Source organism: Watersipora subatra, chromosome 11, assembly GCF_963576615.1.
Source record: "Watersipora subatra chromosome 11, tzWatSuba1.1, whole genome shotgun sequence".
NCBI classification, from domain to species: domain Eukaryota; kingdom Metazoa; phylum Bryozoa; class Gymnolaemata; order Cheilostomatida; family Watersiporidae; genus Watersipora; species Watersipora subatra.
In genome coordinates, this window is record NC_088718.1 from 15,693,227 (window position 1) to 15,818,232 (window position 125,006).

At 36.4% G+C, this 125,006-nt stretch overlaps 1 protein-coding gene across 1 annotated transcript; it reads left to right on the top strand.

Moving 5' to 3' along the window:
• Positions 1–8,855: 8,855 nt before the first annotated feature.
• On the top strand, positions 8,856–118,685 carry LOC137408792 (uncharacterized). Its single transcript, XM_068095378.1, has 45 exons — positions 8,856–8,956; positions 12,106–12,236; positions 16,995–17,121; positions 17,836–17,916; positions 19,865–19,906; positions 20,577–20,672; positions 23,753–23,889; positions 24,867–25,071; positions 27,153–27,419; positions 30,152–30,274; positions 31,341–31,528; positions 38,173–38,323; positions 40,117–40,257; positions 45,655–45,809; positions 46,738–46,830; positions 49,682–49,895; positions 51,523–51,633; positions 52,228–52,445; positions 53,050–53,138; positions 53,757–53,920; positions 54,553–54,771; positions 55,675–55,773; positions 55,968–56,126; positions 58,336–58,491; positions 62,408–62,530; positions 66,326–66,484; positions 70,477–70,601; positions 75,786–75,937; positions 79,474–79,649; positions 81,100–81,215; positions 82,454–82,631; positions 88,222–88,330; positions 91,840–91,928; positions 93,199–93,320; positions 93,751–93,859; positions 94,496–94,600; positions 99,461–99,547; positions 102,600–102,797; positions 103,003–103,091; positions 108,164–108,312; positions 111,891–112,081; positions 114,536–114,652; positions 116,035–116,188; positions 116,845–117,019; positions 118,127–118,685. The coding sequence occupies exons 2-45, from the start codon at positions 12,127–12,129 to the stop codon at positions 118,278–118,280; spliced, it is 6,222 nt and encodes a 2,073-aa protein (XP_067951479.1). The 5' UTR covers positions 8,856–8,956; positions 12,106–12,126; the 3' UTR covers positions 118,281–118,685.
• Positions 118,686–125,006: the final 6,321 nt, after the last annotated feature.

A 125,006-nucleotide genomic window follows, 5' to 3' on the forward strand; every position in this document is an offset into this window, starting at 1 on the left:
ATTCATAAAACACGAATACAATGATTCATAAAACACGAATACAATGATTCATAAAACAAGAATACAATGACTCATAAAAAGGAAGTTATTATTTTTCTGAAACAATTCAAAAGAGAGACAGCATGCCACAGTTTATCCTTTTTATAGTTGAAGGGTTGAGTAAACAAAGGCATGCATCCCTTTAATAAAATTAACACAGCTGGTGGAGACATCGCTCAGAGATCTCTTCACTGAAATGTAGCTTGAGGAAAATATTTACTATAACTAAAGTCGTGTCTGTCCTTCTGATGGAAGCCATGGTTGTTGTTTAGAAAAATATTGCATCCTATGGGATTTGAACTCGAGACATTCACCTAAGCGAACTGACACTGTAACACCTGCAATGGATAACTTACACGGAATAATTGTATGCATAGTTATTACACCTGGCAATCACTCGCAGAGTACTGAACTGACAGTGTACTCCTAAACAATAAAGAGAAACAAGATTTTTTTTTTAAATGTTAATGTTTTTAAGCAATTTTAAAATACTGCAATTACGATCTACAATGCTTAAAGGCGTGATCTGACAGACTGAATTTTTACATTTATACTTGATTTCATACTGATTTCTTATTGGCTGATCATCCATGCTGTAGTCTTCTCAACCATGCTTTACACACGCTTGGCATTTTTCAATGACACCTGCCCAAAGCCACAGCTGGAGATTAGAAAAAAGATTACATTGTATAGAATTTGAACTCATAGCATTCATCTTAGCAGACACTATCACCCGCACTAATTATTTGTCTTACAACATCTTAGAATATTTGTGCACATAATTATTCTCCAGTCTGGCAGTAAAATAATTTTTAAAGCTCTCCATTTTGAATAACTTTTCAATTAATAAACCTAAGCTTTTCGCTAACAGAAGCAGCAATAAAATAAAACCAGTCTAAACAGAGACCAAAAGTGACTGGTGATTTCAGGTGACTGGTGATGGCAGGATTAGCCAATGATGCGTGAGTGTTGCTAATGGTGCTCCGAACAAAATATATCTGTTAAATCAATTGTTAATCTTAAGTTTAATTGTTAATCTAAGATTCAAGTAAAACACGACAGCATGCTGATGTTTTAATGGCCAGACAAGCTACGCGCACGCTTTTACCTTCTTCATATTGTTTTTTATGCCTGTATATTGCTTTTCAATATTACATAAATACACAATAAAGTTACAAGTTCAAAGTCCTTTATAACAGCACTTCTATTTTTATTAGTTTTGAAATGAATTATCATAAAGATGGCTTATTGTTTATGATAACATGGGAAACTGTGAAAAGTGGGCTCATCTCTAACAAAATTAGCCAATGAGACACTCGCGACCGACGTGAAGATATTTGAAACCTTGACCTAGCGCAGATGTCATCAGAAGCTGATGCCAGATATATACAGTCATTTGCAAAAGTTTAAGACCACCCTTGATTTTTCCAAAAAATTAAGATTTTTGGTATTACACCAAATTTTTTCTTTTTTGTTTACGCTATGATACAAGTTAGAGAATACATAGTCTATATTGTGCTTCAGCTACTCCAAATGCTGCTAATGTCAATAATTTGTATGTCGTCCCTCGTTTTCTATTACAGCTTTAAGTCTCCTTGGCGTGCTCTCAATAAGTTCTTTACAATAGTCTTCGGTGATCTCAGTTATCAAACTGTTCTAACTGCTTCATTTACAGCTTAAGCATTTGGGGCTGCTCTTTTGCTACTTTGTCCTTGACTTTGTATCACAGATTCTCAATTAGGTTGAGATCTGGGCTGTTACCTGGCCAAGCAAGAACTTCGACTTTCATCTTTTTCAGATAATCTATCACCAATCTGTTCAATCTGTGGCAAGGTGCTCCATCGTGCATAAAGACAGTGCATTCATGTACTTCATATATAAAGCTATATTGTGTTCAAAGGGTGTTTTTTTCTTTTTCACCATTCATGGTGATGTTTTTATCTAAAAAGTACCAGCCTGCAGTCCTTTTGACGAACATTGTCATCCATGTCATATGACTCGGTGAATGTTTTATTCTTATGCCAGCTTTATCTGTCATCAAAGCAAGTTACTACTGGTCTACAAACGTGTCTCTTGTGCAATTTAAACTACAACAAATTAGACTTATCTTAGAATAACACGTTTGACCAGTCTTGAATGGTCCAGTGGCTATTCCTCTTGGTGACAGAAATTTTGGCTCTAGCAGTCGGTGCCAAGGCCTGTTTTTACCCATTTTCACCATGTTGTTTAAACTAATATTTGCCACAAAACTGAGCCAAAAATTAAGTAAAGCATTAATCTTTATTCTCGACAATAATGAACCGACTTAAAGAGTGACTGATAGGGTTACAAGAACAACTGAGGAGATTAACTGAAGCCAGAAGCTAGTAACATCATTTGATAGAAATTTTCTTCAAATTTACCAAGTGGTCTTAAACTTTTGCAAATGACTGTAGTGCTATATATACTTGTTGCAGAAAAGATTGATTTAAAATAAAACAACTAGTAAATCACTAGATATTCCACTAATTAAGAAAACCATGCATCACACAAACTCATATTAAATTTTACGCAAGCTAAGTAATTGGCATAGAACTATTTTTATAACAAAATGTAAGAATTTTAGGTTAATGTGCATCCTAGCAGTATCTAAAAGTACAAAGTACATCTATTTTAATAACGTAGCATCATTGTATTTGCTATACTTGCAGCTACCAAATGTTTAATTTTTCACCATGATTCAGGAGTGAAACTCGTAAGCAGTTTTCAACATTATTACCTCATCAGCTAAAGAGCAATTGTTTGCACCGCTATTTGTTTTACACAGAGGAGCCCACTAGTAGTTTGCCTGTTCTGTTCGGAGATTTCTTTCTAGTAGCATTACAGACACAATCCTTTTCACATCTCACACTCCTAGGCAGATAATCATGGTGTACTTTTTAACTGAATACTGCTGTTTTCTTTGTTTTAGAAATGTAAACACAGAGAGTCAGCTGATAGTTTTTCATGCTGCCAATTATGGTTAATGAACTTTTCTTGACAAAACTACTACTTTATTTTATGATTTGTTGACGCAGTAATTTTTGGAATCAGAGTGTCAAATAGTGATTCTGAGAGACACTGGTGACACTGGCGGCTGAATGAGTGCATATGGTTCCTCAGAGGAATGATGCTTCTACAATGAAATAGCCAGAGGTGTCACCGCTTGCCTCTTCCTGAGCTCTCGATGTTGCATGTATTGATGTTACAAGGCTCCAATTATCAGATCTTTGGACCATATTTAAACTAATTTAAACTAATTTAAAAAGGTCTTACGAGGTATGAAGTACTATTACATTTAAACAAAGCATTTCCTGACATAGAGACACTACTATTGGTAAATGTTAGGCGCTGTGGGCTGGTAGCCTTAGCTTGTGTTCTTAGCTTTAGCTTGTGTTCTATCGTAATAACTTTGCAACATTACAGTCAACCCTCGTTTGTTTGGACTAATACAGGCAAGGAAATGTCGTACTTTAAAAATGTCTATATTGTCTCACACACAAAAGACTCAAACGAACCACTTTGAGTTATGATAAAAATAATAAATATAAAAGTTTTTGATAATTTTTTGGAATTAATCTGTCCGCAGAGGGTTAATAGCAGTGATAATAACAAATAGAAATCACAGTACAACACTCATGCGCACACCTTGCACACGTCGCTCACGTTGTCTGTCCCGAAATCCACCTATCATTCAATGTTGTCATTCTTCAGACATACACGGCAGCATCAGTCAATCATCCCGGATAAAACATTGTCCAAACAATTCAAAGTCCTGGGAAGTGGCGCTCGAATAAGCGGGGTTCGACTGTAATTCGTTCTTACATGGAACTCTCAGCGCTTCGCAGGCTTATATCAAGATATAATGGTAAGATTATTCTCCTTACTAGCTCTCAAAGGAATGGAACACAGCCTCAAAGTTAGTGAATTCCCTCGGGCTTTACCGGTGAATCTCTGACATAAACACTCATCGCTGTGTTCTGTATTCTATGCCTCTTCTAGGAAAGGAAGCCCAAAAACCACAAGAAAGTGTGAGATGATGGCTATGGATATGTCCGTAAGTTTTTCTCCCATATAGAATCAAAGCTCAGTTGTAATGTCTGGATTTGTAACCGTTAAAGATAATACGGCCTTCGTAATGCAAGGCTTGTTCTAGTGGGAATATAGATGCTTAGGTCTGCCAAATTAATGCTGTCATATTGCAATGTCATTATAGCATAGCTAGAAAAGAATTATCATTGAAACAGCGGGTCACGCAGGCTTGTTACGCTGATGCTGTTATTTTGATAAGCCACATTCCAAATCTTGCACATCACGTCAGCTGCTGCCAAAAGCTGGCTGCTTTTCAGCACAAGTAAGCTAACTTAATATACAGAACATCGATGGTAATTATATTTAGACAAAAATAGTATGTTATTACAGATAACTCACTACTACGCATGACACGCAATTGTAAAAAATTAAAAGTTTAAATGTCAAAGGTCACATATTATGTGCAATATCTCTTCAAGAAGCTACACAATGAACAGCACTAAAGTCTTGATCACGTTTTGTAAATAATTCATTTACATTGTTCAAATCTTAAAAAGAAACTGAGAAGAGAGTGCAGGCAAGTTTAGTAATATGTACATTCCTTACTAAGGAGCAGGTGTTTATAATATATTACAAGCACATGGTTGTCAGAGAGCGCTACGGTGCGTATAACAGGCAACTAAGAATTGGTTCATTAAACTTTTTTTAGTTTTTAAAAATGAATTCAAAGTAACAGTCTAGCAAACAGTGCTTAAATATATCCTAAACAATTGTGCACTTCAAACAAATTGAAAATCTGTTTAAAATTAAGAGTTGTCTTCTCTTTCATTTAAATTTTTGTTAACAAAGTGGACAACTCCTGATGTGATTTTTGCTGTCATGAATTCTTCTACATTAAATTTTTTGTAATATGCCACTTAGATGTCAAATAGTGTTGCGGTCATGCAGCTGTAGTATGCACTTATCAATTATTCTTGGATAGTTTAGATGACATCCATATACATGTATAATGTATGGTAGGCGACTATAGGTAGCTGCAAAATTATACTACATTGTAGCTGAAATTTGACTAGGAAAATTTTGAAAAACTATTTTAATCAAATGTCTCCCAAGATTGCACATGATTCATTTATTGCTACATGTGGCTTTATGATAGCTGTATTATTTTAATAATCATAATGTTAAAGTTAATCTGAGTTTAATATCTTTTTAAACCTTTTTAAACAGGAACTAATTGTGAGCCATTAATACTAATAAATTGGAAAGTTGTGATTGCTAAAAGTTCTGCAATTGATCAAATGACTGCAATTAATCACTTCAAACTGGCATGGCTAAATTACTGATGATGTAAAGTTATTAGTATGGAACGCAAACTAAAACGCACCAGCCCATAGCATCTAACATTTACAATAAGGATATCTATCAGGTTTATTAAGGCTGGTAGTTCAGGTTTATTAAGACTGGTAGTTCAGGTTTATTAAGGCTGGTAGTTCAGGTTTATTAAAGCTGGTAGTTCAGGTTTATTAAGGCTGGTAGTTCAGGTTTATTAAGCCAGGTAGTTCAGGTTTATTAAGGCTGGTAGTTGAGGTTTATTAAGACTGGTAGTTCAGGTTTAGTAAGGTTGGTAGTTTAGCTTTATTAAGGCTGGTAGTTTAGGTTTATTAAAGCTGGTAGTTCAGGTTTATTAAGGTTGGTAGTTCAGGTTTATTAAGGCTGGTAGTTGAGGTTTATTAAGACTGGTAGTTCAGGTTTAGTAAGGCAGGTAGTTTAGCTTTATTAAGGCTGGTAGTTCAGGTTTATTAAAACTGGTAGTTCAGGTTTATTAAGGCTGGTAGTTCAGGTTTTTTAAGACTGGTAGTTTAGGTTTATTAAGGCTGGTAGTTCAGGTTTATTAAGGCTAGTAGTTCAGGTTTATTAAGACTGGTAGTTCAGGTTTAGTAAGGCAGGTAGTTTAGCTTTATTAAGGCTGGTAGTTCAGGTTTATTAAGACTGGTAGTTCAGGTTTATTAAGGCTGGTAGTTCAGGCTTATTAAGGCTGGTAGTCCAGGTTTATTAAGGCTGGTAGTTCAGGTTTATTAAGACTGGTAGTTCAGGTTTATTAAGGCTGGTAGTTCAGGTTTATTAAGGCTGGTAGTTCAGGTTTATTAAGGATGGTAGTTCAGGTTTATTAAGGCTGGTAGTTAAGGCTTATTAAGGCTGGTAGTCCAGGTTTATTAAGGCTGGTAGTTCAGGTTTAGTAAGGTTGGTAGTTTAGCTTTATTAAGGCTGGTAGTTCAGGTTTATTAAGGTTGGTAGTTCAGGTTTATTAAGGCTGGTAGTTAAGGCTTATTAAGGCTGGTAGTCCAGGTTTATTAAGGCTGGTAGTTCAGGTTTAGTAAGGCTGGTAGTTCAGGTTTATTAAGACTGGTAGTTCAGGTTTAGTAAGGCAGGTAGTTTAGCTTTATTAAGGCTGGTAGTTCAGGTTTATTAAGACTGGTAGTTCAGGTTTAGTAAGGCAGGTAGTTTAGCTTTATTAAGGCTGGTAGTCCAGGTTTATTAAGGCTGGTAGTTCAGGTTAATTAAGGTTTGTAGTTCAGGTTTATTAAGGCTGGTAGTTCAGGCTTATTAAGGCCGGTAGTCCTGGTTTATTAAAACTAGTAGTTCAGGTTTATTAAGGCTGGTAGTTCAGGTTTTTTAAGACTGGTAGTTTAGGTTTATTAAGGCTGGTAGTTCAGGTTTATTAAGGCTGGTAGTTCAGGTTTATTAAGACTGGTAGTTCAGGTTTATTAAGGCTGGTAGTTAAGGCTTATTAAGGCTGGTAGTCCAGGTTTATTAAGGCTGGTAGTTCAGTTTTATTAAGACTGGTAGTTCAGGTTTATTAAGGCTGGTAGTTCAGGTTTATTAAGGCTGGTAGTTCAGTTTTATTAAGACTGGTAGTTCAGGTTTATTAAGGCTGGTAGTTCAGGTTTATTAAGGCTGGTAGTTCAGGTTTATTAAAACTGGTAGTTCAGGTTTAGTAAGGCAGGTAGTTTAGCTTTATTAAGGCTGGTAGTCCAGGTTTATTAAGGCTGGTAGTTTAAGTTTAGTAAGGCTGGTAGTTTAGGTTTATTAAGGCTGGTAGTTTAGGTTTATTAATGCTGGTTCACACTAAATACATAGATTTATACTTTCTTAGAGTTGCATACTCGTCTCTGCTTAATTAATTACATCAAAAATGTAAGAGAAGGCAACTTCTCTGATAACTGAGCTTTCAGCATACCTACAGACTTTACTAACACAGTTTGTCGTTGGATTTTGCCTTTTGTTGGTTACCACTAACAATAATAGTTTAGGTTAGTGTTCAGGCTGAAAAAGTAAATCTTTTATAAAACTCAATTGACAAAATCTTTCAAACGTTTGAATTACCATTTTGATGAAAACGTTTTGACAAAGCAATTTAGAATTAATAACTCATGGAAAGTGAATACGAGAGAGAAAATGTAGACACTCCTCAAAGATTATACGTAGGGGCTCGATTTACAACTCATATTATCTTAAGAGTCACACAAAAACTCTGAAAACGAAACAATTATTAAACGAAAGCAAAACTTATTAGTATATCTAAGAGAAAATTCATGCATGAACACCAATGATATACAGCGCCCACATTGAGGGCTGTATATCATTGATGAAAACCAAGCAAGGATTTGGAAGTGAGAGTTACACGGAATTGGAGTTGTGTATGTACTCTACAAACTCGATCACCATATTATAAGTTAGGTTTTTACACGTTCAGCAACTTTTTTTACTGGCAGAGCTCAGACCAAATTTATTGCCCAGGGTATAAGCTTGCGTACTTGATCAGGGCTGCGTCGTAAGCAACATGAGCTAGCGCGTATTCTCAAAACACTGTTTCACAGTTGCAACGGGCTGTTGTTAAACCTCCTTAGCCGCTCATTAAAATAATACAAAGGCGGAGTCTATTGAAGTAACTCGCCGATAATAAATGTTATTGGCTAAAGTCCAGAAGCATTTCACGCTACAACCTCGTGGGTCGCAACGAACACGCTTGTTAGCCTTTGTACTAGAAAAACTTTGCCGCCCCATGCACTTTGATGAACAATTGATCGACGCAATCCTAAACGTTGATCTCCAGGCACCGCAAACAAGCAAGCTCTCCGCTTGATGTTAGTAAGCTGTGTTCGTGAAGGCAAATCAGCCATGGGAACCGTTCTACGCTGTTGTGTCTGTGTTTTATTATGCGCCATCTCCATTTTTGGCATAAATTATCGCTAAAAGCTTACTGTTAACATCAATAATTGATCAAAAACAGATGTATATTTATTACGTTTGACTGACGAGTGTTCTTCGGTCTCGATTTACATAGTATTATTTATTCGATGTTGTTATTTTATATTTCTTTTGAACTGACCGAGCACATATACACTTTTATTAGCAGTTTGTTATGTGACTGCAAAATATTTGATTTGGGGCTTCGTCACGTGGGACAAGCTCTAGTTACTCTGTCACGTTTACAAGCTAATATCAGTACCTTTTTGTTTCATTCTACTATTTTGATATCACCAAAACGTTTGGCTGTGTGTCTAATCAGATGTGCTTGAACTAAAATTTGAATAGCTGAGCTTATGTTTAGTTTGTCTTCAGTGTAATCAAAGTTGCTCTGGTTCAAAACTTAGCTTGAGAATATTTTTGTAGCTACAGAATGGCTCCCACAGCTGGAGCGTCATGCTATCATTCGGAGTCTTTGTCTTCCACAAACCCATTTGAAGACATTGAGCTGAACGAAGTAGGGCTACCAGTAGCTCAAGGCTTGTACAACCCAGAAAATGAGAAAGATGCATGTGGTGTTGGATTTGTCGTGAATATCGATGGAAAGGCTTCGAGAAAGGTAGGAAAACGTTGAACACTTTAATATCTAAAGGTAGAACACAGAAAAACTGCCTTCTGGTTGAAATCTTAGTATTTAGTTTTTATATAGTTTGCTCACTGCGTATATATGAAGGCTACCTCTGGGATTTCTTATACACTAAAATACAATACAGTTGGAAGCTGTTCAGTTTTGAAATAAAATATAAGCATACTTATCTATTAGTACAGTCTTCCACATTGCCGTATTTTGCTTTTGTAGATTATAATATGTAAATTTTGTTTCTAAACAGTCAACGATCACGTTAGGTCTCCTAAGGTGATCACTTTAGTTTAGAGTTGTTTTACTGTCATTGTCTGTCAGCAGACTTGCTCGGACGTTGTCAGTCGTCTCTTAGTGCCATTCTTTTCAGTTTCTGAGTGTCAGCACATCAAAAAATTTTTTTGTATTCCATCTATCTTTTTTGATGGCCAGTTTTAGTAATCATTACAAAAATAGCTGTGAGTGAGAACATCACATATTCTTTATTTCCTATCAGCTCCACTAACTTTTGAATCAATCACAAGATCGATTCCCGGGACTGAGCGGCTGCCATTATAGCTGTAGGTAAAAACAGTACCGGCACTATGTTCCCCTTATTTACATGCAGTCCATCTCTGCTCTAAGCTAGTAATTATGAGCATTAATTAGCCACTACTGTCCACTAAGTTTTCTGTTGCTAATCTAATGCCGTCGAGTCCTTCTAGTCGGGCAAATGCTGTTAGTAATATTGGATTTCCTTGCATCTCAGTGTTGCTGAGATAGCCTGAGTTTTGTGTCGTCTACAGCGTATTTCACGCTTTGAATTGGTTTGGAGTTGCTTCCACTCCGAACCATAGAAATAGTAAAATTAGGACCCATTGGACGCCATTTTGCTCTGCTAAATTTGTGCGAAGGCATTCGCTGTAGGAATACTTTGACATCATCGAAGTGCTCACTGCTGATGGATTTGAATCAATAAAAATACTTGGCCAAACTCTCCCCAGCGGAGGTAAAAAATATTGGCTGCTACGCACTACTGTTTCTGCTTGACCTTTTGAGTTGAAAAGTGACCGTGACCCAAAAGCGAGTCTACTTCAATTAGTTTTGTTAGCATTCGAAGCATGGAAACAATAATTAATGTCGACTTCACTTCTTGATATTCAGGTTTTGCTGGCATTGCTCTTACACGGGCTGTAAAATCGCTCAAATCTATTGAATTCTAAAACTTGTTCGATGTTAGTTAGCGTGGTGTTTGATTATTACACTGCTGACTCTATCTTTATCCCATACACTAGAATTGATCTGATATAGATTTTTCAGGCAGTTGCATACGATGCTACAACTTTAAAATGATTTGGTATCTTCTCAATAAATTGTTATTTTATTTTCCCCTCAATTTGTGCTTTTTAATAGTTAATATTTAATATTTTGTCAATTGCTGCTGGATTTTCTTCCTGAATGTTAAAAGGGTTCCATCTTAGTGAAGAACAGAAAAACCTGGCTCTCATATAATTTGTAGGATAGTATCAGAAGTGTACTGTACCTTCCAGAACCTTCTGGTACGGAAAGTTTACCTTCCGCTAGAATGTAAAGTTTATATATATATATACATATATATATACATATATATATATACATATATATATATATATATATATATATATATATATATATATATATATATATATATATATATATATATATACATATATATATATATATATATATACATATATATATATAATATATATATATATACAGTGAAACTCGGATAACTCAAACTTCAAGGGACCGAGCAAAAGTGTTCGAATTATCAGAGTGTTCAAGTTATCAGAGCACTGTCACAAGTCCATGTATTTACTTATTTATTAGTAGATACATGAACATATACAAACTATAATATAAATCAAAAGCACAAATGGCTTGTTTCAAATTAAATGCTTCTAATGTAAAGTTTAAAACGTTTTTATCAAAAAGTATAGAGATTTTTCTATCACTTGAGATTGGTTTGTTGTTTGAGGTGATGTTATTGCCAGGACGTTTTTAGATTGACATTGGCAAAACTTGATCATTGCTGAAATGCTCAAAGAAAAGACATCTTTTTCTTTTGAGCGTTTTACCCACGATCAATTTTGCCGATCTTTCTTGAAGTTTATGGAAAGATTACCTTACTTTACCTGGAATTCGTTAAGAGCAACACTCCGAGGCAGTTCAATTAAAAGTTTTACGAGGTTTTATGGTACATTGTATATCACTCACGCTTTTTGAATGGATACTTATTGAATGTACACACGTATTTTGTGTTTAGGTCAAACGATGAATAGTTTTTTTTAGCTAAGACAAAGTATACGTTTGATTTCAACAATTTTTAAGACGTTTTAAACATTCAACATTCCGACGTTAATTCAACACGGAATCAACGTCGGAAAACTATTCATCACGGGCTAGCCGAGTCACGCACTCAAGGATTTTCGCCACGCAAATACAAAACAAAAACAACATGCTGTTTTTGTTTTGTATGTGCGTGGCAAAAATCCTTGCGCCCGTGACCCGGCTAGCCCGTGCTATTCATCGTATAGCAGTATAAATCAAATTTCACCAAACCTTTAGAACAGTCGTTGACAAAAATATTTTGCCGATGGAGGTAATAACGACGCTTATGAATTACGAAAAGTTGAGGTTTACCTCTATGGCTTGAAATAAAGTGATTTTCTAAAGCGATAGCAACCGTTTCGGTAGACATTGGGCAAAAAACAGTTCGTTATAACAGTGTTGAATTCGAGTTATATAGAGCCATTTATCATTGCGTGGGAACGGACCAAGCAAATCCAGTCGAGTTAACCATGTGTTCGCTATATCCGAGGGCGAGTTATCCATGTTTCACTGTATATATATATATATATATATATATATATATATATATATATATATATATATATATATATATGAACCAGGCTTAGGACCACCCACCGTAATGACACTTCCTGTGTCATTACGGTCCTTAATTTTCTCTTCAACTGTAAACTGTATGACCTAATTTGTTCCTGATGATAAGTTGCTGCCTTTTAAAATGAGCCAACTTGTTTCAATGACAAACAGACTGTAGAGATTTTAACCTCAAAGATTTCTGGGAATCGTATACTCTGTAGGTTCTGGAAGATGCTAAAGTTATGCTGGAGAGAATGGAGCACAGGGGAGCATGTAGCTGCGATAACATGACAGGGGATGGAGCAGGGCTCATGGTGGCCACCCCTCACGAGTATTACAAAAAAGTACTCAGGTATATGGCTAAGCTATAGCATTTTGCATTCGCTTACCTCGGTTCACCACCATTAAAGGCAGTCTGTGTACCGTGTATGTGGTATAAATCATGCCTTCGAGCAATGGGAACTTGTATAGAATTGGAAAGAAAGTTTAAGGAGAATTATGTAATCCATCAAAGTTCATAATTATTTTAGCCATAAACTCCAATAAGCCTCCAAAAACTCAAGGTCAAACTAGCAATTACACTCGTTATTGACCCTACGCTGTCAAATACCCAAGTATGTTAATCTCTAACCATGCCTTCATATTGTTACATAACGTAGTGCCAAGCTTTGGCACTACAAGATTTTATGATAGATTGTTTATCATCTAGCAAACATTGGTACCTTAGCACTTGACACAAGGGTGGTCGTGCTTTCCGATCACGCAGGACATTCATGAATGCCAATGGATAGAGTGTGATATCTGTAGGTCATTCGTGTAGATGGCCCCTACCTCGATTATATATAGCAATTGCTATCAGTGTTGAATATTTGAGTGAGTACTACTGCGACCATTGCTAGATAAGACACTCAGCTGCAGTTTGTAAAGAAGGCTCATGTCTTGTTCTTGTATGGATTACAGGAACGCGAGTTGTAAACCCAGAACATTTCAACTATTGATCTATTGAAAGACCAACTATTACAACCATGATAAAATCATTAGCTATCTACGCGATCCCATGTATTCCAGCATAATGCCATCCATAAAAATGCATCCATATTTAAGGCGCACTTATTAGTCAAAAGAAAAAGAAACATTTGAGGTTTATAGTATCCAAACCTTTGGACAAAAAGTTGGAGTTGGGGTGGCTAGAAAAGTGTCTTGCCTTAATTGATTCTTTCAGTCAAATAAAACAAGGCTGATTAGTCTGCACCACCATCTATTTCAGGACTAAGGTCTATTTCAGGACTAAGGTCGTCTAGGTGGAAAAAGTAGCCAAAAGAATAAACATATACCGTGCGCCATCGGGTTACGATGACCCTGTTATATGATTTTTGTCCTACAATGTAGAACACAATCATTTTTGCCTTCTCCATATGAAATATTTTTCTCTCTTTCCATAGGAAATATTTTTCGTCACACGATATCAATAAAATTTTTTCTTGCAATTCAAATTTGGCAGTCATTGCGCTGATTACGTCGGAATAGCAAACATGCCGGTATGCTATTCGACGAAATCCCACAACAACGAATAAAAAAGATACGATGCTTGATATTACTCAGTTTGGCGTTATTCAATTTTAGTTATTGTGCAAAGGAAAATAGAAATGGATAGGTGATAAAATTTTAGCGATGAAAAAGTTGAAGTTCAGTGAAATAGTTAAAAATACATATTAAAACTTAGCTTTAAGTATGTGTTTAGTAAGCTAAACTCATTTAAATTACATTCAACATTTAAAATAAATGTCTGTCTCGAACACCCTACGGTACGTACTGCAAAAAGTACATTGTAATGTTGCATTGATTGCAGATTATAACAACTAAATACACTAAAGTTACTGTAGATAACTATAGTAACAGTAGGTACTGTGAAACCTCTAATTGAGCGTCACCCTCTATTTGAATGCCACGTCCATTTGACCACAACGTTGGCAATCTTTGATCTTTATGAACTCATAATATCAATTGATCAGTAGAAAAGTGTCCGCAAAGTTGTATTAATAATGAATCGTTTACATCAATAACAATTAATGTAAAATTCCAAAGCTTTTCATTTTTTTCGTTAAAAGTTTGAAGGCAACACCATAAAAATAATTAATGCCTGTCTCAGGCTACTAGTAGTTCCTTGCTTAACTCTGTCTTGAAACTCCGAAGTACATGTTCGTATACAAAAATGGTTTACATCTACGATGCTAGATGAACGACTAGTTTTAGGGTGAAGGTTGCGTTTAGCGATCAAAACTTTCACACATTGTCGGGCCTATTTGTGCTACATGCAACATATAAAAGTATTGCTGCAGCAAAAATTGTTTGGACGCTGATATCGACTAGTTCAGTAGTCAGAAAAAGATTGAGGCCAGAAGACGTTGTGGAAGGTATTGGACAACCAGAAGATGGTCGTTCTATCGAGAGAAACAAGCAGAATGCAGCTATCCGAGAAAACATTGCAAATACTTTTGGTTTTAACACGTTAATTTTTGTTTTTGCGTGTAATATAAGTATGGTTCGTTTATGTCACTCGTTCATGAATATATATTTGTATCATTTGATAGATTATTGTTGTATAACTTATGAATAATTATGCAGATTTATAGCATGTTATTTAATAGCATTTTGTGGCTATATTAACACGGCTTACGATGGATCGATGCTCATAATTCCACTTCTATTGCACATAAAAAGCTAGTTTTGGCAGCAAACTGTAGCAAACATATCAGTGAGTGCAATGAGCTTTTATGCAAAATTGCTAATTATTGATATAGAATAAAAGTATGTCTTTAACTTTAGAATGAAATAAAAATTGAAAATGCCAACAAATTGCAAAGAAGGACACAGGCTATAATATCATCGCAGGTCAATTGCAAGCAATAGATATCAACTGGTAGATATATTTCTCAGTTTCTTGATGCATATTTATTAAGAGATCTTTGACCAGTTAGACGTAAGTTAGCATATTTATTGCATTCAAATTGTTTAATAAATTTCTTTTTCCCACCGGAAAAAGAGGGCAAAATATAGGCGACATTCGCTTCGCCCGTAATAGGGCTAAATTAATCTTGCGAAAATTCTGACGAGCTCTTTGAAAAATAGACCGCCAGTCTCTATTTGAACGCCGCCTCCAATTGACCGCCACCATAGAGCAGAGGTTAAAAAAGAGAGGGCCACGGCGTTCAATTAGAGGTTTTACAGTAGCTATAGTTACTAAGGTTAAAATATTATTCTATTACGAATTTTTAATATGTACAGTACATATGTAAAGTCTTGATGGTTTTTACCAGGAGGTGTTTGCATTAGATACATTATTTGCAATGGGTTTCTATACCCCTCTCTATAAAGTTTTTGCCTTATGATGCCGAAATTGGAATGAATTAAAATCATATGGTGAGGGTGCACTGTACTGAGTTGTCATGCCGAGTGATTTAGAGTGTCGGTCTTGTTAACAAGGGTTTGTGCCTCAAAGAAATGCCACTGTTAGCATTAAATTGTGCAAAATCACCAAAGCAGTTAGCCTGCTGTAGTTATCCTAAACAGAAAGCTTATGGTAACAAATATTTGTGTTGGCCGTCGAACTTTCGAAGCATGTAACACAAAACAAACTGATACAGGACATACCTGTGATGGAAAAGTGACTAATCACTTCAGTCTTGGTGTTGTGTTCGTGTTTCTGCACAGATTAACATAAAATGTATAACTTAAAAAGAGACACTTTTGTCCATGTTTGCTCTTTTCTCCTACTATAAAATATTACAGTTTCTAGCTTTCCTGGGAGTGTCGCGCTCTCATCCTTTAGCGTGTACAGTCAAACCTTGACTTGCAGTCACCTTTATGCAAGAAATCTTTGACACGTAACATAAAATTCGGAAAAATAATTGTTATAAATTTTGAAGTAATATCCAACTTTGTAAGTGAAAGTAAAAAAATAATGAGGATAATATAAAAAGAAAATATAAAAATAATACAAAGCTAATATGTTACATTAATTTAAAGTCCAGTGTAAGTTATAGTAAGCTATGTTACATATAGCCATTACCCACTTTATTACCAGCCTGCGTATTGCTGAGCCTCCGCTTTCCGTATACGATCTTTTCGAGTGAAATAATAAAACAGATCTAGGGTAATTCGTCATTGGTAAATTTGTTGCAGACTATCTGTCATAGTATAATTGATTACAGAATATTATTTGTCACCCAATATTATTGCATCTTTTTTAGATTTTTATTTACTTTACATGTGTATTTTGTACTCCTCAGTGTTTACTGATGAATTTTCCAGACTCCATAAAACACTTTTTTGAAAATTATTATTTACCAATTTATTTTTACGCATAACTTGTTGTTGAAGTTATTTTTTGCTTCTATATAATAAAGTTTTATTATTGTATGTAGTTTTATTATTATATGTAGTTTTATTATTATATGTAGTTTTATTATTATATGTAATTTAATTATTATATGGAGTTTTATTGTTATATGTAATTTAATTATTATATGGAGTTTTATTGTTATATGTAATTTAATTATTATATGGAGTTTTATTGTTATATGTAATTTAATTATTATATGGAGTTTTATTATTATATGTAATTTAATTATTATATGGAGTTTTTTTGTTATATGGAGTTTCTTAACTATTCACTATTGTTTTTCGGACTCTACAATGTATTAAGCAAAATGAAATCCATGAATATAAAATATTCAAAAATATTTGTACCAGAATATGATGGTTTCCAAACACAAAGCAAATACCAGAATGGATCAACTTGCTGTGTTGAGGTTTAACTGTTTTTTTTTAACGGTTTTACTGTTAGTCTTTATATTACAGATACAATAGGGTATGTAAGTGTCTTGAAATGTTCTTATTGTATGTAAACTAAAACTGTTTGTAACTGCTGAGGATATTTTTTGAATCTTCCGTTTAAATTTTTTGGACACATGACCTATTTGCAATCTGAACCTATAGACATGTGAAATCAGATTATGTTTACGCTGTGTGATATTTCTACATAATAATATGATGTTGACTCAGGAATTTAACTTTCTGTTGTATCATTGTTTGATTGTGTTTGCTGCAGAGAAGAAAGTGACATTGACATACCTCCTGCAGGAAGCTATGCCACAGGTTTACTGTTCCTTGACACTTCTACTCGACAGAAGGCTGAGATGCTTTTCACAGACCTGGCAAAGGAATGCTCCCTGGAGGTCAGTCTGATTCGCTCGCCAGCCACTTGTCAGGCACTGGTGCAGCCAGGTGTCTCTACAGTATCACCATATGGATACTTACTAGTTGTGTGTGAGCAGTCCCTCAAAGATCGAGTAGGATGTCTGCTTTGTTTACGGCAAGCAGATGCTGTGCACATTTTAAAAGGGTTATTATACAAATGCTGGCTCTATAATCTTGGCTAAACAATGTCTGTGTCCACTAGAACCTCGACGACTGGAGACATTCCTAGTTGCAGAGAGGAACTTAAGGTTGGATGTCATTCTTATCACCATGGGTGGCCTTATGGGGATTGAACCCTAACCTGTTGTTTACATGTCAGGTGTGCTATACCACTCGGCCAAGGCTGTTCCTAGTGTAGGGCATAATGGATTACATTCTGTACAATACTTTACTGCATTTGCATAAGACATTTCTAATCATGTATTGCAACTAATCGATAAATGTTGATTCCTTTATTGTATTCCTGGTTAGTATACTAGGATATTTATATATATTTTAGTCTTATGCCAATGCTTCACGTTGTAAATTTTGACTTACGGAACGAATAAAAAAGGTATTGCATGGGTTTGATATGATAGTTAGTGAAGTCGTCAACATGAAGTTGAAAGTTTTTGTGTGATCTTAAAGTCACAGATTAATTTAATCACTATCTGAGAACATAACTCCCAAAACCTTTTGTTTTTCTTATTCAGGTGCTCAAGTGGAGGACAATTCCTGTATTGAATGAGATGATTGGAGACATCGCTTCAGCCAGAGAGCCTCTTATCAGACAGGTCTGAAGACTTGTTGTCCCAGACTTGTTGTCATATAAATTGGGGATTTATATTGGCTTACCAATTGATTTATTGATTGATTGATTTATCAGGCATCGACTATCGAGAGCTTTAAATATTGTTTAAATGCACCTTTTTGGTTGAATATGAACTAGTCTAGTTTAACTCTGTAGAACATTTATTATTTTGCACTGTTTTGTTAGCTAAGTGGATTGGCTTTACAGTGTTTCATTTAAACGGAATTTTCCTACCGGGATATTATTTTATCTTGATGAAAGTAACAAAAGTTCCGTTAAATTAATATTATTAAATTATGTGCTCTTTAATTTGAGGGACAGAGAGTTGAAATTGACTTCTATTACAAAACATGCTGAGAAAGAGGGTTAAAATTACCCTACTAGTTGTACACCCTACTAGCTGTACACCCTACTAGTCGTACACCCTACTAGTTCTGCACCTACTAGTTGTACACCCTACCAGTTGTACACTCTACTAGTTGTACACCCTACTAGTTGTACACACTACTAATTGTACACCCTACTAGTTGTACACCCTACTAGCTGTACACACTACTAGTCGTACACCCTACTAGTCGTACACCCTACTAGTCGTACACCCTACTAGTCGTACACCCTACTAGTCGTACACCCTACTAGTTGTACACCCTACTAGTTGTACACACTACTAGTTGTACACACTACTAGTTGTACACCCTATTAGTTGTACACCCTATTAATTGTACACTCTACTAGTTGTACACACTACTAGTCGTACACCCTACTGGTCGTACACCCTACTAGTCGTACACCCTACTAGTTGTACACCCTACTAGCTGTACACCCTACTAGTTCTGCACCCTACTAGTTGTACACCCTACTAGTCGTACACCCTACTATTTGTACACCCTACTAGTTGTACACCCTACTAGTCGTACACCCTACTAGTTGTACACCCTACTAGTTGTACACCCTACTAGTTGTACACACTACTAGTTGTACACCCTACTAGTTGCACACCCTACTAGTTGTGCACCCTACTAGTTGTACATCCTACTAGTCGTACACCCTGCTAGTTGTACACCCTACTAGTCGTACACCCTACTAGTTGTACACCCTACTAGTTGTACACCCTACTAGTTGTACACCGTATTAGTTGTACACTCTACTAGTTGTACACCCTACTAGTCGTACACCCTACTAGTTGTACACCCTACTAGTCGTACAGCCTACTAGTCGTACACCCTACTAGTTGTACACCCTACTAGTCATACACCCTACTAGTCGTACACCCCAATAGTCGTACACCCTACTAGTTGTACACACTACTAGTCGTACATACACCCTACTAGTTGTACACACTACTAGTTGTACACCCTACTAGTCGTACACCTCGCTAGTCGTACACCCTACTATTTGTACACCCTACTAGTTGTGCACCCTACTAGTTGTACATCCTACTAGTCGTACACCCTGCTAGTTGTACACCTACTAGTCGTACACCCTACTAGTTGTACACCCTACTAGTTGTACACCCTACTAGTTGTACACCCTACTAGTTGTACATCCTACTAGTCATACACCCTGCTAGTCGTACACCCCACTAGTCGTACACCCTACTAGTCGTACACCCTGCTAGTCATACACCCTACTAGTTGTACATCCTACTAGTCATACACCCTGCTAGTCGTACACCCTACTAGTCGTACACCCTACTCGTCGTACACCCTACTCGTCGTACACCTACTCGTCGTACACCTTTCATCTGTACTGCATTACATTACACTTGTATATGGAATGTGTTGGGAGATGCAACATAAGCGTCCGTTCTGCGACAAAACTTACTGGATATCGATTCGTGTGCGTAAGGCTACTTAAGCCAGATAAGATCAGTGAATTTCTTTGATATCGTATTGATTTGTATTAATGACAAACCCTTCCATATATTTTAGGTGTTTGTCACATGCTCTCAGGTAGAAAACTTGAAGAAGCAGGTTTGTATTCATATTTACTTTCTGTAGTTGTTGATCTCTAACAAAATATGAGATACTCGCAGATATGACGAGGTAAACGCAGATATGATTCTATTATTAGACACGCTTAATGCTTAGCATTTATTTTCTAGACAAATAACAAGTTATCTTAAACAAAGTTTCACCGGAGAATATGATGAAAGACGCGGAATGTGATAAACTCTGTTCATAGTATCAAATGTTTAAAGTTAACCATGTAAATATTTGGTTACGTAATTCTAGTGACATTTCTGTGATTTTACTGATGGCTTGTTCTACAGCTCATGCTCAAGCATCTTTAACAATACTGTGTTATTCCACTGATGAAATCTCTCCAGGATAAAATTAAGCTTCTTGTTCCGCAGTCATTCTTGCATGATTTTGACATTCATATACTTCTTACTGAATTAGTATATGCAACAAATATTGTTGTTTCGTCACTTGTGGGTATAATGATATCAGATAATATAATGATATCAGACAGAAATCAATGTTTTAGATTATTTGGTTCTTCACTAGCTAGGACAACCGTGGTTTCTATCATATATAAAAAAACAAATATTTTTCTTCGTCTTCTAGTTTTCTCACCAGTACATCAATACATCTGAAGTGATTAAATTAAATCAGGTTATCTTATGCTTCTCCTTTGCAGACATATCTTCTTATGAAGAGCTCAACCCACAAAATACCACAGCATGGCTTCAGATTCTACATATGCAGTCTCTGTGTTGACACAGTTGTCTACAAGGTACTCAGACTATTGCTGTAATGTTAGTGTAGCGGTTTTTACTTTATTGAATGAGAACATTTTGAAAACCAGGATATTTTTATTCAACCGCGGCGGTAGATTTAATATGAGACTTGCTCGTGATTGGTCAATTTAGGCTTCATGCTATTTTTGTTTTTGGTGAGTCGATTTTTAAAAATTAATTTGATAGTTTCTGGTTTCAGATACATTCAAATTAATTTGAATGTTTTTGGTTCATTTTTCTATATGATTTGCTAGGTTTGGTGTGTTGACATAGTCTTTCCAATTAGACAGCGGCTATGGATCTCTATTGCTTAAACAGAAAGTACAGTGCACCCTCGAGATACGATGTTAATCCGTTCCAAGGTTGGCATCGTATGGTGAAAAAATCGTATGTCGGGGTATAGAACCCATTGTAATTATACAATGGAAAAATGCAAGGTAAAAATCGTCCAAAATTTTATAAAAATGCGGTACATATTGAAAATTAGTAACATAATAGTATGTTAATTTATGTTTTAGTATGTATTTTGAATTAATTTACTGAATTTCAATTTATTATCACAAAATTTTATCCTTCATAAGTTTGTCTTCACTTTCATTATAAAATTTAGCGTGTCTGGTTGAAACCTTTTTCAACCAGAATTCAATAAGAAAGGCCGAGCGATGCAGTTATCGAAAGCGGCCTCTCACACACTTGACCATTTAATGGCTACTGAAAAGAAAAATGAAATTTTATTAACTATTATACAGGACGTACATACCTTTGGAGTAACGTGACTTTAGCTGGTACATGTAGCGAATAAAGCAGAGAGGAGGTAAAAACGTATCAATGTTAATTATGTTGCTGTACACTTGAAGGTTAATTTAATACGCAATGAAATTGAATTTTTGGCAGGCGAAAAAAATTTGTCTAGTCCTGTCCAATTTTTCTTCTGATTTAAAAGAAAAAATGCTGGTGCAATGCAGAAAACTGCTAGCTAGCTAACGCTTGTAGAATGATCAAGAGAAGGTGCTACAGTAGCTTTTCTTGCATAAAACGTGCACAAGAATCAATGTAACCATACGTACAGAGTTGGTACGTATTTATACACTAGAGGACAAGGCTTTAACAAGTTTCAGAAAGTAATGTGAATGCATCAACTATTTTGAGCAGCTAGTTATATGAGTTACATACATACGATGAATTGTATTCACATAGGAGATAACAAGCCCATCTGCAAAGACATGGTTAAACAAGAAAATAAAACAAAACCAAAAGGAAACAAATAAAATGAATAAAATATGAAAAATGTGCCACACAAGAGATAAATAATATATATTATACATGTATTGTTTTAATGTACCATTCCACATCAGTAAATTAAACACTTGAAACATTTCTGCCAATGTGGGGGTTTTCTGTATCTTCTACCTCCTCGCCCTTACTAATTGGTTGCTCCTTTTGAATGCCGATCGCGTGCATGGCCTTCTAACTCCTTCAAATCTTTAGTCGTAAGCTTCTTCTTGCGCTTGCTTTAATGGAGTTCTTGTTTTAATAATAATTGCAAATGCTGATTGGTTGCGATCATATTCCTTGACGATGTTAATAATACGGGTGCCTTCTTCTTATTTACGACATCCTACTTTGTTGACATATAATTCATTTTTCCTTCGTTTTGTAACGTTTGTATCGGTCTCAGATTCCATAGCTAACGAATTAAATGTAGATACTTGTAGTTATATACGTACGCTGACTTAATAGTTTATAGTAAAAGATATAATAACGCTACAAATGAATATTTGCTCTCGCTTGTGTATTTTACACGAAATTTTCTATGCGGAATGCTGACATGAGAGAAGTCGATCATCCTGTCTCTTCTAAACATTCTGAAAATTTTTTCGGCAAACTATATTTCGGTGTCTTTTTTATTTCGACGTGCGTTATGAGCACACTGACCGCCAAATTTTAACTCGGGCGAAACCTTTCTCACAATCGTATGGTGAAATAAAGTTCGTATAGCGAGGTGAAGATCTCACAATGTTTGACTTCGTAAGGTGAAAAAATCGTATATCAGGGTAATCGTATCTCGAGGGTACACTGTACTTTACATTATACAATGTACTTTACAGTATATTACTTCAGTCGCTTTGAATTAACTGCTTGAGCCTTTGTAGATGCTGGTTTGCCATCCTTTACCACATTTCTCCATCTTTTCATGTCTTGTGAGAATACTATTCTCACAAGACATGAATTCTTCATGAAGAAGTATTCATGAAGAATAATATTTTCACCGTTATCTTATTATGCTAACGGTGATTAGCTTTTCTCTCTTTGGCCCGGTGTTCTATTTGCTCTGTATTGCTCAATTTAGAAATCATACTTACTAAGTTTCCATGGAGCGGTCGGTAGTGTAGCGTCACCTGAGTGCCCAGTACCGAAGTGTTACAGCGGGCCAACAAGCGGATCATGTTTTCATAGCAGGGCAATGGTTGCGCGGCACTTTATGTCAAGGTTATTTCTTTAAGAGGTCAAGTACAAAACAAACCCTGGATGATCAGAAGAAAAAACCGCTACTTTTATGGTTCTATTCGCTATGCACATGACACTAGTTTATCAACAGCTTTTATTTCTACTGCATCGAACTATTATACAACTAAATTGGGGTGTTTTAACAACAAAATCTTTTCTGCATATGAAGCAACAGGGAAGCAAGGCCTGTACACACGCGCAAGTACGCCGCTGTTGGTCACTAAGACCGTTTTGAAGGCACAAGAATGGCACATCGCGCGGATGTTGTGCTTCCAAACAGTGACACTGAATCACGACAGAGTGAGAGTGACACGGCTGTTTCCATGATGTCGTTGCAGCTCTGTATGGGATTGTGTCCCCGTGCTATCATTGTATGGAGACTTAGTAATTGTCGGCCTGTATAGCGTTCAATTCATAAATCATATGACTCACATCATAAATGACTTAGTTAAAGTCGTGATAAGCTAGCTAGTCAAACTAACTAGTTACCAAACTAGTCTCACGGCTACACACTTATATCAGCTGCGTACATTTATGATTGAATTCTCTGACACGTTTGATTTTTCAGGGTCTGTTCACACCGAGGCAGCTTTTTACATACTTCTGGGATCTGCAACAGCCAGAGTTCCAAACAAAGATGGCCATGGTGCACAGCAGGTTCTCGACAAACACTTTCCCTAGCTGGGAGCGAGCTCATCCCCAACGGTTGGTTTAGGCTAATCTTAGATGATAGGTGTTCTAGAACTTAGTATGATATATTCTATACCTTTGTATGGTATATTATATACCTTAGTATGATGTATTCTATACCTTAGTACGATATATTCTATACCTTAGTATGGTATATTATATACCTTAGTACGATATATTCTATACCTTAGTACGATATATTCTATACCTTGGTACGATATATTTTATACCTTAGTACGATATATTCTATACCTTAGTACGATATATTCTATACCTTATTACAATATATTCTATACCTTAGTACGACATATTCTATACCTTAGTACGATATATTCTATACCTTAGTACGATATATTCTATACCTTGGTACGATATATTCTATACCTTAGTATGATATATTCTATACCTTAGTACGATGTATTCTATATCTTAATATGATATATTCTATACCTTAGTATGGTATATTATATACCTTAGTACGATATATTCTATACCTTAGTACGATATATTCTATGCCTTAGCTTAAGCTTCGGGTGTTAATGCCAGCTAATTCATCAAGTCAATAGTGTAGGATTTGCATGGCTACACATACAACTTTCTATGATCAAATTTCTATCAAATTTTTAGCTTTAAACATTTCAGCTATTTATTTTATAATCAAGTTTGCCCCATCGATGCCTGTCATCATGCGCAGGTGACTCATATCACATGTATTCAAGTTACCAGGCAAGACCAACAACGCGCTGGTTTTCTCTCATATATCTGATTTGTGGTGATGCTCTGCTGGCCCTTCTAAGATACCGCACGAAACATTCAAATTTCAAAGTCTAAAAGTTTGAATGCGTCTCAGGACTAGGAATTAACCACAAATAGTTGTGATGTCACTAAGAGGTCACTAACGGGCCATGTGGTTTCACAGATGATATCAGTCATTATTTACTTGAAGTATAGCTTGTCATCGATTGTTTTGGCATGACTCCATTCCTATGTAGATATCTGTGCCACAATGGTGAGATCAACACACTACGAGGCAATGTCAACCTGATGAGAGCTAGAGAGGGAGTGATGAAGTCTAACATATATGGAGATGATCTTTCCAAGCTCTACCCCGTTGTAGAACATGGCATGTCTGATTCTGGTAGCCTTGACAATGCCCTTGAGTTTCTCATACATGCTGGGGAGCGGTCTCTTCCCGAGGTTAGTGAGATAATAATGAACCGAGGCATGAATCCTATGTTCTGAAGGGAGCAAATCATTTAGGCTAAACTGAAAATGAATATCTAACAACACAAAATTAATATCCTGAAATATTATTTAACATTTTTAATGCCAGATGATTTTATCTAAATTTAATTTTATGTTGGTAATAGAATATTTTAAACATACATATGTGACTAATAATACCATGTTTTATACTGGTCAGACTCGCTGCCTGCAAGATTTCTGACAGTAAATTAAGTTTTTAATGTTTTATTGCATTAAGCGGGATCTATGCTGAAATCACAGGCTTTTAATTTATAGTATTCTGGTTGGCACTGCCTCGGTTAAGAAATGATTGAAGTCACAATATCCTTAAAGTAAAGCTAGTTATAAGCGTGTAGGTTCCTAGAATAGGAAACTTTAAAAACTATAACAGCCAATAAATTTGTGTCACATATTAGTTGGATAGCCTTATTTGGTCATTTTATGGTAATTCTACATCCTTGTATATAGCTAAGGTGAAGGAAAAAGGTGTTAAATAAAGTTTTATAGTCCAGAGTGTCTACCAACTGTTAGAGTGTCTACCAACTGTTAGAGTGTCTACCAACTGTTAGAGTGTCTACCAACTGTTAGAGTGTCTACCAACTGTTAGAGTGTCTACCAACTGTTAGAGTGTCTACCAACTGTTAGAGTGTCTACCAACTGTTAGAGTGTCTACCAACTGTTAGAGTGTCTACCAACTGTTAGAGTGTCTACCAACTGTTAGAGTGTCTACCAACTGTTAGAGTATCTACCAACTGTTAGAGTGTCTACCAACTGTTAGATGGTGCATCAATATTAAAAGCATGAAGTTGAATGCTAGAAGTCATTTGAGATGCATAGAGTAATTTACAATTTTATTTTATTACAACAAATTATAGTGAGAAATTTTGAAGCAATGACTGACTCTCAATTATTTGAATTTGATTGAATAAATACATATTTGATCAAAAGTAGAGCACTTTTTTATATACAAAAAGGTTTCATGCTAATACGGTGTAAGTTGTGTTTTGGTAACTAGCGTGTTTTCAGCCTCCATGATATTTATAGTAGCATGTGAAAGTTGGCTACATGCAAATGGTATCATTTGTGAGACGATAACTCCAAAATATACAAATCAGTAATTCATAAACCATGCTCTGTTTAATCACCTGCAGACAAGAAATTAACGAATGAGAGATGACATAATATTGTAGCTAGAGACATCGGCTAGTCTTTTTATTCATTAAATAGTTATAGTAGTTCGAGTACTTTATCACCTTCTTGGCTATATATATTATACATATTATAATTTATATATTATAGATATTATAATATATAATACCTACAATATATGTATTGTATATCTGTCACCTGGTCCTTACTCCTGGTTGCAATTTACTCCAGAAAAAACTCAACATTTCTCAGATGGCTGGGAAAAACAGGTGTTTACCGGAAAAATTAGGAAACATTGGTTTTACTGGGAAATACATAAATATAATAAACCCTATATCTATGGGTTTACTGTATCTATGGGTTTACTATATCTATGGGTTTACAATATCTATGTGTTTACTATATCTATTGGGTTTACTATATATATTGGTTTGCTATATCTATGGAGAGTTGCTACAAGTTCTTCCATCTGTTATCAAGTAGAACATGAATGAAGCAGTTCTGCAGTTTACAGTGTACAGCACGTGATAATCAGGCCTGCTTCATCAGCTGCCCTGGAAGTAACATTTAGTGTTGTGCAGACTAAAATCCGCCACTGGCTTGGAATAGATAAGTCTGCGAGTGGTATTGTGTGCCACACACCTGAAAGTTGTCGATACAAACCGAAAATATCACAATTACTGTACAGTCATTAAATTACAAAGTTGAGTTTAGTCTTTATCATTTAAAGGGCCAAAGGGATGAGTTTAGGATTATATAACGTAAAATCCCGATAGCGTAAATGTTTGGGGAATGAATTAGGAGCATTAACATTGTAGGAGCGTCAACTGTTAAAAATTAACAGTTTTTTGTTATACTAATCGCAGTAATGTTTAATTGTTTAGGCTATCCTCACAATGGTTCCTGAGGCTTGGCAGAATGATGATAACATGCCATCGGACAAAAAAGCCTTTTACCGCTATAACTCGTTCAGCATGGAACCCTGGGATGGGCCAGCTCTGCTTGCTTTCTCCGATGGGAGATACACAGGGGCCGTTCTTGACAGAAATGGGCTGCGGCCCAGCAGATACTATCTCACCAGCCAGAACTTCCTATACATGGCGAGTGAGGTCGGGGTGTGCACTGTTGCCCCGCAGGACGTTGTGCAAAAGGTAAGAGCTACATAAGCAAAGCTAATAAACGGTGAAACAGCTGTCACAATTTCTTGCTTCACAAATATAGTTGCACTTACTACAGGAACATAACAGCAAGGTCCTCTATTAATTTAGCTTTTATCTATAGCCCTAGGTGAATGTCCGGCGTTGCGCGGGGATAAAAAGGTTTTTGCGCAGAAAAATTATTTTAATCAAAATATACAGCATTTACCATATGAACTTTTAAATGAAGTTGTTTGTTTATTTCTGTGGGTGCTATAAGTTTATTTACGTTTATGCTATATATACATACATGTACTAGCGGAATGCCTGGCATTGCACGCGGAGTAAACTACCAAATGAATAACTTACTCGGCACAAGCAAGTTATAATAAAGTTAAGCTTACCTAGTACTAAAATAGTTGCCGTGTTTGCAGAAAGCTTGATAATCATTTCTCTAAACGTAACTGTCGACCATGCTAGGTGATTCAACTGTCAAGCGCTTTAGGCGTGCGTATTTTACCTGATGCAATGTCTTAATTAACATTTATCGCTTGGGTACTGTAGTCTAAAGGCGTAGTCACACGAGCGCCGAACAGACTTAGGTTTGGTTCGGAAGTTGTTTTACTTTGGTTCGGCTAAGCCACATGTCACACAGCATCTGAAGTCACTTCGCTTCCTACATACCATACGTATAGAGAAAGGACACTGTTTCATTGGTAGTTTTTATGTATTTGAGCTAAATATTTCTATTGTAAACAAAAAACTTTGAGGAACAATTATTAATTATAATTACGCAGCAGATTTATCAGAAGATCGTTTAGCTGCTCAAAATAAATAACTCGATACAAAGATTTTGCCAACCCTTCCCATCAACACAATTATATTTTTTATTAACATATGAATGTTTTTCTATGCGGAGTACATAACAAACGAAAACAGTATTTATCATAGTACTGTGGTTTTACATAAATAAATCAGTCAATCAGTCAACGATACTTCATCAGGATGAGTATGACAGATTAGTTATATTCTACATGAAAGAAAATCACAACCATTCTCTTACATTTATGCAAAACTTAAGTGCAACATCTTACATTTATGCAACACAATCACAAGTCCGGGTGAGCCTTGTCGTAAATCGATTCATGTTGTTTATTTAACGAAATAAAAGTACCATCCCATTTTTTTTTTAACTTTGCTCAACGCACTCAAGAAAAAATATGACGCGTGCTTGCTAGAATTTTAATTAGCCAATAAGAGCAAGGGTTCGCCACAAAATCTCGAGCAGGACTGAAATGGTTCGCTTCGGCCAGAAATGTCTTTGGCCGAACAGTTTACAACTGACAGCGGCGTCTTTTTGTGTCGTTTAATTCGTTTCGGCTCTCATGTGACCACCCTTTAAAGGCCTGTGCACCGTATTACTCAAATAACATTTAGCTGTGCGATGGACTGCAATGATTAGCTATGTTGACCTCACCACCAACTATAAGGTGTACACACTACGACCGCTAACCAGTGACGGCTAACCAACAGCCAATAGAAATTACGAAATTATATCGCGCGTCTTTTTGTTATCTTCTAATTATCTTATTATGTACTTCATTGTGACTGTAGTTCTAAACCACGCTTGCCGAATGACATTGACATCGATCTTCACAACTGTTGAAATTGGATTCGATGCCGTTAACAAACAGCCAATCAAGATGCTAAATTGCGATCATCGGTATCAAAGTTCAACATGTTGAAAGTCCATCTCATCGTCGCTAGTAACGATTTTGTTAGCCGCTGATCACAAAGTTATGTCATACTAGCTCATTGTTGCGGTCCATCGCACAGCTAATCGTTGATTTGAGCGATAGTGTGCACGGGCCATTATGGTTACGTCTGCCACTTTATGATCTGAAAGTTCTGAGATCAAATCCAGAGCAGCTCAGATTTTTCATTTCAAGATTCCAATCGCCATAACTGGACACAGGATTAAACAAAAAGACAAACATTGAGATATATATATATATATATATATATATTTATAGCATTGGAAAATCTGGGCACATCTTTTTCCTAGTAATTCAAGATTGCTAGATGAAGCTACACACTTGCTGGAAATGTTTCAAGAAGTGTTTCAGTTTTTCACACAACACACGTGTTTAGCTACACACTTGCCTTTTGAATATCTTTACTTGTTGATAAGGAGACCTACTTTCGTACTTGTACCAATAGACTTGCCAAACCATGTCCAATTTTATATATAGCCATTAAATGTGATAGAGGTAGTAGTGAACCATCCTAATTGACTGGTCACTCTTGTATACTACATTTGTAAGCTAAAATCAATGATAAGAGAAAACAGTCAAGTTTATTGCTTCATTTCTAGTTCTACCTGAAAGTTGCACATACATATGCAAATACACGTACCAATACAAATACACGTACCAATATTAATACACGTACCAACACAAATACATGTACCAATACAAATACACGTACCAATACAAATACACGTACCAATACAAATACACGTACCAATATAAATACACGTGCCAAAACAAATACATGTACCAATACAAATACCCATGCTAATACAAATACATACACCTTACATGATGACACTCATCAGATATATTGTAGGTAAACGAAAAGAATGCACCTTATGCTTTTGCTGTTAAATAGAAAGTGAAACTTCTCATGTGCTCGTGCTGTTATGAGCCAGGAGAAAGAGGAGCCTGATGCTTGGATATCTGTTTCAGGGAAGGTTGAAGCCAGGCAGGATGCTCTTGGTAGACACTGACTTGAAACAGTTTAAAACAGATGTTGAGATAAAGAAGGAGATGGCAGCCCTCAGACCTGTGCAGGAGTGGATTAAAAATGAGGTGAGACAACCAAATCCCGTGGCACCACAACTTACGGTGTAGTATTCTTTTGTTTTGCAATGCGCTTGTTCTCTTTTGTAAGCAGAAATATAGCGGGCTCATTCTCCACTCCTCTCTTCCTTGCTAGGGCTCTCTCATTCTCCACTCCTCTCTTCCTTGCTAGGGCTCTCTCATTCTACACTCCTCTCTTCCTTGCTAAGGCTCTCTCATTCTCCACTCCTCTCTTTCTTGCTAAGGCTCTGTTTTTAACCCCTGAATGACTGTTCATGTTCAGCCTTTATATATTTCCCTTTTGTATCCTATTCGCGAAGCTTTAGACAGGCGTGCTGAGTGCAGCTTTGAAAGTTGAATTATTAAGATTAGTGGATTTGTATCAAGTGCGGCAGGTTTTGTAAATATGATGCTAAATTATGGACCTTGAGTTCTCTATGTAATAAACTCATTTGTATGTCAGAATAGCGGCAGCTTACTTCCATTTAGATCGTTAAATATCGAGACCAAATGTTCACGGTGCCAGCTTTGATAGATTCTCAAGGCCATGACTTTTACTCTGTTTAATTTCCAAGGTTTTGCTTATCAACACTTGCAATAGTTCTTCTATGGAGTTCCATAGAAAAATTGCCTAGTCCATTTAGGAAAAATAGTGACTGCTTATTGAATGCTCTGTTCAGAAATACCAGATCATTGGTTCAGATAAGCATCGATTTATGATTGAGAAACTTTTGTTAAATATGACATAAAATACGTTGTCTCCTACAGTATCTTTTGATGATAACAATAAAAGCAAATACAGTTCTGTACTTTCAACTCTTACAATATTTTTTACCTAACGCACAAACACTTAATGGTTGTCCAAGAATGTTCTAGAAATCACTTGGCTAGAGTGTTTGATACCAGATCACTAATTTTAATAAATGCAGAGTTATCACCACCTGCTTTTCACCCCAATAGGTTGATTGACTTAACATTAGCCCTTATAGCGCTATCTAGTTAATATGTTGAGCTATTACACCGGAGTTTACTGTTTAGCTGGCGTCTCATAATTGGCTGTGTCATTCTTCAACAGATCACCTTAGAAGACCTCTATGCCCACCATAATCCCAAGAATGTCACTGAGGTAAACCCCAACATATCAAGTCGGACACCTGTGGATACTAAGGCTACGGGTATTATGGAGTGGGACAAGCGACTCCCCTGCTTTGGCTGGACTGTGGAGACAATTAACTTGCTTATAGCTCCGATGATTAAGTCTAAGTAAGCCATAAGCTATATATATATATATATATACAAATGTATGCTGTCTCTCCAGACGCCTCATAAGCTATATATATGCTGTCTCTCCAGATGCCTCATAAGCTATATATATGCTGTCTCTCCAGATGCTCCATAAGCTATATATATGCTGTCTCTCCAGATGCTCCATAAGCTATATATATATATGCTGTCTCGCCAGATGGTTCATAAGCTATATATATATGCTGTCTCTCCAGATGCCTCATAAGCTATATATATGCTGTCTCTCCAGATGCCTCATAAGCTATATATATATGCTGTCTCTCCAGATGCCTCATAAGCTATATATATGTATATGCTGTCTCTCCAGATGCCTCATAAGCTATATATATGTATATGCTGTCTCTCCAGATGCCTCATAAGCTATATATATGTATATGCTGTCTCTCCAAAAGCCTCATCAGCTATATATATATATATGCTGTCTCTCCAAATGCCTCATAAGCTATATATATATATATATGCTGTCTCTCCATATGCTTCATAAGCTATATATATATGCTGACTCTCCAGATGCCTCATAAGCTATATATATATATATGCTGTCTCTCCAAACGCCTCATAAGCTATATATATATATACTGTCTCTCCAGATGCCTCATAAGCTATATATATATATATATATATATATATATATATATATGCTGTCTCTCCAAATGCCTCATAAGCTATATATATATATGCTGTCTCTCCAGATGCTTCATAAGCTATATATATATATGCTGACTCTCCAGATGCCTCATAAGCTATGTATATACTGTCTCTCCAGATGCCTCACAAGCTACATGTATGTATATACTGTCTCTCCAGATGCCTCATAAGCTATATATATACTGTCTCTCCAGATGCCTCATAAGCTATATATATATATATATATATATATATATATATATATACCCTAGGACACTTATGTATTCGTGGCATCTAACTTTTGCATTTTCGCGGTGTCATTCTCTCGCGAAAATTTAATGTGCGAAACTAAACTATCATAACGATTGAGCGAAAAACGCCGAAGTTAAATAGCTTTGTTCATTGATATCCACATAAAATCGTCATATTAGAAATGCAGGCAATTTTCGTCTGTGGTTAGGCTCAATGGGAAATTTCTGGTAAACTCATAGCTAATACATTGACTGAGCAGCATGGCAAAGCAAATTAAGATGATATCAGTTTTGTCACCGAATTTGTAACTGATGAGGATGAAAGTCTGGTAGATGAAGTCATAAAATTGAAGAATGATTATTGTAGTGATGAATTTTATTACCAACCAAAAACAATATCAACCCTCATCAGGTCCAATCACATTATCTCTTTCACTGCCAACCATGTACAAATTCGCTATCGGCCTAGTGCCAGCCATTTTACCGAAATTGCCGATATTGCTTAATGATATGTATACAGTATTTTTTTAAGTTCAATCTCTATCTAGAACATTTTTGTTACATATTTTATTTTGCCAACATTTTAACCAATATTGCTATGCAAAAATTCAATGTATCTCTACTTGTGCGCGATGATAAAGCTATGTGAAGCTACGATCGATCCGAAGCTAAAACGATCCTCCACAATGTTCCTTACTCTTACAGAACTATTACTTTTACCACTGTCAGCGACAGTGTTGCTACTTTAATTATCTGAATCATGAAAATCTAAATCTTAATTGGCTATACTGTCATCATCAACTAGTTACCTGTTTTATGACTGGCCCGCGGTAGTTAATGAACTCACACAAAAATGTTCGTTTTTAGATTAGAAATTCTCAAACAAACGTTTAAAATTGCTTCGTTGGTTTAGGCTGATTTTATAGAAAAATCTTCGGACAACACTGTCAATTTCATAAAACCCTTATAGACCGTGGGTTATGTGGTCAACGAATAATAAAATCAGGTTACCACGCAATGGCTGAGAAAGTCCCAAATGCGTTAATGGCAGTGAAAGGGTTATACAGTTGTGGTTGTGCAGTTGGTTGTTGCCTAACTATTTTCTTCTTCTTGGGACTCCAGTGTGAAAGTCATGGCGGGAGGGACCTATATGCCAATGGTAGTCCAAGAAACAAATGTCAGCAAGTGATCAAATTGAATTATCGATCTCACCCACCTCACCCACCCAATTCAACCTGCGGTTTACAAATACGAAATAGTCCCAAATTGAATTTTTTTTTATCGGTGAACCGAACCTGAGGAATCTAATTATGTTTGTTCCACTGCATTTATTTTCACATCACTATAATTTCGCACTCATCAGAGCCGCGAAATTAAGTTGCAGCGAAACTTTACTCTGTGTGCTACTCACGAAACTAAATACTAGCAAAATAAAAGTGTCCTAGGGTATGCCGTCTCTCCAGATGCCTCATAAGCTATATATATACTGTCTCTCCAGATGCCTCATAAGCTATATATATATATATATATATATATATATATATATATATATATATATATATATATATATATATATATATATATATATATATATATACTGTCTCTCCAGATGCTTCATAAGCTATATATATATACTGACTCTCCAGATGCCTCATAAGCTATATATATATACTGTCTCTCCAGATGCCTCATAAGCTATATATATATATATATATATATATATACTGTCTCTCCAGATGCCTCATAAGCTAAATATATGCTGTCTCTCTATTTTTCTATCGTTTGCGATTTGCCTTTGATTTTGAGGTGATCTGACTGTCAGGATGTTTCAAAATTGAAATCGACAAAACTAGATTGCGGTTAAAATGCTCAGATCAAGCGACAGTTCGATTATGATGTCTATGATGGCAAAAAAATGCTGCAACTTGAGCGTAACTGCTGATATCGACAATATCAATGATCACAACTAGTGGCATCATTTTGCACGTAATTTTTGGAGTGTTTTAACCGTGATCAAGCTTTGTCGATTTTAATCTAGAAACATCCTGGTAGTCAAATCACCTAAAACATCGAAAACAGCGCAAATGATAAAAAATACCGATTCTTTTTGATAAAATCTACTAAAATTTTGTGCAATTTCATCTTGAATTTTATCTAGAAGATTGTTAAGATGACAAATCATTTTAAATGTTGTTTCCTCTAGACTTGTCAAGATGGTTAATCGTATTGCTAGTTTAAATTGCTAGTTTAAATTGCTAGTTTGCTGCTCAGACTACTGTTAGTAAAAATCCTTTGTCTTGTACAAGTTTTGGTGCCTGCATTGTCGGCCATTCCAATAACTTAACTAAACGTACACCTCCTATAACGTAGACTTCCTATAACGTATACCTATTTTAACATATACTAGTGCTGCACGATTAAGCGATATAATTCGATGTGACGATATATTTCAGTGAATGATTTTATGTTGGGTCAGTTTTCAAATCGATATGAATATCGAAGCCGATATTTTATCGAAATATCAACGTATTTTATTTTGCAAAATTGGAGTTGTCCATTCTCTTTATTGTAAAGAGGGGACAACTCATGTTTTTCAACCGATATTAACCAATTTCCTCTCATATCGTTCATGTTAAAGGTTGTTTTATCGTCATTGTAAATGCTGTCACTTTTAGCAATGATATTTTATAACTTACCCTAAAAATTAATTTAATTTTTAGCCTTACCTCGAAGGAGTACGTATCATTGTCTGATAATCATGACTAGCCTGTTGGTCACCTGTGATAATTGAAAAGTGCTATAAAAATTATTTGCAAAGTATTGGGTCACATGATCAGATTACGACTTGCCGATTAGACCAGGCCGAAACAAAACTGTAAAGTAGCAAGCATCTATATTTGATACGGAGTCTTTGGTAAAACCCGAAGTGTTTGTCATAAACTAGTGCTTCGATAAGTTTGATGTTGAGCTTTTTATTGGCCTTTCAATTCACATGAGAATATCACGTGACAAGACGATAACCAAATTTCATGGCTACGTCATCGAAATAAAGAGATTACAATCTACGGCGGCTTTTCGTTTTTGAGCTTTTAAGAGCTTATAACTTTTCCACACATTTGGCACGTAAGACACGGTGAATCTTTTGATACCAAATAACTGTAATGTGAATTTTGTTGCAAGTCAACCTTTAAAGTCTAATACTGAATATCGAAAGAAGACAACTCCAATGTTCGATATTTTTCGATATTCAATATATTTAGAGATCAAATAATCAAATGTACATGCAAAGATATCGTGCAGCACTAACGTATGCCTTCTATAATGTATACCTCCTAGAACGTATACTTCCTAGAACGTATACATCCTATATTGTATACCTTCTAATTTTTTTAAAGAATTAATTTTATATAAAGTTTTTGCTTTGTACTACATAAAGAATTCTATATAACATAAAGTTTCAAGTCAGTGCAAGCTCCAAAATTCGATTTAAGTAATGAGAATCTTCAGTACAGTGCACTCTTGAGATATGATGTTGATCCGTTCCAGGGTTGGCATCGTATGGTGAAAAATATGGGTATAGAGACCATTGTAATTATACAATGCAAACATCCCCTGGTAAAAATCGTCAAAATTTTATAAAAATGTGTACATGTTGAAAATTAGCAACAAATTAGTATGTTAACATTAGCAATTATAGTTATCTACAGTAACTGTATTGTATTTAGTGTACTTTAATGGTTATCTGCAATAAAATGCAAAGTTATAATGTTTGTACCAAATGCAGTACATACGGTAAGGAGTTCTTACCTTCAGAAGGTACGCATAACAAACTTTGAATTCACTTCAAATAAATTTAGCTTGCTAAACTCACACTTAAAACAAAGTTTCAGTATGTATTTTGAACTATTTTACTGAATTTCAACTTTTTATCACAAAATTTTATTGTTCAGCAGTTTGTGTCTTCACTTTCACTTTCACTGTCACATTTAGCGTGTCTAGTTGCAACCTTTTTCAACCTAATTCAATACCTAATTCAATGAGAAAGGCCAAGCGATGCAATTATCAAAAGCGGCCTCTTGCACACTTGACCATTTGAAAAGACCACACTTGGCCATCGAAAAGAAAAATGAAATTTTATTCATTATACAGGGTGTACATACCTTTGGAGTAACGTGACTTGAGCTGGTACATGTAGTCAGTAAAGCAGAGAGGAGGCCAAAAACGTATTAATGCTAATTATGTTGCTGTACTCTTGAAAATAAATTTAACACGTAATGAAATGGAATTTTTTTAGCAGGCTAAAAGAAGTTGTCTAATCCTGTCCAATTTTTCTACTGATTTAAAACAAAAAATCCTGGTGCAATGCAGAAAAGTGCTAGCTAGCTAAAGCTTGTAAAATGATTCAGAGAAGGTGGTACAGTAGTTTGTCTTGTATGAAATGTGCACAAAAATCAGTGTAACCATACATAAAAAGTTTGTACGTATTAATAGCCTAGAGGACAGGGCTTTAGCAAGTTCCAGAAAGTTATGTAAATGCATCAACTATCATGAGTAGCTAGTTATATATGAGTTACATACGTACTATAAATTGTATTTACATAGTAGAGAACAGGCCCGCCTGCAAAGACATGGTTAAATATGAAAATAAAACATAAAATCAAAATGAACTACACAAAATGAAATGAATAAAACATGAGAAACATGCCATACAAAGAAGATAAATAATGATATACATGATACATGCATTGTTTTTATGTACCAGTCTACATCAGTGAATTAAACACTTGAAATATTTCTGCCAATGTACGTTTTTCTGTATGTTCTACTTCCTCTCCACCACTAAATGGTTGCTCCTCTTGAATGCTGATCGCGTGCATGGCCTTTCAACTCCTTCAAATCGTCAGTCGTAAGCTCCTCCTTGTGCTTGCTTCAATGGAGTTCTTGTTTTAATAATAATTGCAAATGTTAATTGGTTGCGACCATATTTCTTGACAATATTAACAATGCGGGCGCCTTCTTATTTATTATGACCTCCAACTTTGTTGACATGGAATCATTTTCCTTCGTTTTGTAACGTTTGTGTCGGTCTCAGATTCCATAGCTAACGAATTAGATATAGATACTTGTAGTTACATGTATATATGTATGCTGACTAAAAGTTTATAGTAGAAGAGAGTATAATGCTAAAAGTGAATATTTGCGCTCGCTTGTGTATTTTACACAAAATTTCCCACGCGGAATGCTGACCTGAGAGAAGTCGGTCATCGTGTCTCTTATTAACGTTCTGAAACTGTATTTCGGCATCTTTGTTATTTCGACGTGCGTTATGAGCGCACCGACCGCCAAATTTTAACTCGGGCGAAACTTTTCTTGAACTCGTATGGTGAAATAAAATTCATATAGTGAGGTGAAGATCTCACAATGTTCAACTTCATAACTTGAAAAAATCGTATATCACGGTGATCGTCTCTCAAGGGTGCGCTGTAGTCTTAAAAGTAATGCATTCTATCTTGCCGCACTATGTCTTACAGGATTATATTATATACGCTAGTACCTTGGTAGTCTAGTTATAATTTATTGATATAATTCAAAGATATTATATTTTTATAATAAAATTCAGTGCCAATAATCATCCTTACGAATGATACTACAACTACTTCCTTACTACTACAGTTATATTATTGATTGGCTACATTTTTGTAACCAACACTGTGCTCATTTTAGAAAAGAAGCCTTGGGTTCCATGGGCAACGATGCTCCTCTCGCCTGTCTGTCCAGGTTTGCTCCCCTCATATATGACTACTTCAAACAACTCTTCGCCCAAGTCACCAATCCTCCCATTGACCCATTCAGAGAGAAGATTGTCATGTCTCTAGTAAGCAGGCCTATTTATCTCAGGATATATTGCTTGTATAGCTGTGTTTCCTACAGAGGGAGGGGGTCCACTGCTACTACCCACTTACACCTGTGAACTTAGTGATTTAATGGTGGCTGCCAAATTTGTTCACATCAATTTATTGTCCATGGAAATCCATAGCAGACGTGTGAAAAGTACAATTTCAACTGCAAGTAAAACAACTGGTTGCTATGCTGATAGGTTTCTAATAAGGGATAGATAGGTGCTATTTTTATTTCAGTCTGTAGCCACTTATCTGCACCTTATCTGCACCTGGACATTTAGAATTTTGTTACATGCCCATTGTCCATGACCAATGATAGGTCGATTGTCCATGACCAATGATGGGTCGATTGTCCATGACCAATGGTGGGTTGATTATCTAAAATGGCTATATAATCAAAATATGAAATTTTGATATTTGTCGGGTTAGTTTGTAGTACTCCAAAATATCGACATTTTTATTCATAATCAGCTGAATCCCCTGCGTTTTACGGGTAATAAAATAATTACCCAATGAATTGGGGTAACTTACTTTAGTACTTACTTTTTAGTACAGTAAGAGCCGCTTGTCAGAAGCCAGCTGAATAAACGTTACGTTATGCGCAAGGATCGATGCGATGTAATGAGTAGAACCACTAGTAATTCAGTGTATCTGAGTAGCCCGTGTGATGGAATGGGTAAGCTTGCTGCCTCCAGAACTTAAGGCGTTGAGCTCAGATTCAGTATCACAAGCATCTTTTTGCTAAAACTTCATCAGGTATAACTGATGGTGATGTACTTGATAGACAGACGAATGACAGACTGAGATTTATATAGATAAATTGTTTTCATAAAGCTCCATCTAAAGATTGATGGGCAGCATAATAAGAGCAATCGTATTTAAGTCGTGTCAAGGTCGGTGTCATGTGTTGCATAATTTCATTCGCGTGCGCTTTGACTTTTTTTTCTATATTTTTACTGTAATCCTTTATAAAAATAACGTGTTATGTTAAACTTCTATTTACCATATTCTTGGTTTTGTTAAAAAATAGCTACATTTTGGATCAAAATTTCAAGGCCATCATTATGTCGAGCAAATTTATAAATCGATTTTTGCTGGCATAATGTCAATCTTTCAAAATAGTTGTATCGAACTTCTAATGTATAGACGTTTGTGTCGATTGAAGTAGTGTCATGGACAGTGGCTTATAGATTAGCCCTGTTTGCCAGGGTTAATGCTCTGTGTGTGAGCTACTGCCACACAAGTCTTCATAAAGCATACTTTTTAGACCAATATCCCTTCGCAATCCATGAAAACAATTATACGAAAGCTGGGATTGAGTGTAGGTCTTCGTCCGCTACACATCCCAAGTACAGTGCAGTGAGTACCAGCTTATGTACTACAGGCAGCAGGCGCTTATGGCAGCAGGCACTAACAAATAGTTTCTCTCCTTTTTTCCTCTAGCTGTAAATAATCTATGATTTTATGCACGTCTTGCTCTAACTTCTTTCAAATATCTGAAATGGATTTGCAAGGTGTCAATAAAAAATTAGAATTGTCAAGTTGAAGTTGTCTTCCACTATAGTTGTCACTACATACTACAAACATTCTCTCATTTCTTTTTCTATTTGCTTTTTGGATTAATTTGTTTCTTAATATCTTCGATAACCAGTGATATTAATTAAAGCTAAACATGCCTTGTAGGGTTTTAAATCATAGCATATGTGACATTAAATTTGAATCAGAAAGTTACAATATATTTAGATTTTGTCGTAATTTTTTGTGTTAGGCCTGTCCGATTGGACCCGCTGGAAACATCCTAGAACCAAGTGCTGAGTGGGCTCAGAGGCTGTTTCTTGATCAGCCTATCCTCTCCCTTAGCGATTTGGAGGTCATCAAGGCCACGACCTATCGTGGATGGAAAGCTAAGGTAAAGTAATACAATGGAGTTTTGATGTTTGTTTGCATTCAACCGATTGAAAACAAGCTTTTACTTTAGTAGACAGTAGATGCTACTGACAAGCGCAAGTACCATGTATGTTATATTAGTAATAATCCTAATCAATGCGGTGGGTCTACAAGGTAGCTTTATTGTTCAATATAAATATAACTTTATGGTTAGCTATTAGCTATACGGTAGTAGCATCTCTAGGTTTAATTTGTTTGAATACGCCTCTTGCTTTCAATATACTTGCGCAACAACTTGAAGGAGAAAAATCTTTCCTTTTATTACTCATCTTGAACTATAGACATTGTCAGTTGGGACCCTTATGTTACTCATCTTGAACTATATGCATTGTCAGTTGGGACCCTTATGTTACTCATCTTGAACTATATGCATTGTCAGTTGGGACCCTTATGTTACTCATCTTGAACTCTATGCATTGTCAGTTGGGACCCTTATGTTACTCATCTTGAACTATATGTATTGTTAGTTGGGACCCTTATGTTACTCATCTTGAACTATATGCATTGTCAGTTGGGACCCTTATGTTACTCATCTTGAACTATATGCATTGTCAGTTGGGACCCTTATGTTACTCATCTTGAACTATATGCATTGTCAGTTGGGACCCTTATGTTACTCATCTTGAACTATCTGCATTGTCAGTTGGGACCCTTATGCTACTCATCTTGAACTATCTGCATTGTCAGTTGGGACCCTTATGTTACTCATCTTGAACTATATGCATTGTCAGTTGGGACCCTTATGTTACTAATCTTGGACTATATGCATTGTCAGTTGGGACCCTTATGTTACTCATCTTGAACTATCTGCATTGTCAGTTGGGACCCTTATGTTACTCATCTTGGACTATATGCATTGTCAGTTGGGACCCTTATGCTACTCATCTTGAACTATATGCATTGTCAGTTGGGACCCTTATGTTACTCATCTTGAACTATATGCATTGTCAGTTGGGACCCTTATGTTACTCATCTTGAACTATATGCATTGTCAGTTGGGACCCTTATGTTACTCATCTTGAACTATATGCATTGTCAGTTGGGACCCTTATGTTACTCATCTTGAACTATATGCATTGTTAGTTGGGACCCTTATGTTACTCATCTTGAACTATATGCATTGTCAGTTGGGACCCTTATGTTACTCATCTTGAACTATATGCATTGTCAGTTGGGACCCTTATGTTACTCATCTTGAACTATCTGCATTGTCAGTTGGGACCCTTATGCTACTCATCTTGAACTATATGCATTGTCAGTTGGGACCCTTATGTTACTCATCTTGAACTATATGCATTGTCAGTTGGGACCCTTATGTTACTCATCTTGAACTATATGCATTGTCAGTTGGGACCCTTTTGCTACTCATCTTGAACTATATGCATTGTCAGTTGGGACCCTTATGTTACTCATCTTGAACTATATGCATTGTCAGTTGGGACCCTTATGTTACTCATCTTGAACTATATGCATTGTCAGTTGGGACCCTTATGTTACTCATCTTGAACTATATGCATTGTCAGTTGGGACCCTTATGTTACTCATCTTGAACTATATGCATTGTCAGTTGGGACCCTTATGTTACTCATCTTGAACTATATGCATTGTCAGTTGGGACCCTTATGTTACTCATCTTGAACTATATGCATTGTCAGTTGGGACCCTTATGTTACTCATCTTGAACTATATGCATTGTCAGTTGGGACCCTTATGTTACTCATCTTGAACTATATGCATTGTCAGTTGGGACCCTTATGTTACTCATCTTGAACTATATGCATTGTCAGTTGGGACCCTTATGTTACTCATCTTGAACTATCTGCATTGTCAGTTGGGACCCTTATGTTACTCATCTTGAACTATATGCATTGTCAGTTGGAACCCTTATGTTACTCATCTTGAACTATATGCATTGTCAGTTGGGACCCTTATGCTACTCATCTTGAACTATCTGCATTGTCAGTTGGGACCCTTATGTTACTCATCTTGAACTATATGCATTGTCAGTTGGAACCCTTATGTTACTCATCTTGAACTATATGCATTGTCAGTTGGGACCCTTATGCTACTCATCTTGAACTATCTGCATTGTCAGTTGGGACCCTTATGTTACTCATCTTGAACTCTATGCATTGTCAGTTGGGACCCTTATACTACTCATCTTGAACTATATGCATTGTCAGTTGGGACCCTTATACTACTCATCTTGAACTATATGTATTGTTAGTTGGGACCCTTATGTTACTCATCTTGAACTTTATGCATTGTCAGTTGGGACCCTTATACTACTCATCTTGAACTATATGTATTGTTAGTTGGGACCCTTATGTTACTCATCTTGAACTTTATGCATTGTCAGTTGGGACCCTTATACTACTCATCTTGAACTATATGCATTGTCAGTTGGGACCCTTTTGCTACTCATCTTGAACTATATGCATTGTCAGTTGGAACCCTTATGTTACTCATCTTGAACTATATGCATTGTCAGTTGGGACCCTTATGTTACTCATCTTGAACTATATGCATTGTCAGTTGGGACCCTTATGTTACTCATCTTGAACTATATGCATTGTCAGTTGGGACCCTTATGTTACTCATCTTGAACTATATGCATTGTCAGTTGGGACCCTTATGTTACTCATCTTGAACTATATGCATTGTCAGTTGGGACCCTTATGTTACTCATCTTGAACTATATGCATTGTCAGTTGGGACCCTTATGTTACTCATCTTGAACTATATGCATTGTTAGTTGGGACCCTTATGTTACTCATCTTGAACTATATGCATTGTCAGTTGGGACCCTTATGTTACTCATCTTGAACTTTATGCATTGTCAGTTGGGACCCTTATGCTACTCATCTTGAACTATATGCATTGTCAGTTGGGACCCTTATGTTACTCATCTTGAACTATATGCATTGTCAGTCGGGGCCCTTATGTTACTCATCTTGAACTATATGCATTGTCAGTTGGGACCCTTATGTTACTCATCTTGAACTATATGCATTGTCAGTTGGGACCCTTATGTTACTCATCTTGAACTATATGCATTGTCAGTTGGGACCCTTATGTTACTCATCTTGAACTATATGCATTGTCAGTTGGGACCCTTATGTTACTCATCTTGAACTATATGCATTGTCAGTTGGGACCCTTATGTTACTCATCTTGAACTATATGCATTGTTAGTTGGGACCCTTATGCTACTCATCTTGAACTATATGCATTGTCAGTTGGGACCCTTATGCTACTCATCTTGAACTATATGCATTGTCAGTTGGGACCCTTATGTTACTCATCTTGAACTATATGCATTGTCAGTTGGGACCCTTATGTTACTCATCTTGAACTATATGCATTGTCAGTTGGGACCCTTATGTTACTCATCTTGAACTATATGCATTGTCAGTTGGGACCCTTATGTTACTCATCTTGAACTATATGCATTGTCAGTTGGGACCCTTATGTTACTCATCTTGAACTATATGCATTGTCAGTTGGGACCCTTATGTTACTCATCTTGAACTTTATGCATTGTCAGTTGGGACCCTTATGCTACTCATCTTGAACTATATGCATTGTCAGTTGGGACCCTTATGTTACTCATCTTGAACTATATGCATTGTCAGTCGGGGCCCTTATGTTACTCATCTTGAACTATATGCATTGTCAGTTGGGACCCTTATGTTACTCATCTTGAACTATATGCATTGTCAGTTGGGACCCTTATGTTACTCATCTTGAACTATATGCATTGTCAGTTGGGACCCTTATGTTACTCATCTTGAACTATATGCATTGTCAGTTGGGACCCTTATGTTACTCATCTTGAACTATATGCATTGTCAGTTGGGACCCTTATGTTACTCATCTTGAACTATATGCATTGTTAGTTGGGACCCTTATGCTACTCATCTTGAACTATATGCATTGTCAGTTGGGACCCTTATGCTACTCATCTTGAACTATATGCATTGTCAGTTGGGACCCTTATGTTACTCATCTTGAACTATATGCATTGTCAGTTGGGACCCTTATGTTACTCATCTTGAACTATATGCATTGTCAGTTGGGACCCTTATGTTACTCATCTTGAACTATCTGCATTGTCAGTTGGGACCCTTATGCTACTCATCTTGAACTATATGCATTGTCAGTTGGGACCCTTATGTTACTCATCTTGAACTATATGTATTGTTAGTTGGGACCCTTATGTTACTCATCTTGAACTATATGCATTGTCAGTTGGGACCCTTATGTTACTCATCTTGAACTATATGCATTGTCAGTTGGGACCCTTATGCTACTCATCTTGAACTATATGTATTGTTAGTTGGGACCCTTATGTTACTCATCTTGAACTATATGCATTGTCAGTTGGAACCCTTATGTTACTCATCTTGAACTATATGCATTGTCAGTTGGGACCCTTATACTACTCATCTTGAACTATATGTATTGTTAGTTGGGACCCTTATGTTACTCATCTTGAACTTTATGCATTGTCAGTTGGGACCCTTATGCTACTCATCTTGAACTATATGCATTGTCAGTTGGGACCCTTATGTTACTCATCTTGAACTATATGCATTGTCAGTTGGGACCCTTATGTTACTCATCTTGAACTTTATGCATTGTCAGTTGGGACCCTTATGTTACTCATCTTGAACTATATGCATTGTCAGTTGGGACCCTTATGCTACTCATCTTGAACTATATGTATTGTTAGTTGGGACCCTTATGTTACTCATCTTGAACTATATGCATTGTCAGTTGGAACCCTTATGTTACTCATCTTGAACTATATGCATTGTCAGTTGGGACCCTTATACTACTCATCTTGAACTATATGTATTGTTAGTTGGGACCCTTATGTTACTCATCTTGAACTTTATGCATTGTCAGTTGGGACCCTTATGCTACTCATCTTGAACTATATGCATTGTCAGTTGGGACCCTTATGCTACTCATCTTGAACTATACGCATTGTCAGTTGGAACCCTTATGTTACTCATCTTGAACTTTATGCATTGTCAGTTGGGACCCTTATGTTACTCATCTTGAACTATATGCATTGTCAGTTGGGACCCTTATGTTACTCATCTTGAACTATATGCATTGTCAGTTGGGACCCTTATGTTACTCATCTTGAACTATATGCATTGTCAGTTGGGACCCTTATGTTACTCATCTTGAACTATATGCATTGTCAGTTGGGACTGATTGCGCTCTTAGGCACATGCTCAGCTACATCCTCAAAATTGGCGGATGAATTCTGGAAAAAACTTGCAAAATTATGAGATTTAATCATTTCCAGAACTGTACGTATAATACTTATACTTATAATTCATAGGTGATCGACATCACGTTTGAGAGATCTGCTGGGGTCTCTGGTCTCCTCTCCAGACTCAACTTTGTCTGTCAGGAGGCAGCGAAGAGCGTAGAAAAAGGCTTTTCTATTCTAATTCTATCGGATAGAAATGTCAATGCTGATAGGATACCCATCAGGTAACAGAATTCAGGATTGGCCACACATTTAAGAAATGCTGAGCAAGTCTAGCAGACGAGAACTTACGAGACATGACAGTAGTAAAAAAATGACCGTTATGTTGAGGGATGAGTCCAGCAATTTTTACAAGCCTAGTTATTGGCTGACTCTTTTACTGGCTGATATCTGAAATCAACCACTATGTTAATTATGGAATGGAAGACAAAAAAGAGGGAGTGGGAGCGAGAAAGAGAGGAAATGAAAAAGATTAGGAGAAAGAGAGTAACTGGGAGATAGAGCGAGAGAGTAACTGGGAGAAAGAGTGAGAAAGAACGAGGGGGGTCAGTGAAAAAACAAAAGAGAGGAGAGAGAGAAAAAAGAGGAGAGGGAGAGAAGAATCGTATACATCCACGACTTTGGTTACACTTTTTTAGTTTCATTTTTGGTGACGGATATTTTACAACCAGAGGCTGATCTTTTGAAATTGAAAATTTGCAAAAGTTTATTGAAACCGGCATAATTTAGCATTGAAAAAACTAAGTTGAAAATATGCGTTTCCTGTATTAGTACAATCACTCTTGTGCTTTGTTCATCGCCGCTGCAAAAAGATGATGTGTGCAACCTTTTAGTGCTCAATTTGACGTGGAGTACTTGTAGTTAGTAGAGACTATTAGTACAGCATCATTTGGTTGGAAGCAACGGTGCGGCAGACCCTTTGACCAACTTGTCTAATAAATAGGTTATTTATGTTTATTGGTATAAATGTTGACCCTGAATGCTCTTCTTGTAAATGTTTGATGATGAGAAACAAGGAGAGATTCAATGTGTGACTGTTTATTCTCTGTTTATTCTCTGAATTACTGTTGTGATTGGCAGACCCTTATTCACTAGCATAACCTTTATTTCGTGAAAGTGAGGCAAGTAGAGGTAAATCTATGTATTATTCAGCGCTGCTCTTGCCCAAGGCGCAGTCCATCATCATCTGATAGAGGAGAAGCTGAGGATGCGTACCGCACTGATTGTTGAGACCGGTGAAGCTAGGTTAGTATCTATATTAAGGTTAGAAGGCACCCTCAGAGAGCCCCCTCCTCTATAATATAGTGTTACAAACTTGAAAATGTCATATTCTGGTGTAGTTTTTTGAGACAAATCCAATGGTATACTTGGTTTGTTCAAGTTTTGTTTTAAAGTGGTTTGACATACTTTTTAGTGGCAGGAATGGAAAGAGCACACTTGAATTATATAGGAAACCTGTTTTCCTTGAAAATAATCTTTTTGAAAAAAAGTACTATTTTGAGGGTGCCCTTCTAACCTTAACTTGCTTTTGTATGGTTCTGTTGGTGTTGGAGTGGGTAGTAAGTGTTACTGCTGGATCACTCTGCTGAATTTAGTGCGGGGGTGAAGAGCACATTCAGTAAGCAGTTATAATTGTACATATTTATTACATCTTACCACTTCTCAACTTCTAGTCAAGACTGAGGAAGAGAGCACTCATCATGTTCATAGTATAGTAGTATAGTATAGGATAAAAGCATCTAAGATCAGATATATTTGCTGATGTTACCACTTACTTACCTTTGGCATATTGTTTGTATACCTGGCTCTTTAACCTTTTTGCTATAATGGTTTAAATATGACATATTTGTTGTTTGTCATGCGTCATATCAATAATATGTCATATCCATGCATGTCATATTAATTTTAGTGTTATATCGACAATGTGTCATGACATATATCGATATGACACATCCATGATATATCTTATCTGTTGTGCCGTCATTCAAGCATGTCATATCCACTTATGTCATGTCCATGCATGTCATATCCATGTACAGTGGACCTTTAGGATATGATTACCCTGATATATGATTTTTTTCACTTTACGAAATTGAACATAATGCTTTTTTCACCTCACCATACGAATCTTATTTCACCATACGAATTCAACAAAACTTTCACCCGAGTTCAAATTTGGCAGTTGCTGTGCTTATTACGTACGTCAAAATAACAGCCGTCAAAATGCTGTTCGGCGGAAATACTTTCATAACGCATGCAAGAAACACGCTGACCAATTTATCTCAGTTAAAGGTTGACTTGCAACAAAATTCGCATTGCAGTTATTTGACATCTAAAGATTCACCGTGTCTTAATCTTGTAGGTGCAAAATATGTGGAATTGTGATTACAAGCTCTTAAAAGCCCAAAAATGAACAGTTAATCGCAGCCATCACAAAACCGCCGTTGATTAGAATCTCTTTCCGAAACTGCTCAAATGGGACGTAGTTGTACAAGATGGCTTCTGTTTACACTTTCATGCAACCTCATTCGTCGAAATATTTTTACAAATATACTTCACGCATTCAATAAAACCATGTCTATTGTTCTTACGCATCTATTTTATCGTCTTTGTAATGCTGTCACTTTCAGCACTGATATCTTACAACCTACTGTGAAAATTCGTTTAATTTTTTAGCCTTTGCTCGAAGGAGTGAATATCATTGTCTGATAAACATGACGAGCTTGTTGGTCACCTGGGATAATCGAAAAATGCTGCAGAAAATATTTGCGAAGTATGGGTCACATGATCAGATTATGACTAGATGATTAGACCAAGCCGAAACAAAACTGTAAAGTAGCGAGCATCTATATTTGATACGGGGTCTTTGGTAAAACTGGAAGGGTTTGTCATAAACTAGTGCTCCGAGAAGTTTTATATTGAGCCTTTTATTGGACTTTCAATTTACGTGAGAACATCATGTGACAAAACAATAACCAAACCTAATGACTACGTCAGAGAAATAAATTGATTCCGATCTACAGCGGTTTCGTGATGGCTGCGATCAATGTTCGTTTTTGAGCTTCTAAGAGCTTGTAATCGCATTTCCACATATTTCGCACCTACAACGCAGCAGAGTAAGACACGGTGAATCTTTTGATTTCAAATAACTGTAATGTGAATTTAGGTGTAACTCAACCAACTCAGCAATCCTCATGCGTAAAACGGTAATATTTTCGCTTGAAAACCTGTGGCAAAGTTGAAGTTGCGATCTCTTTAATCAGCGGGTAATCAGCAGACAACTTCTCTCAACCTGCTAACGAAACTCTACTTCATTACGAAAAGAGCATCGTTCGGGCTTTTTTGCTGACCGAATTAGGTTGAGAAAGGTTTTAATCAGGTCCGCTGAAAGTTATACTGAAAGCGAAGCCAGAAACTGATGAGTAATAAAATTTTAGTGATAAAAAGTTGAAATTTAGTAAAATAATTAAAATACATACTAAAACATAGCTTTAAGTGTGTGTGTTTAGTAAGCTAAACTTATTTGAGATGAATTCAAAGTTTATGTTATACGTACGTCTGTATTGACGGTAAAAACTCTACGGTACGTCCTGCACATGTTACATTATAATGTTACATTTTACTGCAGATCATAACCACTAAATAAACTAAAATTACTGTAGGTAATAATAGTTACTAAGGTTAACACATTATTTTGTTATCAATTTTCAATATGTACAGTACTTGCAAAAAATTTTGATGATTTTTACAAGGGAATGTTTGCATTATATAATTACTATGGCTTCTATACTCCTCCATATGATTTTTTCACTATTCAATGACAACCCTGGAACGGATTAAAATTGTATATTGTGGGTGCACTGTAGATTTTTTCATTTGTTGTTTTGTGCCCATTGTGGGAATAAATATCATGTTTTGTTCGCCTCATGTCTAGATGCATAGGAGTAACAGGAAGCTATGCAAGTGTGTTTCTCTAAGCGTGACTAGATTTAGGCTATGATTGGTATTCGTCGTCTCTCTTGTTTTTGCTAACTGAACCCAGCCATTAGAGCACGACTTTAACAAACAAAGTTATTCAGAATGTAATTTGCTCTAGAGAGATTCACCAACTCTGCATACTACTCGGGTACGGGGCGGACGCAATATGTCCCTACCTTGTGTATGAGTCAATCGGTTTGGTCATCAGTCTGGGGCTGCTGGAGAATCCTATGACCGAAGAGGAGATATTCGAGAACTACATGGCTGCCTGCGCTCGAGGCATCAGCAAAGTCATGGCAAAAATGGGAATTTCTACTTTACAAAGCTACAAGGTAGTCATTCTGATTAATTGAGAACATTCTAGAAATGTTAGATCCGGGAGTGACTCTATAGTTTGATTTCGGTATTTGGCTGAATGCGAGACCAGATGTTTAAAGGTCTGCAATAGCCGTCAAACTTGCCATCAAACCGTAGTAGCTTTGCCAAGTAGCTTTGCCAAGTAGCTTTGCCAGGTAGCTTTGCCAAGTAGCTTTGCCAAGTAGCTTTGCCAAGTAGCTTTGCCAAGTAGCTTTGCCAAGTAGCTTTGCCAAGTAGCTTTGCCAAGTAGCTTTGCCAAGTAGCTTTGCCAAGTAGCTTTGCCAAGTAGCTTTGCCAAGTAGCTTTGCCAAGTAGCTTTGCCAAGTAGCTTTGCCAAGTAGCTTTGCCAAGTAGCTTTGCCAAGTAGCTTTGCCAAGTAGCTTTGCCAAGTAGCTTTGCCAAGTAGCTTTGCCAAGTAGCTTTGCCAAGTAGCTTTGCCAAGTAGCTTTGCCAAGTAGCTTTGCCAAGTAGCTTTGCCAAGTAGCTTTGCCAAGTAGCTTTGCCAAGAGTTCCTGATTATGTTTAGCTAGTTGGCCCAAATACTCAACTCAACTACTTCGGAGAAACGTTATTGCTGTTTAATACAGTTTCTACTGAGGTAGTTCTATGATTATGAATATAAGACCACTAAGAATCTTTGGATATTGTTTTGTTGGCTTGTATTCAAAGATGTGGTCACCTCAAATTCTGGTAGATTCTATCACAATGTATAGCCATTTTCTATCATTTGAGATTGTTTTTCGTTTTAGGTGATCTGTCTGACAGAATGTTTCAGGATCAAAATCGGCAAAGCTTGATAACAGTTAAATTGCCTGGGAGTAAAATGTACCCAAAAATAGTGTCAAAAGTGGCACATTCTGTTATAAGTGATACATGTACGTTATCCTGAGCATTGCGTACTCATATGTTTATACAGCATTTAGATAAAAACAACGGAAAAAATTTTAACCAAATCATTTTAACACATCTATAGAGATGTATCTGAAGCCATATTTGAAGTTTTATTTCAACAATCATGAGCAAATACAAAATAAAATGTGTCAATAGTCACGGGTAACACCGCCACTTGAACGCAATAGTCGATGTCATAACGAGAGGGACTGGCAGCAGTGCGACTATTGACGTCATTTTGGGAGAAGTCTGGGTGCATCTTTTTCTTTTGAACATTTCAACTGCGACCGAGTTTTGCCGATTTTAATCTTGAAATATTCAGGCAGTCGGATCTTTAATCGATCCTTTAGTAAAAAGGTAAATATTTAGTAATCAGGTAAATATTTAGTAATCAGGTAAATTTTTAGTGATCAGGTAAATATTTAATAATAAGGTAAATATTTAATAATAGGGTAAATATTTAGTAATAAGGTTACACCTTGCTAGCAACTTGTTGGAATGTCTAGGAGCCAGACTAGTGTCAATCTGTTAACCGACTCATGACATGTCACTCATGACATGTCATGAGTGATGTGTCATGAGTGACATGTCATGAGTGACATGTTTGTGAAGTTTGTTTTTTATAGATACTAGTTTATCAGTCTAGATTGTATAGATTTTAGATGATTTTGTCGAATGTGTCACTCATCCATTTTATCTATCCTATTTTAGGGTGCTCAGATATTTGAGGCTGTGGGGATTGGACAGGAAGTCATAGACAAATGTTTTGTTGGCACTGCATCACGTATCGGTGGGACCACTTTTGAGGTTCTTGCATATGAGGTTGGTTGTCCCTTGTAAAATACAGAGACAGGCATAACCCAGAGCATTTACTAGGTATCACACATTTACTAGGTATCACACATTTACTAGGTATCACATATTTACTAGGTATCACAGTTTTACTAGGTATCACATATTTATTAGGTGTCACATATTTACTAGGTATCACATATTTATTAGGTGTCACATATTTACTAGGTATCACATATTTACTAGGTATCACATATTTACTAGGTATCACAGTTTTACTAGGTATCACATATTTATTAGGTGTCACATATTTACTAGGTATCACACATTTACTAGGTATCACATATTTACTAGGTATCACAGTTTTACTAGGTATCACATATTTATTAGGTGTCACATATTTACTAGGTATCACATATTTATTAGGTGTCACATATTTACTAGGTATCACATATTTATTAGGGGTCACGTATTTACTAGGTATCACAGTTTTACGCAAGTGCTCTGGTGTGTTTTTGCAAAGCTTGATTTTATTGCGAATTGTTGTAGTTGTCATCTGGAATTTTTACCATGCGCTATATTTGCAGCTGTAGTTCATGTTGTATCTTCTATGGACCTTTACAGGCATTCACCAAGCACAGTCTTGCATACCATTCTCAAGATGGTGACTTCTACATAGCCAATAATCCTGGTACATTTCACTGGAGGTCGGGCGGAGAAAAACACATAAATGATCCAGAAGTTATCGCTGATCTGCAAGATGCATCTAAGCGTAACAACAAAGATGCTTACGGTCGGTACAGTGCTGCCTCACAGGAGAATGCGCGAGCCTGTACTCTCAGGTAAGAGATTTACCTGTACCAGTGAAGAATTTGAAGTGCGATTCCATTAGTGGTGTCTTGAATCATGATTGAATAAATTGTTTGCGAACAAATAAAGCTAATATTGGATTCACTAGTAATTAGCCTCGGTTGCGTCTGTCCATCTGGCCTAATTGAGTGTGGTGTTATATGGTTGCACGGTTTTGGGCTTCTATTACTTTTGTTGTGTCTTATGTCTGTACCTAAGGTTTGGTTGGCATGTGACCACTACTTTAGGCAAGGAAGGAGGAATGCTGCTTGTAGATAAAAGAGATTATTATGTAAATAACTCTTGCAGACTATCACCTTCGGTTTATCATTTTCGTACTTTTTAAATATGTTATAATATATTTACAGTGTCTAAGTTGTTTAGTACTAAAGGTCTCTTATTTACTCTTGTTTCCCTACGGGATTATTGGGGTTATTAAAATGCAGTAGAGACATCAGGTGGAGACAACATAAGGATTTAGTGACAGTTGGCAATTTGGCCCTGGATCTGTTTGTCTTATGTAGGGCATTTCGCAGTAACACCTTTCTATTGCATTGACTTGTCATTCATAGACATTATTTATTGTGTGCCTTGCAGAGGGCAGCTCGAGTTTGTATTCTCCAAGGAGCCTGTCAAGCTAGATGAGGTAGAGGATGCAGCCAGCATAGTTAAAAGGTTTGCTACAGGTTAGTTGATCATCTCGATCTTCTCTAGACTTAAACATCGTTGGTCAAAGGGTGCTGACCGTCCCAGCGGTTTGGTTGGTCAAGCAACTTATTTTGATAATCTAATGTAGCACATGTCACTATTACCTCTTACATGAGTACCATTGACATAGCCGTGTTTTTACCATTAAAGGCTGGGTATTGGGGTTTGTTAAACTTGTCTTCTGTTACAATCACATAGTGGCATCATTTTCCATAACTATTCTCAGCATTTTTGTGATTCAAAACAGAGCTGCTTTAAAACAATTTTCTGGTGTGAGATGAACCACTTTCAGTGTGCCTGTTTTGTTGTCCTCACATGCCAGGCTCAGTGGCATATACCAATGTTCTGTTGCCCTCACATGCCAGGCTCAATGACACATACCTGTGTTCTGTTGTCCTCATATGCCAGGCTCAGTGACACATACCTGTGTTTTGTTGTCCTCACATGCCAGGCTCAGTAACACATACCTGATAGTTACACCAAAGAAAAATAGTGTTGAACCTGTTCTTGTTATAAAAAATGGAAAATCTCCAGCAAGTTGAACCAGTTTTTATGTTGACATTATAATGACCTTGTGTGTCATTACCATCTGCCAGGAGCAATGAGTTTCGGGAGCCTGAGCTATGAGACACACACAACTTTAGCAAGGGCTATGAATAAGGTGGGAGCCAAGTCTAACTCGGGTGAAGGAGGAGAGACGCAAGAGAGGTTTATGGATGTGGACGCAGTGAATGGTGGACTCAGGTCAGGCATCAAACAGGTGAGACGGGTGTAAGCCATGTTATTATATATAATATATAATAATATTAATATAATATATAATAATATTAATATAACACATTGAAGTTCGTATTTTTGTAGCAGCGATGGCTAAGTTTTCAATTTCAGAAAAAGCTAATTAGTAGCATAAAATGCAGTAATTAGCGGAAAATTTTAAGTTATTTTATTAGCATTGTGGTTCTCAGATGAACTTTCCACAGAGGTACTCATAATTACTGCCATCATAGACCACATGTGGCCGTTTAACTCACTCTAGCGACAGTCGTACAGGGAATTGAAGGGATCATATTCGTCTTTATACTGGTTGATGTTTATATTTTGAATTATTGGCAGCATAAATCCTATATGGCATAAGCTAGTTTTTTACTAGTGGCAGCTGGCAGCGCTGCCGATATGACTTTTCGGCCTGATAAAATCAAAGGTTGATTCGGTGTCGCGATTGCACTGGTAAACTATATTATGTATGTAAATGCTGGATGTTAGATAGCTGGAAGGCCTAAAATTAGTCAAATATGGGAACAACTATTAGTATTTGTATTACTATTTGAGATGCTGTCTGCTGACTCGCTGACACAGACTAATTTAGTTACTCATAAACTATTCATGCTACAGGTTGCCTCTGGGAGATTTGGAGTGACCAGTGCCTACCTCGCTCACTGCGATGATCTGCAGATTAAGATGGCTCAGGGAGCCAAACCAGGCGAAGGGGGAGAACTCCCTGGCTATAAGGTTACTAAAGATATAGCTGAAACCAGGCATTCCATACAAGGTGTCGGGCTCATCAGCCCTCCACCCCATCATGATATCTACTCCATTGAAGACCTGGCTCAAGTACGATTCCTTATGTCATGTTTTATATCTAGTACTTTCAGTCTCCCAGTTTTGAGGATGATGCATGGTATATCTAGTATATAATCTGCACCTGTGATCTTAAAATTTTGTTTAAAAGTTTGGGTGCAGCTTATACAGCAGAAACTATATCTGTAAACTACTCAGTATGCTCAGGGCTAAGGTACCTTTTAGAATGTGCAAATGCTAAAAAAAATATATTCAACAATAAGGCGCTAGTAAATATCCAGTACTTTTACTGATGTAATGAGGTCATTAATCGTGGTCACTGTCATGTGACATCTCCAGCACTGGATTCCAATTGTAGGGTTGATTCCATTCGTTACTTTTCGTGGATACAACGATTGGAGCAACATGTCGGTTGTTAGTTTTTAAAGCTACGTTCGCAACTTTAAATTTAAAAGTGACATTGTATTTTCCCTTCTCTACGATATGTGTTACATAATGTGCTCATTGATTTGTTTATTTGTTTACTGTAATTAGTTTGCTGAATGTGTAAAGCATTGCCCACAACACCCCCCTCCGAAAAGGTGAGAACACTTACTTGTTTATTGCCACCTCATCAGTCAAAGAGTCAACACTTGCCGGAAACCCATATGGCTAGGTTAAATTAAGTGTGTTAAATAAATTGGAAAAACAGTGGGTGGGTACACGGAGATTTACAGTTTTTGTAACAAGTTTAGCTAAATTTCTAATAATTTATGTTTTATTATTGCTTTATGTTATTATTTGTGAGCTGAAGAGATTGTTATCGGGTAAATTTAATGGTTTGTTTTCACAGCAATGACTTATTGCGCAACGCTTTCTTAGTTTTCTAAAAATATTTAGCTGTATTCCGCTGTTAGATTTTACTTTTGTTACCGCGGCGTTAAATCTCCTTTGTAGCTTATCTACGACCTGAAGAGCGCCAACCCTACAGCTCGAATCAGCGTGAAACTCGTCTCAGAAGTTGGAGTCGGAGTGGTCGCTGCTGGTGTTGCCAAGGTAACAAAGTGCTTTACCTACTCTTTATGTTCTCTGATGCGCAAATCATCAGGAGTTACGATGCATTCATGTTGAGAGTTTAATGTTCTTCTCCAGTTGCCATGTAAAATGTAATATATGTTGTAATCTTATAACTGTAAAGATGCTGAATTTGGTTCTGTATATCGTAAACGTAAATGTGTCTGTTTACTCAGGGAAAATCAGAGCACATTACCATCTCAGGACATGATGGAGGCACGGGTGCGAGCAGCTGGACTGGCATTAAACACGCTGGACTTCCTTGGGAGCTAGGAATAGCTGAGACTCACCAGACCCTTGTGCTCAACGATCTGAGGTCAAGGATCGTGCTCCAGGTCAGCTGTTTTTCATTGACTCACACTTTTTTAAGCATCATAAATAATATGCATAAAGCGATGCTAATAATATATAGATAGAGATATTGAAGGTTTTAGTGATGAACACGTACCTGGAGTTTTCTATTAGAGTTGCCCCAATTTTGGTAATTGAGTCGGTATCGGTGCCGATGCTGGTGTTAAGTATTTGAATCGGGATCAGCTGATCCTTTCTTGAAAAATCTGAAACTTCCGATACATTTTACAGATCAACTATTTAGCAGAAAACCGTATTTTAGCCTGCTACAAAAAGTGAAAAAATGAAAAATCATCAGCTGCAAGCTCCTTACTTTTACCTAGTGAATTTCGGGCCTGCCACACAATTTTTTTTATGTCTATAGCCTGATCAACACAGCTGAGAAACCTTTTTGATTTAATCAGGATGTAATCACAAAGTGTGGTATTTTCCAATTACAGCGATAGGATTTATTGCAGCCAATCACGAACAAGATAACAAAGATGGGAGACAAGAATACAGTGTAATATTTCTATTTACTAGCATTATGAAAGTAATTTAAACGGTCGATGCATAAAGTTATCTGTCAATCTTTTAATCCTGACGATACAGTGTATCATTTGTACCGTACAAAGAATGGTAACCCCAGTGGCTTATCAGTATTTAGCCTGTCCTCCATCATCTGTGGCAAGTGAGTCACCCCTTCAATACAACTGGCTACATTGATAGTGATAGAAGATAGAGACTTCTTAGTGAGAGAATTGAATCACTAACGGTAATTAAAAGAAACATTGATTTGTTCTAAACTTGTACAGGCGCAGCAGTTCATCCAGTAATAGAATAGAGACTTCCATTATCACAGAGAGGACTGTACCACTAACAGTAATTACCTTTATTTACAAATTACAAGAACCATGGACTGTATTGTTATTACATGCACGGTATGTCAATATGTGAATATGTATATATATTTTTTCCATAAATACAAGCAAATAAATACATTATTTATATTTTTTCCATTATATTTATATTTGCATAATAAAACTAACAATTATCTATGCAACACAAAAGATCTGAATCGGATTATTTTTCAATAAGAGTCGGTATATTGGATCGGTATCTGAATCGGCTGCTGAATTTAGAATCGGGGCATCTCTACTTTCTATGTGTAGTTATCTCCTTTATAGAGTTTTTAATTCTTAAAGGTTGAAAAATTACAAATGATAAAATTTGGTCGTTTTAGTTTTTTCAATTCAATGAGAACTTCGCTATGTTTATCCACACTATTTTTGTAAACATATATTTCCCATTTTGAGACATACGCTAGTTTTTTTGTAAGTGAAATTGTAATGCTGTTATTTAGTGAAGTAATGCTGTTATTTAGTGAAGTAATGCTGATATTTAGTGAAGTAATGCCTTTAGAGCACTAATTAGGACTTTTTAGAGCACTAATCGCTGGAATAGGCAGTTTATAAAAGTGCTCAGGGGACTATTGCTTGTGATAATCTTATTTTAAATACTTAGTCTATTTACCAGCCCATAAAATGCCTGTTATGATGTAATTAAAGTCTGTTTCCCATATACGTCGCAAAGCACCGGCGACAGCACCGCAGGCTATTAGCGGTGAAATGGGAACCTCCGCGCCGGGTACTGCTGTTAGTTTCCGACGGCAACGCAAGAGTTCAGCGATGTTCAAAATTCGCAATGAGTTGCAGACAAAACCTTCCCGAAATGTACTGTACAGGTGAAGGTCAGCATTATTGAAATGGCATGGCGAGCGAACATTGTTCATGTAATTATTAGCGATGCAGCTTTATGTGAACATGAGCTGCCGAGTCTAGTTTCGCAAGCGCTTTGCGGCGCAATATTACTGCCAGAGTCTTGCAATTGATATGAGAACCAGGCTATAAGCAATGGGGAAGTCACAAGTTAATTTGTCTTACATTCACGGCTAGTCCGTATCAATATTTTATGTTATTATATTCCCTATTCCGCCAAAATATGGTCTCCTTAAATCGCAGCGACGAGCTTTCTCACTAATATTTTTTGTCTCTAAAGTGATTTTCTGTTTTCTTGACATTGATGTAAGACGGAATATCATTAGTACATAATAAAAATAAATGTAATTTTAAAATGCTGTCATTTAGCATTTAACATGCCTTGTATAAATCTATTGTTGTCATAAAAGCACATCATTCAGTTCAGTTTTTTCAGGCTGACGGCCAACTACGGAATGGAAGGGATGTTGTCATCGCTGCACTGCTTGGTGCTGATGAGTTTGGATTTTCCACGACTCCTCTCATTACTCTTGGATGCACGATGATGAGGAAGTGCCACCTTAACACCTGCCCTGTTGGCGTGGCAACACAGGTATCACATTTACACTTTCTCTATCAAACCACAGCCACTCCACTTACAAAGTTAATTTGTTTGGAGATCTGCTTCATGTGTTGGAGCAAATGTTTTCCGATAGAACTCCTTTGTAAGTGCTACAGGTAAGTATACCTAGCATTAAAAAGTGCATAATGTGAAACTTCAAAAATTTTAAGCATAAAAAATAAATTCTATTCAAAAAATTTAAGTAATAATAACAAAGAAGGTTTTAATAATTACTTCATTTTTAGAGACTCACAAACAAAAGTATAGGCGTGTAGTGTGTAGGGAAGGGTAGACGTTTAGTGTGTAGTGAAGTGTAGGCGTGTATTGTGTAGTGAAGTGTAGTGTGTAGGCGTGTAGTGTGTAATGAAAGATAGGCGTTTAGTGTGTAGTGAAGTGCAGGCGTGTAGTGAAGTGTAGGCGTGTAGTGTGTAGTGAAGTGTAGTGTGTAGTGAAGTGTAGTCGTGTAGTGTGTAGTGAAGGGTAGGCGTGTAGTGAAGTGTAGGCGTGTAGTGTGTAGTGAAGTGTAGGCGTGTAGTGCGTAGTGAAGTGTAGGCGTGTAGTGTGTAGTGAAGTGTAGACGTGTAGTGTGTAGTGAAGTGTAGGCGTGTAGTGTGAAGTGTAGGCGTGTAGTGTGTAGTGAAGGGTAGGCATTTAGTGTGTAGGGAAGTGTAGACGTGTAGTGTGTAGTGAAGTGTAGGCGTGTAGTGAAGTGTAGGCGTTTATTGTGTAGTGAAATGCAGGCGTGTAGTGTGTAGTGAAGTGTATACGTGTAGTGAAGGGTAGGCGTTTAGTGTGTAGTGAAGTGTAGGCTTGTAGTGTATAGTGAATTGTAGGCCTGGTGATATATAGTTTTAAAGGTACTGATAGAGATATGCAGTGTAACTTGCTCCAGCGTAAACTACAGTGTTTGGAAAAAAGGTTTCAGATAGCTTGACGTTTGTCTTTAAATAATGATTTGTTTTTGTGCTTACAATATGTGATCTTTTGATGTCCATATTACCACATTGCCGTATTAGTTGAAAATTCATAGTCTAGTTTAATAAACTGAGGTGTTACAATTCATAATGCAGATTTGTTGACAGCTACTGTTTATGGCTAATTGATGTACCATAATAATGAAATCGGAGTAATATATAGGTGCTGTACATATAAAACCCATATTAAGGGACGGTAGAGCGATTCCATAAGGTGAGGCATTACGTAAAGTCCATCAGCGTCAATAATCGCTGACCAGACTGAAGAGACCACGATTAGCCTGAAGAGTTTAAAACCAAACAAGACGACTCTTAGAGCTGATCGGTCTCTAGTCAGAATCTGTCAAGAGCTGCCATCATACAAGTCCTGAGCTGCATTTGCATCTTTGATATTTCGAACAAAAAACTAACCGATGTTTTTACATTGCCTTATCTCTACTACACTTGAAGGTGCTGATCAAGCTTTACTAAAGTGAGAGCTGTGCACGTTCGAAGCCACGGTAGGATTTTGGGAAAAATGATTGCATCACACAGGATGCAAACTCCATTATACAGCTTAGCAGCCAGGCATGCTGTTATCTGCGCCACTATACGACTATTAATATGCCCTTATCTGCCCCACTATACGACTATCAATATGCTGTTATCTGCCCCACTATACGACTATCAATATGCTATTATCTGCCCCACTATACGACTATTAATATGCTGTTATCTGTGCCACTATACGACTATCAATATGCTGTTATCTGCGCCACTATACGACTATCAATATGCTGTTATCTGCGCCACTATACGACTATTAATATGCTGTTATCTGCGCCACTATACGACTATCAATATTCTGTTATCTGCGCCACTATAGGACTATTAATATGCCCTTATCTGCGCCACTATACGACTATCAATATGCTGTTGTCTGCGCCACTATACGACTATCAATATGATGTTATCTGCGCCACTATACGACTATCAATATGTTGTTATCTGCGCCACTATACGACTATCAATATGCTATTATCTGCGCCACTATACGACTATCAATATGACGACAACCTTGCTTCATATTGTAATAATTGTGCAGATCTTTATTACACAATCTCTCTCACGGCACTAGACTCTCATGGCTCACTCTCATGGGTGCTAGTGGCATTCATGGTACTAGTGGATGTAACAAGCTTATGTACATTAATTGACACTGATAATTCAGTTGTGATTATCACTGACAGGTAGTTGAAAGATAAAAAAATTGACTAAGTAGCAGCTTCTATTCTAGTTGAACAAATTCAACTTAAGCTAGTACTTGTTAGAAAACTCTAGCTGCAGTTATTAATAGTTTGACTTAATTTGTTACTAATATGCTCGATTACATCTGTCATGAGTGATTCTGTCTGCAATTTCACTTGGTTTCTGTCAAAACTTTAGGCACTGTTGAGTTGCAGTTTTGCTAAACAGCGCTTTTCCCATGACCAAACAAGCGGAGCAAATGTTTGAGAGTTTTATGATAAATGCATGTGCACCCGACTCATGAAAATTATTCATCAACAACTTCGCAAACCCTTGTACCGAAATCTCATCAACGAATTTAACCATTTTTGTGTAGAGTCGTTTAAGTATAATAACGATACAAAACACATAAAAACATATTTAAATATGTTACTAAGTTTTTGAAAATTGTCGACATATTCCTAAACCTTACCCATCTGATCGGATTATACATAAATAGACAGATTAATTCGGCCTTAAATCGAAATAAAAGATTTACAAGCCAATTGTAATTAAAGTTAAGACCGGAATATGAAACGCCGATAAAGCCGTGCGACAGAGAGTAGAAATATTAAGTCGCCAGCATTTTACGAGAAAAGCGTGGAAATTTCACCAATCTATAGCATTGTTTAATTGCCGAAGGTTTGTATAATTAACGTAGACGGTTTGAGGCGTAGACCGATTTACAGGTACGAAAAGGTGGTACACAGTTTATCAGCCTACGTATTTTGTCCAATTACCGCAGGTTTTTTAAATTATCTAGAACATTAACCAGATTTCTTTACATTTTATCTAAAAGCTCGGGCTGAACTACAATGCCCTTTTGTGACAATAATATTTCTTTATTTCACTCGTTTGCAGAAAACTTTCATGCGCGTGAATGCTAATGATTGCTTTTTGTTACATATCGCTGTCAAAACCATTCTACATCCACAACACAACCAACTTTCAAACTGTATATTACATGGCAGCTTGCCGTTTTACTTTTAATATTGCATTTCAGAGATATAATAAACACATTTCTTTATTGCTGTTGTTAGTTAAATTACGTGCAGTAGGTTAGGTCTACAGCTTGAATTAATATTTATTTCATTGGTGTAAAACATAGGGTTGAGATAGTAGTAGATTAGGTCTCATTTTTATACAACCTGTTGTTTTGCATAATTGACCTTTTGAATTTCATTTCAAAACAACTTGACAACTACCATGAACATACAACCTCCCAGAACACCACGTCGTCGCATTGGCCGTCCATGTGTCTCCCAATTATTACGGAGGAGGAGAAATAGAAGGTCCTCACAGCAACCATCAACATCAAATGCTAATGTTCAACAACACGCTACACAAAATAATAACAACAACTCATCTGATTCACAGAATTCTTTAGTAGATGTTGTAGGCGAAGCCTACAACATCTACTAAAGAATTCTACTTTTGTAGAATTCTGACCTTTTGTAACTACTTTTTCAACAACCAGCAGTACCCTTTCTTTTTTCCATTATTACTTTGGTCGTGGGCTGTATGACAGGGGAATTTCTAGTTAGCATTAATATTTAATTGGCGATGAACTAACAGATGTCACAAAATGACATATTATAGCTGCATAGAAAGTTGGCAGCTTGCTCTTTTGTACCGCTGGTCTGTTAATTGATTGCGTATTATCCTAGGATCCCATCTTGAGGAAGAAATTTGCTGGCAAGCCGGAGTATGTCATCAACTATTTCTTTCTTCTGGCTGAAGAAATCAGAGTGATCATGGCAAAGCTTGGATTCAAGAAATTTCAGGATCTGGTTAGTCACCTCGTTAGAAACACTAGCCAAGTACTTTCTGGTGAAGCCATACTTAGTGAAGTGGAATTGTGTTGCCAAGTAGTTTCACTGAGATTGCTCTCAAGGCATGTTAATTGTGAAAGCTTGTTACTTCGCTCTGATGTCATATTAGTTGCCTGTACTTTGGTCTGTACTACGTGAGTGTCGGCAGGGATAGTATCGGTTGCCCATTGCTTGTTGCTGCTGCGTTAGAATATACATATAGCATGAATATACTCATTTAGGCTGTTCTTGGAAGATGTTACTTGCCTAGGATAGAATAGTACAAAAATCTGACAAATCAGTCAACTGGATGGCATTTTAGTTGCTTATGTTATAGTGGACCAACATTATTCTATATTAGCTTGTTGCTCACCTGCACTGATTTTGTGACAAACCACAGGTAAATAGTGTTAGTGTAGATGCCATCTCCATGCACTGTGGTTATATTAACCTATTTTAACTCTCTTAGTGTACAAATATGGCATGTTAGTCGCCTGCACTGCTTTTACAATTAGATCACAAGCAGTTTGGGATAATGTGAAAATATGGCGTGTTAGCGACTAACAATGCTGTTATGATAAACTTGTTGCATACCGTGTGTTGATATAAGCAAATAGCATGTTGATCATCATCGCTACACTGCTTTGATGATCAGTCAAACCAATTGGGTCATGATCACAGAAACCATGGTTAAGTCGGGATTGTAAGATTTGGAGTTATCTACATTAGCAGAAGGAGAAAATTCTCACAGTTATTTTGCAAAAATAACTTTGATTCTAGCTTAATTACAGCAGATTTTATGGTCAATAGACTGAATGCACATTTACCATCAGTGCGAAAACATCGTTATGAGAAAACTGGTGGTAAAGTTTGAGAAGCGAAAACCAATGCACAATTTTGTTTACGTTTCAAAACGTCATAGCAACCAATATCAAGAAGTTGTGATATTTATGTAAATTTCTGTATTTATAACAAAAAAATATGCTGAATTTAAAAATCTAAACAGATTTTAGCTGGTTGTCATAGAAATACCTGTACATTTATGAGAAAATGTATTAGGCCTACTTAATTTTGCAGATATTAAAAACGGCTTGGCAGTACCGCGATACCGGACGCAGCCAAATCATTAACAAAATCTTTAGAAAAATAACAGCAGTAACATATTGCACACCATCGGCCACTATATACTTCAATCTTGGAAATTCAAATAGTTGTTCTTATAATTAAATCTGATAATAATCCTATAAAATCGAACAATTATTCTTATAATTAAATATTGTAATAATCTTGTAAGAATCGTTAAGAAAATATCATCGTAAATCCTTTTACTTTCACCGCTTTGGACATCAGTTGAAATACCAAAGAACTCCTTACATGTGTCCAAAATGTCAGAGTTATCTTTAAAATCGGCAAAAAAGAAACGATTATATTTTTTGAACGCCATTTTTCAGTACTTCCTGTTTAGCATAGCAACGGTTTTAAGAGGGTTTTTTCGATGGTTAAAGACTTCTATTGGCTAAACTGACTTCAGATTCAGAAAGGTCACTCTTTGATTGGTCTAGATGCACGTGTTACAAAAATCGTTGCCAATATTATAAATTCAGTTGATGCAATTTTAAAGTCGGATAACTCAACTTCGTGATTTGCAACTTAACCATGGTTTCTGTGGCCGCGACACAATTACCTGTGTTGTCTTTTCTGATCACATGACCAGTGCAGACATCTGTGGTGCAATGATATCGGTGTAACTGTAACACATGTTAATTACATATATAGTAGACGCCGTGGTAATGTACATCTCCTTTTATGTAAATTCCATTAAAGGTTGACTTGCAACAAAATTCACATTACAGTTATTTGGTATCAAAAGATTCACCATGTCGTACTCTGTGGTGTTGTAAGTGCCAAATATGTGGAAATGTGATTACAAGCTCTTCAAAGCTCAAAAACAAACAGAAAATCGCAGCCACACGAGACCGCCGTAGTTTGGATTCCCTTTCCAAAACGGCTCAAATGTGATGTAGTTGTGAGAGATGGTTTCTGTTTACACTTTCTTGCAACCTTAATCGTCGAAATATTTTCACAAATATACTTCAAGCATTCAATAAAACTATGTCTATTGTTCTTACGCGTCTGCTTTATCGTCACCGTAATGCTGTCACTTTTAGCAGTGATATCTTATAACTTACCGTAAAAATTTGTTTAATTTTTTAGCCTTTGCTTGAAGGAGTACATATCATTGTCTGATAATCATGACGAGCCTGTTGGTCACCTGTGATAATCAAAAAGTGCTGCAGAAATTATTTGCGAAGTATGGGTCACATGATCAGATTACGACTTGCCGATTAGACCAAGCCGAAACAAAACTGTAAAGTAGCGAGCATCTATATTTGATACGGGGGTCTTCGGTAAAACCCGAAGTGTTTGTCATAAACTAGTGCTCCGATAAGTTTTATATCGAGCCTTTTATTGGCCTTTCAATTCACGTGAGAACATCCGTGACAAGGCAATAAATAAATTTCATGGCTACGTCATCGAAATAAAGAGATTCCAGTCTACGGCGGCTTTTCATTTTTGAGCTTTCAAGAGCTTGTAATCACATTTCCACACATTTGGCATCTATAACACAACAGAGTAAGACATGGTGAATCTTTTGATATCAAATAACTGTAATGTGAGTTTGGTGCAAGTCAACCTTTAAACGTAAAGAATTTATGTTGAGCTTTTAAATGGATTTTGAAAAATAGATTTCAATTGGCATTGAATGAGTGTGTTCTGTTTACCTTAACGTAAAGTTGTTGTAACCATGTTGACCCTAAACTAAGTCTAAATGATGAGAAAAAAGGGAAAAGCTGTCAATACAAATCAGTAATATCACAATTTACAATACAATTTAATACTGTACAGTCATTAAATTAAGAAATTAAGTTGTGTTTTCTTTTGAGTGACCAAAAGACTGAGTTTGAGAAGATCTTGGAACAGAGGCTATTTACATTTATTTTATGCATCGTATAACATAAATCTCTATAACCACAACATAACCACACCCGTATAACGTAAACATTCTTAGGATGCATTATGCACGTTGTAAGGGTGTCTACTGTATGCTATTATTATGTACGTTGTAAAGGTGTCTACTGTATGCTTTTATTATGTATGTTGTAAGGGTGTCTACTGTATGCTATTTTATGTATGTTGTAAGGGTGTCTACTGTATGCTATTATTATGTATGTTGTAAGGGTGTCTACTGTATGCTATTTTTATGTATGTTGTAATGGTGTCTACTGTATGCTATTATTATGTATGTTGTAAGGGTGTCTACTGTATGCCATTATTATGTATGTTGTAAGGGTGTCTACTGTATGCTATTATTATGTATGTGGTGAGGGTGTCTACTGTATGCTATTATTATGCATGTTGTAAGGGTGTCTACTGTATGCTGTTATTATGTATGTTGTAAGGGTGTCTACTGTATGCTATTATTATGTACGTTGTAAGGGTGTCTACTGTATGCTATTATTATGTACGTTGTAAGGGTGTCTACTGTATGCTATTATTTTAGATCGTTATGTTTTAGCAAGACTGACACATTTTGCTGAAAGTTACACTAAATTCACATTTTTTGTGCAATGCATAAATGCATGTCGACTTGTTTTGTCCGATTGCTCGAGGATCAAATAGATCCTTGAATATGATCAAATATGGATCTAACAGCATATTGGGGTTTGGCAGATTATTCTAGAAGAATCGTTCTTATTTGATATATTTGTTTAGATTGGACGGTGTGACAAACTGACGGCTACCGCCCCTCTCCATGACAAGGCAGCCCTCCTGCAATATGAGCCTATTTTGAGGTGTGCCAACAAGCTACATCGAGGCACGAATGTAGTGGGTGGATCCGTGAAACAAGACTTTGAGCTTGAAAAGAGATTGGTGAGATTGGTTTTCTATTTAAAACATTTCCTGTTCTTCAGGTTTGTATTGTTTAGTCGTTTGTAGTATTAAATTAACCCTTTTGCTTGGGAAATGGCCTAAATGTCTTTTATCGTTCCCTTGGGCAAACGAAATTTATGTTCTATTTGGAAGCAGTTGATAAAGCCCTCGTTTAGTTACACAAAAAAGGGTACTGATGTTATCAAGTTCCAAATATTGTCGCCAATGTTGATCTATGATGTGAAATAATCATCTGAGAGTGCATTGTGTTGTTATAAGTTCGAGTTGAATGGAAATGGGATCCCTACTAAAGATGGGTAAAGGAGAAGCGAGTCAATGCGCATCTCAACATTCTAAATGAAAATCTAAAACTTTCGCTGCGGTGGTCAATGATCTTCTGACTGATCAATATGATAATAATAGAGATGATGATAGAGATATAAACACTGAAGACTTCGAATACAATTAGAAAAGTGATGGTTATATTAGCTCTGACGATTATAAAGGAACCCGTATAACAGCATGTTGTGAGGACAGGAGTTGGTCTCTGCCGAAAAGAATGTTTCAAAGCATACCGATATATAGACAGTTTTTTAATGCATGTGCGAATGGATATTTATATACGTACAAAAAAACTTGCTAATACAAATAAATTTGAGTTCAAGCTATGTATCGTCACAAGATTTTGATTTTTCAACGAAAAACTGCACAATTTTAGTTCGTCTTTGGGAGATTTTGGTTTGGCAAACGGATTAAGGGCCGACCCAATGGCAACCTAGATGAAGGTTCTAAGCCATACCATATTGCAACTGCAATAAAAGGATATTGTCAGGAGCAGTCATATTTAAGATGTTAACATTGTTTCAACACATTGCTTATGAATCGCAAATATGCTGAAGGATTGTGGAAAAATAAAGAAAGTATTGGGTTCGCTAGTAATAAGTTGTTTAACTAGAGACAGGCTATGGTTGCATCTGAACAAACTAAATTTAGACTGACCGAATTCACTCCATTCCAAACTTGAGCTTCGGTTACTAAACCTCTTCAGATTTGCATATAATCACCCTTTAATAGTAAGTCACCCTTTAATAGTAAGTCAAGGATGTATTGGAATATAATAATGTTATACCTGTTCTTTAACAGTAAGTCAGGGATGTATTGGAATATAATAATGTTATACCTGTCCTTTAACAGTATATCAGGGATGTATTGGAATATAATAATGTTATACCTGTCCTTTAACAGTATATCAGGGATGTATTGGAATATAATAATGTTATACCTGTCCTTTAACAGTATATCAGGGATGTATTGGAATATAATAATGTTATACCTGTTCTTTAACAGTATATCAAGGATGTATTGGAATATAATAATGTTATACCTGTCCTTTAACAGTATATCAGGGATGTATTGAAATATAATAATGTTATACCTGTCCTTTAACAGTAAGTCAGGGATGTATTGGAATATAATAATGTTATACCTGTCCTTTAACAGTATATCAGGGATGTATTGGAATATAATAATGTTATACCTGTTTTTTAACGGTATATCAAGGATGTATTGGAATATAATAATGTTATACCTGTTCTTTAACAGTATATCAGGGATGTATTGGAATGTAATAATGTTATACCTGTCCTTTAACAGTATATCAAGGATGTATTGGAATATAATAATGTTATACCTGTTCTTTAACAGTATATCAGGGATGTATTGGAATATAATAATGTTATACTTGTTCTTTAACAGTATATCAGGGATGTATTAGAATATAATAATGTTATACCTGTCCTTTAACAGTATATCAAGGATGTATTGGAATATAATAATGTTATAACTGTCCTTTAACAGTATATCAGGGATATATTGGAATATAATAATGTTATAACTGTCCTTTAACAGTATATCAGGGATGTATTGGAATATAATAATGTTATAACTGTCCTTTAACAGTATATCAAGGATATATTGGAATATAATAATGTTATAACTGTCCTTTAACAGTAAGTCAGGGATGTATTGGAATATAATAATGTTATACCTGTCCTTTAACAGTATATCAGGGATGTATTGGAATATAATAATGTTATAACTGTCCTTTAACAGTATATCAGGGATATATTGGAATATAATAATGTTATACCTATCCTTTAACAGTATATCAGGGATATATTGCAATATAATAATGTTATAACTGTCCTTTAACAGTAAGTCTGGGATGTATTGGAATATAATAATGTTATACCTGTTCTTTAACAGTATATCAGGGATATATTGGAATATAATAATGTTACAACTGTCCTTTAACGGTAAGTCAGGGATGTATTGGAATATAATAATGTTATACCTATCCTTTAACAGTATATCAAGGATGTATTGGAATATAATAATGTTATACCTGTCCTTTAACAGTATATCAAGGATGTATTGAAATATAATAATGTTATAACTGTCCTTTAACAGTATATCAGGGATGTATTGGAATATAATAATGTTATACCTGTCCTTTAACAGTATATCAGGGATGTATTGGAATATAATAATGTTATACCTGTGAAAAGCGTGTATTAGGTATTCCCAATTTTACTCCGGCTGGCAGCTCCAAAAATGGTAGTGAAAGTATGAACAGAAATTGAGAATTGTGTATCTATAGCGATCTTAAGGATATGGAAAGTGCTAATTCTTTACTATACTAAGAGCTGTGTGAGTCCGTTCGAAGCTACGCGAAGAGTATTAGGAAAAAGGGTTGTATCACTTGAGAATCAAACCCGGATATTTCTATTTTAAACCATAACTGTCACTTACAACTTTTATCGTATTTTCTAGGTAAATCAGCCACGCTGATCTCGATTTTGTACTCAAAATATAGATTGGTCCAGTAACCTTCAAAGTCATTTAGGCTTTTTTAAAGCTTTTCAATATCCGTTTCGAAAACAACACAATTGGCATTACAAGCTCCGCCCATAAATATGTAGCGAAACCTAGCTTTTTCAGAAACGGAAGTTAGGAATGTTTAGTCCGATTTAGAATAATAGAGATGGGAGTCTTAAAACCCATTATTATCTAAATTCAGCCTGTAAACTAATCTCAGTCTTTTATGAAAGGTGTATAAACTATTAAAATTGCTCGTAGTTGGTTACATGATGTTTAAATAGGCTGAACGCCGAGAAAAAGGAGCTCAAAAAGCGCAGTTTTATCACAAGCTAGCGTTGTTATCACGCTTTTTTAAATATGTAATGTTAAATAGCTTATCTACCTTTCAGAGAAGACAGATTATTTGTAAGGCTGAATTTAGATCCTAATGGATCTTAAACACCCATATCTATTATTCTAAATCGGTCTAAACATCCATACGTAACTTCTGTTCCTAAAAAGCTAGGTTACTTCACGTATTTATGGGCGGAGATTGTTGTGCCGATCGTGTTGTTTTTGAGACCGATATTAAAACGCTGTAAAAAAGCCTTCATTACTCTGAAAGTTAGTGGGCTAATCTTTATTTTGAGTACAAAATCAGAATCTGCGTGTTTGATTTACCTAGTCAATACGATAAAAGTTGTATGTGACAGTTATGGTTTAATTCTGATTTGAAGCCAAGCAGATCAACATCTGTACTACATCACCACATTTCCACAGCTAAGAATAAATGTGTACATACTTATTACACATGACAATTTCTCACTGTACACATGATTGCTCGCGTACTAGTACAGTTAACTTGTGTAAAAGATCAATCTTTGAGGAAAAAATTGATTTAAAAGTTTTAGGATGTTGATAGAGAAGACACTACATATTGATGATAGATGTACTAAGTACTTGTAGAGAAGACACTACATATTGATGATAGATGTACTAAGTACTTGTAGAGAAGACACTACATATTGATGATAGATGTACTAAGTACTTGTAAATGCCATATAAATGTTTGTTAGTTATACAAAGTCTTTTGGAATCTTTAATTTGTAAACTGTACTTGACATTTTTTGTAGGATTATAGTGTTATAGCCAAGGCTCATTCAGTCGTGGAGGGCCATAGTCAGGAGTGTAAGCTCACCATGCCAATCTTCAATCATGACAGAACCTTCGGAGCCACACTAAGCTATGAGATATCTAGGTTAGTTTGAGAATAACAACAGCAGCCTAGTTCCAGTATGGTGTGGAATATGGGCTACCATTCAATAGCTCCAGTATGGTGTGGAATATGGGCTACCACTCAAGCCTAGTTCCAGTATGGTGTGGAATATGGGCTACCATTCAATAGCTCCAGTATGGTGTGGAATATGGGCTACCGCTCAAGCCTAGTTCCAGTATAGTGTGGAATACGGGCTACCGCTCAAGTGTAGCTGTTCTATTCTTTAATTAGAGGGTGTGATATCGATGAGGTCTACACATTTCTTAAAACTCTTCATGGGACAGACAACTTCGCTTTAGTCCTTAAGCTAAGTTCCCTCCTTAAGGCTTAATTTCCTCCTTAAAGCACATAAATTACATAATTTTTTTCTTGTATATTTCAATACATCAGAGTCTTGGCTTTCGAATGAGCTATTGTTTGCCATGGTGAGACAGACATTGGTTGGTGTTTATAGGATTTCCCCAGAGCTCTACCGCAGAACTGTTTACTGGCATAGGCTCGGAAATTGTGACGTCACAATTTTCATATGCGGTGTTGTGTGCTCTTACCGCCTATTTTATTGCTTATATTAATATGCTTATACCGCTTATATTTATCGACTACGATAATGACGCTAGTGTCAGGCAAAGATAGGACAACTCCAGAGAACCAATGAAGATGACAAAGGAATCAGTGTCATTAGTTCTCCATGTACAGATTATTTCTATGATAAATAACTCAGATTCCAAGCACCATACTATGTTTTCCCGATGATATTATGCACTAGCCCTCTCATTTTATTGTGATGTTGAGGGTCGCACTGAGACTAATTAGTTTCAAGCATTGCGTGATCTCGCGAAAGTGCGATTGACATATAGTCCTAGGGCCACGCAACCCGCAGGTCACAATTTAATCGATGTGATTTCATTACCTTCATCAACGACAGTACATTTATTGAAGCATAATTAATTAACCCAGAACATGTGTTTGTATTGGTCGGGCGTTAGCACGATCGCGAGCATTGTTGATTATCTAGAATCCTAGTTTATTATTAGCGCTCTCCGGGTTTAACAGCACCGATTGTCACAGAAAAGCGCAACCTCAATGGCAGCGAAAGGGATCGACTACTTAAGGCTAAATAATAATTGTGACATCACATTTTGAGAACCTGAAGCAAGTGTTTTTTTTGCAGTACATACTTTTGACACCCGGTTTTTCATAGTTCTATTATTCTTTGTGTATTGAATATAGGCTCATTCGAAAGCCAAGACTCTGATGTATTGAAATATATAATTAAAAAATATGTAATTTATGTGCTTTAAGCCTTCTATAAGGATTAGTCATGCTTGCTATTGTGCTGTACTGCAGATGAATGACATGCTCCTACTACTGTCTTTGATAATTATCTACTATAATTTAATCTAATGCCGTCTCAAAAAGATTTGCTACAAAAATATTATTGTCAAGCTTAATTTGTGCGGAAACTCACCGCTACAAAATCTAAATTTTATGTTACTAATACTATTGTTATATTACTATTGCTATATTACTATTGCTATATTACTATTGCTATATTACTATTGCTATATTACTATTGCTATATTATTGATATATTACTATTGCTATATTACTATTGTATTATTATTATTGTTATATTACTATTGCTATATTACTATTGCTATATTACTATTGCTATATTACTATTGCTATATTACTATTGCTATATTACTATTGCTATATTACTATTGCTATATTACTATTGCTATATTATTGATATATTACTATTGCTATATTACTATTGCTATATTATTATTGCTATATTACTATTGCTATATTACTATTGCTATATTACTATTGCTATATTATTTTGCTATATTATTGTTGTTATATTCCCACGACCGAACAAGCGGAGCGAAGTGGGGGAGTTTTTATGATAAATGCATATGCACACAACTTACGAAAATTATTCATCAACAATGAGACGAACCCTCGTCAAGAAATTTCATCAACGAATTTAAGCATCGGAATGTAAAGTCGTTAAAGTATAATAACTTTACAAAACACATTTAAATCTATTTAAATATGTTACCAAGTCTTTATAAACCTTCGATAATATCTTAAAACTTACCCATCTGATCGGATTATACACAAATAAACAGATTAATTTCAACGAAAATCGCCACAAAACACTTGAAAACCTTGGTTTAATAAAAGTTAAGACCGAAAATTGAAACGCCGAGGGACAGATAATAGAACGATGAAGTCTTGCGCAGTTCACGAAAAAATAACGTGCACTTTTCACCAGTCTATAACATTGTCGAACTGCCGAAGGTTTTGGCAATTAACATAGGAGTACAGAAATCGTTTCATTTTTGCCGATTTCAATTTTTTCATTTTCATTTGCCGACGCATTTGAATACTTTCCCATTCTAACTGATGTCCAACGCAGTATAAGTAAAGCAAATGACGATGATATTTTTAACGTTTCTTATGAGATTATTACAATAATTAATTATAAGCTTGGATGACTACAGAACAATGACTACGTAGTACAGACTTTCTAAAAATCTAACGCAGTGTAAGTAAAGGCATGACGATGATATTTTTTCTAACGGTTCTAATGAGATTATTGCAATAATTAATTATAAGTTTGGATGACTACAGGACAATGACGACGTAGTACAGATTTTCTAAAAATCTATATAAATATCGCAACTTCGTGATATTGTTAGCTATGCCGTTTTGAAATGTAAACAAAATTATGCATTGGTTTTTTATTATTACTATATAAATAATATTGGTTATTCTAATAATATCAGTGCATTTTACTTCTAATATTGGCCAATATTGCATTTCTTTTTTTGCAGGAGAAGAGATATAAACATATAATCTTTTCCTTTCATTATTGCTATTTGTTGTATATAATAACACCCAGCACATTACAGCTACCATTGCAGTTATCCTATTTGACTGCTAATATTGCATTTCTCAACCATCAGTACCCTTTCTTTTTTCCAATATCACTTTGGTCGTGGGCTGTATGACAGTGGAATTTCTAGTACTATTGTTATATTACTGTTGCCATATTATTATTGTTATATTATTATTGCTATATTATTATTGCTATATTACTTCTGATATATTACTTTTGACATATTACTATTTCTATCGATCAAATCAACAAAGATTAATATTGCCTAATTTTTCATTTTGTTTTATTAGTTTCCAAATCATTCAACAGCAAATTCCAAGTCTATTATTTTAGCTGATCTACAAATCTTAAACTGTTCATTTTTTCGCTGTTTGTGCATATGTGACATGCTGTGATTGCATATGTGACATGCTGTGATTGCATATGTGACATGCTGTGATTGCATATGTGACATGGTGTGATTGCATATGTGACATGGTGTGATTGCATATGTGACATGCTGTGATTGCATATGTGACATGCTGTGATTGCATATGTGACATGGTGTGATTGCATATGTGACATGCTGTGATGCATATGTGACATGCTGTGATGCATATGTGACATGCTGTGATTGCATATGTGACATGCTGTGATTGCATATGTGACATGCTGTGATTGCATATGTGACATGGTGTGATTGCATATGTGACATGCTGTGATTGCATATGTGACATGGTGTGATTGCATATGTGACATGGTGTGATTGCATATGTGACATGCTGTGATTGCATATGTGACATGGTGTGATTGCATATGTGACATGCTGTGATGCATATGTGACATGCTGTGATGCATATGTGACATGCTGTGATTGCATATGTGACATGCTGTGATTGCATATGTGACATGCTGTGATTGCATATGTGACATGCTGTGATTGCATATGTGACATGCTGTGATTGCATATGTGACATGCTGTGATTGCATATGTGACATGCTGTGATTGCATATGTGACATGCTGTGATTGCATATGTGACATGCTGTGATTGCATATGTGACATGCTGTGATTGCATATGTGACATGCTGTGATTGCATATGTGACATGCTGTGATTGCATATGTGACATGCTGTGATGCATATGTGACATGCTGTGATTGCATATGTGACATGCTGTGATTGCATATGTGACATGCTGTGATTGCATATGTGACATGGTGTGATTGCATATGTGACATGCTGTGATTGCATATGTGACATGCTGTGATTGCATATGTGACATGCTGTGATTGCATATGTGACATGCTGTGATTGCATATGTGACATGCTGTGATTGCATATGTGACATACTGTATGTGCATATGTGACATGCTGTGATTGCATATGTGACATGCTGTGATTGCATATGTGACATGCTGTGATTGCATATGTGACATACTGTATGTGCATATGTGACGTACTATTTGTGCATGTGTGACATACTGTATGTGCATATGTGGCGTACTATTTGTGCATGTGTGACATACTGTATGTGCATATGTGACGTACTATTTTTGCATGTGTGACGTACTGTTTGTGCATATGTGGCAAACTGCCAAAACAGTTATTAAAATGTGTAGTGGGCGGTAAAAAGGCATTGTAGGTAACAATAGAAGGTATCACGGTGTGAATAAACATAAGTAAGATATGAAGTACACGTAGATCTTATGTAATACAGTATGCAACGTTCTCATGTCACACCTTTGATAAGGAGTAACATTTTCTATATATATAATGTATATAGATGGGATACTTGATGGGATTTTACTGAGATCAAACCATGGAAACCTCAATGCTAGCAGGTCATATCTGATAAATGTTTGGAGTTGAGGAAATGCACCTTTAAAAAGTGTACATACTTACAGATCACCTATAAAAAGTGAACTTACAGACCACCTATAAAAAGTGAACTTACAGACCATCTATATAAAGTGTACTTACAGACCACCTATATAAAGTGTACTTACAGACCACCTATATAAAGTGTACTTACAGACCACCTATATAAAGTGTACTTACAGACCACCTATATAAAGTGTACTTACAGTGCAAACTGTAAGTCCAATAAAGCATAAATAATGAAATAAGAATGGCACATGGAATAAGGCAATATGTTCAAACACATAGAGTGTAGACTGTAAAGTTAAAGCCAAACTATACCATAGCTTTAGTATTATAATAATAATAGACATTTTATTTTCAAAGAATAATCTAAAGCCGCTTGACTCATTGCAGGAGGTATGGGGAAACTGGTCTTCCTCCCGGTGCTAGCATAAGCATAAAGCTAAATGGCTCTGCCGGCCAGGCATTCTGCGCCTTCCTCGTGCGAGGAGTAAATGTGACACTGGAAGGTGACGCCAATGACTATGTGGGAAAGGGACTCTCCGGTAGGAGCAATCTTACATTTTCTGACTTTTAGTCTTCTCAGTTGTCTTTACACTGTTTGAGTTGTTTTACCAAAGGTGACAGTTGCTTTGGAGTGTTTGAGTTATTTTATCAAAGATGACAGTTGCTTTGGAGTGTTTGAGCTATTTTACCAAAGGTGACAGTTGCTTTGGAGTGTTCGAGTTATTTTACCAAAGGTGACAGTTGCTTTGGAGTGTTTGAGTTATTTTACCAAAGGTGACAGTTGCTTTGGAATGTTTGAGTTATTTTATCAAAGGTGACAGTTGCTTTGGAGTGTTTGAGTTATTTTACCAAAGGTGACAGTTACTTTGGAGTGTTTGAGTTATTTTACTAAAGGTGACAGTTGCTTTGGAGTGTTGAGTTATTTTATCAAAGGTGACAGTTGCTTTGGAGTGTTTGAGTTATTTTACCAAAGGTGACAGTTGCTTTGGAATGTTTGAGTTATTTTATCAAAGGTGACAGTTGCTTTGGAGTGTTTGAGTTATTTTACCAAAGGTGACAGTTACTTTGGAGTGTTTGAGTTATTTTACCAAAGGTGACAGTTACTTTGGAGTGTTTGAGTTATTTTACCAAAGGTGACAGTTGCTTTGAAGTGTTTGAGTTATTTTACCAAAGGTGACAGTTGCTTTGGAGTGTTTGGGCTATTTTACCAAAGGTGACAGTTGCTTTGGAGTGTTGAGTTATTTTACCAAAGGTGACAGTTGCTTTGGAGTGTTGAGTTATTTTATCAAAGGTGACAGTTGTTTTGGAGTGTTGAGTTGTGTTGTTGTGTTTCTGTGACTGATGAAAAATTATCGGTTAAATGTGTTCTACTTAAAAAAGCATTTACTACAATGACTCATTCATGAAAGCTTTATTATGATTAAAGAGATTAGCCATGGTCTAGCATGCCTGACGTGCCAACAGCAGGACCTATGAACAGCAGGTTGGGTTTCAATTCTCAAAAAAGGCCACAGGTGGTGATGTTAATGTCATCCAACCTTAAAATACCCTCTGCACCTGGGCATGTCTCCAGTTGCTACTGGAGACATGTCCGGTCAAGGTCACAGAGACATTGTTTGTACAATGATGGCTCTTGAACACTTGAACGGCCTCTACTTGTAGTAAGCTCGGCAGCCATCATATCATACTCAATCTTTCTATCTTGAAGCAACGTGATTAACGTCGTTGCTTCAGGATAAAAAACTCATTCATCAAGTTTTGTGTTGTCTTCATGTTTAAAGATCTGCTTTATATTGTATTTTGCTCACAAGCTATAGCTCACAGGGTGTTATAACTCCTGGGTGAGCGTTTTCTTTCAGTCGCGAGCTTCAAACACTGCTTTTATTTTCTATACTCACACATGAACCGGTTCCAGACGCTTGGTCTAATGACGATCGGTCCAATTCCAATGCCAAAAGCTCCGTCTAAAATCAACTCGCCTAATAGAACATTTGGTCCAACGACACAATTAGTCTGAAACCATATCATCAAAATATACGATTAGTTTGGAATATTTTGCAACAAAATAGAGTCTTCATGCCAGAAACTGTGCCATCATTAGCAGTAAATTTTGAGCTATCAGTATAGTTATAACCTTGTTTATCATATTAAATTTTCACTTCTTTTTTTGTATTTTATAAAGTTTTTTCGGACACAAAAATTACCTGACTTTACATATACTGCAATGACATTTCTGCTATTTTAACTTGGGTCTGAATACAGTGAACCCTTGGTTCTCTAATGCTTGGGTCTGAATACAGTGGAACCTCGGTTCTCGAATGCTAGGGTCTGAATACAGTGGAACCTCGGTTCTCGAATGCTTGGGTCTGAATACAGTGGAACCTCGGTTCTCGAATGCTTGGTCTGAATACAGTGGAACCTCGGTTCTCGAACGCTTGGGTCTGCTGAATACAGTGGAACCTTGGTTCTCGAATGCTTGGGTCTGAATACAGTGGAACCTCGGTTCTCTAATGCTTGGGTCTGAATACAGTGGAACCTCGGTTCTCGAATGCTTGGGTCTGCTGAATACAGTGGAACCTCGATTTTCGAATGCTTGGGTCTGAATACTGTGGAACCTCGGTTTTCGAATGCTTGGGTCTGCTGAATACAGTGGAACCTTGGTTCTCGATTGCTTGGGTCTGCTGAATACAATGGAACCTCGGTTCTCGAATGCTTGGGTCTGAATACAGTGGAACCTCAGTTCTCTAATGCTTGGGTCTGAATACAGTGGAACCTTGGTTCTCGAATGCTTGGATCTGCTGAATACAGTGGAACCTCGGTTCTCGAATGCTTGGGTTTGAATACAGTGGAATCTTGGTTCTCGAATGCTTGGGTCTATTGATTACAGCGGAACCTCGGTTCAGGAATGCTTGGGTCTGCTGAATACAGTGGAACCTCGGTTCTTGAATGCTTCAGTCTGCTGAATACAGTGGAACCTCGGTTCTTGAATGCTTCGGTCTGCTGAATACAGTGGAACCTCGGTTCAGGAATGCTTGGGTCTGCTGAATACAGTGGAACCTCGGTTCTTGAATGCTTCAGTCTGCTGAATACAGTGGAACCTCGGTTCTCGAATGCTCCGGTTCTTGGCCAATTCAGTTTTCGACCGAAAAAATTGAGATTTGTCCATCTCGGATCTCTAACATAAATTCGGTTCTCGACCAAGCCGGAGCATGCGCATTAGAATTAAACGTTTGGTACAGCTCCGGAAACAGCACAGAAACATTTGTTAACAAAGGGAGAAGCAAGTTACGCTTCATAAATTATTTACAAAAAGGAAGGAACCATCTGGGATGACGTCACTCTACCGAAGAGATTTGCTTGGGAGACAACTCCTCCAGTAGAGTTACCCTAATTTGTTTTGGAAGAGGATTCTCATTCAAATATGTGTAGTAAACGTGCCATTGCTGTTTATATTTTCGTTTTCACACAGTTTTTGATGTAATTGATCTGTTGCATTCTTTGCTGTTTCATTATCAATTTCTGCAATTTTTGGTATTGTATCTTAACCTAGAATGTTTTCAATGTTTTAAGAGCAAAGCATACGAAATGTTTGCTTTTTGTTTTCTGTTTTCATCATCATAGGTAGAAAATATTTTATTAAAATAAACACGATCTATATCTACCCGTTTTCATTTATAGTATGTAGTATACAGTACAGTTTATGGTGTAAAATGTTTAAAGAAATACTTTACCGATGTGGTTTTCTCAGTTTGGAACGGATTAAAATTTAAATACATTAATTCTAATGGCAATAATTGTTTCAGATCTCGGAACACTCGGTTTGCGAACAATCTTTTGGAACGGATTATGTTCGAGAACCGAGGTTCCACTGTACAAGTCTATGATTTAAGTTTTCGTATTTCTATCATTGTCTTTACATCAACTTTATGCTGATCGTCATTAGACCAAATGATATATTGGATGAATTAGTTTTAGTCTGAATGTCCCTTTGATAAATTGGTCTATTGGACCAATCACCATTTCACCAATTGCACCAAATCGCACATAAATATGTTGTGGAGTTGTATGTTGGCAGGCGGGGAGGTGGTGGTCTACCCTCCAACTGAAAGTAGAGCTGACTATCAGTCTGAAGACAACATTATAGTAGGAAACGTTTGCTTGTATGGAGCGACCTCTGGTAAGGCATTCTTCAGAGGGCAGACAGCTGAGAGGTTCTGCGTTAGGAACTCTGGGGCTATTGCCGTTTGTGAGGTTAGTAGCTCACATTTAACTATGCATCAGAGAGCAGTTATGAATACTGGTAACAGACAGCTTTATGATAACAGGTTTTTTGTTGAGGTTGGCATTATTGATGTCATTTAGGATGACATCGGGAGAAAGGACATCATTGGTCAAGTGATAATAGGGCCTCATTTTTTCAGTTCGGGGAGTTTGGTATTAGTTTATGCAACAGCCAGTGAGAATGACATAATATATATGTATAATATATATGCTGTTGATTTAAACTGAGATACACTTGTATATGAAAAAAAGGGTATTTAGGAAAGCTATAAAGCTATGCTAACTCATCTGGCTCAGAAGAGGCCCACAGTAGTAGCCAAACGGGCTGGAAAGGTGGAGGAGCTCAGAACAGGCCCACAGTAGTAGCCAAAAGGGCTGGAAAGGTGGAGGAGCTCAGAACAGGCCCACAGTAGTAGCCAAAAGAGCTGGAAAAATGGAGGAGCTCAGTCTGCAGCACAATTGTAGCCTTTTTCATGGCATCAGCTGATGTAAAATTTTGTGCTGAATAACTTGGTATTAAAATATCTTTAATTGGCTTTGTGGCTCATAAGCTATAACAATTTGTATGCAGTCTCGTCAAATACTATATTTTACCGAATATTTAATTATGTCCCTGTAAAAATCGATTTGATATCGAAAGAGTTGAATAGAATGTCAAGAGGTTTCTATTCTTTTAATAACAGACAACAGATAGTAGAATACAGATATTGTAGTAGATAAATGTGCATATAATAAGTGTGCATATAATACATTCATGTATGTCTATTACTATAGCGATTACATATATTATGTATAACAAACTGTGACTTTGTGTTCTAGAGATGTCAAAGTAAGACTAGTAGTTTGTTGGTTTGCATGGACATATACCTGACCAACAATTCTATATCCTAGTCTCTACTCAATCAGTTCTCCATTGATCAGATCTATGAAGATACCTTTATTTAATTTCTAAGGCTTGTTGTGTGTCAGTGTATTCTATAGCAGTGTATGGTACATGTAAGTGTGTGTCAGTGCATTCTATAGCATTGTATGGTACATGTAAGTGTGTGTCAGTGTATTCTATAGCATTGTATGGTACATGTAAGTGTGTGTCAGTGTATTCTATAGCATTGTATGGTACATGTAAGTGTGTGTCAGCGCATTCTAAAGCATTGTATGGTACATGTAAGTGTGTGTCAGTGCATTTTATAGCAGTGTATGGTACATGTAAGTGTGTGTCAGTGCATTCTATAGCATTGTAGGGTACATGTAAGTGTGTATCAGTGCATTCTATAGCATTGTATGGTACATGTAAGTGTGTGTCAGTGTATTCTATAGCATTGTATGGTACATGTAAGTGTGTGTCAGTGTATTCTATAGCAGTGTATGGTACATGTAAGTGTGTGTCAGTGTATTCTATAGCAGTGTATGGTACCTGCAGGGCTGTGGAGATCATGGATGTGAATATATGACAGGAGGTGTAGCTGTTATCCTCAACAAAACTGGACGAAACTTCGCTGCTGGAATGTCAGGCGGTCTCGCTTTTGTCATAGATGAGTATGTTGAAATATGTCTCCAATTTTTACTTGCAGTCTAAAGGAGTCTAGTAATGTAGTATGTTCAACTTATACCTTTTTTAAGTGTCAAAAGAAAGATGTTTTTAAGAAAATTTAATTTCCAATAAATAATAAGTAAAAATTGTACATTAAAAGCCAAAATAAGATATCACTCGATCAGCTATAAAGATACTTTTGTACAAACAATTCAACTACATTTCAACTACTACAGTCGTATTCCAATTAATTTTCAATATTTTCAAGATTTATAAAACTGCTAAGTCATCACACTCATAGTCAGTTTGAATAACATGCATGTGATATACCTTCTTATACTGAGTGAGGAGATATAATAGTTTCACTTGTGAGGCTTAGGCCAAAAAATATGTATTTATAATTTCATTTGATTAACTTGTGAACAACTGTCTTTATTATGTAATTAATTTTAATTCGGTGCTATCCTTGCTGTGCTGATTCTATTAACAACATACAGCAAGTCATCATATTGACCCACTTTACAACAATTAATTCAAAATCTTTAGGTCAAAACTTTTGATTTACAATCTGTTTTATGAGAAGTTGTCAGCACATGTGTTGCAGGCCAAGTGGTTAGGTCAGGTTGGTGTTTTAAAGCCTGGTTCCCATATCGGCTGCGAGACCCTGGCAGTAATCTTGCGCAGCAAAACACTTGCGACCCTAGCCTCGGCGGCTTCTGTTCACATAAAGCTGCATCGTTAATAATCACATGAACAACATTCGCTCACCATGCCATTTTGGAAATGTTGATCTCCACCTGTAGAGTGCATTTCGGGAATGTTTTGCCTGCGGCTCTTCGCGAAAATTGAACAACCCTGAACTCTTGCGTTGACCGCCGGCAACTACCGGTGGTACTCGCCGTGTAGGGTCACATTTCACCGCTGCTAGCCCTGCGTTGCTGCCGTCGGTGCTTGCGGCGTCTATGGAAACCAGCCTTAAATCACTGGCCATCCATTGTAGAGGAGCATGAGTGAACTACTAATTAGGAAAATCATAACCTTTGTCTGAAGTTGCTAAATCTATTCCAAAGGATTAGGCCATAGATGCTAAGGCACTCTTCAATTCTTCGTCAAACCATTGCAATAGTACATGTACCATTGGTACATGTACCGTGTACATGTACCATGTATGCGGTCATTACTTACCACTATTACCACTTACTACTTACCATTAGAAATGTTGTCATTGCTTTGATGATTGAAGGGATGGTGACTTCGCCAGTAAGTGTAATAAAGAGACAGTTGACCTTGACCCAGTTGAAGAAGAAGAGGATTTGATCTTGCTTCGTGGGCTCTTACAAGAGTTCAAAGAGAGAACTGGATCAAAGGTTGCCTGTAGGCTCCTGCAACAGTGGCCTGATGCGGCTTCTCGATTTATCAAGGTGAGTCCCACTATTAACTGGTCTTCTTTAGGTGGCTAACACATAAAATGGTCTACTATCTAAATAGAGAAATATGAGATAGTCAAATGAAATGAGAAATGACGGAGGTTGTGTGACACTTTGAAGTCGGCCTTTTAAAGATATTGTTTAGATGTTCCTTTGCAAATGGTCTGTTTGGCAAATTAAAAAGAAACAAGGCTTTAACGATATATTATATGTATAACAATCTATATATATATTTCTCAAAGTAATTTTAAATGTAAATTACAATTTACATAAATTTATTCTCATGGGAAAAATTGTTTCGGATCTCGAACAACTCGGTCCTCCAACAACCTTATGGAACGGATTATGTTCGAGAACTGAGAATCCACTTTACGTTATTAAAAGACATACTGTACGTCGCTGAAAGTTATGAAATTTTAAATTTACAGTAGTTTGAAAACTTTTACAGTTGTTTCATTTGTTGTTAATTTAGTTGTCCCTCACAAAACCTTTTCCTCATGATATGAAGTTTAAAAGTTACAGTTGTTTGAAAAAGTTTGAAAACCTTCACGGTTGTTGTTATTTTCTCTCTTAATTTATTTCAACCACACAAAACACTTTTCTCATGATATGTAGTTAGAAAGTTAGAATGGCAAATGATGTTATATGTTAAATACAAATCAATTTTCTGTCCGAAGACTTTTTTATTGTCCGGGCAACGCCGGGTAGCACAGCAAGTATATTATATGTATGACAATATATTATATGTATGACAATAAGTCATCTAACAGGTGCTGACCACAAAGTTTCCCGCAGTGAATTTACTGATTCTGTTCTGCCATATACTAGAGCATTCAGTTTTATTGTCATATTTTATTGCAGTATATATGAGACTGTCACGACATAAACAGAAATGTTAGGCAAATTTCAATTTGCTTTTTGGTGCTTTTAGATCATTTGGTTTGGTTAGTCTATTTTTATTACGAGTTAAACTAAAAACGCAGACAAGACCTCTGCAATGAACAACTTTTGAAATTTAAAAATTGATTAACGTTTACATTTACGTTTTCCATGATTACGCATATCCTATTTCATCTTTTATATAGAAACTTGTCAAACTATTCAGCAGAAATTTATTTTTTATTTGTAGCTTAACCAATTCTCAATAATACTACTCCTGGAAAATTTTCTACTAGCTTTTAGTAAAAACCGGCCATCGGAAAACGTGTCAACAAAAACAACGATCCTGACCTTCATAAAAAATTATTATAAAAATGAAGATAAATAGTTCACAAAATAACGTGAAACAAAATTAAATAGACAACCCAAAATATTATTAAAGCGTATAAAATAAACTTAATAAGCTACGTACATGTAATGATCATGGCCACTTTGCTATTTTTTGCTTGGTCTAGCACTTGTTGAAACTGCCACTATATGCATATCACAAAAAATTGTTAAATGAACCAATAAATGTATCTGAAGGTTATAACATGTATACGTACAAAATTAGAAAGATATTGGGCGATGAAGGTACTTCATCGCACTGGGGCTCGACTTTTGTAACTATCAGTTACAAAAGTCGAGCCACAGTTTGATGATATTTTTAAATGAGGCAGCAATCAGTTAATTATTCAGTGGTTCGCGTGTAAAGGTTCACATTTGACGATGAAAGATGCAAATTACTTAATGTCTATTATTATCTAAATGTTCTTATTACAAACAAAAACAAGCTATTGTAAGAAGAAAAAAAATTAAGACAGTAAAAATTTGCAAAGGTTGAATCAGGAGTTTGAAAAAAGTCCGGTGTGGTGCCTGGTGATGTGATCAAAACTTTCAAAATATGGCAGAAAATTTCACTTTTTCACACGCCCTTCTAAAAGCAGATAGATGTATTATTAGAGTAGGTTTAGTGCTGTCGGGTTCCACCTCTCTTCCTGAAGAAGAAAGTTCTAGTGCATAGAAACAAGCTAGCTATATGTGTTGTATGAAGATAACTGCTCACACGTGTCATAGCAAATACCGATTGCGGCATCTCTTCTTCGCGAGTTTATACTGGACAAGACTCTGTAATCTCCTAGTTTGATCCACTTGTCGTAACTGACATGACCTCAGACGTCAACGATGCCGAAGCCCCATAGATCTCATCACACAGTATACAATAAAAAATACAATAAAAATAAAATACATGCATGCGCATTGCGAATGTGTGTTAATGAATGATTTACATGTAGATTAAAGCGGGTAAGTTGCCTAAATAACGATAGCCGTCTCGTGGTAAGCAAACTCATGCTCTAGTTTCTAAACTCAGAGATTCGGCCCAAATGTTTGGTTCATGCTCTTTGAAAGCTTGCAAATAGAAATGCATTTTAGTAGCGGTTAAGGACAGAGCCTCGGTATAGTGGACCCCAAGGTTACAGCGTCTCTGTTTTATGGTTTATCACCTTTGGTGTAGAAAGTTTTTTGTCCTCTTTATACAGCTTTTTTTTGCTGTACGACATCAACAAAAACGTCTCTCGAAATTCAAAATTGGTGGTCGGTGTGCTGAATATGTTGGAATAACGAATATGCCGATCTGCTATTCACCGAAATCTTTACTAAAATGCTTGAAAGGGATAAATGCGACACTCTTTCTCATTTCAGCATTATTTATTATAAGTTATAATAAAAACGAAACCGGAAACGGGTAATAAAGATTAAGGCTGAAAAAATTAAAGTTTAGTAAAACTCACTAAAACTCGGCTTCAAGTATGTGATTGGTAAGTTAAACTCATTTAAATTAAATTCAAAGTTTATGTTATATGTCTGTCTCTACGGTAAGAACTCGTACTACCTACAGTATGTACTGTACATAGTAATGTTACATCTTGTTGCAGATCATAACCGCTACATACAATGAAGTTACTGTAGGTAACTGTAGTTACTAAAGTTAATATTCTGTTTTCTTACTAATTTTTATTATGTGCAATATATAAAATGTATATAAAATTTTGATGTTTTATTACCAGGGGGTGTTTGTATTAGATAAGTGTTATGGATTTCTACATCTCTCTATATGACATTTTCGCCCTTACCATGCCAACACTGGAACGAATTAATGTTATACGGCTGTACATCCACTCCACCAACATTTGTGCCACCATATTTGTTACCAACAGCCAGCTCTTTGCATTTTTAAGGGCTCAATATGTTGTCTAGTCTATCTTTACTAATTATTTGAATTTTTGATCAGAAAATCACGACGCACAAGCTTGCCACACTGATACCAACTAGTAAAATTAATGTATTTTCTCGAGCTTCAGTTACTTTTGTCGCACGACTGTTAAAGCTGGTAAAAGCTTGCAATTTCCTACTTAAGGTCAAGTTCTTTAGTACCGGCATATTTTCTTATAACTACAACCAAAGTAAATATCAGTAAAGTTACCTGCAATTGCCAGTGGAGTTATCCTGTCATTCTTTAGAGTTGTTCTTGGAGTAGTAGGCTGTGAACATTAAAACCGTCTTTTAAAATAAGTTCACTGAAAGTAAAATTTAAATCAGATTCACTGTCTGTAGAATATTGACATAAAATGCCCACAAGACACTTTACCAAAAAATTGTAATTTTGCCCAGCAATGGGTTTACATGCTAAATTTTGCTATTTAGATTGTTTTGACGGGATTAAAAGCGTGGGCAATAGATTCACAAGGTTTTATAATGCCAAAATAGATCGTTTTGAAAATATCATTGTGCTGTAACGATCTCATAATGCTATATAAAGTGGAAACATAGAAAACAGTGCACCATCAAGATACGATTACCCTGATATACGATTTTTCACCTTACAAAGTGGAACGGGATAATTTTTTCACCTCACCATACAAATCTTATTTCATCATACGAATTCAACAAAATTTCACCTGAGTTCAAATTAGACAGTTGGTGTGCATATTACGTGCGTTAAGATAACAAAGACACCGAAATGCCATTCGCCAAAAATATTTTCACAATGCCTGAAAGAGACATGACAACCGATTTTTTTCAGTTCAGCATTTCTCATGTGTAAAACGGTAACATTTTCCCGTTAAAACATGTTGCAAAGTTGGAGTTGCCATCCCTTTATACAGAAGGTCTAGTGGTCAGACAACTTCCCTTAACCCGCTAACAAATATTCACTTCACTACGAAAACAGCGTCATTCGAAGTTTTCCTGTCGAATTAGGTTGAAAAATGTTTTAAACTGATCAGCTAAAATTAATAGTGAAAGCAAACACAGAAACTGATAAGTGATAAAACTTTTGTGATAAAAACCTAAAATTCTTTAAAATACTTAAAAATACATGCTAAAACGTACCTTCAAGCGTGTGTTGAGTAAGCTAAACTTATTCGAAGTGAATTCAAAGTTTTTGTTGTACATACGTCTATGTTGAAGGGGAGAACTCTCTATGGTACATAGTACTTCTCATAGCACATTGTAACGTTAAATTTTAATGCAGATCATAACCAATAAATTCACGAAATATAATAAAGTTATTGCAGATAGCTATAGTTACTAAGGTTAACATACTATTTTGTTACTAATTTTTAATATGTGCAGCACTCATATAAAATTTGGACGATGTTCACTGGGGGATGTTTGTGTTATATAATTACTATGGTTTCTATACCCCTACATACGATTTTTCATCATACGATATCAACCCTGGAACTGATCATAATCTTATCCTATTACAGCTTTGTAATAGGTTTTCAGAAGAATAAAACAATTTAATCCTGTTTCCTCATGTACATTGTATAATAAGCATGAATTATTATTTCTATTGCTATATATTAGTTTAATAATTTGTTCAGTTTTATGAAATTCTGTATTTTGCTTGCTTAGTAGGTTTATGGATAGCATAAGAGCTCTTTTCTCTCTTAGTAGGTTTATGGATAGCATAAGAGCTCTTTCCTCTCTTAGTAGGTTTATGGATAGCATAAGAGCTCTTTCCTCTCTTAGTAGGTTTATGGATAGCATAAGAGCTCTTCCTTCTCTTAGTAGGTTTATGGATAGCATAAGAGCTCTTTCTTCTCTTAGTAGGTTTATGGATAGCATAAGAGCTCTTTCTTCTCTTAGTAGGTTTATGGATAGCATAAGAGCTCTTTTCTCTCTTAGTAGGTTTATGGATAGCATAAGAGCTCTTCCTTCTCTTAGTAGGTTTATGGATAGCATAAGAGCTCTTTCTTCTCTTAGTAGGTTTATGGATAGCATAAGAGCTCTTCCTTCTCTTAGTAGGTTTATGGATAGCATAAGAGCTCTTTTCTCTCTTAGTAGGTTTATGGATAGCATAAGAGCTCTTTCTTCTCTTAGTAGGTTTATGAATAGCATAAGAGCTCTTCCCTCTCTTAGTAGGTTTATGGATAGCATAAGAGCTCTTCCTTCTCTTAGTAGGTTTATGGATAGCATAAGAGCTCTTTCTTCTCTTAGTAGGTTTATGGATAGCATAAGAGCTCTTCCCTCTCTTAGTAGGTTTATGGATAGCATAAGAGCTCTTCCTTCTCTTAGTAGGTTTATGGATAGCATAAGAGCTCTTCCCTCTCTCTTGTATTTTAATTCCACTTTTATGTAAGCGTTCAACACATTCTAGGTCTTTCCTCGAGAGTATCGAAGGGTACTTGAAGACAAGAAGCGGGAGGCAGAAGAGCAGCGGGCATTGGATCAGATAGTGCCTCTTGATACTTCTGATGAGACGGGAGGTAAACAGTTCAGAAATGCTAATCGTAGCTTTCATAGCAAACTCCTTTTTATCTACTGTCTACTATAATATTATGAAACTCTAATCTTGCGATCTTACATGAAGCTATTATATTCATGAAGCCTAAGTTCTCAAGCTCTACTAAAGTTTACCGCAGAGGCTGGTCGCTGGTTAAACGTTGAAATCTTATTTTTTTCTACATCATTCTTTGCGCGAAATCAGTTATGATTACCAATGGAGCGACCGACATAACATCGCAACTAAGCTGCATAGACGGAAGAGAACAACTCCCTGGAAGTGCAGCTGATGCATCAGGTGCAGTACGTCTTGTGACAAGCTGTTGTGTTCCTCACCCGCTCGACGGTGGACAACTCCGCAAAAACAACAGTTTGTCAAAACGGGCTAGATCTCAGTGTGGAAATGTTATACGTTACCAATTGTGCTAATTGACCTCCTTCAGTAGTGGTGAATTAATCGTTACTATAATAAGAGCGGTGTTCCGTGACGTTAAAAAATGTAAACATTTCCAAGGCTCAATGGGCAATCTTAGATCATCCATTGTCCATGTAAATGCGTCACAATAATTGTCTGTATGTTACTGTTAGTCTCCGTAAATGCTATGCATTTCCAAATATTGGTCAACTTCATTCAAACTTCACACACATATGCTCTTTGTCTTCTGCCTAACCGTAAGTGGTATATAGTGCTTAGTGCTAGTAGTATATAGTGCTTAGTGCTAGTAGTATATAGTGCTTAGTGATAGTAGTATATAGTGCTTAGTGCTAGTAGAATATAGTGCGTAGTGCTAGTAGTATATAGCGTTTAGTGCTAGTAGTATATAGCGCTTAGTGATAGTAGTATATAGTGCTTAGTGCTAGTAGTATATAGTGCTTAGTGCTAGTGGTATTTAGTGATTAGTGCTTGTAGTATATAGTGCTTAGTGCTAGTAGTATATAGTGCTTAGTGCTAGTATCATATAGTGCTCAGTGCTAGTAGTATATAGTGCTTAGTGCTAGTAGTATATAGTGCTTAGTGCTAGTAGTATATAATGCATATATAGAGTGCATGTGGAATAGTGGTGGGTTGGTCTGTTCAAAGTATATCAACTCGAGCATGGCAGGGTGCATGTGGAATAGTGGTGGGTTGGGTTAGGACAAGTGTTTAGAACATCATTAATATGTATGTGCCTTTTCTATCAGCATCCTAAAACTTTCGAATCAGCTTTTTTCTAAAGATTTATCTTTTACATAAAAAAAACTGTACTAGTCCCCTGACAGTCATGTGCACAGTGAGAGATTGTTCTGTGTAATAAGTATGTACACAATTATTCTTAGATGTAGAAGGGTGGTCAAGTGGTGCAGACGGTAATGCGCTTGACTCCGAATCAGTCTTGAAATAGAAATTTTCAGGTTTGATTCCCGATCGATGCAATTTTTTCCTAACACTCTTCGTGTAGCTTCGAACGGACTCAAACAGCTCTTATTATAGTAAAGATTCAGCACTGGCCATATCTTTAAAGGTTGACCTGCAACAAAATTTATATTACAGTTATTTGGTATCAAAATGTTCACCATGTCTTACTCTGCTGTGATGTAGGTGCCAAATATGTGGAAATGTGATTACAAGCTCTTAAAAGCTCAAAAACGAACAGTTAATTGCAGCCATCACGAAAACGCCGTAGTTTGGAATCTCTTTGTTTCTACGACGTACTCAAACATTGTAGTTATTGTTGTGACACCTGATGTTACCACATGAAATAAAGGCCAATAAAAGGCTCAATATAAAATGTTTTGTAGCACTAGTTTATGACAAACACTTCAGGTTCTACCAGAAACTCTTATCAAATATAGATGCTCGCTACTTTACAGTTTCGTTTCAGTCTGGTCTAATCATTTATTCGTAATCTGATCATGTGACCGTCATCTGATCATCAATTTTTGCAGCATTTTTTAACTATTACAGGTGACCAACAGGCTACTCGTGTTTATCAGAGGATGATATGCACTCCTTCGAGCTAAGGTTAAAACTAGTTTTTTCCGGTAGGTTTTGAGATATCAGTGCTGAAAGTGACATCATTACAATGATTATGAAATAGACGCGTAAGGACAATAGACATGGTTTTATTGAACGCGTGAAGTATAGTTGTGAAAATATTTCGACGAATGAAATTGCAGAAAAATGTAAACAAGCCATCAGGTTCAACTACGTCCCATTTGAGCCGTTTTGAAAAGGGAGTCCAAACTACGACGTTTTCATGATGGCTGCGATTAACTGTTCGTTTTTGAGCTTTTAAGTGCTTGTAATCACATTTCTACATATTTTGCACCTACAACACAGCAGAGTAAGACATGGTGAATCTTTTGATACCAAATAACTGTAATGTGAATTTTGTTGCAGGTCAACCTTTAAGATCGCTATAGATGCACAATTCTCAATTTCTGTTCATACTTTCAGGTAACCATGTAAACTGCATGATTGTGCATGCTATAAACAGATAACAACATAAAGCTCAGAGGTTAAGTCGATCTAATCTCAAAGATGACATTCACATTTTTTAAGCATTCTAAGAAATGGTTTGTGTCGTTAGCAATTTTGCTTAGTAATCAGTGTCACGTTAGTAATCAGTGTCACGTTAGTAACCGGTGTCACGCTAGTAATCGGTGTCACGTTAGTAATCGGTGTCACGTTAGTAATCGGTGTCACGTTAGTAATCGGTGTCACGTTAGTAATCGGTGTCACGTTAGTAATCGGTGTCACGTTAGTAATCGGTGTCACGTTAGTAATCGGTGTCACGTTAGTAACCGGTGTCACGCTAGTAATCGGTGTCACGTTAGTAATCGGTGTCACGTTAGTAATCGGTGTCACGTTAGTAATCGGTGTCACGTTAGTAATCGGTGTCACGTTAGTAATCGGTGTCACGTTAGTAATCGGTGTCACGTTAGTAATCGGTGTCACGTTAGTAATCGGTGTCACGTTAGTAATCGGTGTCACGTTAGTAATCGGTGTCACGTTAGTAATCGGTGTCACGTTAGTAATCGGTGTCACGTTAGTAATCGGTGTCACGTTAGTAATCGGTGTCACGTTAGTAATCGGTGTCACGTTAGTAATCGGTGTCACGTTAGTAATCGGTGTCACGTTAGTAATCGGTGTCACGTTAGTAATCGGTGTCACGTTAGTAATCGGTGTCACGTTAGTAATCGGTGTCACGTTAGTAATCGGTGTCACGTTAGTAATCGGTGTCACGTTAGTAATCGGTGTCACGTTAGTAATCGGTGTCACGTTAGTAATCGGTGTCACGTTAGTAATCGGTGTCACGTTAGTAATCGGTGTCACGTTAGTAATCGGTGTCACGTTAGTAATCGGTGTCACGTTAGTAATCGGTGTCACGTTAGTAATCGGTGTCACGTTAGTAATCGGTGTCACGTTAGTAATCAGTGTCACATGTAGTACCAGCTGCTATAGTTTAATAAAGCTAATATCATTTCTCATATGTACATATATTCTTTATAGACACAGTACAGGTGGCTGTTGAAAGCCATGAAGTGCATGAAGATATTGTCAATGTATCAGATATCTCTCAAAAACCTCTCAAACTTGAGGTAAGTAAATCTCATCTACCCAGTCATACGCAGGATATGACCTATATAGGATGTAACTTATCGATAGGATTTTTGCTCAGTTTATAGTGTATTCATAAAGTGTGTATATTTCTAGAAGGTTCTGAGACCATCAACCGTCTCTGTAGTCTAGCTATGCTATGTTTCTAACTTGTTTCATCAGTTAAGACTTGATCCAGTGTAAGGCATTGTAGCATTTGAAACATGTGTTCTACTATTTTTGGAGTTGTCTGTTCACACTAATACCAGGATATGTGCATTAATCTGTCACAAGATATTTAAATATTCTAAATATATGTCCAATTAGACTGTTCATGGCCTATGGTGTTACCATTAGGAAACATCTGGCTATCTTTTTCTGATTCTTGTTAATTGTGTTCAAAATATAATGCTTAGTCATGGTTGTGGCCACTACGAAAAAATCGTAACTGCGCATTGATAAGTTTTCTGTAATACCCAGATGTAAAATGCATTACAGCTGTTGCAGATTTTTGTTTGGACATCTATGTCGATGCGTTAGCAGTACAGTATCGGTAGTAAGCGTGTCACAGCCATGCAGTATGCAGATAGACTACGGGATAGTGGCATCACGCATGCCTCTTGTTGTTTCTATATGTTTCTGTCAAATTTTTTATAATGTTTGAATCATATAGCATTTTGTTTTGTTAATTAAATGCAAAGCTTGCCCATGAGCAATTGTTAGTCTCACGCACTAAGTTTCCATAACGCGGATTATGCGTATTTGGAGTTGTGCACACATTGAGTTACTGTACAATAAATGATTCAATAGACATCCACATGATGCTGATTAACGTGGGTGCTATGTTAAAAAAGACAATAATTGCTTCACCATAGATCATAGCGGCGCACTCGACACTGCACTAATCGGAATGAGAAAGACTGAATTGTGGAAAATTCCGAAATAGAAGAATTTTTAGACAGGATAGCTAGAGCATCCTCTGCAAGTGCCGTTTCCATCTTTCATAGACATGAAAAAGTTGGTAAGAAACTTGGAAGAAACAAAACGCGCTTGACTGTCAGATTTCTGCCGTCTCCATGGAAACGTCATGGAAACATAATGATAGCATGAATGGCACTAACCTGAGAGCAATTGGTAACCTCATGATTTCTGCTTGAAATCTAGTCTATTTCAACGCATTGAAAACTTTCTCATTGGCAACAAGTTGCCAGCATCAATGTATAATATAAGCCAATCAGAGGGGGTGTGGCAAGTGTTTATCTTTTTATTCAGCACCGTACTCTGAGCTCCGGTTCTCTAAACATTGAAGACCTCGAGGACCTGGTCAAAGATCAACTGCATGGTCGCCGAGAGAGCATGGAGCAGCATTCCTCGGGCAAAGTTGACAAAGTCAGGTGGGTTAGCCTAGGACATCAGGTACCTTTTCTAGATAAAGATTTTAGAATGTTTGTTTAAAGTTTAATATTGTGTGAGTGTTTTAGTGCAAAATATCATGTTGGGTCCAGATTAAGGTACTTGATAGCTGGGGTAGTAATAGGCACAATGTTGGAGATTTGTCACCCAATCTTAGATCAAATATCAGATACCAGGCTAGGGTTATTACTAGACTTGGTGACGGGTTACTTCACTGGGTCCCTTTTGGTGAAGGGAAGTGTGTGTACTAGCATGGCCACTGATGGCAATTCTCAAACACGATCTCTCGTAAAATAAAGACAAAGGATGAAGTATGTAGTATAGTTGTAGTGTTGACATCACTGTCTAGCTCACCTACTCCGGTTGATGGTGTTCAGCCATGGGAACTTAGCAAGCTCATTTCTTATCTAGAGGTTTTGTGAAGTACCGGAGAGGAACGAATTCGTATAGAAGTCCTGAGGGCAGACAGACTGACTGGAAAGAAATATATGATCACAAAGCCATACGCAAGGGTCTCCAGGTAGCAATCACTGCAGAGACTTACATGAAATTGTTGTTTTTCATAGGCTTTGCTACTCAGGCATTAACTATTATTTGGGGAGTTCAGATGTGTTGTAGCTGAAGCTATGGTGCCGCTATAGATTTAGTCTTGCGTTAGCTTTGGTTTCTTATACCAGAAAAGATATTTATTAGAAGCTGGAATCTCTTTAGACTTATTCTTATGTTACAAATAAAATTTAATTTATAATTCTCTCATCATAATTTTAAGCAAGTTTTGCAGGTCCATTTTTTCCTTTTCAGCTGCTTTCATCGCCACTCTGTGGTTTCTCTTTAGTTGTCAGAGTATTAGTTTGATGTGGAAAACTCAATATTGAATCGTCCTTAGACACATCTGGCTCCACCTTAACTCTCAGGTTTTAGCATAATCTCACAGACTGTCTCTTTTGTATCAATTCATTCAGAGATTAGGTTTCATAAACATTTTAACACATTTCAAACACAGTCACATGTACTTCCATAGGTCTCATGGCAGCATGGCTACTGTTTTTCATTAAAGTTGTCTAAAGCTTGGCTTAGAGATAGCTGCTGCTTATCTCTGTGTCGGAGTTACAGATATTTAGTTGTTGGGTAACTAGGGTGTAATTTTTGTTTGCAGGTGCAGGCCGCTAGGTGCATGGACTGCGGAGTCCCCTTTTGTCAGAGCGGTAATGGATGTCCTCTTGGCAACATCATACCTAAGTGGAATGACTTGGTTTACCAGGTGAGAAGTTATGGTGATTCTGTTTTAATTTTGTAAAATGGTATATGACGTATATAGATGACATAAATATATGTAAGTGTATACATACCATATGACATGTATATATACTTCCAAATGACATGTATATGACATGTTATATGTCATATACATGTCATATAGTATGCAGATATATTATTTGACGTGTATAGTATACATACATGTCATATGTACTATATGGCATGTATATATACTAAACATGTCAAATATACTTCATGACATATACATGTCATAGGACATGTCTATGACATGTCATATGACATGTATATGACATGTAATATGTATATATACATACTAGATGACACGTATATGACTTGTTATATGTGCATATGTATACATACTATATGACATGTTGTATGTATATATGTATATATACTATATGACACATTGAATGACACGTTATATGTATATATACATATTATAAGACATGTTATATAACTTATTCTTAGCCTAGCTTAGCTTTCTAGTAATAGCATGTGCTCATTTAGACTGTTTCTTTGCCATCATCCCTAATGTTAACAAGGCAACTGCATGATGCAGCACATGAAGCTGTCTTCACAGCGGCTGCTGTTTGGATAGGAATTTTACTAAAGTTAAGGTCCAAACATACTAGGGGATTTTATTGCGAGCGTCATGAGGAGGGCGGAGATATCGCTGGCGTATGCCTAAACACATTTGAGCAATTCACTAGCGAACGATATAATGGGCACACTCACAAACTGCCTATAAAATTCTGTATCGTTAGTTTCTTTGGTTGTTAATAAATTTAGTTGAGTCAATATGGCGCCGTTTAGGCAACAACGTAAACAACTTCCGGTTCTGTTATTAAACCTATCTCACTTTCACGGATTGTACGCTGCTTACACTACAAGAAGACATAAGAAAAAACAATTGTTGTGTTTTAACTGTAATATTTTACGATTTTTGTATATATTTCATTTAGTAGTAGTTTTTTATGTTTAATATATATTAAATATTTACCATTCTCGAGATGGTCAACCTGCGCAGCGATTGACTCCAAATGTTGGTTTTCAACTCGGATTTTTTGTAATTTTTTGTTTGTTATGATGTACAGGACTGGGAGTGCTTTTATTAAATTTATGAACAATTTAGTGTTTGTTCTGAAGATGTTTCAATCGTAAAAAATTAGCAAATTGTTGCTGCTGTACGTTGGTGAACATCGATAAGAAATAATTACCCGCCATAAAATTGCATTCTGTTAAAAACCAACCAATCGAAATGCATCTCGCTAGCGATAAAGTTGTGTAGAGAAAGTCTAGCGTTATTGCTCTGCATGAGCTCACTGAGCAAGTTCTAGCAGCGCTATGTCGCTCTAAATATCGCCTTGTGTGTTTGCACCTTTAGGTCATTTTTAGGAAAAGTATTTTGGCTGTGGGGCTCCCAACTTTTAGATCTACCAATGTCAGATCTCTACTCACACTGTAAAGTTCAAGTTGACATCTGCTGTTGAGTGACATCAAGTTGACCCTCAATATCAATTTTATAATAAGTTTATAATTATATAATACTATGCTCTAGTTTTGTTCAGGACATCGCAGTTTCGTGAGTAACTGTGGAGGAGTGGAAGGTGAAAATTAAACATTGTACGCAAACAAATGTACAATTCCAAAAAAGCAACTGTCACGCTGTTTTCAAGTTTTTTCGCTCTTATAAAAAGGATAATAAACTTTTGGTTGTCAGAATAATAAATATTTGTGCAAATTGCAAAGTACTTTGACGAGTCAAACTCTTAGCGCTCTAGTGATGCGCTCTATGGCTGATGGCTCTATGGCCTCTTACCTGAGCGCAGATATGAACAAAAAGTCCTGCCAACTTTTGCTTGTTTCTACATGAGCTAAACAAACTGAGCTTTTTTATGGTCCATTTTTATTGGCCGAATTTACCAGATGAAATTTAATGTTTCTTTTCACTACATGCACCTATCGTCAGCGGAGAATTGTATTTAATAAATACGTATTAATTTTATTCTAAATCATAAAAACACATTGACTTGGTTGTAATATATTTTGTTTAACCTGTTTGTGGAATACACCGAGTCTGCAAAGACACAAAAACAGCAAGAGCTAACAACTGGAAGGATATTAGACAAGTTGGCCTCTGAATTTAACTCCAGGGGTTAGATGCTAGATTATATGCTAGAGGTTATATGTTAGATGCTGTTATATATGAAATAATATATAAATATAGGAAAATTCTACCTTTCCCAGAACTTTACAAAAACATTTCATGGTATTAACATTAACTGGATAGTATATCAATCTCGCTTCAAAGGAGATGATTGCACACGAAACGAAGTCAAAGAAAATGTAGCACACGTTTACATTTGAGCAAAAAATTTTTATGTTGGTCTTCAAGTTGAGTCTCCTTTTGAATTGATAACAAGAAAATCTTAAGAAGTGAACATCCTGCATCAAGCATCTATAAGTACCGCACTTTTCGGACTATTAGCCGCTACTTTTTCTGATGTTTTGAGCCATGCGGCTTATATAAAGGTGCGGCTATTCTGTGGTTTTTTCTTTCACCGCTTGGGCACAATGCCTAACGGTACTGTTTCATTAGGCACTGGGTTAAAAAGCGTCAATTAATACGGAACAGTGCCTGGTGGCACTGTTCCGTATTAACCGGGAACTTAATATTAAATTCCCGATTAATATTGCTAGTTAATACGGAACAGTGCCTAATGGTACTGTTCCGTATTAACTAGCAAAGTTGCTGCCGTGTTAAAAATCACCGTCCTGAGTTCTGCGGCCTACACAAAGATGCGGTCTATGTATTGTTTAATTGTCGTTTTTTTTTAAATAAAGCAGGTGCTGCTTATATAGGGGTGCGGTTAATAGTCCAAAAAGTACGGTACTTTGGTTTACTAGTTAGACAAAAGACTCGTATTTTAACCAGTTGCTTCATGTTGTTCAAATTCAGATATATCTCTAGAGCATTATAGAGATTCACATCTCTATAATGCACCCACATGGGAGCGAATGCGATAACTAAGTAGTAGAGATGCCCCGATTCTAATTTCACCAGCCGATTCAAATACCGATTCGATATACCGATTCTTAATGAAAAATAATCCGATTCAGATACCGATTCAGATTCTTTTGTGTTGCATAGATAGTTGTTCATTTTTTATGCAAGTATAAATATAATGCAAAGAAAATATAAATATTAATTTATTTATTTGTTTGTATTTATGAAAAAAGATATACATGTATATATATTCACATACTGACATACCGTGCATCTAATAACAAAACAGTCCATGTTTCTTGAAATATGTTATTATTAATGGTAATTACAGTTAGTGGTACAGTTTTATCTGTGATAATAAAGTCTCTTTTTTACTGCTGAACGAACTGCTGCACCTGTACAAGTCTAAAGCAAATAAATGCGTCTTTTAATTACCGTTAGTGATTCAATTATCTCAGTGAGACGTCTTTATCTTCTATCACTATCGATGTAGCCAGTCGTACTGAAGGACTCGCACGCTACAGATGATGGAGGGCAGGCTAAACACCGATAAGCCACTGAGGTTATTTTATGCAATACAAACGATACATCATATCGTCAGGATCAAGAGAGAGATAGATAACTTTATGCATCAACTGCTCAAATTACTTTTGCAATGCTAGTAAATAGAAACATTACACCACATTCTTGTTGCTCGTTATGGTTCTCTTGCTTGTGATTGGCTGCAAACAAATCATATCGCTGTAATTGGGAAATACCGCACTTGGTGATTACGTCCTGACTAAAGCCAAAATATTACGCAGCTGTGTGGATGTTTATTAGGCTATAGACATGAAATATATTGTGTGACAGGCTTGGATATCATTAGATAAAAGCAAGGAACTTGCAGCTGATGATTTGTTATTAAAGTAGCAGGCTAAAATACAGGTTTCTGCTAAATAGTTGATATGTAAAAAGTATCTGAAGTGTCCGATTTTGTAAGAAAAGATCGGCCGATACCGATTCAGACACTTAATACCCATATCGGCACCGATACCGATTCCGATATTGAAATCGGGGCAACTCTACTTAGTAGACTAGACTAGATAAGAATGCAAAAACTGGTAATTCACCATGATTTGATCAAATATTTTTGCATAGAATTTTACTATTATGAATTTTGAGCTTGTTTGCATTGGCTTTCATTGCTACAAGTTAAACCGCATTGTCTCTTGTGCATGTCTCTCCTGCCTGCCCCGTTCATTGCAAACATTTTTGTTACTATTGTAAGATTTTACAAGTTTGCTGGGATCTTCTCAGGCGTTTAGTATTTAGTTTAGTATGTTTATAGTATTTTAATAAAAATTTAATATGTAATAATGTAATAATAATAATAGTATTTTAATAAAAAAATGTATATATATTACTTAGAGAGAAATAACAGGATTCTCTTTTTCATATTACCTGAAACAATCACAACATGATTTCACTCAGTTGTAAAAATTGATATTTCATTGATTAAATAGCCGATTGAAGGAATTAATTTAAATTTAGACTCAATCTAGATCTCAAAACAAAAAAGGTGGCAATTTCCTAATATTTACAAAGATTTTATCACACTTTCATATTCGTTGAGATAGTGAAACGCATCAATGCACTACTAACTGCACTACTACTAGTTGCTCATGACAACCATTTTCTTGTTTGCTATGAAAAGTTGCCCTATGTAATTTATGCTGTAGAAACCATAGGCTTGGGTCACATTGGATATTGCGTTTTCCAATCTTCATAGTGTAAGGGACTCTCATCCAATTAGACATTATCATAACAGTCTGGTGTTGTCTTTCCAATTTTCAGGGTAACTGGAAAGAAGCTCTTTATCAACTTCTTCAGACCAACAACTTTCCTGAGTTCACTGGGAGAGTCTGTCCAGCACCATGCGAGGTAGGTGGCTGGTCTTTTTTTAATCATACCATCAGCAAGTCAAGTCTGCTATTAGTTATGTAGGTTTTAGAACTGGAGTACAAGCTAAAGCAGCTGGTGAATTTCTCTCGTTACATAATTTCGGAATACAGCAGATTTACCATGAGGTGGATTGTATTTTGTATCATTTACTTGTAAAGTTTGCTGATCAACTCTTTCGCTACGAAATGCCTCTATAATAGCTCATGTATATGGTTCATACTGCTGGAAAGCCTTTATGATAGCTCACATATATGGTTCATTCTGCTGGAAAGTATTTATAATAGCTCACATATATGGTTCATTCTACTGGAAAGTCTTTATAATAGCTCACATATAATATGGTTCATTCTACTGGAAAGTCTTTATAATAGCTCACGTATAATATGGTTCATTCTGCTGGAAAGTATTTATAATAGCTCACGTATAATATGGTTCATTCTGCTGGAAAGTCTTTATAATAGCTCACATATAATATGGTTCATTCTGCTGGAAAGTCTTTATAATAGCTCACGTATAATATGGTTCATTCTACTGGAAAGTCTTTATAATAGCTCACATATAATATAGTTCATTCTACTGGAAAGTCTTTATAATAGCTCACGTATAATATGGTTCATTCTACTGGAAAGTATTTATAATAGCTCACATATAATATGGTTCATTCTGCTGGAAAGTCTTTATAATAGCTCACGTATAATATGGTTCATTCTGCTGGAAAGTCTTTATAATAGCTCACGTATAATATAGTTCATTCTGCTGGAAAGTCTTTATAATAGCTCACGTATAATATGGTTCATTTTACTGGAAAGTCTTTATAATAGCTCACGTATAATATGGTTCATTCTGCTGGAAAGTCTTTATAATAGCTCACATATAATATGGTTCATTCTGCTGGAAAGTCTTTATAATAGCTCACATATAATATGGTTCATTCTGCTGGAAAGTCTTTATAATAGCTCACGTATAATATAGTTCATTCTACTGGAAAGCCTTTATAATATCTCACGTATATGGTTCATTCTACTGGAAAGTTTTTATAATAGCTCACGTATAATATAGTTCATTCTACTGGAAAGTCTTTATAATAGCTCACATATAATATGGTTCATTCTGCTGGAAAGTCTTTATAATAGCTCACGTATAATATGGTTCATTCTACTGGAAAGTATTTATAATAGCTCACATATAATATGGTTCATTCTGCTGGAAAGTCTTTATAATAGCTCACGTATAATATGGTTCATTCTGCTGGAAAGTCTTTATAATAGCTCACGTATAATATAGTTCATTCTGCTGGAAAGTCTTTATAATAGCTCACGTATAATATGGTTCATTTTACTGGAAAGTCTTTATAATAGCTCACGTATAATATGGTTCATTCTGCTGGAAAGTCTTTATAATAGCTCACATATAATATGGTTCATTCTGCTGGAAAGTCTTTATAATAGCTCACATATAATATGGTTCATTCTGCTGGAAAGTCTTTATAATAGCTCACGTATAATATAGTTCATTCTACTGGAAAGCCTTTATAATATCTCACGTATATGGTTCATTCTACTGGAAAGTCTTTATAATAACTCACATATAATATGGTTCATTCTACTGGAAAGTCTTTATAATAGCTCACATATAATATGGTTCATTCTACTGGAAAGTTTTTATAATAGCTCACGTATAATATAGTTCATTCTACTGGAAAGTCTTTATAATAGCTCACATATAATATGGTTCATTCTACTGGAAAGTCTTTATAATAGCTCACATATAATATGGTTCATTCTACTGGAAAGTATTTATAATAGCTCACATATAATATGGTTCATTCTGCTGGAAAGTCTTTATAATAGCTCACGTATAATATGGTTCATTCTGCTGGAAAGTATTTATAATAGCTCACGTATAATATGGTTCATTCTGCTGGAAAGTCTTTATAATAGCTCACATATAATATGGTTCATTCTGCTGGAAAGTCTTTATAATAGCTCACGTATAATATGGTTCATTCTACTGGAAAGTCTTTATAATAGCTCACATATAATATAGTTCATTCTACTGGAAAGTCTTTATAATAGCTCACGTATAATATGGTTCATTCTACTGGAAAGTATTTATAATAGCTCACATATAATATGGTTCATTCTGCTGGAAAGTCTTTATAATAGCTCACGTATAATATGGTTCATTCTGCTGGAAAGTCTTTATAATAGCTCACGTATAATATAGTTCATTCTGCTGGAAAGTCTTTATAATAGCTCACGTATAATATGGTTCATTTTACTGGAAAGTCTTTATAATAGCTCACGTATAATATGGTTCATTCTGCTGGAAAGTCTTTATAATAGCTCACATATAATATGGTTCATTCTGCTGGAAAGTCTTTATAATAGCTCACATATAATATGGTTCATTCTGCTGGAAAGTCTTTATAATAGCTCACGTATAATATAGTTCATTCTACTGGAAAGCCTTTATAATATCTCACGTATATGGTTCATTCTACTGGAAAGTTTTTATAATAGCTCACGTTTAATATGGTTCATTCTGCTGGAAAGTCTTTATAATAGCTCACGTATAATATGGTTCATTCTGCTGGAAAGTATTTATAATAGCTCACGTATAATATGGTTCATTCTACTGGAAAGTCTTTATCATAGCTCACGTATAATATGGTTCATTCTACTGGAAAGTCTTTGTAATAGCTCACATATAATATGGTTCATTCTGCTGGAAAGCCTTTATAATAGCTCACGTATAATATGGTTCATTCTGCTGGAAAGTCTTTATAATAGCTCACGTATAATATGGTTCATTCTGCTGGAAAGCCTTTATAATAGCTCACGTATATGGTTCATTCTACTGGAAAGTCTTTATCATAACAGAGACAGAAGCTCTAAAACTACCAAGTGTACGTCCGAAAATCTTTAGACGCAAATTGGTTTCGCCAGAACTGGCAAAAATTTCCATCGTAAAAGATTTAATCGACTGTTAAACATGTAATTGCAATTCTCATCATTTATGTCCTTGACAGGGAGCGTGCGTGCTCGGTATCAACAGTGACCCTGTGACCATCAAGAACATTGAGAACAATATCATAGAACACGCATGGCAGCAGGGCTGGATGAAACCTGAGCCTCCTTCTCAGAGGACTAACAAGACCATAGCTATTGTTGGCTCAGGGCCATCTGGGCTCGCTGCTGCTGCACAGCTCAACAAAGCCGGACACACAGTTAGTTTGCTATAGATTTTATTCTATTTGGAGAAAATTATTTGGTTTGAACATCAATCTTACATGTTCATCATTCCAAAAAATCGGCATTTTGTCTATACTGTTATGTTAATATGAATTGTGTGTGAGTGTATGATTGGACAACTCCTGTTTTCAAATAAATGCTTGGCCATCATTATTAATGTTGTCTGACGTTACATTTCAGGTGGCTGTTTATGAGAGGGCTGACCGTGTGGGTGGTCTGTTGAGGTACGGAATTCCTACAATGAAGTTGGGTCGAGGTGTGCTGGACAGGTGTGTATTGTTTTACTCAATCTATGGTAGAGTCGTCTTAATGTTCAACAAACCACTTCCTGTCCTGCGTAGATTTTGGAATGTGTCCAGTCAATCCTGTTTAAATGGAACACTAGAAGTTGCAAGTTTAAAAGAAGCATAAAAATTGCTTATACATACTTTATGACGAGATAAGAGATAATGAAAGATATTTTATATTCTATTGGTTTGTTGTAGTGTTTCAACTAATTAGTTTTTACGATGGTTTCGCAGTGAATGTCATGCAGTTTACGATAAGTTAAAAGATTTAATAATTTTGTCTTTATAGCTTTTGCAATTGTACTCTACAAATTCAGAAAAGTAATAGCCCTATTGCTGCAGGTAAAAAATGCCACAACTAAGTTAGCTTTGAAACATGGTATGTTAAATGTATATAAATAATTATATGATAATATATCATAAGAATATAATTTTATAAACAAAAAATTTAACAGTATATGTATAACTAGAATCTTGAAAGATGGTAACTCGTATTTATTCCATGGTATTGTGGTTTGCCTGCTGGTGCCCAGCAAGCACTAAGCAGGTGTTTGCTTGGTGCCTGCCTGATGCCAGCAGTGTCATAAAACTGACAGACCAGTTTTATGCTGACACACTGTTCAGGTGACTGACTGTCTTCAGCTGCTGCTTACAGCAGACCGAACTACTTATCTATATATATATTTCTCAAAGTGTGTGTGTCGCTCCAGCTATAGTGCACGCTGGTTATTTTACCAATGCCCCCCCCCCCCTGCGTTACAATGCCCCTGTTAAGAAATATTTTTCGTAAGTTTCAATTACTATATCTGGGGTCAAGGCCAACTATTTTTATGCGCCTCGGCATTATCTCTCTGTTCAGTCAGACAAAGTACCAGGCAAAGACAGTACGATATTTCATTTTTACATTTGTGCTGGTATCGAGAGGTGCCAGTATCGTCGTATTCAAAGTTTTGATAGCTGTTGGATAGCTGTTGGTGTAACAGTAACCTTTTTTATACACACACTTCTATGCAATAATTGTTATTATTAATTTAACATATTCAGGATTTTTACTTTGTTTTCTCAGTTGGTATTAATTGTATCATTACTGAATCATCTCATATTCTAATTATTTCACTTTTACATCTAAACCCTTTTATAGCTGTTTAATTTTTTTTAGTTGGTTCGACTTACACAAAACATTTTCTGCATGAAGTTTGAAAGTTGTCTGACAAGGTTTGAAAACTTCTACAGCTGTTTTTATTTTCTCTCTTAAAGATGTGGTTGCGTCAAATTTGAGTTGATTTTAAAAGAAAGTATTTTTCTTTGTCTATCAGTTGAGATGTTGTTTGTTGTGTTAGATGATCTCATTACAAAGATATTTGAAGATTAAAATCGAAAAAATTCGATCGCGGTAAAAACGCTCAGGCCAAAAAAAAACACGCCCAGACTTTCCCAAAATTATGTAACGCGTGATACAACCTGTGTATTTCTCGTATTCACATTGGCTATTGCGATAAAAGTCTAGTCCTACGCGGCTCTATTGGCATATATTTTATCTTGTATTTGCTCATGTTTACTAGAATAAAATTTTAAATCTAGCTACAGATACATTATTATCAATGTCTCAAAGGCCTCAAAGAAGGAAAATTAAAAACTTGTCATATTAGCTTCTAAATGCTGTGTAAACATCTTAGTACCGACTACCAATTCTACCGGTCTACGGTAATTCTGTCAAGCATACTACTATGTAGAATAAGGTCTTTGTATCGGCACAGTTTCGTTGCTACCCAAACTAACGATATACAGTCTCCCAAAAGCCCTGCCCACATTATGCTCGTCGCCTATCCTGGAGGCGGGGCTGTATATCATTGCCCACACCGAAAACTAGTTTCTTACTACCGTAAGTAAAATAAGCAAGCTTCTTCTTTGAAAAGAATATGTGGCGAAACTAACTGCATCCCTAAAAGTAATGTACAATGTATTTATGGTCGACTGTCAACGTTATCAAGTCATTATTGGTATCAATGTGTAGAAAAAAATTCCTTGGTCACATTTGATTAGTTGATTCAAGTACTAAACAAATGGTCGAGCTATGCAAAAGTGCCTGTTCATGCAGCTCTGATTGCACTTCATAAATCCATCTATCAGACAAGATGTCAGGTGTCAACAGGGCTATGATATATTCAATGTTCTGCAAATCATGTTTTGCATTATTTTCAGCAATGTTATTTTATTATATACTTTTTACAAGCAAAAAAATTTTCATCTCGGCATGAAGCTTTTATTAAAAATATTCATCAAGTCGTGGCCACTCACATAGTTTTATCTGATACAATAAGACAAATTCATCTACTGCAGCAAACTCATACAAAACATCATGGTTTATGCAGCACACATTCAAGTCTCTATTTCCCATTTATGACAGTTTCCACACTGACAAAGCTGCTTCGGCTGGTGGGACGACATAAACATTCTGTAATCAGTAAAACAAATGCAATAAATATATGTCATTCATAGATATGTCATTCTAAAGCGTATCCACTGAAAGCTTTCAAATTGGGAGTTTGATAGATTGCGAGTGTAATTTTAAAAACGAATAAATGTTTAACAAAGGCACAAGTACGCCAAGCCAACGATTCGAAGCTTTGGTTCTGGAAGTTCTACAAGTGAGAAGTAAACATCTAGTCAAATCATAAATCTAATTTACTAGATAAAACTGCCACAGAAAATTTGAAGCAAATATAGCTAGGTGAACCGATAAAAAATTATAAAACGATTAGTGATAGCAAAAAGTTATAATTCTATTAATTAGTAAATGTATTCGTGAGTACTTAAATTATTAGTTTTAGTATATTCATCAATTTAAGTATTGCTAGATGCTATGGATTAAAAATAAGCCATCAAGAACTCCCTGTATATCCGTATCTCGCACGCGCAGGAAATTACATTATAACCTCAAACAGGGAAATATAATCTGAATGTAAACTCAACAGGTATATCTCTAGGAGACGCAAAGTAAAAGATAAATTTACCTTCATTTTCCTATCTTCCTCCGTAGCACTTTAACCACCTGATGCCCTGAAAACTCGGAGTCACCTTCGCAGTAATACAGCAATTTTTACAATTCCATTGTTCGTCAATAAAACGTGTCGATCGAGTAATTCATTAAAGTAACGATGTTAATTAATTTAGTAAATATCGATGTCCTTGCGATTTAATAATAGAGTAAAATCCCTAAATTTGAGATCACAGACAAACCGTTTTACGAGTGATAACATTTATTACGACATATATAAAAATTCCGTGCTGATGATTGGCTAATGAAGCGACCTTATATTTATCGCTCGTGGAATCTTTTCAGATGTATCACTAGTTACGTCACGAATGAAGCACCCGCTAGAACGTGAGCTTTTTAAAAGATGGCCTCACTCAAATGCGTATATCTCTGGACAGGATTGGTCTACAAAAACAAAAATTACATCAAATTGTAGCTGATGTTTTAGCCTTTTATTGGTCTTAATTTCATTAAATCGACCTTTTTGACGCAACCACATCTTTAATTTATTTCAATTACACCAATCATTTTTCTCATGATATGTAATTTGAAAGTTAGAATGGCAAATGCTGTTATATGTTAAATACAAATCAATTTTCTGGTCAAAGACCTTTTTATTACCCGGGCAACGCGGGGTAGCACAGCTAGTCTAAATATAAATCTGAAAGATTGTCTGTAAGTACTTGTGTATGTCCAGTTATAGGTATTATAAATCTTGGAATTAAAGCTCACATTCTGCTGGATTTAAACTCACGGTGATCGTAACCACAGGTTTGTATACCAATTGTCTAACCACGAGTCTACGAAGGCTCTTACATTTATATCTCTTACTATAGCTCTTACACTCGCTCGATTGCCCACGCTAAATGACATATTAATTGAAACCCTATGAATTCTGTGAAAAAATATGCTTTTGCGTCCTTGCCGTACCAGGGCTGATTTGTTTTCTGGAAAATAATATCAGCAATAATTTCTCTTGAAATTAAACTTTGGCGATTGTATCTCGGTTCAGCGTCATCCCTTATGATAAAAACGGGTTTTCAAACAGATGAGTGATAAAATTTTGGTTAAAAGTTTACTAAAATGCATACCAAAACTTCCTTCATGTATGTTTTTAGTAAGCTAAATTCATATAAGTTAGATTCAACGTTTATTTTACACACCTGTCTTGTAGGTAAGAATTCTGCACGTAGTACATTGTAATGTTACATTTTCTTGCAGAACATAACCAGAAAATGCACTAAAGTTGTTGTAGGTAACTATAGTTACTAAGGTTGTTGTAGGTAACTATAGTTACTAAGGTTGTTGTAGGTAACCATAGTTACTAAGGTTAATGTATTGTTTTCTTACTATTTCAATTATGATGATTTTGATAATTTTTACCAGGCAGTGATTGCATTAGATAATTACTATGAGTCTCTATACCACTCTATATATCTATACGATATTTTCACCTTTTGATGCCAACACTGAAATGAACTAAAATCATATAATCATATACCAAATAGCTTTTTATTGTAATCGTAGCAAAACAGACTATATTTAGCCATTACTTGCTAATGATTTTACATTCAAACACCTTTACAGTTTTATTTTTTTTCCTAATTATTTTCAACAAAACACTTTTATGGTATGAAATTTAAAAATTGCAGTTGTTTGAAAAAGTTTGAAAACCTTTACAGTCGTTTTCTCTTAATTCACTTAAACTGCACAAAAATGCTTTTCTCATGATATGAAGTTTAAAAGTTAGAATAGTAAATGTTGTGTACGGTATGTTTCATGAAAATAAATTTTCTGTCCAAAGACTTTTTTATTAACTGGGTAATGCCGGACATTCATGTAGTTATATATAAGTACATGTATATGTTGAGACTCCTTTATATAGATGAATGTTTATCTTACCTGATAGACTGGCACTGCAACAAATAGGATGCTACAATCAGCAAAGGCAACAAAGCAAAGGCTGGACCCTCTCAACAATTTTATACTTCTTGTCTGAATCTGTTCATTGTCATAGGCGGTTGAAGTTGATGATGGAAGAGGGTATCACATTTAAGACTGGCGTAGAGGTCGGTGTCGGCCTTTCTGCGCAGAGTCTCATAGAAGACAATGATGCTGTGTTGATGGCTTGCGGTGCTACATGGCCAAGGGACTTACCCATACCAGGTAGGAGTTATGTGCACCTGATTGACATCATAGCATTTGATAAGTTCAGATTAGTCTTTAGTTTCATTCAATTTGATTATTTGATTTTAGCAGATAAGTTGATGTAGTGGCTATAGTACGCTATAGTACATAGTACTGCCTTAACCCACTATAGTACATAGTACTGCCTTAACCCATTATAGTACATAGTACTGCCTTAACCCACTATAGTACATAGTACTGCTTTAACCCACTATAGTACATAGTACTGCCTTAACCCACTATAATAGTACATAGTACTGCCTTAACCCACTATAGTACATAGTACTGCCTTAACCCGCTATAGTACATAGTACTGCCTTAACCCACTATAATAGTACATAGTACTGCCTTAACCCGCCATAGTACATAGCAGTTTCTACTTACAACTGCCGTAACCCTTTGCCAGGCAAGTATGTTTCCAGAGTTACTCTTCCAGTGTGCGAATTACTTTCAAAGAAACTGTCATTATGCTTTGCGCTTCCTATTTTGGCCTCAACTCAAAAACTATCTGTTTGATCATCATAAACTAATGATCAGAAATTATCAGTAGAAAATTCTCTACAGAATGATACTAATAAATGCTAGATACATTTGCTTGTCATATATGCAGTTGGTTTCACCGGATTTTCGAATATCAACCTCTGAATCTTGCTAAGACTCACTTGAAACATAATTAATAACTGGAGGCGCAGTATTTAAATAATTATAATTAATTTTAAGCCTCTAATAATGTGTTACCAGCATCACTATTGCTTACTAATGGTTGTGGTTGTCGGGTACCAGCATCACTATTGCTTACTAATAGTTGTGGTTGTCGGGTACCAGCATCACTATTGCTTACTAATAGTTGTGGTTGTCGGGTACCAGCATCACTATTGCTTACTAATAGTTGTGGTTGTCGGGTACCAGCATCACTATTGCTTACTAATAGTTGTGGTTGTCGGGTACCAGCATCACTATTGCTTACTAATAGTTGTGGTTGTCGGGTACCAGCATCACTATTGCTTACTAATAGTTGTGGTTGTCGGGTACCAGCATCACTATTGCTTACTAATAGTTGTGGTTGTCTGGTACCAGCATCACTATTGCTTACTAATAGTTGTGGTTGTCGGGTACCAGCATCACTATTGCTTACTAATAGTTGTGGTTGTCGGGTACCAGCATCACTATTGCTTACTAATAGTTGTGGTTGTCGGGTACCAGCATCACTATTGCTTACTAATAGTTGTGATTGTCGGGTACCAGCATCACTATTGCTTACTAATAGTTGTGGTTGTCGGGTACCAGCATCACTATTGCTTACTAATAGTTGTGGTTGTCGGGTACCAGCATCACTATTGCTTACTAATAGTTGTGGTTGTCGGGTACCAGCATCACTATTGCTTACTAATAGTTGTGGTTGTCGGGTACCAGCATCACTATTGCTTACTAATAGTTGTGGTTGTCGGGTACCAGCATCACTATTGCTTACTAATAGTTGTGATTGTCGGGTACCAGCTTCACTATTGCTTACTAATAGTTGTGGTTGTCTGGTACCAGCATCACTATTGCTTACTAATAGTTGTGGTTGTCGGGTACCAGCATCACTATTGCTTACTAATAGTTGTGGTTGTCGGGTACCAGCATCACTATTGCTTACTAATAGTTGTGGTTGTCTGGTACCAGCATCACTATTGCTTACTAATAGTTGTGGTTGTCGGGTACCAGCATCACTATTGCTTACTAATAGTTGTGGTTGTCGGGTACCAGCATCACTATTGCTTACTAATAGTTGTAATTGTCTGGTACCAGCATCACTATTGCTTACTAATAGTTGTGGTTGTCGGGTACCAGCATCACTATTGCTTACTAATAGTTGTGGTTGTCGGGTACCAGCATCACTATTGCTTACTAATAGTTGTGGTTGTCGGGATAATAAATAAAAAACACGACTGTGAATATCGATTGTCAGAATAATCAAAACTGCAGTATAAATCGAAATAACTTTGGTGTAAATCTGATCCACTGTCTTAAACTTTGTTTAAAAGCTGTTTCATACTTTAATCTGAAGCCCAGAAATGTTTGATGAGCAATTGGAATTCTCTTCTGTAGCCCCGTACAAAGTATTGCACCCACAGAAGCCATTTCTCTTGCTTGCCAAAATCTGTGTTAGAGTTCTAAAGTTTTTTAGCTTTTGTTCCAAACTTTGAAAGTAATACAATTGAGATGAGTGAGAATTTTATTGGTCTAATATGGATTTGGCAAAATAGTCCCTTGATTGTCTCGGTTTGATGCTTTGACGCGTACGAAAAACTGATATAAAAATGCTCATACAACCGAAATAAATGTCCCTCTGCCCGCGGGAGAGTGTAATTATAGGTGACATAATCGTTGCTATGACTGGCTAATGTATGTCCAACTAGACATGGCTAATGTATTTCCAACTAGACACGGCTAATGTATGTCCAACTAGACATGGCTAATGTATGTCCAACTAGACACGGCTAATGTATGTCCAACTAGACATGGCTAATGTATGTCCAACTAGACATGGCTAATGTATGTCCAACTAGACACGGCTAATGTATGTCCAACTAGACACGGCTAATGTATGTCCAACTAGACATGGCTAATGTACGTCCAACTAGACATGGCTAATGTATGTCCAACTAGACATGGCTAATGTATGTCCAACTAGACATGGCTAATGTATGTCCAACTAGACTTGGCTAATGTATGTCCAACTAGACATGGCTAATGTATGTCCAACTAGACATGGCTAATGTATGTCCAACTAGACATGGCTAATGTATGTCCAACTAGACATGGCTAATGTATGACCAACTAGACATGGCTAATGTATGTCCAACTAGACATGGCTAATGTACGTCCAACTAGACATGGCTAATGTATGTCTAACTAGACATGGCTAATGTATGTCCAACTAGACACGGCTAATGTATGTCCAACTAGACATGGCTAATTCTGTTACTATTACGGAACATTCAGTTATCTTTCTCAAGTTCTTGTTAATTATAACCAAAAGATTATACTCAGTGATGGTCTGTCTGATTGTACACACTAGTAACAGTAACTAGTAACTAGTAACTAGTAACCTTGCATTCTCATGTGCCGTGAGAGATTTTCAAGTGTAATAAGTATATGCACAATTATTCTGAAATGCCGGAAAGCGGTCGATTGGCTAAGGTGATTGAGTGTCGGGCTAACAAGGCGAGTGTGGCAAGTTTGAAACCCATATGAAACAATTCTTTTCCTGACCTTGAGTTGTGACTACAGACAGACGGATGGACAAGGCCTTTCTTATTTGTGAGCCCAATAGCTGACTTATTGTCTGTCCTGGAAGCTGACTTATTGTCTGTCCTGGAAGCTGACTTATTGTCTGTCCTGGAAGCTGACTTGTTGTCTGTCCTGGAAGCTGACTTATTGTCTGTCCTGGAAGCTGACTTATTGTCTGTCCTGGAAGCTGACTTATTGTCTGTCTCAGAAGCTGGCAATTAATACTTCCATACCATAACATCTTACCTGTTCTTTTCTGATTTACTCTTCTCGCTTTTTAGGAAGGAATCTGAATGGAATTCACTTTGCTATGAACTTCCTACGGAAGTGGCAAAGCGAGCAGATGTCAAGCTCTGGAGATGAGGCGGCGCTAGATGAAGCCATGCTTAATTCTATGGCCCGAGGCAAAGATGTTATTGTGATTGGAGGAGGGGACACAGGAAATGATTGCATCGGTACTTCGCTCAGACAGGTCAGTGCGATATCTCTGCTACAACTGCTTTCCTGTGTTTATCAATCCTTGATATTGGAATTTTAAAATAATTATTATCTAGAAATAGAGCTGTGCTTTGATTAGTTTAAAAGCTATTCTCTATGGCTTTAGAGTAAATTTTTCAAACATATTTACAATAGATGGTCGTATGAGTAATTCTATAACCTTAAGAGCCTCCTACAAAAATTCAACTTTTAAGTTTAAGGAGTTACAACAGCCACAAAGACTATATGCTCTGTCAAAATAATTACAGGGCGAAGCGGACAACTTCATTTTAAGAGAGAGTAATTTTTAGCTGGAATAATTTACCATAGTTTGGCATGCTTGTAGTAGTGCAGGTCCATGGCAAATGCGAATTATTATCATTATAACTACATGCATGATGTTAGCTATGTATAGCTATTTGCTAGCCCAGTTCAAACCACCTTGGGCTTTGAACAACGCATAAGGCCTTTGCATAACTTTCTTAAAGATAACCTAAAATTCATCATGAAAACATTACTACTAGTGTGGGTAATGTTATAATCGACTACAACCACTAGGGTGGTTGTAGTCGATTATACAATACCGACTACAACCACTAGGGTGGTTGTAGTCGATTATACAATACCGACTACAACCACTAGGGTGGTTGTAGTCGATTATACAATACCGACTACAACCACTAGGGTGGTTGTAGTCGATTATACAATTCCGACTACAACCACTAGGGTGGTTGTAGTCGATTATACAATACCGACTACAACCACTAGGGTGGTTGTAGTCGATTATACAATACCGACTACAACCACTAGGGTGGTTGTAGTCGATTATACAATACCGACTACAACCACTAGGGTGATTGTAGTCGATTATACAATACCGACTACAACCACTAGGGTGATTGTAGTCGATTATACAATACCGACTACAACCACTAGGGTGATTGTAGTCGATTATACAATACCGACTACAACCACTAGGGTGGTTGTAGTCGATTATACAATACCGACTACAACCACTAGGGTGATTGTAGTCGATTATACAATACCGACTACAACCACTAGGGTGGTTGTAGTCGATTATACAATACCGACTACAACCACTAGGGTGATTGTAGTCGATTATACAATACCGACCTGTTAAAGTTTGTAATCGATTACACAATAGCAACATGTTTGTAAGTGCGTACACTTTTCCTTATCGTATTGTCATATGGTTATTTTCATTCATTCATATTTTACGCTGAATGTTAATTTGATGTTACTGGGGGTTGTATGTTGAAGCCTATTCACCTGTGCTAATATCAAGCAAATTGCGCTTTACAAGTTGCTGGTATCGACAGTCTCATCGCTTTGGAAATGCTTCACAAAATTTGCATCTCCAAGTTATCTACCGGCATGGCAATAGTCAGTTTTAAACCGCTTCTTCACACTTCTGTAATAATATGAACATTTAGCTCATGTTCATGATGTTAATGTTGACAAGTTATTTAGTGTAACAGGTTTGGCAGCTTTTGAAGTGCATATGCTTTACTTAAAAGAAGGTACAAGTGCTATAAGAGGTCTGACTACACACACACACACCGCACACACCACACACACACTACCACACACACTACCACACAAACACCACCACACACACCACCACACACACACCACCACACACACACCACCACACACACCACCACCACACACACCACCACCACACACACCACCACACACACACCACCACATACACACCGCACACACACACCACCACACACACCACCACACACACCACCACACACACACACATCAAACACACTACCACACACACCACCACCACACACACCACCACCACACACACCACCACACACACACCACCACCACACACTCACCACCGCATACACACACCACCACACACACCACCACCACACACACCACACACACCACACACACACACCAATGAAATTTGCACGTAGTGTAGATATGTTATGTGTGGACTCATTAACACCGCTTAACAGTGTGTCGTGTTGACAAGTAAACTGACCAATAAGAATTTGTTCCAGCCATGTGAGGTCATGCGAAGGCCATGACATAATTTCTGGAATTTTCAGTAGTTATTCAAGTATCTACCTATTCCATAACGTAACATGGATCATCACCAATTTGTGATAGCAATAACCTTGGTGTAGCTATTTCCATTGCTATAGCTTGAAATCATACATGAAACTAGCGTATGTCTGAAATGGAAAAAAGGAAATCAAGATTGTTAGAGTTAACTATTTCAGCCAATTACAAATGCGACAGTTTTATTACCAATGACATAGATGAAAATGTTTGTTTCGAAATGGCGCATTGACAACGCGCTGGCTACAAAAAATGCATTTCATCAGTGTATGCGCTAAGCTGAAAAGTTATTCAGCTTTTCAATGTACATGTATGTCGTCTACCCTCTTATTCATGCTGGCAGGGTGCCAAATCAATCACCTCATTTGAGATTCTCCCAGAACCTCCAGTCGGGCGAGCAGCAGACAATCCCTGGCCAACCTGGCCCAAGGTCATGAGGCGCGACTACGGACATGAGGAGGTGAGAATGTAATTATTGGAAAGATCTAAAGAGGTTTGTGCTCCTCATAAAAATGATTTAATGTTTTGTTTTTATACTTCATTATTTTATACTTTATACTTTGTATACTTTATTACCTACGCTCAGTGAATGTAGCAGCAATCTTATAGCTTGGGGACTCATGACTGCTGCGGACTCATGACTCTTGGCTGTTAGCATTGTTGTCTGGGAATATTCGCTAAGCGCAACCTTTCAGCACCCTCTGTGGTTATGTTTAGGGAGACCCCAATGACAGAAACTACTGCATTACAGTGTACCTTCAGGATACAATTACCCTAATAAACAATTTTTTCACTTTACAAAGTGGAACATGATGATTTTCACCATTCGAATTCAACAAGTTTTTGCCCGAGTTCCAATTTGGCAGTCGATGGGCTCATTACGTATCTCAAAATAACAAAGACGCCGAAATGCTGTTAACCGTAAAGATTTTCATAACGCCTGAAAGAGACATGATGACCGATTTATCTCAGTTCAGGAAGTATTGTGTGTAAAACATTAATATTTTCCTTTTAAAACCAGTAGCAAAGTTGGAGTCACGATCCCTTCAAACCGAAAGTCAGTATTAGACAACTTGAACTTAGTGGCTAACAAAAGTCCACTTCCATAAGAAAACAGCTTCGTTTGGGTTTTCTTGCCAAATTAGGTTGAAAAAGGTTTTAATGAGATCGGCTAAAATTATATTGAAAATGAAGCAAGAAACTAATAGATGATAAAAAGTTGAAATTCAGTAAATTCAGTATAAATAGTATAAAATACATGTTAAAACTTTGCTTTGGGCGTGTGTAGTAAACTAAATTTATTTAAAGTGAATTAAAGTTTATATTATACATATGTCTGTTTTCAAGGTGAGAACTCTTTATGTTACATTTTATTGCAGATCATAACCAATAAATGCACTAAATATAATGAAGTTATTGTAGGTAACTAAAGTTAGCATACTATTTTTTTATAGTTTTTAATATGTACAATACTTGTATTGTATAAAATGTTGATGATTTTCACCAGGGATGTTTGTATTATATAATTACTATGGTTTTTATACCCCTCCATATGATTTTTCCACCATACTATTCTAACCATGTAACGGATTAAAATCAGCACTTGGTAGTCATGATCTTGAGCGTGCACCGTACTGCTACTGTACTACTACTGTACTACCTGTTGTTTTGCCTCCATTGTCACCTATGGAGACCTCCAATGGCGACCAGAACTGACCTTTTGGACACTGATTACTACAATTTATCAATCTTGTTTAGTTTCATCAAAATGCTTTTTGCAAGTGCTACAGTCTCACGTTGGCATAGGAGAGATTACGAAGCCTTTTCTGTGTCGGTTTCTAGGTGCATGTTAAGATGGGTCATGACCCTAGAAAGTTTTCCATCATGAGCAAGGAGTTTATTGATGATGGAAATGGTAACGTTTCTGGAGTAAAAACAATTCAAGTGGAGTGGAAAAAAGACAACTCTGGACGATGGAACATGGCTCAAGTACCTGGTAGGGTATGCTTACAAGATTTCATTAAGGCATTATCATTTGACTCAAGTACGTAGTGAAGCACGATCACATTACTTAACTACTTAGTAAGGCATGATCACACAACTCAATCACTTGGTAGTCATGATCACATGACTTGAGTACCTGATAAAGCAGATCACGCAACTCAAGCACTTGGTAGTCATGATCACATGACTTGAGTACCTGATAAAGCAGATCACATGACTCAAGCACTTGGTAGTCATGATCACATGACTTGAGTACCTGGTAGAACATGATCACATGACTTCAGTACCTGGTAAAGCAGTCACATGACTCAAGTAAGTGGTAGGTCATGATTCATAATTGCTAACTAGTGAGCCTTTAGGTAGGAATACCAGTTTGTTGGCTAATGGCGGTTTTGGATTGAAATCACATTGGATTAAACACATGGAGAAGTTTTGGTGTGTGATTACATTGCCAGAAAATTGTAAGTGAATATTCTGGTTTATAGTGAATAGATAGTTGGATTCTAGGTGAGCAAATAGAGGACTGAATTATATCTTCTGTAACATGTAAATGGTTTTATCTTGTAGACACAATGGCTTGGTTGAGTTGACTTGGGATGAAACATAAGTTACAGTTTGGTTTGACTAGCTATATTTGGCTTCTTGTAGGCACTGAGGAGCTCTACAAATGTGACCTGGTACTGTTAGCCATGGGATTTTTAGGACCTGAACAGGCGGTCATCAAACAGCTCAACATGGAATGTGACCCTCGGTCTAATATGAAGACACCCAAGGATCAGTATGCGACCTCGGTTCCCAAGGTCTATGCAGCGGGAGACTGCAGGTACGTGGTTTGTTAATAGTCATGAAAAATTTTCAAGCTATTACAATCGCTCTGAGGCTGTGTAAACATCGTGAATTGTCACATTATACAAATATTGTTGCACTATCTGGATATTGTTACATTATCTGGACATTGTTCCATTATCTGGACATTGTTACATTATCTGGACACTGTTACATTATCTGGGTATTGTCACATTATCTGGATATTGTCACATTGTCTGGATATTGTTACATTTTTTGGATATTGTTACATTATTTGGATATTGTTACATTATCTGGGTATTGTTGCATTATCTGGATATTATTACATTATCTGGATATTCTTACATTATTTGGATATTGTTGCATTATTTTGATATTGTTACATTATTTGGATATTGTTATATTATTTTGATATCGTTACATTATCTGGATATTGTTACATTATCTCGATATTGTTACAATATCTGGATATTGTTACATTATCTGGATATTGTTACATTATCTGGATATTGTTACATTATCTCGATATTGTTACATTATATGGGTATTGTTACATTATCTCGATATCGTTACATTTTCTGGATATTGCCACATTATCTGGATATTGTTACATTATTTGGATATTGTTACATTATCTGGATATTGTTGCAGTGTCTGGATCTTGTAGTATTATCTGCTTTGGGTCATCTTGTAAGTGCTGGTACATCTCGACCTTTAGGATAAAAATTAGATTTTCAGCATGCATTTGCTTCATGCACTAGTTTTTTGCTGTTAAGAGCTACAGTCTTCATTTCTATTCATGCATCTAGTATTTTGTATAATTGTTTGAGATCCAATCTGTTCATAATGATATCACCAGCTATAAACTACCATTTTCCTGGTTAGGGCTGCTTTTAGATTACTCATAGACAACTGAACTTACATTGTTGATTTGTATCTGCTCGTATATCTATTTCAGGATCCTAATTTTAGAAGCTAATACTACAGGTTTTATTGATTATCAGCCACAAGAGCATTTATTCCTATTAAAGTCCTAAAAAGAAAGTAGATTATTCTAAGACTAAAAAGGAACAGAAATTGCTAGCACTAAAAACTAACATTTTCTAAATGTTTTGCATTGTAGGAGGGGACAATCACTAGTTGTTTGGGCTATAACTGAAGGCAGACTGGCGGCTAGGCAAATAGACCTAGACCTGATGGGCACTACTTCGTTAGCTGGACAGGGTGGTATACGAGTCCCACCAAAATACAAAAGACACTATGCTAGTGCTAACTAAGCTCATATATGTCACAGACTCGAGTATTTTTGGTTACCATTATATAATGTTGACACGTGTTTAAGTCAGTCTTATAAGATTATAGCCATCAAGCCTCCTCTAACTGTCAATAGTTAGAGTAAAACTTCATCTATGTTTGACTAAGCAGCCAATGAGTTTTATCTCTATATCTTACACTCAGTATATTCATGGTAAACAGGCCATGTTAGTTCTACAAGTGAGAAAATACGCAATCGTATCTCTAGCTATTAGTAATATTTACTGCTTATTGATTAGCATGAGATCCTTTATGTAACCCTGTCTCTTTGTGCTCAGTTTAGACTACTTCTCAATGACCTACTCCTAATCATTACCGCTATGTATGCTCTTCGTGTTCATTTTACTAATAAACATTTCGCTATTGATCCAGCCCTCCTATTTATATGATAGTCTTTTAGGCAACGCTCAGGGATATAAAGAAACCATGAAGGGCACTGGACAGCAGCTGCAAAAGGCACGCGTATTCACACACTTCCTGTGACCCTCATGTGACACCTTGCGAATTGTGTTTATTTTATCACAAATTCGTGATAACTACAAAATAAACTTGCTGAGCATTGCTAAAGGTTAACTGATGCCGCTAGATTTTAAGCAGCAGTAATTTTAAAACGCTGTCAGTTAAGCTTTAAACTTGCGGCAAAAGTCTCGCTTTGAAGTGAAGGTCATTGGTTCATAAACAAGTGCGCTGACAATTAATATAAGGAACACCGATTTGTTTATATTATGAAGTGTCTTCGTGTCTTACCACTTGAGGAATTCTATTGGTGCAACTAGTCTGTTCTACATTCTTGACAATTTTAATGATCACTGTGGTTTTGTGTTCCATCGTTTGCACTAAATGCTTGTTTTAGCATTTTGAAAAGTGAGCTTCAATAATTCAAAACTGGTATGTTTCTCCTCAGGCACAGCTGTGATTGGAGGTAAGAAAACGTCAATTAAACTAGAGGAGCTTTGAGAACAATACAACTCGATAAAAATTTTCATCACATTTTTTCTGCCAGTTTTTTACTATAAATTATAACTGTTTTCTTATGGCCGAAGCCACAAAGGTTGGAATCTAGGATAACAAATTATCTTCAGCAGGGCTCGAACTCGCGTCATTCAAGTTGCTACACTAAAACTCGCTTAACACTTGCACCAGTTGACCACCTTTTTGAGTTTGAGAATAATTGTACAGATAGTTATTCTTTGCACCTTATCAGGGCAAGTGATAATCCCTTTGCACCTTATCAGGGCAAGCGATAATCCCTTTGCACCTTATCAGGGCAAGTGATAATCTCTCACGACACACTAGACAGTCAGGGTACTGATGTAAGTGAAGTGTTAATAATTTTTTATGCAAAGAAAAGCAAATTACGGAGTTGTCCACTGATGGTGACTTCAGTTTTAGCGATTGATCAATGGCTATTGTGGTTACATCAAAAGCCATTGATCCGTTATATGAGGGATGAGAGTTCATCTCTCGGTCAGTTGGTGTTGGAAATATTTAGTCAGCTATAAGCACTCCTGCGGTTCCTTTGAAAACTGTTAAACAAGCCTAATTGGGCCTGATGAACTACTGGCTGCACATTGTCAGCGATGGTCATAAGCTGATTCGTTATACGCTGTCAAAAGTATTAGGTTATTAACAAAGCCTACGAAACTCTTCTTTTGTGGTTTCTTGTCTTTAGTGAAGTGCAACAATTTTAAAGAGTAACCAACAGAAAATATTGGGTGTGTTGGAACTTGAGGGTGTGTTGGGACTTGAGAGGTGTTGGGACTTAAGGGTGTGTTGGGACTTGAGAGGTGTTAGGACTTGAGGGTGTGTTGGGACTTGAGGGTGTGTTAGGACTTGAGGGTGTGTTGGGACTTGAGAGGTGTTGGGACTTGAGGGTGTGTTGGGACTTGAGGTGTGTTGGGACTTGAGAGGTGTTGGGACTTGAGGGTATGTTGGGACTTGAGAGGTGTTGGGACTTGAGGGTATGTTGGGACTTGAAAGGTGTTGGGACTTGAGGGTGTGTTGGGACTTAAGGGTGTGTTGGGACTTGAGAGTGTGTTGGGACTTGAGGGTGTGTTGGGACTTGAGGGTGTGTTGGGACTTGAGGGTGTGTTGGGACTTGAGAGGTGTTGGGACTTGAGGATGTGTTGGGACTTGAGAGGTGTTGGAACTTGAGGGTGTGTTGGGACTTGAGGGTGTGTTGGGACTTGAGAGGTGTTGAGACTTGAGGGTGTGTTGGGACTTAAGAGGTGTTGGGACTCTAGGGTGTGTTGGGACTTATGGGTGTGTCGGTACTTGAGGGTGTGTCGGGACTTGAGGGTGTGTCGGGACTTGAGGGTGTGTCGGGACTTGAGGGTGTATTTAGGGCTCGATATTAAAAAGGTCTCACTTATCTTAGCCCAACACATTTTGCTTGTTGAAAACAAGAAATGACTACAAGTAGACGTTGACTGTGATATAGCTTCAACTTTACCAAAAACTAGAACTGCAATATTTGCTTCAAAGCTGTGCAATCACATATTGCCCGATACAAACATATCATGTGTGAGCTATGAGTAGTAAGGTCCAGTAATCTATTTGTGCCGAGTTGACGCGATTAACCGATAACATGTCGTATTGTATTCTAAATGCTTAGATGCTTTTAACTTAACAGTGATATCAATATGCATATTTTAGTTTGTAATTTCAATTTTTGAATTTCTAATTTTTTGAATTTTTGCGCACTTTACAAGTGCATTACAGAACTGTTGTTATAATGCATGATAATTCTCGTTGGTCACATGAATAAGCTGTTGTTCGAGTCTGAAAATTTGCTGTTTAACCGGTTTGAGTTTTTTACTATTATTATTGTGATGTAATGATAACCATTCGCGTCACCATTATAACTAAATTTCTAACACTGATTGAGTTTAGCACAAAATGTTACATGACTGACTGTGCTCATTTTCTTAATTTCTGTCTTTTTTGTCGATTTACGTGTGAGCTGTGAAGCTCACACGTAATCGACACACGCCACACGCGAGCTCACACGTCACGCTCACACGTCACACGCGAGCTTGAAGCTGTTGGAAGTTTAGGCTTTAATCGTCAAAAAAATTTTTGCATAAAAAATTTATTTTTAATCAACATATACAACATCTATCATTCTAACTTTTTAAAGAAGGTGTTAGTGTATTTATGAGTACCGCGTTCATTTCTCTGTAATTTATAATGAATCGTCTGCAGTGCCTACTAGAGCTCTATACTGATAGCAATAGTCTTGTTGCCCGTGTGAATTTAAGCATTTTTCTTGTGGCCAACAACTCTAGCATAATGCTAGCTGAAGCGTTCAGCATAAATCCATGAAAGATTGTTAGGTGTAATAAGTATGTGCACAATTTATTCTACAGTATAAGTATTCCATAGTATAGCCAGTTGGATAGTGTAGTGTATTAGATATATGCTTGTCTGCAGAGTTGCAGGTTCCAAGTTCAAATCAAGTGCGCAGGAGTTTTTCATTTCTAAAGCTTTGTTACTATCACTGGACACTGGATCAGACAAATCAACAAAAGACAAACAAACTGAGATTTACATATTATATATAGATTATAATTTAAGATTTTATTTTAGATCTTAAATAAGAGCTAAATTTACTCAACTTCATTGGGTAAAGAAACTTTGCCATATAAAATAAATTTTCAATTCAAAAACTTTTTGTTATTACCCATGCAAGGCCATGCATTTAGTTAGTTTACGATAAAACATCACCTGTCAACTTCAATTTTTAACAAAGTTTAGTGTAAAGTGTGTGTTTGTCTCAGTAAGAGAAATAAAAATGTTTGTATATATGCTCATAAAAAAACTGATGCTGACTAAAAATACATGAATAAAATAAAAATGTAAACCATAACAATCATATTAATTGGTAAAAATGTGATTAGGATACAATATACTCTTAGATTTTATCGTGGACAGACGTTCTGAGGGTAGTTTTGTCAAAATTGAGTTTGGTGTGGTTTCTGATGAGAAAGATATATTAAGATGGCATTGAAGGTGTGCTACCCTTAACCTAAAATTACTGTAATCATTGACCTTAAAGGTTGACTTGCAACAAAATTCACATTACAGTTATTTGGTATCAAAAGATTCACCATGTCTTACTCTGTTCTGTTGTAGGCGCTAAATGTGTGGAAATGTGATTACAAGCTCTTAAAAGCTCAAAAACGAAAGGCCGCCGCAGATTGGAATCTATTTATTTCTCTTATGTAGTCATGAAATTTGGTTATTGTCTTGTCACATGATGTTCTCACGTGAATTGAAAGGCCAATAAAGAGCTCAATATAAAACTTATCGTAGCACTAGTTTATGACAAACACTTCGGGTTTTACCAACGACTCCGCACCAAAAATAGATGCTCGCTACTTGACAGTTTTATGTCGGTTTGGTCTAATCGGCAAGCCGTAATCTGATCATGTGACCCAATACTTCGCAAATAATTTCTGCAGCACTTTTCGATGATCACAAGTGTGCGACAGGCTCGTCATGATTATCAGACAATGATATGTACTCCTTCAAGCTAAGGCTAAAAAATTAAATGAATTTTTACAGTAAGTTATAAGATATCAGTGCTAAAAGTAACAGCATTACAATGACGATAAAATAGACGCATAAGAACAATAGACATGGTTTTATTGAATGCGTGAAGTATATTTGTGAAAATATTTTGACGAATGAGGTTACATGAAAGTGTAAACAGAAACCATCTCTCACAACTACATCACATTTGAGCCGTTTTGGAAAGGAAATCCAAACTATGGCGGTCTCGTGTGGCTGCGATTAACTGTTCGTTTTTGAACTTTTAAGAGCTCGTAATCACATTTCCACATATTTTTCACCTACAACACAACAGAGTAAGACATGGTGAATCTTTTCATATTAAATAACTGTAATGTAAATTTTGTTGCAAGTCAACCTTTAAGCTTATACTGGCTAGGCAGCAGTCATATAGGCAGCAGTCATATAGGCAGCAGTCATATAGGCAGCAGTCATATAGTTGTTGAACAGACGGTAACTCTGAAACACCAGTAAGTTTCATGGCTGATTTTACTACCCTTTGTAATAACTTCTTAGTCATTGGTGAGATGGGAGAAGACAACTACCAGATGGTAAGTCAGAACACTTTCGATAAAAGATTTAGAGCATGTTGTGACGAGACAAGGGTTGATACCCAGATGCCGCAGATACTCATAATATGTAGTTTTTTGCGCGCTTCAGATACTCACTTTTCAGAGTTGGCTTTAAGGTCTAGTTTCTGGTTGAGAACTTTGCCGGGATAGGTGAATTCTGACACCTGCTCAATAGTCGAGTTGTTTATGACTAGATTGTGAACGACGGGCTTATCACGAAAGTTACTGAAGATGAACTCTTTAGATTTTTTATAGTTTAGCGGAAGGTCATTGTCAGAGCACCAGTTACTGAGATTATCCGCTTCATTCTGAAGGTTTGATGGTTGCGTTGATATAAAGAACTCCAGGACCACCGTGTCGTCAGCATATTTGATGTATTAAATGTTATCAGGCTGACATGGCATGTCTGAGACGTAGAAAAAGAACATCAACGAACTGACGACTGACAAGACTAGCAGTTAGCCTGGCATAGCCCAGGATGTATTTCCTTTTCAATCAGACACCCTGCATGTGAGTGTTAAAGAGACTGGTACTAAGGAATCAGGCGTAGTTTTGGAACCAAATATTTTAGCGACCAGGTGGAAGGCACGAAGCATATGGGTGTCAAGTTTGGATGAAATCAGTCCAAATATTTGGGAATAAGTAGGGTCTATACAGATTAACAGACAGACACAATGACAAAGAGGATTTACTTCTATAGACTTTTGACCAAAATTGTACTGCAGTTTTTCTGAATTTGTACAAAAAGTGATTTCTCAATATATTCAAACCGCTTTGTATGGAGATCTGTAAATAATCTTATAAGAGCTCTTTGTATTTGCTTCAGCTCACTCCATATGATGAAAACATGAAATAATTCCGAACTGAAAACTGCAAATAGTTAAACATAGCATTAAAGCAGGTACATCAAGTAAGAAGCTACAGCAAGCTAAATGATATGTAAAAAACCAAATTAACAAAGTAATAACAAATAAAACAGAATTTATTGTTACCCATAAAGACAGTGGTCTAAAAGTGTAGATTTGGTTATGCATAGGCTCAAAGGTATAAGTTGTGATTGAGATGACATAACTTACTCCAACTTTGACTGAGTGAAGGGTACCAATGAAACGTGGGCCTGAGCTAATTTGTGGAGTTGTTTTCTCATCGGAGTATATGCACGAGTAAACTCGGCGGCGTAGTTTTGTTTTTCGGTACTTGAGGTGTATGTAAGAGTAGAAAGCTTTGATCACCGTGTGTGTGATACATAATATGCATTCAGTATAATATAAAAGTTTAAAGTCAGTTGAACTATTAGCTATTGAGATGCCACCGGAATACTGAGGGCACTTCTAGCTGCCTGAGAAATAAAAAATGGCTGCTGATAGTACATTAGTTTGTCATGACACACTGACTGACATTCTTAGTTGCTGAAGAGAAGAAGCTTCAAAGCTTCATCTCTTCAGCAACAAACTGTTAAATTGAAACTATTTGTATTTCTATTCATAACAGATAAACACTCTATGAGACTCGGTGTACCTCTGTGTACTGCTGTGTAACTCGGTG

Coding starts and splice junctions, on each gene's coding strand:
- LOC137408792 (XM_068095378.1), top strand. CDS start 12,127: ATGCTGGAGAGAATGGAGCACAGGGGAGCATGTAGCTGCGATAACATG. Junction 53,921..54,552: donor TCAGGTCAGGCATCAAACAG/GTGAGACGGGTG, acceptor TTCATGCTACAG/GTTGCCTCTGGGAGATTTGG. Junction 108,313..111,890: donor AAGGGACTTACCCATACCAG/GTAGGAGTTATG, acceptor CTCGCTTTTTAG/GAAGGAATCTGAATGGAATT.